General features: G+C 48.1%; 1 protein-coding gene across 1 annotated transcript; it reads right to left on the bottom strand.

The window, feature by feature from the left end:
* Positions 1-50,523: 50,523 nt before the first annotated feature.
* LOC147718189 (vomeronasal type-2 receptor 26-like) lies at positions 50,524-134,907 on the bottom strand. Its single transcript, XM_086966634.1, has 4 exons — positions 134,878-134,907; positions 133,697-133,924; positions 89,047-89,197; positions 50,524-51,434 (listed from the first exon to the last, which is right to left on the bottom strand). The coding sequence occupies exons 1-4, from the start codon at positions 134,905-134,907 to the stop codon at positions 50,524-50,526; spliced, it is 1,320 nt and encodes a 439-aa protein (XP_086822760.1).
* Positions 134,908-144,179: the final 9,272 nt, after the last annotated feature.

Genomic DNA, 144,179 nt, shown 5'->3' with positions numbered 1-144,179 from the left:
TAATGCTTTTGCTAAGCTTGGTAATGACAACGGTGGCGTCATATATTGTCCAGTAGAACTTCAAGTTCATTATAAATATCAGAGTACAGTGAGGAAGTTTTCCCCACCCACCAAGTAATGCGGATCACTATTGAATGTAACTTACCATCGCCCACCGTTGTTGTCTCCTCCCCCGCTGCTGCCGGTGCTGCTGTAGGTGCCTCTGGTGGTCCTCCATTCCCCTCCGGGATCGCCTCTGCTGCCGCCGTTGCAGCGCCGCTGCCCCCGTCAGCACTGGTGGATGGTACCGGTTCTGCAAAAATAAAAATAAGTAATTAAGTACACCTTTTTAGATGGATGCACAGCCCCCATTGTACTTGTTCACCAAAAACGGAGTTCTGCAAAACAGTTAAGTACAACGTAATCAGTAGTAGTCCACATTGCCTAGTACAGCAGAGTAAGTAACACACTACACATATTAGCATTTGTTTGGTATGGTATGGTACCCAAGCTCATCTCATCTATACTGCTACTCTAGTCTAGTCCTTGGAAAGTTAGACTGAACCATGTAACCTAACCAGTTTGTACATCAATGACATGTCTACAGTTTTGCGCATGCTACCTCACAGCTTGTTGCGCAGTACGAGAAGACGCCTTTGAGGCCACATGATAGTTCAAAGCATACACCTGAAGAGTTCGGAAAATAGAAAGGCCCGTATTTACTTTTTGAATGTGGATTGTGGAATTTCCTTACAGCCTCAGGTTACACCTTTTTTTTAGCATGACAGCTAAAAAGTTGAATAAATGTATGTAATGTAATGTTTTCATACTGTCTAACGTGCACCACTTTTGTCATTATCTTTCGGCAGATGAGAAGATTTCCTTCTACGAAGCAAAGATTTCCAGAGCTTACCAAAAAGAGGCATATGCAACCAGTATACGTTCAATGGTGAGGGGTCTCCGACATTTCCCACATTTCCCTATCGTGCACTGGTAGCTGTACAAATGTAGATTACTTTGTATTCAGCCTTTTTTAACTCTGGATTTTTTCTGGTGGCCCTGCCCTTGACGCATTTCACAGAACAACTTAAAAACATTGATGTTACTTACTTAGTTACTTCTAACAAAATAAAGGTTTTGAAGTACCACATTGACTCGGAAGTATATTTTCAGTGTCTGTTGTCGTGTAGACTTACACGAGAGAGTGAGCAAAAGGGGGTTACTTAGGTTATGGATTGTGTAATAAAAGCATTTGGCATCTTCATATTGGGGTTCAGGAAAGGGGTAATTGAATAATTGACCAATGACTGAGCCCATATAGGTTGTCGTTCATTGAATTGTGGGTTCCTCTGAGTTCTGTGACTGAGGTGTAAGACTGTAAGTAAGTAAGGTCCAACCTGCCTATCAACAACAACATCCAATTTTGGGATGCATACATAGTTATGTATGTGACTGCATAGAAGAATATCCGCAAGAGTAGTAGTGGTATTCATTACTAACGCTTACAAAAATAGTAGACCAACATCTGGATGCATACTTGGTTGGTGTCAATTGGCAAAGAAGAGACATTACAGAGGAAAAAGCATAAGACAGGAGTGGACCCTGTGCCTTCCGCTATTCGATCACAGATTTTTTGAAAAGATTGATACCTTAACTAAAGAGTGGGCAACAGGGCAAGCTTACCTACAGACAGTCTAGTAGTAGCACAGAGAGTCATAAGAGAGGCTCTTTCAAGGAACAGAAAGGCAGGGACAGATAGTAATACCCAAAATTTTGAAAACATAAAACAAAAACAAGCCTTTGTCAAAATTTAGTTAGGTGAAATGTCATTAATCGGTTGGAAAAAAAGCTCAGTTAGAAAGTTAGGGAAATATCATTGTTCCAAAAGAAAACACTGTTGGACTTACTAGGGACAGCAGCAGGATCCTCAGTAGAGGAGCTCTGTGCCTGTGGTTCACGTTCACCCGCCGACTCGGTCCCAGCCTTCTGCTTGCCCCTGGGTTCTGTGGTTCATGTAATTGTAATTGTAATTGTAACGGTATTTATAGAGCGCGATTGCTGCCCGCGGGCGTCCAAGCGCTGAGCTGACCAGAAGTGACGGAGAAGGTGCTATGGTACAGTGGGTTTGTCAAACAACCATGTTTTTAAGTTTTTGCGGAATGAAAGAAGGTTTGAATTGGACCGGAGTGAGAGTGGGAGGTCGTTCCAGAGCCTAGCGGTGTTCAGCGAGAACATTCTTCCCCCTGCTCTGGCTCGCTTGACTCTGGGAATGACGGCAAGGAAGGCCTCTTTTGATCGTAGGTTCCTGTTGGGATGATAGGGGGTGACGAGATTCCTGTTGATCGCTGGGCTTGTGTTCCAGAAAGTGCGGTGCGCCAGGCACAGTGCTTTGAAGGCTATCCTCTGCCTCACCGGCAGCCAGTGGAGAATTTTCAGAGCAGGTTTAGCAGATTGAGTGCGCGGGATTTCTAGCAGGGAACGAGCTGCACAGTTTTGGACAATCTGTAGTTTCCGAAGTGTAAACTCGGGTGCCCCCATGTATAGGGCATTGTTCGAGTCCAGGCGAGACTGGATTAGCCCTTGGACCGCAATCTTTTTGGCTTCTAGCGGCAGCAGCGGAAGAACCTTCCTCAAGGTTCTTAGAAGGCCGAAGCATGTGGCCGATAGTTTTGCGGCCTGGGTGGAGAAGTTCAGTTTGTTATCCAACCATACTCCCAGGCTCTTCACGCTTTCCTTTGGGGTGGGGGGGGGGCCCAGTGCATTGGGCCACAGGGAGGTGAATGGGACTGGAGAGGGTGGGCCTAGGAGCATGAGCTCCGTCTTATCCCCATTTAATTTAAGGGAGGAGTTGGTCATCCAACCCTTTATGTCCTCTAGGCAGTGAAGCAGATCGGCTGGGGAGCATTTGCTGTTCTCGGTGTCCAGCGAGACCACCAGCTGGGTGTCGTCGGCGTATGACACGATTTTGATGCCATACGGTTCGACGACACTTGCCAGCGGCCTCATGTAGATGTTAAACAGCACAGGGCTAAGGGAGGAGCCCTGTGGTACTCCGCAGCTCAGGGGTTTGCTGGAGGATACTGTTACACCGTCGAAGATCTGGAATGACCTCCCAGACAGAAAGGATTCAAGCCACCTTAAAGCGTCACCTGAAACTCCGATGTTATGGAGACGGTCCAGCAGGATGGAATAGCTGACCGTATCGAATGCGGCACTTAGATCAAGGAGGATCACTGCCACTGATCCTCCCTGGTCCAGAATCCGTCTGGTATCTTCGGTGACTGCTAATAAGGCGGTTTCTGTCCCGTGTTGTGGTCTAAAACCTGTCTGGGATGTGTGTAACAGCGAGTGATCCTCCAGGAACTGCACCAACTGTGCATTTATGTGCTTCTCTAGCACCTTGCTCGTCCAAGGAAGGAGTGAGATGGGACGGTAATTTGACAGGTCGTTAGGGTCTAGGCTAGGTTTCTTTAGCAGTGCCCGTACCATGGCCTGCTTCCAAGCTGTAGGGACAGAGCATGCAGAGATGGACGAGTTCAAGAGGTCCAAGATTACGGGCAAGGTGGCTTTGCTTGCCTGCATCAAGGTGTCTGGCGGGGCTGGGTCACGGGGAGATCCTGACTTGACCGTACGGGCCACTTTGCTTAAGGTGTCGAGGTCGAGGGGGAGAAAGTGCTCGAGCGACGGCTGGCCTGGACGGAGAAGTGGTCGGAGGAGAGGTGGTTTGAACACTTCCAGGGGCGTGGCTACAGGTGGGAAGGTGGAATAGATTTTTAAAACTTTATTGTGAAAAAAATCTGCCAGCTCGTTGCATTGCTCCTGGGATTTGATGGGAGGGGGAGCTGTGGTGGCGCTAGAGCATTGATTTATGATTTGGAAGATTTCCTTAGGTTTAGACTTCGCTTCCATTATTTTCTCAGAAAAGTAGGTAGTCTGGGCTGCTCTGATCCCTTCTTTATATACCTTGATGGCCTCTTTATAAGAGGTCTTCTTTTCTGGGAGGAAGTCTAGGCGCCAGGCTCTCTCTCTTTGTCTGCAGGTGCGTTTAAGCTGTTTTAAATAGTCTGAAAACCATGGGGCAGATTTATGAAGTCTCTTGGAGGAGGATTTACGCATCGGTAGAGTGGAGTCTAGAGTGTGGGTGATCCAGTCTCTATAGGTGTCATTTCCCACATTAGGATCCGGACAGGGTGAGGGACGAGTGGAATCCAGTTGGTGCAGCCAGGATTCCAACGGGAGTTTTGACCAGTTCCTCCTGATGGTCACTTGGGGGGGTGCTTGGGGATTTTTATGAGTGGCCCACGAGAAAGGGACCAGAAAGTGGTCTGACCACGGAAGGGGGATGGGTTGATCAACAATTAGGTCCAGGCAGTTACTGAAAATGGGGTCTAGCAAGTTGCCTTTTTCATGGGTCGGGGCCGCCACCAGCTGGGTGAGTTGGAGGGCCTCCAGGTCTTCTCGTAAATCCTGTGCGATGTGATCGGCAGGGGAATTAAAATGAAGGTTGAGGTCCCCCAAGATCGTGTGGTTGGCTGAGGTGAGGGTTCTTTCCGCAATGATTTCTGGCAGGGACCTATGGAACAGTTTTACAGGTTCCGGGGGGCGATAAATCAGGGTCCCTGAGAAGGAGTTGTTTGCATCGAACTCTAAGCGGAAAGCTGCGCTTTCACAATCAGGGATATTGTCTGCCGAGAAGCGGCAATGGTACTGGTTTTTCAGAATGATCGCCAGACCTCCGCCTCTGCCGACCGGTCTGTCCACTCTAAGAATGTGATAGCCTACGGGTATTGCTCGCACCACGTCTGGATCGGAGTGGGCAGTGAGCCATGTTTCTGTCAGGAAGATTGCGTCGGGTTTTTTCTCCTCGAGCAATATGGCAATCTCCGTATGGTGTTTCGGTAGAGAGCGGCAGTTTAGTGCAAACATATGGAATACTTGAGCCTTGACCGACGGAGTTTTGCGGAAGAGGTGCTTGCATCCCTGACATGAGCCGGGTAGTTCGGTGGGGGCATATATACGCGGGCATTGGGGAATGCAATTCCTACCTATTTTGTGTAGAGCCGCCGAGCTATAGGTCCTGCTATGGGCGAGGAAGGGGCCAGGGGTTGTGGCCCTGGGTCCCGGCTGTTCGCGGACGGGCGCAGACGGGCTTGCCTTAGGCGCGCCTTCAGCGCGCAAACGGCGCTCCCGCTGCGCTCGTCCGCTGCGCTTCCTGTAGATGCACATTTGTAGGGCGATGGGGCGTGGCCTCTAGTGGGCGTGTCCGGCGAGCGCGCCTGCTCTAATGGCGGCCGCTTTGTTGTTCTGAGTAGCGCTAAAGCGTATGCACCGCTGAGTGCTTCAGGGGGTGATTGGCAAATCAATTTTTGTTTAAAAACACAGATTTTAACAAGTGACACCACACAAAGGTTTAAAACTTGGATTAGCCAAGTGTTATTCGTTCAAGTACCTCCAGCTCCCGGCTTCCGCCTCAGGACTGGGTCAGCTGATCGGTCGTTGCGCTGTGGAGCAGCGTTTATATAGTCAAGGGGGCGTGGCCTCTAGTGGGCGTGTCCGGCGAGCGCGCCTGCTATAAGGGCGGCCGCTTTGTTGTTCTGAGTAGCGCTACAGCGTATGCACCTCTGAGTGCTTCAGGGGGTGATTGGCAAATCAATTTTTGTTTAAAAACACAGATTTTAACAGGTGACACCACACAAAGGTTTAAAACTTGGATTAGCCAAGTGTTATTCGTTCGAGTACCTCCAGCTCCCGGCTTCCGCCTCAGGACTGGGTCAGCTGATGAAAGAAATAATAAAGAAAGAGAAAACATTGAGTGCTGTGAAACATAGACAGCATTTCAAAAACCACTGCTACAACATTAAAAGAAACAAACATTGGTCTACCAAATGACTACTGCCTTGCATGATTCACTGACTACTGTACTTGGAGAAAACAAATCAAATGTTCCATAAACATTCTGATTGCAGATTACTAAGTAACACAGAGGCAGTAAGACCTGAACAACACCACAGATTCAAGAATGGGGTAATCAATCAATTATCTGTAAGTAGCCATTTCTTTTTCATTTTTTGCCAGCAAAATGCATAGATCACAAGGAGGAGACATGCTTAACTTTGTGCATACTAACTAACACGAAATTGTACGTTCATGGCATCATATTTTGTTTTGCTACTGACTGAATGCTACTGCTGCCCTACCCACTCAATAAACAAACTACATCAGTTCTATGGAGGGCTGAGGCAGGGGCGGCTCTAGGCTCATGGTGGTCCTGGACTCCTGGCCAGGGAGCGTAGGTGGGGGGCCCGGAAGAGGAGGTCGGGCGGAGCACGGAGGCCAGTGAAGAGGGGGGAGTCAGGGTGTTTGGAAGTGGAACAGAGCCGGAGGCACCAAATCCCTGCCAGGGGCCGCCACGCAAATATGTATCCATCCTCTGAGGATTCTTAAATTAAGGATATATATTGGTGGGGTGGCCCCTGGCGTTTGGTGGCCCTGTGCAGTTGCACAGCTTGAACATGCCTAAATCCGGCCCTGGCTGAGGTAAGAAGAACAAAGTAACTTTTGCATTCATTGCCAGAGGAGTATTCATGCAGAAGAGAAGGCCGTGAAAAAAAAATGATACGATATGCATTGCAAACACGTACAATTATCCATCAACGGCTATTTCACTGACGGACAAAGGAAGGACAAGACTCTATTAATAGCATTAACTAACTTCAGTTCTCTACAATAAAGAAAATCTCACACCAATAAACAGCAAAAGCTAGCGCCAAATTGAACACGCAAGAGACAGTGAAGATGAAGAAGCGCAGCATAGACCAGTGTCATACAATTACAGTAGATATAATAACGGAATACATCGGAAATGTAACTAGGAGCACCAGTCATCGCGTTACTTATTCAGCCAAGATTTACAAAGATACAATAACAATACTTATACTACTATAGAGATATATTATACACACACTTTTTTTTTTGGGTAGCCACTCACCAAGACCCACGACCTCGACGCCAAGCAGGTCCAACAGGTCCTGCTCCCGGTCCAAAATGTCTGCCCAACGGTGGGTCAGCTGATGGTTGGTACGCCGGATACCGGAGCAGCGGAAGACTGCCCGGCGCACCTTCACCCACCGCCGGAGACGCTCCTCAATATGCTGGTAGCCGGAGCCGGGCCTGCCACCTGCTGCCAACATCAAGGGGAGGTAGCGCTGGATAAAAAACACCAGGGCAGCCACCTCCTCCTCCCCAAAAAGTTGGCGGGGCCTCACCCCTAGGAGGCGCATTCTGCCGCAAGGCAGCCTAGTTTTTGGGGGCACTGGCGCCTTGCCCTTTGAGCCGCCGCTGCTGCTGGCGCCCTTGACCATGGTTCTGGGTGGAGGGTAGAAGAAAACTAAAAGTTCAAGACAAAAAGGTAGGGGAAAGAAGAAGCAAGGTAAAAGAACAAGAAGGAAGTAAAAAGCAATAGAAAAGTTGTAAAAGTAGAAATAAAATGAAAAATATAAACCTAGGCACAGAGAGAAATAGGTAATAACTAAAGAAAGTTAGAAAAAGTGGGTAAAAAGACAAGGATTAAAGAGATTTTAACAGGATGCAAAAGTAGGCCCAAAACCATAGCCAGAGTGTGTGATCCAAGATGGCTGCGCCCATCGCGACCGCATGGGTAGGTATTTAGCGCGATCACGCACTTTTGTAGTGCGAACGAGAAGATGAGTTCCCGAACATGTCTTGCACAACGCGACCACGTTACTTGTGACCCGGAACAGGAAATAAGGGAACGCAAGCAGGCGGGACAAACCTCTGGGGTAATTTAGCGCGCTAGCCATCCCGAGCATGCAGGCAACGCCCCGAACACGCGCACCGCGCTCCCGAAGACGAAAAACGGCGCGCGAACGGGCCCAGCAAGCAACTCCGCATGGTTGCGGAGCTACGCGTAGTTCGCGGAGTGCAACTACGTCTTCGCGGAGCTTCGCGGAGTCCGACTCCGCGAACTACGCCCAGGGTTAACATCGAGGCTAAATACTTTACAGGGCTCCTACTGATCCACCTGTGCGAAAGGGCAACACATCATAATATAATTCCGTCGAGCCAAACTGGTTTCAGCTTAGAAACGGGAACGACAAACTTGCTGGCAATTTCGCAACTTATCGACAAAGCAAGGGTGACTAAACAGGCTCTCCACCTTTGCTTTGTCGACTTCAAGGCGGCGTTTGATAACATCAACCGGGGCTACCTCCGGAGAAAATTGGCCTCCTGGGGGATCCCCGATCCCCTATTGAACCTGCTGATCGAACTGCACACCAACACGTGGGTCCAGGTAAAGCTCGGCAATGGCACACACCTTTCCAGGCGCATTCCGACCACTAACGGCCTAAAGCAAGGGTGCGTCTTAGCACCGACCCTTTTCAACCTATTGACAGCCGACTTACCACCTGCCCTAGAAACCTGTAACGCGCATGCTCCACGCTTGGGGGGCAAAGCGCTGCCTAGCACATCCTACGCAGACGACGTGGTCCTGGTCAGCCACACTAAAGTAGGTCTCCAAAATCTCATTAATGCACTGCATGGATATGCTGAAGCGAACCTGTTAGAAATAAATATTGACAAGACCAAAGTTCTGTCTATAAATGGGAACAAAACGCTGCACACTTGGTTCCTTGGAACAAAGGTTGTCGCAAATTGTTCCGAGTACAAATACCTTGGAATATTGTTCGATAAAGGAGGTCGCTTCTCGCACCAACTAGAGGCAATCAAGAGGAAAGGGATGCTGATAGCTACTATGCTTAAACAACTAAAGTCCAATCTGAATGGTCCCACTCTTCTCCCACTGCTTCGTGTGGCACAAGTTAAGCTAGAGTCATCAATTACATATGGCAGAGAGACTCTAAAAGGCATAGATGAGAAACTGCTGGACACAACCATTGCAAAGGCTTACCGACTTCTCTTTAATCTGCCAACCTACACCTCACAAGCCCAGATCCGGTTAGAGTTTAGACTGACCTCCCAAAAGCTTGCAAGAAGAGGTTCATACATAAAGTGCTGGCAGAAAATAAAGAACTTGCCAGAAAATTCACTGAACCATCTGCTATGGCTAGACCTAAGCAGCTCTCTTCAACTGCCGGCGAAAACTTTTCTAGAGGAATCCCTGACTGTCACAGGTCTAAAAGAACTATGGGAAACTCCGCTACTGCATGTGCAATTCAAGTGTGTCGTAAAGAAGAGCATAAAAAGTCAATCGCACTTGGAAGATAAAGCAACCTTTTCACAAAGGCGACACGCATGGATGACTTTGTCCACATACAAATCGCCTGGGTTACAAGCATACTTTGGACTGGGGTACGGCAGGAAATCAAAAGAAGCCTTCTTAAAACATAGGATAGGAATTCTACCCTGTATTCCGCATCTGCAACCATGACTGAGAAGGGACTGGGGGACAAAATGCAGGCTGTGCGGGACAGAGAGTGAAGACTTCAAACATCTACTGTTCACCTGCCCAAGCCTGAAAGAGGAAAGAGTAGCCCTGTTAAAAACTGCCTTCAATGAACTAAAAATCCGCACATGCAGACAAGCGGTTCTTGCTTGTTTCGACCCAGGCCTTCCCCCATTAGATGGGAAGTTGGTCAAATTCCTGAAATGTCTGGAACTGAAACTAAAAAACCTGGAAGATGGCACCAGACCGGGTTAGTTGAATATTGGCCAAGATACCACACTTGGACCTCACACCTGCACCAAACTGTTTTTATCAAAGTTCTCTTGTTTTAAAAATAATATATGTTTCTTACAATCTTTTATCCGAAGGTATGAGCTATCAATGTATTTTTGTAATGGTTTTAATTAACCTAAAACAATGAAAATTACTTACTATTAGGCGTCCCCTCTGGGGGGGCCGGTTGCGATTCCTCAAGTTTTAAACGGTTATTTCCACAAAAGTAGCACATCCTACGAAGTGCGCTAAAAGCAGGCATGCCAAAAATAGTGCAAAATATATATTATTATATTATGTCAAGGCAGTAGAAGACCTAGAAACTGCCCCAGGAATAGCACAATTCTGTGATTTCCTGCCTATTAGCCCAGAAGACTCACGTCAACTGATTCTGTCCACTAAATCTGGCTCTCCTTTCGACCCTTGTCCCCCTATGCTGTTACATGCCTTAGTAGATACAGTTAACCCTATAATTAACAGCATCATAAACTCATCTCTGTCTTCTGCCGAGATTCCATCGGAATGGAAACTGGCGGCAGTAAAACCGCTGCAAAAAAAACCCTTGCCAGACCCCTCAACACTCTCCAACCTCCGCCCAATCTCCCTGCTCCCGCTGCTTTTTAAAATGACTGAAACTGTGGCGACCAAACAGTTGACTAAGTTCCTGGAGGATGAGGACATCCTGCACCCTAATCAATCTGGGTTTCGGGCCTCACACTCCACCGAGTCTGCCCTTTTGTACACCGTGGAGACACTGAAGACCGCCATGGATCAAGGGAGGAAGGCCGTCCTTGTCTTACTTGATCTATCGGCGGCCTTCGATACGGTGTCCCACTCAATACTGATCAGTCGTCTGGTAGCGGCGGGGATAGCGGGCACTGTGTTGGACTGGTTGAAGAACTTCCTAGACCATCGTAGACAGGTCACGGTGTTGGGAGAACACTGCTCGGAGGAAAAAATCACGCAAACAGGGGTACCGCAGGGCTCCAGCTGAGCCCGGTACTGTTCAACTTATATATGACTTGATTGAGCTGATTTCGTCCTTTAACATCAGTACCATATCATACGCTGACGACACTCAGCTCATTCTAGTTCTAGATAGGGAAAATGGAAAGGCAGAGGAAAATCTAAAAGACTGCCTTACCGCAACCTTCATTTGGATGCGTGAGAACCATCTAAAATGTAACACCGGGAAGACCGAAATTATACCTTTCGGCCCCCAAAACCCCTTTTGCCCGAGCCTATGGTGGCCATCCGATACGGAGTCCCCTCCCGATACCATCGCTACGGCCCGGAACCTAGGGATCAGGTTTGATAGTGCCTTATCTTTCAAACAGCAGGCAGGGGCAGTGGCAGGGTCTTGTTTTAACATCATCAGAGGACTCAGAAAGTTTTTTGATTTTCTCCCTCTGACAGCCAGGAAGACGGTGACAGTAGCACTCGTAACTTCTCGTTTGGACTACTGCAACAGTTTATATGCAGGACTAAATCGTTCTGTTCTGCATAGGTTGCAGGTTGTCCAAAATGCTGCTGCCCGCCTGGTTTTAAAATGGCCGAGGAGGTCATCTGCCTCGACTGTTCTCAAGGCCCTACACTGGCTACCCATTCACAAACGCATACTGTTCAAGATCCTAGTGATTACCTTCAGAGCTTATCACCAAAAAGGACCCAAATACTTTCTCCCCTGGTTAAAACAGTATGCACCAACACGTTCCCTCAGATCAGCAAACATGAATCTGTTACAGATCCCCAAATTCAGACTCTCAACAAGAGGAGGGAAATCCCTCGCAACACTGGGCGCAAAGGCTTGGAATAAACTCCCACACAATCTGCGCCTGATCTCTGCTGAGAATCATTTCCGTAAGGCTTTGAAAACATGGATTTTCAACCTGTCAGATACGGTCTGTATGACTCTGGTTTAGACACAGTTGTGTTTCAGTATAGACGAGATAGACGTGCGAACTGACTGTTTCCGGCCTTCCACCTAGGCTACGGGCTAAAAGCGCCAAGATGCTCCTTGGAGTGACAGCCGCGTTATATAAGTGCATAATTACATTACATTACAAGTAGCACTTTGATTATAATACTGCACATTTTGCACTATTTTATAATACGTTGTGCCATTCAAATCAAAATCGCAATTTTAGAGAAAAATCTCCTCATTACCTGCCTACATGTGTTACAACGCATATATTTACTTACACATAAACACCATGACTAGTCATAAACCAAACCAAAATTGCCACAGCAAGCGTATCCTAAAACTGCCATGCCAATTCCAGGCTTCCAAAACCCACAGCAAGTACTGTACAACGGTTCTTACCAATCACAGGGCGTCCAGATTCCAACTGCCAAGTTCTAAATTCGACCAAACGGCCACTGCACCGCAAGCCAACAGAAGAGATCTCAGTCGAGGACCGGCACCACCTGAATGGTCAGATCGGAAAGAAAGGAACACGCCTTGGATGCTAAGACTCGGGTCTCCTCTGGCATGCGATCGCGTCTGCAGCGAGGTTCCAATCCTTCCTCAAGACCACTCCTTCGGGCATCCGAGTCGCCGATGAGCCCCACTGTGGGCGCCAATTGAAGTAAGCAAGCCTCAGCAAGGTCTACTAGTGCAAGGGGTTCGCCCTTCTCTGCACAGAGTCCTCAGACCATAGGTAGAAGTTGGCACAGAAACTGGAAAATACAAAAGCATAGTTTATTAAACCTTTAAACTTGCTACTACAGTCCACACATCACCCTTCAGTATTGTATAGAGCACCACACCAAACTAAAGCACATGGCCCCTTTTATACACAAGGCGGGGGCTCAAAAGAAGGTGGTACAAAATACAAGAGCAGTTTTATAACCATATAAGGACATTTCTGAACACAGTTGATACATGGGTGGAGTTAACGGTTCTTGAGACCCCCAAAGGCACATTCCTATCTGTTACTAATTAAGAACAGATGTGGACTCTACTAGGCATGCGCTGACTTACAAAGGACGTTAATAATAGCCTGTTGCTGGGCAGATTTCAGGCGCAGTTAACAAGGAGGTAGGACAAAGCACATGATGAGCACATGGCAATGTGTGGCATACAAAATGGCTGCTACGAATACAAAATGGAGTCGGTTCATTCGCTACGATAATGGTCAAACACAGCATGTCTGCTGCTAATGCTTAACCTAATCGCAGTTGATTTACAACATTAGGAGCATATTACCAAGCAGCAGCGATTATTATCACTGGCGGCCCTCAGAAAGACAATGTTTGTCGCCGGATATTGCTGATAATTATCGCCATGCTAGCGCTGTATAAACAACGCATAGCGCAATGGCGATGATTACCCAAGTGATGGCGATGTTTTCCATGGAACATCCCAGGTTTCTCAGCGATGTTCCATTGAAAACGGCGATAACCTTGCTGATACGACCCTGTGGTTGTATCAGCATAATCCACCCTCAATGGTTAGTATAGCTAAGTCAGCATTGTAGCAGACATTGGTTTTCGCCAAGAACTAACATCTGCTAAAATGCTGAGGGCCACCTTGTAAATATTGCAATGTATATTTAGCGATAATTTACAAAGTAGTCCATCAGCGGTACGCCCAGTGACTCCCACTTTGCATCTCATTAGAGATGGGAAGGGAGGCGGCGGAAAAGCGGGTGCTAACATGCGCTAATGCATGTTAGCTTCCCCTTGTAGATAGGGCGATAATCTTATCTCCGCTGTAGGACTTGGCCCTTTTTTCAGGGTCATCCCTTAACTTTTTGCCTTCCTCCTCTATTTTTTCTGACCTGTATTTGGCTGTTTTATGAATCTGGGCACATTACCACTGCATATCAGTGCTAAAGTACATATGCTCTCCCTATTGTAAATTAATGTATACATTTGTGATTCTATGGTTGGCTGATTTTGGTTTACTTGTCAGACCCTAGTACCGTGAACCAGGAGTGCCCAGGGCTTGTAAACCAAATGCTGCTGGTAGGTTTGCAGCACTTGTTGTGCCACCCACAGAAGCAGCCTTGCAAAATGTGTCTGAGGCATGCCATTGCAGAGCCTGTGTGCACTCTGGTACTGCGATGTTGACTGAGTACATGCACCCACTTGCCAGTCCCTAAACCATCCTTTTTCTTCATATCAGACACCCCTATGGTTGGCCCAAGGGCAGGGTGCATTGTAAGTATAAGGTAGGACATGCCCTGGTGTGTGTGGCGTGTCCAAATAGTGAATTACAGCCATTTTCGTTTTTCACTATTGCAAGGATACCTGTTCTCCATGGGCCATAATGGGAACTTAGATTATTACATCTTATTATCCTAACTGACTCAGAGAAATGGTAGAAATTCAAATTTAGTATGCCTAAACTCAGAATGATAAAATACATCTTTTAGTAAAGTTGGTTTTAACATTCCGTGTTTGAAAATACCCCGTTTAGAAAGTATGTATTTTCTTGTTGAGCTATCCAGGCCTGCCTCTGCTAGGTTGTGTATTTTTTGTCTGGAGTTTGAGTGACAGGGCTGGGGGATTCCAGGAGACAGAATGAGTCAGCCCAGTGGTGCATAGAGAGATCTGCATCTAGATGGGAGGGAGGAGTTGCACCTGGGACCTGAATAGGACAGTGCCCCCCTCCCCACTGTGCTGGCTTCCCCCCCTGTGGTGTGTCTGATGTCACTGCCCTGTGAAAGGAGAGAAGGAATCATGTCAACAAAGTGATCCAGGGCTGTGCTTTCCCTCCACAATGCTGGGTTCACCTCCTGTGGGGCGTCTGATGTTTCTGCCCTGCCCTGTGAAAGGATAGAAGGAGTCATGTGAACAGAGTGATCCAGAACTAGTTTGGACTGGGCAGAGGCCCCTCTTTTCTCAGAGGACAAAGCATTTTGGTGTTTAAAAATTGTGACCCTAATCCCAAGAAATTAGATCACTTTTATACTACAAGAAGAAACCTTTGCTGAGGAGAGGAACTTGACGAAACTGAGGAGAGACTATCCCTAAGCTGAAGTGCTGCTTGGGGGATTGGCCTGGAGTGGTTGCCTGAGTGTCAAAGGAAGGAGAAATGAACTGTGTGCGCTTTATTTCAACTTGTGAAGGATCTACAAGTGCTGGGAAAAGATCTTGCCACCTGACCGAAGTCTTAGACCAGTAGACTTCACCAGCCTTTGTGGATTGCTGCTGGAAACGCTATACCATTGCCTGCATCGCGACTTATTGACACCGTGACGTGCAATGCCTCACTACACCAACTCGTACTGGTCTGACCGACGCGGTCAGTGCTGCTGACTTGGAGCCCTGTGAAAGCATCGGAGTTGGACACCGCTTGCACGCTCCGCAACGCACCACTCGACATGTACCGCTGTCTGTAATGATCAACGCCAGTTCCCGAACTCCGGCTCTGTTGTGGTAAATATTTTACCGTATACAAGTTTGCCATATAATTTCGGACAAGTAAAAAGAAATAGCTCAATCAAATGAGAGGCAGAGTCTGTGGTGTCTGAGTCATAAGAGCTTTACTCATAAATGACTCGAGCCATGGAAATCTATTCCATCAATACAAGGGTTCGGGTATGCAATGATGGCAGGAAAGATGTCAACGATTTATTAACAGTGCATGACATATATAGTAAAATGACACAGTAGCATTGAATACAGTAGGCGTGACAAGTGAAATGTATATGATAAGAACACATGTGCGTAGCAAAAAGGCGTGAACAGGGGTGTGCACAGAGGCGTACACTGGAAACGTCACAGAAAAGTGTCACAAGTGGGTGGATGCTTCGAGAATTCTTGCAGAGTCAGCTGAAACCTGTGGCCTGAATGCGCGCGCAGCTAATATGACGTGTGATTGACGTACATCTGGAGGAAGTTAAGGGTCTGACTTTTAGCACTAGTAGAGGAGACAGAAGTCTGGCATGTCAGATCGACCTGTCCCTATAACATATCTGATAGTATTTGGAGGATGTTTAATCTAGAGTAAAAGGTCTCTTGGGCAGAGGCTACTCTATACTGAGTGTTTAGTGCATGCATAGGTGTCTGCGTGTCTACGTGCGGGCCATGGGCCTACTCTGGCAACGGGAACTGTAAATTACTTGCACGGAGACAGGAAGACTTGCTCTTTGCTCTGAAGCCGGGGATATGTTTACCTAAATCACTAGACAGGAATGTGTTTTCGAGGAGCTGAGCTGGCTACGCTGATAACTTGAAGGTAAAATACTGTTTTTGGCAGGCAGACCAGGCCGAGCCGGGCACCGCTCGCTTGGCAGGAAGTAAGGCAGAGGTCAGGGATGCATCTCCATGCTGCAGCTTTCAGAGGCAGAGACAGACGTGGCTTGAAGACAGAAATCAGGGCCTAGCTTGGCAGAGCCAGGAAAAACGTGAAAGTGCACCATGTAAAGACGGTGGCACGGCATACTTAGGAACTGAATAATCAATCCATTCATGGTGGATCTGATAGAGGACATGTTAACGTTGGACGCAAAATGTATTTGCGTCTTCAGATTCGGTCGTGGAGGGAAATTACATGTACTTGAAACTCGTACATGGAGCCGTTGGGGTACACGTTAGGGGACACAATTGACCATAAAAATTTCAATTACCTCATTCCCTCCTTGTCCCCTACGGACCCTTCAAGATATGTCGATGTTCATGAGACCATCAATCTGTCCATATAACATCATCTGCTCTTCTTTCTTTCTTCGGGAATGGGAACGTGAACTCGGATGGGGAACACAAGCTGTGGCGCACAAGCCGCAAATCGCTGGCCCACATTGCAGACATAGACAACATACTGAATACTATGGCCAATATGATTCCTAGGAATGACAGTAGCTTCCATCCCCAGGCTGTGATTACACTCCAGAGCCAACCGGACTAAGTCCAGGAGCCTGGATTCTGGTGTATCAGATGGGCAATTTCGTGAAGTCGGGTAATGGCCTTATAGACCGATGGCGTGTTATTTGGAATAAACACGCAGCAACTGGATCCAATGACTCTACAAGCCCCGCCCCTATCGGCCAGGATGACGTCAAGGACAAGGCGGTTCTGAAGAACGACAAGTCTCATAGCAGACTGCTCCTCTGTTAAGTTGCCCAAAGCAGAAGTAGTCTCATTCACTACGGCTTCAAGTATTCTGGTTAATTTGCGTATCAGTTTACTGTTGGAGACAGTGCCTAGATAGGGAAAGAATCCTTTATTGAAATCTGTATATTGTTCCCATGCAGTTTCAGTCTGATCAACTATTGGGAGGTCTGTCTTGTGTCTAACAATATTAAGGCGGGAATTCCTGTGATAGTCGGATGGGGCTAGGAATACTGGTGGCAATAAGAATGCAATGAAACAGGTACCATCCCAGTCTGGAGGTAAACGGACATAGGCTGTCTGACCACAAATGAAATAGGAATGTCGGGAAGCTTTGAATGTAGACTTGCCTTTATCACTGAATTCGACCACAGTAGTACAGTCACTGTGACCTAGATGTACTGAACCATTCTTTCTGACACACAATACACCTTTCGCTGGTAGAACTGATATAGATGGTAAGTCTGGACTGGTTTCTGACTGAACATTTAGAATCATGAGGTTAAGTGTAAAATTGCCTAATCCATACACTCCATTTTCTAGATCTGTCCCTGTCATTTGTGGAAGACCCTCCTCGTTTGGAAAACATGCTTTGTTCATGACTGTGTTCAGATTTCCCCATATCCAATCGTCTCGGAAAACTCTAGACTCGGTGTCTATAGAAGATATTAAACTAAACCATGCACCACAGGAACCATTATGTGTAAACGGATAAGGAAAGAGGGGCAGAGCTCCCTTGTAGTTCTGATAAGGAGGGAGTCGGCCACATATCCAACAATTAGTAGCATTGTTGAACTGGTGAGAATGGTGTAACATACGAATAAATGTATTGTTGCGCAGCGCAAGTCGATAAGACAATTCGTGTGGAGGAAGAGCACTAAACGTGTGCACGACAGTGTCATTAGTAAAAGAATGTGCAAGAGGAAAATACATGTATAACATCCAACTCATAGCAATAATCGTAAGACTCAGAAAAAACATAATAAGTAGTGTGCAGACGCATCTGCTCCGGAGACTTTTACAATATTTCTTGGTCTCCTGTCTATCTCTCTCTCGATTTGGGTCTAACTTGTACATTGTCAGAAACTGCCTAACCGCTTCACCCAGGAGGGGACTTAAACAATTAAACTGTCTGACTTACTAGACCTCAATTTCTGTCGGTACTCCTCTTGGGGAGTTTTCTCTAGAAGGGGGAGTTTGGTATCAGTCACTGGTACGTGAGAGTTCTGGGATTCAGTCTTTGGCGGAAGTCCATGGAATCTTTTCACGTGACTGGAGTGCACCCAACCCTTCCGCCCCTCCAATTTTACAGCAGTCCTGGTTGTTAACAAAACAATCTTCGGCTCCTTCCAGCGGGGCTCCAAAGGGCTCGATCTGTCGAAATTCCGGACGACTACAACGTCCCCGGGGACCAGTTCATGTGGCTTCACCTCCGTGTTGTCTGGGAAGGCTGCCGCGACCTGTGAACGACATGATTGTAGTGCAGACATCAAGGAAGCAAGGTAACCTGTCAGCATAGTACTGTCAACATCTGTAATTTTTCGCGGCAGAGGCGTCCCCCACATATTAGGAGGCCTACCGAAGACCACCTCATACGGGGATAGCCCTGTCCTGGAATGGGCTACCATTCTCATATAAAAAAAGAGCAACTGGCAAAGCTATTATCCAATCTACTCCCTTCTCTTTACACACTTTGGCAAGGCGAGTTTTCAGAGTCTGATTGTGCCGCTCCACGAGACCTGCTGCCTCAGGATGCCGGACACAGTGAAACTTCCACTGGTACCCCAATAGAAGCGAGACCTGCTTCATAAGTTCGGATGAGAATGGCTGACCGTTATCTGAATACACGACACGGGGCAAACCGTATCGAGGGAAAAACTCACGAACCAACTGCTTGGCAGTGGTCGGGGCAGTGTAATCTGGGACGGGATATGCTTCTGTCCATCGGTATTGGGCACATACAACTACAAGGACATACTTGAATCCTCGGCATCTTGCCATCTGGATATAATCCATCTGGAGGACTTCAAAAGGGTAGTCGGGAGGATGAAATCTACCTTGCTCTACGGGAACACCTTTTCCTGGATTGAACCGACAACAGATCATGCAGGTACGCACTTTCTGCTTTGCTGCTGCACGTAAATGCTTGTTGAACCAGAGGTTCTGTAAACTGTCTAACATGGCTTTTTCTCCTAAATGTGCTGGACTATGTGCTGTGTTGATGATAACCTGAACCATAGAGTCGGGGAGAAACCATGTGGTCTTTCCCTTCGTCATCCATCCTTGATCTGTCTGGACCCCTCCTTGTTCAGCCCATTTCTTTACTTCATCTGGAGTGGCATGTGTCTGTATGTCGATGACATCTTGCGTGGGGTCCTTGACTGTCATGCAATGTGTCAGTGAGGTTACATCAGTCTTTGTTATGTCAGTCGTTTGAGTATGAGTCAGTGCTGTATGTTTCGCTATTCGATCTGCAAAGTCGTTGCCCTGAGAAATAGTGTCTGTGACTTTCGTATGTGCTTTGCACTTAATGATAGCTATAGCTGTAGGCAAATGTATTGCTTCTAACAGGGCTTGAATGAGGGGGCCATGCTGAATCTTGGCTCAGTGAGAGGTTAAGAAACCTCTTTCTTGCCAGAGGACACCGAAGTCGTGAACGACTCCGAATGCATAACGTGAATCTGTATATATGTTTACTTTCAAGTCCTTGGCTCGTATACAGGCTTGAGTCAGAGCAATGAGCTCTGCTGCTTGGGCTGACAGGGTGTCAATGCGATGTGTTTCTATGACTTCAGTTTCAGTGGTCACTGCATATGCGGCCACTAACTCTCCTGTACTTGTTCTTAAACATGAACCATCCATATAAAGTGTCAGGTCTGGATTGGGTTATGCAACATCTGTCAAGTCTTGTCTGGGTTTCGTAACTGTGTCAACTACATCTACGCAGTCATGTGGAGTAGGATCTGTTGTGCTCGATGGTAGAAGTGTAGCAGGATTCAGTGTATTACAACGTCTGATTTCTATGTGTGGTTGGAATAATGTCAATTCATAACCTGTCAGTCGTGCTACAGTCAAGTGTTGAGTCTGTGTTCTGTTTAGGAGAACCTCTACAGAATGTGGAACTTGTACTGTCAATTGATGTCCTAATACAATGGAGTCACTTTGTCTGATTGCTAGAGCTTTTGCTGCAACTGACTTTAAGCACGCAGGCAAGGCCTGGGCTACTGGATCCAATGTACTCGAAAAATAAGCACACGGTTTGTGTTTGTCTGCTTGTAGCTGAGTGAGAACCGACAACGCTGTGCCATCGCGTTCTGTGACAAAAAGTGTAAAAGGTTTGCTGTAACATGGTGTCGCTAAAACAGGTGCTTGACATAAGGCTTTCTTTAATTCATCAAAATCTTGTGCATGTTCCTGAGTCCAAGGGAGGACAGTCGAAGACGCTGCCTCCTGTGTTGTCAACTGTATGAGTGGTTTAGCTAGAAATGCATATTGTGGAATCCATTGTCTGCAATAGGAAGTGAGTCCAATAAAGGCTCGTACTTCTTTTTGTGTCTTGGGTTGCGGAAGACGTGCAATTAACCGAATTCGTTCGGGTGTCAGCTGCCTACCCCACTTGGACAGCAAGTGCCCAAGGTACACCACTTGCTGGGCACAGAATTGTAGCTTCGAAGGAGACACCTTGTGTCCCTTGTCCGCCAAGAAATGCAAAACTGTCAGTGATGCTTGTTCACATTCTGGTTCACTACGGGCGGTGATCAATAGATCATCGACGTATTGGAGTAGGGCAGTGTTGGCAGGCATGTGAATACTGTCAAGTTGTCGTTTTAATGCTTGGCTGTAGATGCTGGGGCTTTCTGTAAATCCTTGAGGTGCGCGTGCAAATTTGAAGCTTCGGCCATTTAAACAGAATCCGAAAAGTTATTGGCTTTCCGGATCAATGGGGACACTAAAGAAGGTGTTCTTGAGGTCGATTACAGTAAAGAACATCGCTTCAGAATCAATAGCAGTCAATAGGGATGAAATGTCTGGGACCACGGGATACTGTGGTACAATGCATTTATTCAATTCTCGCAAATCGATGACTAATCGATAAACAGGAGGGGCATTTGGATCTGTACGTTTAAGAATTGGAATGATAGGGGAATTACAAACATTGGAGTCAGTTTCTACAACCACTCCTTGTGCAATGAGCTCGTCAATGATTTTCAGTAAAGCCACTACAGCATCTGGTGGTAACTTGTATTGTCGGATACGTGGTAGTACTACTCCTGGCTTGAGTGTGACACGATATGGAGTAATGTGCATGCAACCTACATCAGTGGGGCCTTGTGCCCATAAATGTGCAGGAACATTCTGTAACCTGGGGTCAAAATCTCTCAATACATAATGTCCTTTGAAATCACGAAGAAACAACCTGACTCCTTCCGGAGAACAACAAATTACAGCTCCTAGAGCTTTCAGGGTCTTAATACCAAGCAAGTTTTCTGGACATGATTTCGTGAGCAGTAAGTCTGTAGTACGAGATAATGGACCAACTGCTAGGGGAACAGGTTTCGATACTTCATTGACTATAGGCTTTCCTGAAAATCCAAGGGAAACATTCTGTGAGCCTGAGAGGGGTGCCCCTGGAACCTCGTCATGACTGATGGTCGTTCTGCTTGCCCCTGTGTCAATCAAAAATGTTCTATCCTTCCCTAATACCTGACTGTGTACATAAGGACCTTCTTGATCTACAGGAACCTCGATAAGGGGCAAGCCAACCTCCCTCTCTAGGCTGTTTCATGTGTATTGCTGGTAATCGGGATAGTCAGATTGTGCATACTGGTACATCTGCTGTGTAACATGTTGTGTTGCGGCAATGGGTTGTGGCTGTGGTATCGCTACGGTCTGTTGTGGAACTTGCATAGGCTGAACATTCTGTGGAATGTGTTGTTGGACCTGGTCCTGTCTAGGAGGACGCGGTCTCTCTTTAGTTTTACCTGTGGCTATGTTGTGTTTCAGAACTGCACAATCGTTTACATAGTGACCTGGCTGTTTACAATAGTTGCATATCCCTTTAACAGGAGCTGCTGAATTTGAATTATTGGATTGTGTCGTACCCCTTCTATGACCATCAGCTGGGACTGACTGAGCAACTAGTACTTTCATCTTCGTGTCTTTCATACGTCTCTGTTCGTGGTCATGTTCTTCCCTAATTCTGTTCTGGTGGTACTGTAACATTTGTAACATTTGGGAAGGCGTATTGGCTTGCCATGTGCTCTCGACTTTCAGTACATGGTTCTTAACCTGGGGCAGGGAATTCTCGACTAATTTTGACACAAAAAGGTGTGGGTATGACTCGCTACTTGTTTTCAGGCCACTATTAATAATAAAACATTTCTCGAATCGGGAATAAAAATCACTAGTGTCTTCGTCGTATTTCTGTTTGCAAGCTGAGATTGCATCCCAATCCTCCTTTTTAGTTGCCAACAACCTTGGCAGAACCTGTACTAACAATCCTGGTAATGCTTTAGTTTTCTCCCCAAGACCTAAACCTGGGGTTCGACCAGTTTCTTTGGTTTCTAATTCAGCCCAATTAATCTTTTTGTCTCCCACCTCCCATTCTTTTTCCTTGAGTTTCTCGTAAATACCGGCAGGCAATAACACTTTCAGTATTTTCATAATGTCGGGATAGGTGTAATCTCCCATGAGTAACATGTCTTTTATTTCACTGTGAAAACCTGCAGGGTCTTTATCATGACTGGGCACTATTTTCTTCATTTCTAATAATTCCATTTTAGTTATGGGCGTGTATACAAACACGCGTTCAAGGGTATCATCGGGGTTCCGGATTGGATGTACTTCCCGTAAAGGATTCTGTTTGTCTAGGTGATATGGTTGCCTGACTGGGGGTGGAACGGAAACAAGATGTGGAGTCAAGAAAGTTCTATACTTGTGACGTTGTTCTAAAATCATTTCAATTAGATCGGTACCTAGACCTCTCCATCTTCTCAGGAGTAAGTCTTGCAATAAATTATATAACGGACCTGGGTCAGAAGCTTGGTTTTCATACTGTATAATGAGGTATTGGGTCATGTATATGCCAGCTAGTCGCTGTTCTTCTGGAGTAAGACTTAAAAATGTTTGCACTACTGAATCGTCTTTATATATGCTGTCATCCCCGGCCCACTGTACTGCGGACCGGGCTAGTTCCTGATCACGTAAGGTATTGAGTTCGTGATAACCTATTCTTTCTTTCAGTACTTTATCAGTAATTTGGAATATATGCTCAAGGGAACATCGCTCTGGTATCGGACAAAGGTAACGTTTCTTGCTTTCTAAACGAATGGGTCTGTCGAAGGGCCTATCAAGAGGATATGGTCTAGGGAGTTTCTCTCTACCTACATATGCCACCATGTCTCCCCTCGCTATTTGCGAGGTTTCTGCTGGATTCTCTGGTTCTTCCTCCTCTGAGGTTTCTTTATCGTCTGACTCGGAAGGCCTTTCAGATTCTCGTCGGGCATGTATTGCTACTATTTCTTTACGGATCTTTCTAATCATAGCATGTATACATTTCTCTTTATCATGTTTACAGTCTGCAATATTCTGACTCCATTTTGACAATCTCTCCATCTCTTCTTGCGGAAAGCTGGGCTGATCTTGTTCCCTTATCAAACAATTAATCAAGAATCGCAATATTAAAGTTTTTGTCTCTACTTTCTGATGTGCCATGGCTTCACTAATACACTCCGGTCTTTCTCCTGTTCTGATAAAATGATATATATTGTCTAGATGGTCTGGCATTTCTGGTAATAACACCAAATAATCTGTAACACGTCTTAAACGCAGGAAGGCTAACATCATGGGTCCTGTTTTTCCAGGCACTGTATCATATCTGCAATCTGTGAGCTGTTCTTTAAGCTTTTCGGCTGGGGCTGCTTTAGGTGTTCGGAGCATTGCTAATTCTCTCATTGTTATTCGTTGTAAATGTGGCGGGGTGTGATAACCTCCTGTAGCACCTCCTGAGGCGGAGGCTTGAGCATAACCTGACTGTAGGGTCGGTATTTGTAACGGGGTTGGGCCCTGAACAGCGCCGGGCCCAAAGGGATTAAGCGGATTAATACCAGGGGGAACAGGTGCGGGAACCAGGTGACGTGGAGGGGTCCTGTTCAGATCAGCAGGGATCTGTTGTTGCGGACCTGGGGGCAGATGATCAGCAGGTGGTACAGGTACATTGATGGGTGCATTGGTATATGCGGGAGCTACGTCGTCTAAATAGGAAGAAAGGAAAATGTCTGCTGCGGTCTTATGACGTAATTTAGTCGGAACCAAAGGAGGGGGCAGATCTTTCGGTATTTCCGGGGTCGCCTTGGGCAGGCCCTCGGCCAGGACTGGATACAGTCCTGTCATGATTGCGTTGCTTTGTCTTTTGCGTTGTTCCATTCTAACTCGTTCTCCTTCTGCTAGTAGTTCTTTTTCTTTCGCTTTTTCGGAATCCTCTCTACTTTTCTCTACTTTTCTGAGCGCCTTCTCTGTCCGTCTATGTGATTCTTTACGCCATAGTTCAATGGCATCTTTCTGTGATTGTCTGGCTTTCTTTTTCCACAACGTTTCCTCTACTCTCATGATGCACTCGGCATCCCATGTCCCTGTAACGGGCCATCTCTGATTCTCTGCTAAATCTTTCGTATAATCCACCCACAAGTCTAGATATAATATGGCATCTAAGCCGTGCTTGTGGTACATAAAATGTCCAGGAGTGTCCCTGGGTGGGATGGGAACTGCTTCTTCGAGTATCCCTTTCCTAGTTCCTATCTGTCGTAATTTCGAAAATAAAGGCATAGCTACCTCGATCTAGACACAATAAACACAGTAAGAAAATGCAAACAATCACTCATACCACGACATTAAAACACATTGAAACATTTCGAAACGAACAACGATAACTGGATAACTGAATACTAGATGCACTGCTAAACAGTACAGATACACTGCTAAAACAGTGCAGACCGGATCTGTGTACCCAAACCCGTCTTGACCGGACACAAATTAATGCACCCGTCTTGATGCGTCCCCAGCAACGGTACTCACCGGGAAGCACAGAACGGAAGGCCTCGGAAAGTCGACTGGACTGGACCGCTACGACGTCACTGCTGCTGCTGCGCACTACGCATGCGCCTCGACACTACAGGTGGGCCTCTCGATACCTCGGACACTGCTCTCTCAGCTGGGCTCTGGTCGGGATCCTCCGCACTCCTCACCGCCTCGTCTGGATGTCGACCGTAGTCTCCGTCACCTCCGTAGGCCTGAGGGAGATACAGGAAAACCTGCAGATGCGCATGGGTCCGTCACAGCTGTAGTCGGGGGCAAAGCCTGCGATGCATCACCGGCGCGTGGGGTGGGGTAGGGGTCCCTATTCGGGCGCCAAATTATGTGGTAAATATTTTACTGTATACAAGTTTGCCATATAATTTCGGACAAGTAAAAAGAAATAGCTCAATCAAATGAGAGGCAGAGTCCGTGGTGTCTGAGTCATAAGGGCTTTAATCATAAATGACTCGAGCCATGGAAATCTATTCCATCAATACAAGGGTTCGGGTATGCAATGATGGCAGGAAAGATGTCAACGATTTATTAACAGTGCATGACATATATAGTAAAATGACACAGTAGCATTGAATACAGTAGGCGTGACAAGTGAAATGTATATGATAAGAACACATGTGCGTAGCAAAAAGGCGTGAACAGGGGTGTGCACAGAGGCGTACACTGAAAACGTCACAGAAAAGTGTCACAAGTGGGTGGATGCTTAGAGAATTCTTGCAGAGTCAGCTGAAACCTGTGGCCTGAATGCGCGCGCAGCTAATATGACGTGTGATTGACGTACATCTGGAGGAAGTTAAGGGTCTGACTTTTAGCACTAGTAGAGGAGACAGAAGTCTGGCATGTCAGATCGACCTGTCCCTATAACATATCTGATATCTAGTATTTGGAGGATGTTTAATCTAGAGTAAAAGGTCTCTTGGGCAGAGGCTACTCTATACTGAGTGCTTAGTGCATGCATAGGCGTCTGCGTGTCTACGTGCCTGCCATGGGCCTACTCTGGCAACGGGAACTGTAAATTACTTGCACGGAGACAGGAAGACTTGCTCTTTGCTCTGCAGCCGGGGATATGTTTACCTAAATCACTAGACAGGAATGTGTTTTCGAGGAGCTGAGCTGGCTACGCTGATAACTTGAAGGTAAAATACTGTTTTTGGCAGGCAGACCAGGCCGAGCCGGGCACCGCTAGCTTGGCAGGAAGTAAGGCAGAGGTCAGGGATGCATCTCCATGCTGCAGCTTTCAGAGGCAGAGACAGACGTGGCTTGAAGACAGAAATCAGGGCCTAGCTCGGCAGAGCCAGGAAAAACGTGAATGTGCACCATGTAAAGATGGTGGCACGGCATACTTAGGAACTGAATTATCAATCCATTCATGAAGGATCTGACAGAGGACATGTTACCGTTGGACGCAAATGTATTTGCGTCTTCAGATTCGGTCGTGGAGGGAAATTACATGTACTTGAAACTCGTACATGGAGCCGTTGGGGTACACGTTAGGGGACACAATTGACCATAAAAATTTCAATTACCTCACTGTGGCAGCACCGCAAGCCGCAAGCACTGCAACAAAGCACCACCTCGTCCTGCAAAGTACGCCTCGGACCTACCGACTCCGTCAACGGGCCGTTGCCTGCACCGCATCGAGGAACAACGCATCATGCAATGCTTTCTTTTCTGCAACACAACGACCGCTGGAACAGGCTTGCACACCCGTGCCTGCCGCATCAAGTAAAGGTACTGTGACCGAGTCTGTCGACACTTGAGTGGGCCCGGACCGACATGGTCCGCTGGATTTGTTAGACTCTGTGTAATTTCAGCAATCCTGTAGTCGAACAGGGCTACCGACTTGCACAGGACCTTGATTTCAGCCTTTTTAGCAAGAACTCTTGATTTCTAATAGTATTTTGGATTATTTTTATCATTTATTTTGATAACTATACAGCCTGTGTGGTATCCATTTGTGGTGTTGTCACTTGATTACTGTAGGTGTTCACAAATACTTTACACTCTGCCTCTGAGATAAGCCTGCCTTCTCATGCCAAATTACCAAGGGGATGAGCAGGGGTTATTTTAGTAGTGTACCCCTTACCCTGACTAGTGGAGAGGGTCCCTATTTGTCACAAGTACCTACCTGTGCCAACTAGAGACCCTCAATTCTAACATTGGTGGTCAGCAGTGGGGGTTCGGGACTTGCATTTGTGACTCATATACAGTGATTGGTGAACACTACTTAGAGAGTGAGGACCGTAATGCAACCATGCACTATTATTTCCTGCTTCCCTTTGGAATTTGGTTTTTTGAACTCTGGTTAGTTATTGCACCTGTTGGACCTTGTCAAATTGGAACCTAAACTTTTCTCATCTATACATATACAAGACAAAGGAGCTCAAAGTATTTTGCAAGGAGAGGGGGCTGCTTTTGCAGAGGAGATCCACAAGGCCGGATCTTGAGGCAGTCCTGTATAGCTATGAGGTGCTACGCTGAGAAGCAAAACTAACAGATGACTCTGAAGAGGAGTCTGAGGGGAGGATCCCCAGCCTGAGAAGGAAACATTTTGGTAAATGTTGGCTCATGAAGAGAGGATTCAGATTCCTGTTTGTGACCGGAGGCTGAGGCGGCTAGACCAAAAGTGCAAGGAATTTGAGTGGGCCTTAGCTGAAAAGAAAAAGTTTGTAGCTCAGAACTTGGGCTTAGCTGAGTTGGAGGCGGAGTCCAGCTCAGATGGTGGCAGCAACATTGAATTTTCCAGTGCTGAGGTAGTAGTGCACACACCCAGAGATGTGGCACCTGACTTGGAGGGGGTTAATATTCACCAGGAGGTTCAAGGACATGAGGTAGCTCCGGTAGTGCGCAGCGTCCCTCAGGAGAATGGGGAAACTAGCGCAGGGGTTCATGGTCCTAGTGGTGGGAGGGACACTCTACTGACTCTAGATGAGAGGTGCAGGGAGAGGGGTTCCCCCAAGGTTGAAGTCCTGGTATGTGAGTGTGAAGACCACCTAGAAAAGTGTGGGTTGAATGACAGAGACAGTCAGATACTGTCTTGCCAATCTCATGACAGTGGTATGGAGTACGTGTACGAGGCACTTGATTTAGAGGTGAAGGATAGTTTGGTTAACCGTAGTAGGGGGCTGTGTGATCCAATTGTGGGAGACCATATTATAAGTCTCTGTTTTCTAGATCTATGCCAACACCTGTTGGAGAGTGAGTTCTCTGACCCCAGGGAGCTCACATTGGAGGCAGAACTTTTGGTGGATTCCAGAGGGTCTGGAGAGGCATTGGGGAATAACCCTGTGTGAAATGGCTCAGGTATCTTCTAACCCAGAGTGATGGAAGTGCTTCAGTGTTGTCCAGCTAGGTCCCTGTGTAGTGGGAAGGGTGTAAGGACTCATGTCCTGTCTCAGTTGAGAAGTAAGGAGTGTGGGGCTGCGTTTCCCGAGGTGCCCGAAACCCAGTCTCAGGGCCTGGGTGGTTCTTTAGGAGAATGCCAGGTAGGGAGCCTAGGCTGTCCTGATGGGCCGCCCATTGAGGGGGATCCCCTAGTGTCTGGTGAACTGGAAGTATCTGTAAGCAGGCCTACATCATTTCTAGTGTCTGGCAGTGTTGCTCCAGTTGGGAGGCTACTAGGGTCCAGACTGAAGGGTGAAAGGGGGAAAGAATCCCCAGTGGAGGAACCAGTGGGTCACGCGCCAGCCATAAGGGCTGCATCACCAGTGAATCACTATAGTGACACTACTTATGTCCTGGGGGATCTTCATGCACTGTCAGATGTAAATGTAAATGTGGCGTATTTGTATAGCGCGAACAGTGACCCGGAGGCATCCCGGCGCTTGTACTCCTACCACAAGAGAACCCCTCCTGGCTTTTCCTTGTGGGGTGTCCACTCCTGGGCATCCCATGGTGAAACCAGGCATCCCTTGTGTATCAGGGGGCCTTTGTGGAGACTAAGCAAGCTATTTCCCAGAGTTGCAGCGTGGGACCCATGCTTAGAATCGGCACTGAGGCTAGAATATCCGGTCAGAGGAATTTAAGCCCGAAACTCGCCGAGGCGGGAATCGAACCCTGGTCCCTGGCCAGCGTTCTGCATCAAGGTCTGCCGCTCTAAGCATTGAGCCACACTTCTCCACCAGATGGACAGGGGTCGGGAGATGTGCGCCAGGCAGACTATCACACAACCCATGAGTTATGTGTTACCATCAGGGGGGGTGCATGCTCCCAAGGAAGTCCTGGTGCGCCGGGCAAGTGTTCAACCTAAGGGATTGGTCCATGGGTTGGGAAGCCAGGTTCAGGTGTTGTTTGACCTGGAGGAAGGGGCATCTGTAATCAGTGTCCTGACCGAGGTAGCTTCTATGGGTACCACTCCAGTTGGGAGGTTGCAGTGCTCTGGAAGGGGGTACAGAGGGAGGGAGTCCTCGCCTCTGACCCCGGTGCAGCCTGAGGGTATAGACCCTAGGTTGGAGGGCAAGGTTTAGGGTGTCCTCCCTGACCTGGAAGCCCATTTGCAGGATAGAACCCCTGAACTGGTGGGTGAATTTTACAGGACACCTGCTACATGTATCCTGACAATTCTGGGAAGGGGTATCGCTCCAGGTGGGAGGGTACAGAGCCCCAAGGAGGAGAACAGGGTGTGGGAGATGCCTCCCGAGTCTCTGGTCCAGCCGCTGGGTATAGGTTTGGAGATGGTGGGTCAGTGTCAGGTTGTCATACATGACCTGACAGAAGGGAGATTGGACAAAGGGTGCCAAGCACCCGGGGCTACTGCCCCCCGCTCTCTGACACCACAGAGGTTTGAGAGCCCTGAGAGGCATAAGGCCTGGGCCTCATCACCGACTACTGTCAGTGGCCACTGTGGCTTGCAGTCCGTGTGTTGGGACACACCTGTGAGCAAGCTAAGGTTAGATGCAGCACAGATGAGGAGAAGGGTTCCACATGGTTTAGCATGGTGGGCCCTGGAAGTATGGACAGAGGAATTTAAATTGGGTTCAGATTGGCGTAGAACTGTAATATGCCCCGGCTGTTGCGGGCCAAGTCCATGTTCTATCGCCCAAAGCAGGGAAGCCCATCAAGATAGTGATTGGTCTACCCTGCCGTTTGGCTGAAAGGGGGTTGTGGTGGACTTGGCTCTTTTTGCAGGGTCATCCCTGAAAATTTTGCCTTCCTCCTCTATTTTTTCTAACCTGTTGTTGGCAGTTTTTCCACTGCTGATCAGTGCTAAAGTGCATATGCTCGCCGTATTGTAAATTAATGTATTAATTTGTGATTCCATGATTGGCTGATTTGGTTTACTTGTCAGACCCTAGTACCGTGCACCAGGAGTGCCCAGGGCTTGTAAAGCAAATGCTGCTGGTAGGCTTGCAGCACTGGTTGTGCCACCCACAGAAGCAGCCTTGTAAAATGTTTCTAAGGTCTGCCATTGCGGAGCCTGTGTGCACTGTGACTGAGCACGTGCACCCACTTGCCAGTCCCTAACCCTTCCTTTTTCTTCATATCAGAATCCCCTATGGTAGGCCTAAGGGCAGGGTGCATTGTAAGTATAAGGTAGGACATGCCCTAGTAAATCAATAGAAAAAATGTGGCTGACCACGGTTGAGCACTTCAGTTTCCAAATAGGTTTATCGGTACCATGCATGTGCACAAAGCACCCAGAGCCTGCTACACAAAGGATCCACTGTTACAACAGATACCAAAACTTGAGAAATACAGGTGGTGCACCATAAGTAGAAGTCCAAAAATTATTAATCGTGTAAAAAGTTCTTTATTGGTTCAAGCTTTAAAAGGCCTCAGCCAACGTGTTACGTTCCATGCGGAACTTCGTCAGGGCTGAAAAAGCACAGAATAAGAAACATTGAGTACAAAAACGTACAATACATGTATATACAAAAACAACTACAAAAAGCATTAACAACATGAAAACAAAATTCATAAACAAATCTAAAGCATAAGTCAAATATGACACCACAATCCATTACTGCAACACCAGAACATAGACATTCACAAAAAAAGCTGATCAACAGAGTGAGAAAATATACAGATAACAGTACAATAAATGTATCTTAATATATACAAAGTCTTTTAACATTTATATTTCACATAGATAACAATTAATTAAAGGTTAAAATCAATTAGATAAAAGAAGTCATCAAGAACTTGATAACAGCAAAAAGTGCAAGTGAAAAAACAACTTGATAACAGCAAAAAGTGCAAATAGACAAAAGGGGAAATGACAAAAATGCACAATTAAATAGTTATCAGAAAAAGAGGGAGAAAAAAGACAAGAAATGTGTGCCTCCCCTGTTTAGTCCAAACCACATGTCCTTCGTAAGTCAGAACATGTCTAATCGGTGTTACCAGTATGTGATGTGACGATCGTTAATTGGTTTCGTAGAATTGTATTGTTGTTCGGCCACAACTGCTAACAGGTCATGTACCGATTCTCCAACTTAATGTCTTTCAGTCGGTCGAACAGGCTTGCACGGCCGTGCCTGCCGCATCAAGTAAAGGTGCTATGACCGAGTCTGTCAACACTTGAGTGGGCCCGGACCGGCGCGGTCCGCTAGATTTGTTGGACTCTGTGTTATTTCTGCAACGCTGTAGCCTGTATAGGACTACTGACTCGGGCAGAACCTTGATTTAGGCTTTTTCAACAATTCTCTTTATTTATAATAGTATTGTGGATTATTTTTGTTGTATATGGTCTCGTGGTAACACTATATAAAACATACTTTTTTTGATAACTATACAACCTGGTTGTCACTTGATTACTGTATGTGTTTACAAATTCTTTACACACTGCCTCTGAGATAAGTCTACCTGCCCGTGCCAAGCTACCAAGGGGTGAGCGGGGGTTATTTTAGGAGTGTACCCCCTTACCTTGACTAGAGGAGAGGGTCCCTATTTGTCACAAGTACCTACCTGTGCCAACTAGAGACCCTCAATTCTAACATCCGCCGTTTTGGCTTTTAAAGCCAAAAAACGGAGATAAGGCCCTTGGTAATATGTCCCTAAGGGCCATAAAAGAATAAGTGCTGAGACCCAATTTCTGTTTAAGGAGCATGCCAGCACTGCAGTCAAATGTTGGGCTGTCAAAAATCAAGGCTGTTTAGTCTTGTTTTTCTCTTTAGCCCTCTTTCATTCATCTTGCTCTTCTTGCCACTCTGTCATGACCCAGTAGCTTCCTTTTCTTCACTGCTTCCTCACTTTGCCTGTTTCTCAGACTTTCACACTAGTGCCTTTTTCCTGTGTTGGGTCAAACTCACGAATAAAAATAACCTTTAGCCCTAAAAGACATAGTTGTTGGGCCCCACCTGTAAGCACCCGCCCAGATTAAGCACAGTACAAGGAAGTGCTCCCTTTACATAGTAATGTAACAGAATTTGTTTAGCAACAGAACATTCAGAACAGAATGCTGCACATCAACTAAGGTAGAGTAACTAGGGATGGATGGTTACCTTCAAATCCCAGGCGGAGTTCGCTGAGTTTGACCCCATCAGTTTGGAAAGGGTTACCGGCGCCCATCGCAAATAAAAAGATGTTGCACATCATCACGCTCTGTCATCAGCGGGTTCAGGTGGACTCCCCATTGCAGAGTATACTAGATGTTTACTAGGTGAACACATGTACCCATAATGCTGTGGTATGGTTTAACCCTTGAGATAGACTGAGCACACCAATGATAGCATAGGCTTGACTCTTCTGTAAGCGAGACTTAGTTTGCAGTGGTAGTGTGGCGTTGTGTGCAGCCGAAAGCCACCCAGCCTGCATTGCATCACACGTTACTTAGGGCTGAGGTCCCCCTACCAAGCTTTAGTCTGTGGCAGCTTTCAGATATGTGGGACGCTTTGCATAGTTACCTAGCAGGAGCATCTCTCTATGGGGTTAGGACCTAACTAGCCATTCATGTTTCCATTTGCAGCCCAGAGCATCTTTTCTGTGACCGTGCCCGACTGCCAGTGGAGTTGTGGCAGTGAAGCAGCACTGGTGTTGTCCTCAATCACACCTGGCTTATTCTTCAGCATATGTGGTTCCACATTATTCACGAGACCCATATCCATCAAAGTCCTGACTTGTTAGAGCAACTTCCCGTCACTCAGTGCACAATTAAGAAGAAGAACAATCTTACCTTCATCTTGTGATTCATCCCCTGCCTCTATTGTTGGGAAATTAAAGTCGAGCAGTTTGCAGAAAGCTCTGCTCACACCCCTGTGAATCCCAAGCCAGTCAGTTCATTTTTAAATGCTCAGATACAAGGCTGATACATCCCTATGTGTTTCTTTCCAGTGCACTTGCCTTTGGCTGCTGAGGGATGTGGTCACAGGGAGTCCCAGGGACACTGTACTCTTCTAACTCCAGTCCACCTGGTCAGCACTGCTGCTGCGTCCATAAAGCAAAGCCTGCAATTCCAAGGTACTTTGCAAACCTTGTTGTTTCTTCAGATGGCTTTCTCTGCAATTACCTTTCAGCGCTCTCCCAGAGAGAGAAAGGATTTCCATGCACCCAGAGAGGTCTAGCTACACAAGCGTGGTATGACATGTACTTTCGCTCTGCAACATTCTTGTACTGTGCATTTGCACTGTGTTTGCTTAAAGGGCAAACGATACTCTTGTTGGTGTGTGGAAGAGCACTGTGGGGGGTCCCCTGTGTCACTGATGCTGGGATGAGATGTGTGTCTGCCAGAGATGCTTTACTGTGATCTTTCTTTAAATATGTCCTGTAGGTAAAGCACTAGCTAAGCAGTGCATAGGTTTTCACAGCATGTCATCATGCATAAAGATATCAGTAACCCCAGCATGTGCGCCAGCAGAGGCATTGGGCGGTGCCTTTGCTTCTGTCCCTGCAAGTTGGGGGTGGGTGCCTCAAGTTGGGGGTGGGTGCCTCAAGTTGGGGGTGGGTGCCTCAAGTTGGGGGTGGGTGCCTCGAGTTGGGGGTGGGTGCCTCAAGTTGGGGGTGGGTGCCTCAAGTTGGGGGTGGGTGCCTCAAGTTGGGGGTGTGTGCCTCAAGTTGAGGGTGGGTGCCTCAAGTTGGACGAGGAAGCTTAAGGGGCTGCTGGCTAAGACACGCCAACTGGTGGACAACCGGGGGCATGAATGGGTAAGCCAAAAGGTGATGGCACAACTGGGGGGTATGCCGATAAAGAGGCCCAGGCTGTTGAAGGCCCCCCAGAGCCTAAGTACAGGAGAGAAGGAGGACACAGAAAGGGGGCCAAGAAGGGAGAGGTTTGCAGCCAGAACAGCAGCCCCTCCTGACAAGAGCATAGGAAAGGGCAGACAAGAGAGCAAAATGAAAACAGCAAGTACAGAGGGCAGGGAGCTCCTCAAGGGCGATGACTTACAGCGATGAGGGCGACTCAAAGGAGAGGACCAGAGAACGCGAGGAGGCTATGCAAACTTACCGGTCAGCCAAGAAAAGGCAAGCGAGGTTGACAGAGAGGGAGAGTATGGTGAGCAGGCGCCTTAAGCTAAAATGGGCGTCTAGGGGCAGGGGCATGCATTGCAGCGAAGCCTGGGGGTTCAAGCATTGCACAGTTTAGGACTTAGGGTGGGGGAGTAGTGAATGCAGTAATGCGGGCCCAGTGCAGCCACTGGCGGGCCTAGCTCCCCCTTGGCTAATGCCACAGGAGCCTACCACTACGACTCTTCTTGAGGGACAAGTGGTGCACAATGGCTGGTGGCGAATGGGGTGCAGACACACTATCCAGGACTCTTTGGGGGCCATCCATTGACACACCATGGTGAATATGGCCAGGGATACGCACGCTACTGCTCACAGGCTACCCAGCATACCCAGCATGGCAAAGCACGTCCCAGGGAAGGAACGTTAAGGTGTTTCAGACAGAAAATTTGCAGAAGGGGGCCAAGGTGAGGGCAGTGCTGCACCAAGGCTTCAGGAGCAACTTAAGATTAACAGCAGGAAAACCCCCATGGCCAGGCGAGTAGGTATGGGGCGCAATCCCAAAAGGACAGCACTACAAGTAACCAGGAGAAGGATGAAGGGGGTGCAGCAACAAACCAAGAGGCAGTAACCAAAGAACCAAATTTCCCCCGGCAGCAGAACAGACTGACACTACTAAGGCCAGGGCTGGAGCGGCAGCGAAGTAGGCAGGGGGGCAACCTGCAAGCGAATGCATAAGGCCTTCCCCAGGAGACTCTCCAATTTCAGCACAGGAGACTGGCTGAGCCAGCCTCACTCCTCTTGAGGTTGAGGAGAAGTTTTGCTGCAAAAAATACATTGATATTTTCTCACTCCTAGAGGTGCAGCAGGTGGGGCTGGACCTTACAACACAGGATAAGTAAGACAAGGACCTGAAAGAAGGGTGGAGACCAAGAGTGGAGAAGTGTTTTAAGAATTGGTCAAGTGCCTCCAAAACCTTGGGAAGTGAATTAGTAAAAGAAAATACACAAAATGCCTGGGCACTTTTTCTTCATGAGCCAAAGGGGCGTGAAGCACAGCAGAAGTATCAGGGGGACGCCTGCCTTCTCTATGATGAGGGCTTCAGGAAAAAATGCAAACTTGGCCAGTGATAGAGCGGGACGATCATGATGTTGAGAGCTTTACCAATCACATGGTGTAGGCAAGGGAAGGGATAAGCATGGGGGACCACCCCTTTCAGAATACACAAAACAAAAGGAGATATGAAGGTCCCTAAAAGGTGAGCAAAGCAAAAGGGAGTGCTGGAGCCAGCAATGGTAGGAGCCACCCACAGCATGCTGTAAATATGATAAGGACAAACATGAATGGGCGCACAATTGCAAGTTCAGACATGTTTGCAGGAACTGCAGCAGGGCACACCCCACAATTGACTAAAGAAACCCACAGAGTGCAGCAGAAAACAAGGACAGCAGAAACGGGGGATGGGTGGTTGAGGGAAGATGAAATACCGGACCCACTAGCCCCTCTCCCCACCACCATCAAGAGAGAGTTCTTGTTACGGCACCTAAGCGAGTATCCCAATCTAAGCGGTGGACAATTACTAGCACAGGGTTCACAGCAGAGTTCCAAATTTCCACTCAAGGTCCCAAAGCTCAGCCGCCTTAGCTCCAATTTGAAATCAGTTATGGAGAGCCCAGAGGTAGCGAAACAGAAAAGAGAACTAGAGCTCCTCTTGGGCAGGAGAGCAGGTCCTTGTACAGAACCTCCTTTCAACAATGTTGTGGTCAATCCGCTGGGCTTGGTACGTAAGAAAGAGGAAGGGAAATATCGACTGATCCACTAATTGTCATACCTGCGGGGCAAGGGTCAGTGATGGGTTACACCTAGGGAGCTGTTCCCTACCATACTCTGCAGTAGATGAGGCGGTGGAAAAGATCAGGATGATGGGGAAAGGAGCATTGCTGGCAAAGACAGATTGTTGGACTTGGGCCTTTTTGGCAGGTTCACCCCTAAACTTTTTTTGCCTTTAGCCTCTCGCATGTTGGTAGTGATTTTGGGCCTCTGTGCACTTTAGCACTGTGGGCCAGTGTAAAGTGCGTGCCCACTCTGAGTGTGTGTGCTGAGATAGCCTGCCGTCCAATAGGAATGCATGGGGAATATATGAGTCCATGGTAGTTTCTGATGTGTGGGGAGTGCAAGGTTGAGTTTGGCATGTGCGAACTTGTTAGATTCAATGCTGCGCGATGATATGTCCGGATTTATTGTAGCTACTGTGGAAGTGCCACATCTAGAAGTTGGCCTGCCTGTGCAGTAAATGTGAATTGGCTGTATGGCTTGTGATTGGCTGGAGCTGGCTGGTGTGCCTGGCTCCAGGTGTCAGGATGGGTCTGCCCCGGTGGTGAATGGAGAGATCTGCATGCTTCATGGCAGGGAGGAGTGCACCTGGGACCTGAATAGTGCTGGGATTTCCCTTCACAATACTGGTTCCAACCCCTGTGGTGCGTCTGATGTCCCTGACCTGTCTTGTGAATAGGAAGAGGGGCTGAGCAAAACAAAGTGCTCAAGAACCAGTTGCATCTGGCTCTCCCCTTGCCTACACTGCCACAACAAAGGATTTGTGTGTATAAAAGAGGGGCTGTGACCCCAAGTTTGCAGACTTGAAACTACCAGGGGCGTGCTGCTGCTGAAGCTCAGGGGAAGGCAATTTGAACGGCATGCACAAGAGACTTACTTGTTAGGCTGATGCCTCTGATCCTAAAGTCCTTCCGACATGGTGGTTCTTGGGTTGAATCCCAGCGCTTCCCACAGTCGAGGGAACCCGGTAATTAAAGAGAACGACCCGGAAGTGGTAACCTCAAGAGCGGGTTAACCTTTGATTAATCTACATTTTGGAGTGTTTATTTATTTACTGTGGTTAAAAGAGCAAAATAAACGTGCGAAAAATACACTGTGCTAATTTTAAGTGTTTAACAGCAAAAACGTTTAGGCAAAAGAAAAAGGGGTATTTAGCTACGCCTTCCTGCCGTTCAAATTGCTGTTCAAATTGCTCTATGCGTTCTCTGTAATCACAGATGTATACCATCCTCCTCCTTCGTGGACGGAAGCGTCCGAAATTACTGTATACATCAACAACACGCCAACTCATTTGGTGTGTACAATTGTTTTAATTACCGCTGCACGCCGTCCCGCTTTTCCGCATGTCACCAGCCCATTAAATTGCTCACGTCCCCTGTTCATTTCTCGTATAATCCTAACACTACGAACGGCACTTCTACCATTCAACTATAAACTATCTATACAAACAGACATACTTATCAGGGCGACACTGCCTTTATAAGCAACCTTTATGTTTGTACAGAAATATGGCTTAGCACTTACCACATGTCGATTTGTCTATGCCACAATAACAGCAACTTAATAAACTCAGTAATACCTGTACCGCTATGCAAATAATGTCCGTTTTTGAGAAATCAACAGAATACAGGAATGCCTTTCCGTTTTAAAACAATGCTAAAAAATGTGTAATGAAGATGTATAGATCGGCTGATATTTTTTAATAATGTGTCTTCTGAATATAGAAATTAAGCAAACTCATTTTAATAGAGGTAACTCATGACTTTGCTACATGCACGTTATAACCCAATGTAAGTCACTAGGACCATTACCATTTTGAACCAATTGCCAATATATGATCCTTTGGATGGCAGTCCTCGTGATGCAGGCACAATAGCCATGTTTAAACTAATTGAATAATAGGCACTACCGCCAATGGGTTAGATAAACCTCATGTAAGATATCACGAACCCTGATATTCACGTTTGCAAATTTTTCTATAGATAGATGCTTTTATATAGGGCAAGCTTGTCTGTACTTCTCACAATGTTTTATTTAAACATGTTATGCAAAAGACAGGATGTCAAAACACTCGTACTTATGAATTGTTCTGTTTGAATTGACAGAAGATGTTTTACCTTTGAAGAATTATATTTTTCGTATTTGGGACACTGTAAATATATGGAAACGACAACTGTCTACGTGATTTAGCCAACCTAGGTATTATGATTGTACTCCATTTACCACACTGCACCTTTTTCTACCCACTTACCCTTTTCTGTTCTGGCACTTTGGGACCTTTTTCTTGATTGACAAACTGAATATCGTGACACCTCTTTCTACGCTTACTAGATCTTGCCGTCTTTCTAAAAAAACTCTAAAAACACTTATATCGTTTCTTTCTGGATTCTCTTCTGCGCGGTCCTGGAACTTTCCAAATCACTGCATTTGACTTAAGAATCACCACCTCTCTTTGAGCATGAAGATAAGCCTTTTTCTAGCCATGATATCACAAAATCACCTTAACCACTTCCTCACACTAGGTGTTTCCTCTGTTCTTGGGGTCAACTGCTCTCAGACCACATAACTAAAACATTCTCTCTTATCCCCTTCAACAGCCTTGAGAAAGCCCCGGCGCAAATCGCCAAGAGGGGGCGAAACACGTGTCGACTGTCCTTGTTCTATGAATAAAAATAAAGAAACTTCACTGCAAACAAAAATGTCTCTGTCCTCCATACCACGATCTGGAAAGAATGGATATTAATCTTGAAAAACTGATGTGAATTTCTGTGGAGAACACACTTACCACTTTTCAAAACTGTCTCTTTATTTGAAGCCCAAGTGGTCCAGAGCTTCGAGTGTGTCTCCACCCACCCATCAATACTACTTATTCAAGTGTTGTTCAAGCCTTAAAATCCCTGGACCTTTGCTACCCCATTCACATCCCTGAGTACAGTGAAGCCGTCATGGTGCTGGGGAACTCGAATTGACGGGTGCCCAGCCCATGTACTCTCTATGGCCTCCCTGAGCTCTTACAATATTGAAGAATGGACTTAGATAATATAGGATCATATCTGCTCCTGCAGATTTTTCAAACATGGGATATAACGCTCCCTACCTTAAGGCTGTGTGGCCTGCTGTGGGGGTGACTTACCTACACCTAATGCAATGTCTGTGGGCATTGCACAAATGGATGTGTGCCATGTCGACTCTTCAGGTTTGTCCACACTAAGACACGCAGCCTGTGATGGCATTTTTGCATGATCTTGGTCAGGGGCCCCCTAGGGCAGCACAAGTTATGCTGCAGCCCCACTGGAATCCCTTTAGTCCCAATGGCCAAGGCACCAGGGATACCATTTACTATGGATTTAAAGGGGTTTCTGAAGTTGTGTCAATTGTGGTACAGTTTTAGGGAAAGAACACTGGTACTGGGGACCTTTTCTACAGGGACTCAGTCAAAGTTGCATCGAAAACCAGGCAAAAAGTTGGATGGACTACAACAAGAACTCAGTTTCCAACAAATATTATATGTAGTTCACCACAACAGTAAACAAAAGCCAACAAAAATATGTATACGGATAACAGCCAACACAGAATTGTGCACAAGCTCCTGATACAATAAGAGTTTGTGGTAGTAAACAAATTTAAATTCATCAACAATATTGTTCTGTAATACACAATTCACTGTAGCCGATAATTATCAAAATGTCAAGGCTCTAAACATCTAAATTGTGAGCTATAAACTATGCCACACCTGGCTTGCAGAGATGATGTATTGTTTGCCAACTCTTCCATCAGAACGTTGCTGTTTAAGCAACCTGGATGCTTTGAGGCTTTGTGAGTGAGGAATTCTGTGAACATTCAGAATAATGTAAGTGGCATACCCTATGGAGGAGGGGCACAGAATTCACTGTAAGCTTTCGGGTATTTGTGCAACTGACTGAAAGTCGGTGAGTAGGTCGTCCCGGGTATCGTCAAAAGGGTATTTGCGCAGCCCTAAGGTGTCTTTGCTGTGTAAGGCAATGCTTTCTGGCTGAGCCCATGTGGTCATTGAGCGTATACATGCCTCAATCGAAGGAGACTTCCATCTCCATGTAATGAGACTTTTTGCCAACAGATGACCAAATCAATACATTTGGCAGTGTTCTGATATTTCTTATCTCGTCGGTGTAAACCTCATAAACACACTTCGCGAGTGTGGAATGCTAGGAGTTCTGTGAATTGTGTCAAATAGGATGTGATCGCATTTCAATAGGAGTGCAAGGCCGGACAGGTCCATAACATGTGTAATATATCAGCATCAGCTGGAGAGCATTGAGGACGGGAGGCGTTCATGCGTTCAAAGTATCTATTAATGTTGTTTGGTGTGAGATAAGCTCTATGAAGAATATAGTATTGTATGAGGCTGAAACAGGTGATGAGTGGAACACGGGTGTTGTCCCCTTAGGATTGTGTCCTAGTCCTTGTCTGTGCAGGGGAGCCTAGGTCTGCTTCTGTGCTTCCCATAGATGTGTGTGTTTCTAGGCAATCTACAAACCAGTGAGTGAAGTGTGTATTCAACCCCAGTTCATAAAGGCGTTCCATGGTGGGATGCATTGGGTGCACATCACACCAATTGTTTCCCACTTTTCATATCAATGACTTACAGAAAACACATGGACCAGAGGGCAGTCCCTTCATCTATCAAAGAGTCCAGGGGTGTGAGGATTCCATCTTAGTGAAGGTTTCTAAGTGTATAGAGGCCAGCAGCATGTCAAGTGCCACGTTTAACCGGTAGTGCATTGTGGTTGAAGGGCTGAACATAAGGATGAACATGTGTGGTGAGAAATACAAAACGCCTAAAGCAGCGCTAAGGGAGCTTCAAGGAGTGAAGGCCTCGGCATCTGGGTTCATGTGCAGGGTTGAAATAAATGAAACAGTGCCAGCGGTTCCCACGCCTGGTAAGTAGTAGTAGTGTCATTGACATGTAAGCCTTTTAGCCAACGTGCAACCCATTGGATCTAAACAGCCAAATATTATTGTTCGAAATTGGGAAAAGTCAATCCCCCCTTGTCAGTGCATGGATAAAGTTTGTGTAATGTTCCTCAGCATCTATAAATGCCTCAAATCAGAGAGTGGAGCAATCCATCTAGTCCTATTCGCTTGATATACCTTTGTAGGGAAACGGTTGTCCAGAGTTGTTCATGTTCGATTTGTGATTTTAGATCATTAGAGACGTAATTTAGCTTAAGTCGACATTGCTAATCTGGCCGAATTTATTTTAGGGCAACATTTGTAAAAAAGGCATATATTAGTTGCAATGATGCAATAATATTTGGGGAACCATGAGACCTATACACTTCATGTTGGCATCAGAGCATAGGTTTTGAGGGTCAAGTATTCTTATAGAGATAGAAAATAACTCCTCAGAGCAACCCTTCAGCTGTTTTACAAGACATATATTTATTTTAATATTGTTTTCAGGTTTTCCTTTAATTCAAATCCTTAAACATGAGCAAAGCAGGCAGCAGAGGATCTTTACATCCTGACAAAGTGCTGCTAACTACAAAATCTGAGGACTCCTGCAACAAAGAAAAAATGTGTCATATGCCAAACTAATCCAAAAGAAAAGCTAACATCAACAGGACAGAAATATACAGCAAGAGGAAGTTCAGAAAAGATTGTAACTGATGAGTGAAGAGGATCAAATATTTTATCATTTTAACAAGTAGTGCTAGAAGTCATATACAATGGGAAAAAAACTGAAACAATTTGGCAAAAAATAGAAGGAGCCAGTGAATCACAACAAGAATCTTTTGAGAAAGTGACGACAACCAAACCCAATGCCCATCCACTTAGTAGATTGATGGCTGCCCCTCATCTTTTTCCAACTTGACAAAAAGCAAAGGATCTTCAATGTGTTATCTGCGGTTTAACCAGAACAAGGGCCAAAGGGCAAACATTTTTATCTGTACCTAGTTTATTCCAAGAAGAAGTGTTCAGCTGAGTAGCTGATCTAAATAGTGATGTGAATGTATTTTCAGTGGGTTTGTAAACCCACCCAAACTGTGTGCATGCGTACATTAAAAAATATGAATGTACGATGAGCTCCCGGCAGCAACGTAACCTCCAGCCTTCAGTTAAGTGTGCACTCTTTGAAAGGGAATTGAAGGGGCTCATTGATGATTACTTTTGCACCGGTGAAACTTTTTTTACGATACGGTGGGTCAGTGTTTCCCAGCGTATTTACAAGGCCACGTAAAGCCTCTTTATGTGGCTTTTCATGGCCTTGTACGTATGTGTCCCTTTCACGCAGTACACTTCATGAAATGGGATTTTCCAAATCGTTACTTCTCCCTACTTCCAATTGCAACCAAAGTCATTGTAAAGGCCATCACCACCCAGCTTTCACCCTTCATCGAAGCTAACAATGTCTAATGCATTGCCCAATCTGGATTCCACAGAAACCACAGCCCTGAGGCTGCCCTACTCGCTGCAAGCAACGACATCCGCTCCATCCTCAAGTAGGGTAAAATGGCAGCCCTCATCCTCCTGGACCACTTGGCTGCCTTCGACACTGCCTCACACCGCACCTTAGCCACCAGACTCCACGACGCCAGCACCCGAGAGAAGGCACTTGACTGGATATGCATCTTTCTCACCGGAAGAAGTCAGTGAGTTAGACTACTGCCCTACCTCTCGGGAACTGAAAGAGACCAACTATGGAGTGTCCCTGGACTCCTCCATCAGCCTCACCTTCTTCAACATCTACATGGTCGCCCTCACAACCATCATCAGGAACAATGGGCTCAACATCAGCACTCATGCTGACGACACCCAGCTTATCCACTCCCTCACCAATGTACCCAACATCAGCAAACACAATGTCCATGAAGGAATAAAAGCAGTTGCCTCCTGGATGAATAACAGCTGCCTGAAACTCAATTCTGAGAAAACAGAAGTACTCAATCTGGGCTCCACCCACTCTGTATGGGATGACTCTTGGTTAACCCCAGCCCCAGGAAATCCCCTCACCCCGGTGGACCATGCACAAAACTTGGGCATAATACTGGACTCATCGCTCACAATGAACTGCCAGATCAACAACAAATCTATGACCTGCTTCAACAACCTCTTCATGCTTCGAAATCCATTCAGATGGATCCCATCTGAATCCCAATAAAAACGTCACACACGTTCTCATCAGTAGCAGACTAGATTATGGCAACGCGCTCTCCGCCAGAATCAACAAGAAACTCCTTTGCAAACTCCACCAAGGAGTGGTGTGGCTCACTGGTTAGAGGCGGCAGACTCGGAAGCAGAGAACGGCCTGGGACCAGGGTTCGATTCCCGACGCGGCAGGGTCGTGGACCAGGGTCAGCGGACTCAATAATTCTCGCCTCGGTGCCTACTCTAACCAGGGATCACACTCGGCAACTCTGGGCATTAGCTTGCCTCATCTCTACAACGGCCCCCCACATTCGCCGGGGATACCTGGTTTCACCTTGGAGATACCCAGTAGGTACCATCTCACAGGGATAGCCAGGACGGGTTTCCCAGCGTCTACAGCGCCACGACGTCTCAGGGCAGCAGTGCGCTTTACAAGACAGATAAATTACATCCAAAACACAGCAGCCAGACGGATCCTTGACATCTTCCATCACAGCCACATCACCCAACTGCTCCAGGATCTCCACTGGCTCCTAACCGAAGGAAGAATCCAACTGCCTGTCCCACCATACACCCAAAAGACACCTTTGATTAGCCAACTTCTCTCTGGCCACCGTCCTACACATCTGCAGGACTTGAATGGGAGAAAAGACCTTCTTTTACCTTTCAGCCAAGGCATGGAACGACCTCCCCTCCACCTCTGGCATTGCCCTCAACTTTGCAAGTTAGGAAGGACCCAGCACCTTGAGGCACTCTTGGGTGAGTAGTTGTGCAACATCAATCCTAATTGATTGATTGACCAGACTCTCTCTAAGGTGCCCGCCTTGGTCTCCAACCCTGCACGCTGCTGCTCTACCAACTCTTGCTGACTCCTACCGCAATGAGTTGGGAGGGTAATCTGCAGATCCATGGAGTCCAGGGGTCTGGTGGGATGGCAGGTGGTGCCTGTTGGTTGGTGGGTGGGGGACGTGGAGATGCCACAATGCTGCTGACCCTTCAAGTGTGTTTAGATGATGTCCCAATGAAGCCCAGAAGTTAGTGAAGGGCGTCCTGGTCGATGGTTGGCAGGTTGTCATCATTCCCATCATTGCTGAAGCCTGGGACAGCCGACTGGCCAGGAGGTGAGGGTTCATAATCTGCAATGCAATAGGGAAATGCTACTGCTGATCTCTCTTAGATGTTGACATGAGTAATGCAGTTGATAATCACGGTGCAATACATTACACTTTGAGTTCCTCATTAATACGTAGGACAGCTCCTATGCAATGGTATGGATTGCATATAACACTGTATTTTCGCTTCAGATGACAGTATGTCAGCATTGTTATCACTACCACAGTGTGCCTTGTCTGAGTGTGTATGGCATTACACCGCAAACCTTTACAACGCATGCCTCTACAACACAGTTTTTACCTCGCAACTCCATTACAAAGCATGTTTTTACAACGCATGCCATGACAAAGCATATCATTACAGTGCATAATTTTGGGGGGTAACAGTAGGGTAAGTGTTGGATAGCGTAGCGGTAGAAATTACTATTCCCACTCCAGTGAGTGCAACAGCAGGGTAAGTGTTGGTTAATGAAGGGATACAAACTGTGTTGTAATGGTATGCGTTGTTATGGCATGCGTTGTAGTGACATGTGTTGTAATGGCTGTGTTGCAATGGCATGCGATGTAAAGGATGTTGCGATGTAATGACTGCTTTGTAAATGTAGTGCGTTGTAATGACTGAGTTGTAAAGGTTGTTTCCCAGTCTGACTGGATGGGCTCTGCAATGCTAGTCAGAATATAATCACTGACGTTCAAGCCATTTCATCAGGACCAGAGTTGGTTATCTGAAAGGTCTCAGAAATCAGTTTTATCAGACCCATGCCCCCTCTGGCTGTTGCAAATGTTTTCATGGCAGCTGACCTGCTGCCACACAGTGATCACACCCTGATCATACATTGACTAATATGTGCCCACTGCACCTACATTAAGTAGGATCAAATCAAATGGACTGTAATGGCAGGCTGTTATAGAGTGACGTGTCAGGCAGAACCTCTGATGGCAGTAGTACTGGGAATAGTGACATTCACCTACCGAGGGGCATGTTTATTTAGAAATGGCACAACACAGTGCTCCAAGCACGTTAGTTATGCCACTCTGTTGAGTACACAAACATAGGAAAGCAGCATATTCACAAGGCGCAACCCATGTGTTTTACTTTGCACTGGCATGGATAGAAAGCATCCAAGTGCCAACAGACAACCTTGCCCCATTGTGCAAGGGTGCTTGCATTAGTGACAGGCTGTTCTTTTTGCAGCGGCGCAAGGGTGAGCACAGGGATGGCACATATTCTTGTAAATACAGACTATCCATGGCTTTGTGCACTGATGCAGCTCAGTGCTGCAGATTTGTTTGCATCGACACCCGGCACTATTTCCGGTGGACATTGCTTGCATTTACCCCACGCTCAGTCATATTTAGCAGATGAGAGGAGTTCAGGTGGTCCCTACCATAACAGCTGACACCGGTGTGCTCTGAGCCTTCATGCCAGGACAGCTGCATACCATGTAGTTTAATCTAGGGGAGTATGGACGTCACTCTTGAAATGTCCCTATGTGTTGGTAATAACCATGGCCCACATACCCCCCACCCCTCAGGTGTGTAGTTTCTCCAGTGAGATACCAATTCTATGCTCGGGATTCAGAGCTTAGGTTAGTGTTCATGGGATAAAGGAGCATCTTTCATTGACATTCGGTGCAGCTCAGAGCATGAAACTGTCTTGCTGCACCGAGCTGTGTGAATATAAAAGCACATGGTTGCGCTGTCTTTACAACAACACAGTGCATCCCTGTGCTTCACTTTATGCTGGTGCACATTACGCTGGCTAGCACGAATGCAGGAACCCTTGAACCATGGTGCAGGGGTGCCTGCTTTGGCGATTGTCTACTGTTTGTGCGCTGGCACTGGCTGAAAGGACAGGAATGCACCATATCTTGTCAAAATGGGGCATGGATGGCCTTTTCTTTTCAGGGAGTGTAGCTCATCTAGAATGCTTGTGACGCTGCCTTACACCAATATATTGACAAAATGTCCTTGATCCTACCTTTGGCCTGCAGACAGTGCCGAAGAGCACAGGGGCAAAGCTACCTGGACTGCATGACAATACGTAATTACCTACTGTTAGAATTGGGGGTCTCTGGTTGGCGCAAGTATGCACTTGTGACAAGCAGGGACCCTCTCCTGTAAGTCAGGGCGAAGGATGACCCCTTAGAATTACCCTTGCTCACCCTCTAGGTGCGTGGCGTGAGCAGCCAAGGCTCTTTTTCAGGCGTATCTGAGTTAAGCACTTGTAATAACGCACACAGTAAATATACCAATCCCCCCACAAATGGACACCAGGCTGTAGTTATGTAAAAATACTTCTTCTTTATGTAAAAATATATCTCTGCAGGCAAGTATTTAACACAAGACCATAAATAACGTTTTTCTAAGCCACAAGTTTGTAAATAGGCAAGTGTTCTCTTTGTTTGTGTCCCTTCTGTGCTTATAAGGGGTTAAAAGGCTCTCCAGTGTATCTTTAAAGCTCTGCAGGCAATGTCTCAGTTCAGCAGGGGTTAACCTGGTCTTCCCCTGCTCCTACACGGCGTAGTTTGAGGTTCCCCAGCTGTGTGTCACAGTTTGCGGCTCTCTGTGCACTTCCTAGCGCCTCTGTACGCTTCTGGCGTGTGACACGGGCCCGGCCTGCCAAAGCTCACGCTTCTTCTCGTGAGAAGCGTACGGCACAGCCGGGTTCTTGCGAGGAGTACGAGTCGTACTGCTGTGTGCGACTTGTACGGGAAGGAGCGCAGGCTACGGAGTGTACCAGGGGTGCCCAGGGGGCAAAGAGCGGTGTGAGCCTCACTGGAAGGGCAGCTCGTACCGCGGCTGGGCTCACACGCTGCGGGGCTCACGGGGGCTGCAGCTGGACAAAGGGCAGTGCAAGCCTCGCTGGAAGGGCGGCTCGTACCAAGTGCGCACACAGTACCTTAGAGACTCTGGAGAGGGTCGAGACAGCAATGCAGGGTTCGGCCCGAAGTCCCGCATTGTGGTGTCGTCCTTGGCTGATGCGAGAGACGGCTCGGGTCAGATCAGGAGGTCGGTGTTGCGGCGCAGGTCGGGTCTGTCTGGCAAAGCACCTCGGGTCCTGGAAAGAGGCTTGGATTTCTTCTTGGCTGGACGAGTCCTACATGGACAGTGAAACTCGCTTCTTCAGGCAGGTATCGTCGGATCTTTACAATTTGGCGGGTGCATACACACAGGCAGGCGCGGCCCACGACCCCGGAACAGATGGTACTGGGGTCTCCCAACAGGGGGACGGCACGGCCTGTAAAGTCTTTGGGTCGGCGAGCGGGGACAGCAGGACACGTGTCCAAGGGCGGGCTGCAGTCGCGGCTTAGGTCACCGGCCGCAAAGGAATTCCGGCGGGAGGGGGCGAGTGAGCGCTTCAGCGCATTCCAGTGGCAGGCAGGGGCAGAGGAGCAGGCGGCCTGACCCGGGGGCAGAGAGCGACTCCAAGGAGTGAGGCTCTCACGGGTAAAGGACAGGTGAGCCCCCGAGTGCCACAGCCCTTGGAGGGGGCGATGGAGGCGCAGACTCAACGCGGCTCGAAGTTCAAAACGCGTGAAGACACCATGAACCCACTGGTCCTGGGGTTCAGTTCAGGGGGCAAGCTCAGTCAAGCCCTTGGAGAAAGTTTCAAGCACAAGTCTACCAGTAAGTCTTTTCCTCTCCTTCCTCAGGAAGGCAATCAGCAGGCCAGTCCTTCCAGCGTCTTCTTCTCCTTTTAGTTGGGCATAGGTTCATTGTGGGAAACAGGATTCTGATTTAAAAGGAGCAGGGCCCCTACTTTTATACAGCATTTTCTTTCTTCTTGCAGGCCAGGGGGCCTCTGCATAACTTCTTTCAGTCTCTGAGCACTTTGTTGGGTGTACTCTGGTCTCTTCTTTCAGTGTGAGGGGCAGGCACATCAGACGCTCCACAGGAGGTGGAGCCAGCATTGTGTGGACAGGGGCAGCCAGGAGTACCTTGTTGACAGTGCTTCTCCCTTCCTGGGCCAGGTGTCGGGCTGAGTCATCAGTCGCTCCCCAGGGGGCGGAGCCACCATTGTGGTGGCAGAGCACAGCCCTATTCAGAGTCCAGGGGCACTCCCACCTCCCACCAAGGTGTAATCCTTGCATTCACCACCAGTCATCCCCCAGCCCTGTCACTCACATAACCCAGACAGTCAGATACACATCCCAGCAGAGGCGGGCTGAAATGGTTAGGCAAGCAAATGCTAGCTTTCTAAAAGTAGCATTTGCAAACCCAGAATATTAAAATTAACTTTACTAAAAGAAGTATTTTATTATTCTGAGTTCAGGCATACTAAACTTGACTTTCTACCATGTTCCCTGAGCCTGCTGGGATTATAGGGTATAATAATTCCAGCAGCCCATCTTGGCCTAGGAGAACAGGTAGCCTTACAATAGTGAAAAATGAATTTGGCTGTAATTCACTATTAGGACATGCCACATACATCAGGACATGTCCTACCTTACATTTACAATGCACTCTGCCCGTGGGCCTACCATAGGGGTGACTAATATGAAGCAAAGGGAAGGTTTAGAGTCTGGCAAGTGTGTGCACTTGCGCAGTCAGCATGACAGTACCAGACTGCACACAGGCTCTGCAATGGCAGACCCTAGACACATTTTCAAAGGCTGCTTCTGTGGGTGGCGCAACCAGCGCTGCAGCCCACTAGCAGTATTGGCATTTACAAGCTCTGGCACTCCTGGTGCACTTTACTGGGGACTGACAGAAATTCCAATGAACCAATCATGGAAATCAATCACAGTTACACTTACATTGGGAGAGCATATGGACTTTAGCACTGGACAGCAGTGGTAAAGTGCCCAGAGTCATTAAACCAACAAAAACAGGTCAGAGAGAATATTGGAGGAAGGCAAAAAGTTCAGGGATGACCCTGCCTAGAGGGCCAAGTCCAACACCTACATTGTCTTTTGCTGTGACTCACTTTGTTGCTGATGTAGTTGGTCATAATTAGCCCTGTCCTGTCCCGCAACTCCAACCCCCCATTTCTCAGGAATGACTGCGGATGCTCACTCCTGTAACGGATTGAACTCCTCCTGGGGCACTGGACTTTCATCTCCGGTCTGCAGTGCTACATTGAGCTTTGTTATGACGTTCTCCTTTATTTTACACTTAAAATCAAGCCAGCTGTTCTAATAGTCAGTCACTGTCATCTTGACTCCGGGAACGCAGTTCACCTTATTTACTATGGACTGTCATATGGTCTTTTTCCTCCTCATTGACACTTTGGAGCTGAAGAAGAGCTGGTGTTGGTGATCTATCGCTGGCGTGATTAAGATCAAATTCTCCTCCTGATTGAACTTGCATTTCCTCTTCCAATTCCTCTTCCCCTGGGACTCTAGCAGCTCATCTGGCTGGTTTTAGGGTTAAGGGAGTTGTTGTCCTGTGCTGTGCTCACTCCTGGCCGCTCCATTGCTGCTTTTAGGTAAGCGTAATGTAACTTTTTTTCCCCCGATACTCACACAAAAGGTTAGCGTCTATTTACTAGTTGCTAATTGACTGAACATCACTCTATCTACATTAGTGTGATTTTGTTTACAGACTGGATGTGCAAACATATCAACGTCAGTTTTTACAACCTCTAGCTCTTCCTAACGCCATATAGTGGAAAAACAACAGAGCCCTACGTCTTACAAATATACCCCAAAGTTCCTTTGCACCACTGCATCTTGATAGTCCTTTCCTTTCAGGTTGTTTCTCATACCCCAGGACAAACCTCCAGTGGCAAATGCTATCCACATAGCTGATAATCTTGTTCCCAACTGAGAACCCAGCATTACAAGGAGGCATTCAAGTATTCTGGTCAGATACCCACAATAGTACTTTGAGCCTATACTGTACCTGTATAACTTTATAGTGTTCTCTGATCCAAAATGTGCCAAACCTAAAAAACACCTCATTGTGTTTATGCATGCCCATCATTCTCACATGCTGAGCTTGTGCTTGTTTATTTTGGTTACCCATTCATAGCTCAAGAGAAAAGAAATGTGTGAAAGAAATGCTTTATTAACCAATATGAAATCAATGATGTTATATTTACATTTTACTTAGAGATCTACACACATGTTTCAATGTCCTTGTATTTCTCATGAAGACCATTGTTGATTAAAACACCCATAGCAGTGGCGATGCTGAAGAAGAGACAGCAGTCACATATGCCAAGAGGAGAAGCTCTGCTACAGGAAGAAAGACTTCACATTTACATTTACTATATTTCAAGAGATATATGAACATCTCACTTTATGTATTCTTGCTGCAGCTGGTCCTTTGCATCAAGTATTGCTTGGTGTTCATATCCGGCCTCCAAAGGATAATATAACACTTGGGAATGAAGATACAACCCAAGAGCCCCGCACTTGATGATAAGATGGCAAAGATCTCCACGGCCACCATGTACTTTCCATTGGTGCTGAGATACGCTGGGATAAAAGAGATCCAGACCGCCAGAAACACAAGCATACTGAAGGTGAGGAACTTGGCCTCATTGAAACTCTGAGGCAAATTACGAGCATAAAATGCAACCACAAAGCTGACAGAGGCCAACAAGCCCAGATATCCCAACATCAGATAGAAGAAGAGAACAGAGCCCTCGTCACACTGGATGATGGTGGTGTCCCCCATCTGTATCTTCACTGGGAATGGGGGGTCAAGCAGCAGCCAGACTGTGCAAATCAGGACTGGAGCAAAGGAACACATAAGGACCACCCCAACAGGCACTCTGGGCCCAAGCCACCTTTTAGGGTGACTGCTGGGATCTCGAGAATTGAAGGCTACTATCACAGTGATGGTCTTTGCCAGGACAGTAGAAATACTAATGGAAAAGATGATAATGAAAGAATTTTGTCTGAGCATACAGGTCACCTGCAAGGGATGCCCCATGAAGGCGAAGGAGGAGAGGAAACAAAGCAAGAGAGCAATTAGAAGCACATAACTGAGACCTCTGTTGTTTGCTTTGACAATTGGTGTTTCTTGGTATCTCCTGAAGACACAGAGAACAAAAAGGGTGATTAGGAATAGGAGGCTTGTCAAGCATGAAAAGATGACCCCCAAAGGCTCTTCAAGGGAGAGGAACTGCAGGGTTGTTAATTCACATTCTGTCCGTCCTTCGTTGGGCCAGTGGTCTTCAGGACAAGGCCAGCAATTTGCAGAATCTGGAAAGAAATATGTATCTTGGTTGGTGATGTTAATTTTGTGACACCTGAAATAATACTGAGTTTGAATTTAGCAACATTGGCTAGCTAACTAACCACACTGACAATAGTGATACCCTTAACCCCTTCAGTTAGTCGAATGGCCGGAAGCCTTCCAATGCAACAGTTGCTCATGTGCGTTGGAGGGCTACCGGCCATCCGATCATATGACACTGGTAATCCCTCTGGTGTGGGCACCAGAGGGATTTCCTTTTCCCTCTAACAGCCTCAGCAGCCGAGGATGGGCTTCCCCAGCTCCTGAGGCCGTATGTTTGGTTTCTGTGAATTGACGATCAGAAAACACGTTGCACTCTCGTCATTTCATAGAAATCGAAACTGAAGTGAGCTGATAGGCTCATTTCAGTTTCACTTTCTATGTGCTCAGGGGGATATCTCAGTCCCCAGTATGTAGAAAGTTACGAAAGCTATTGCTGGGAAGGGGTGAATCCTCCCTAGTGCATCCATCCACTTGCCACCAAGGAGGGTGGAGTAACCCCCTGGGCAAGCACCTTTGCTCCCCCAATTACTTCTGGCATAATCAGGCTTCCTGCCGCCCTGGGGGCGGATGGGTTCAGTAGCCCCCTATCTGCCCCTCAGGGAGGCAGAACGCACCTTCGACACCAGGGATCTTTAAAACAATTGATTTAGGGGTGGGGGCTACACAGGATGGGCATGCAAATGCCCCCACAGCCTAGCCAAATTCCAGTCTTTATGGTGCAGTAGCCCCCAATCTGCCCCCCGGGGGGTAGAAAGCCCAATAGAAGCCATGGATTTGTTTCAAATTTGATTTAGGGGTGGAGCTGTCCAAGATGGGCATATAATGTCTCCACCCCTAGCAAAGTCCCAGTCTTTCTACCACCCTGGGGGCAGTGGCCCCCAATCTGCCCTCTGGCGGGGCAGAGAGCCCAATAGAAGGTGGGATTTTTTTTTACATTTGATTGAAGGGTAAGGGCTGTCCAGAATGAGCCTTCCAATGTCCCCCTTGTCTTTTTACTACCCTGGGAGGGGGATATGGGGCAGTAGCCCCCGATCTGCCCCACTGCAGGGCAAAATGTTCACTGGATGCCAGGGATTGTTTGTCCTATTTAATTTAGGGGTGGGGGCTGCCCGAGATATGCATGCCAATGCCCCTACCCCCTGCAAAATGCCACAGTCTTTCTGCCCCCTGGGAAGCAGACCAGGGCAATAGGCCCTTTGTTGCCCATGTGGGGGGCAAAAAGCTCACTTGGCACCAGGGATATATTTATGGGCATGCCAGTGAGAAGCCCCATAGGCAAGGGTAGCTCCCATTTTTTAGCCAAACATTTTGGCTGTTTCAGTGATATTTTTATTTTCATCTGCACATAAGCAAGGGCAGAAAACCACTAGAAACCGGGGAAAGTTTGTGTACATGTAAACTGGAGTTTGGCTGCCTGTCTACATGTACTGACTGTTTGTATCATTTTACTCAGGAGACCAAGGGGAACGCTTGTGGTAGGACAAGTGTGCCGGCACAGTGATCCCACCCAAACATGTGTGAGAAAAGTGGTTTTTCCAGCTAAATTTGAGGTTTGTAGGGGCTTCTGTGTGGGAAAACCTTGGGGGATCCATGTAAGCAATACCCCCTGGACCCCCAGAGTGTCTAGTTTTCAAAAAGGTGTGGGTTTGGTAGGTTTCCCCTGATTACCGCCGAGCCTGAAGCCGAAAACCCAGGTGCACCCCTTGCAAATCCAGGTTGTTTTGTGATAGGTAAACTTGATCTCTCCCCAATACATTTTGGGCCCTTGCCTGTCAAAGGTTCTTCGCTTGTGTGAGGTACAATTTTTATTGGGAGACCTGTGGGAATGTGGGGCAGGTGAAAGTTCATAGATCCATGCAGATTCCTGAACATCCCATTACTGAAATGTAAGGAAAATGTTTTTTGTGTGAAAGTTTGAGGTTTGCAATGGATTCTAAGTAACAGTCCCTGGTTAGAGCCTCACAAGTCAATCCATCCTGGGTTTCTCCGGGTGTCTAGTTTTTAAAAATGTATGGGTTTGCTGGGTTTCCCTAGGCAGAGAGAGGTTTACAGGGGAATATTAGAAACTCTAGTGAAAGGAATTTCCAATAATGGACTAGCCAAGCTGAAAAAATTTATTTTACTGATCCAAATCTGTAATACGGTGCCTAGAGTGGTAAAAGGCTTTTGTTATTTTTCAGCTTTGCATGAATGACACGAGCTAATCTTATGCTTAATACCTTTGCTTGGAAAAAGGCAAACTACTTTGTCATTTTCTAGCAGAGCCCGGATAGCGCTGTGCTAATCTTATATCTACAAACATTTCTAGAAAAACTAAGATTCGAGGTGACCAAATTCACAGTGCGTCTGGTGTTGTAGCGTGCTCTATATAGGAGCTATGTAGGAGCTGCTGTCCAAACTTGGTAACTCCTTAGAGTTCATGGCTTCTGTTTTTCACATAATTTAAGCGGCACTTTAAGCCTGACAGGTATACTGTGGTCTGCTTTTCCATTGGATTGCTAATACTTATGGCACTTTTTCGAAAAATCTCCACAAACAGTTCCAAAAAGGTGCTCTTTTTTTGGTTAGCTTCTTCTTCAAAAGTGTTGAAGCTATCTGTCAAGAGGTGGCCAAGAAAATGGGGGGTGGGGGGTGTCAGCCAATGCTAAATCCCCATGCAATTTCCATTTAGATTTTTGAACAGCACAAACATGTGCTTTTTGTAATTTGATGTGCTTCCGTTCAGTAGTATTTGAGATATATTTGTATTACTGGGCAATTGAGTTTGAGGGACTTAAAAAAATAAAGCATTCTGATTGGCCTATGGAGCTTTTTTACCATCAGGCCGCCTTGCGCTTGTGCAGTTAGTGCTTTGATTGGCTGGACACAATATGGAAGTAAATGTTGCAGGAGCTATTATAGGACTCCGAGGATTGAGTGCAAGCCATCCTTTTCTAAGTGTTATAAACGGGTGCCGTATGGTACAAAATTTAAGCATGAGTCTGTCTTTCCAGAATATAAACTCAAGACCTCCGCAGACTGGGACCCCACAACTAGGCGACCTACCTTCTCCTAGCACTTTCTGTGACTGGATCAAATCACAAAAGTTCTGAGATACGCGTCTGAAAGTGCAAGAAATTGCGCTAAAATCTATATTCACTATTTAAACTAATTATTAAGAGTGGGTGACTTGTAGTATGGGCCATTTCCAGAGGGAGATTAAGTAGATATTTTTATTATGATTAAAAGTGTGTTTATCTTTCCCTATGTGTACCAATATTTCAATTTTTTCCGTTAAAAGAGAAACTGCTTACTTTTTTGGAAAACACAAATACACATTTCCAAAGATTCACTGCTCTATTTAATGTGATTTTATCCTCATATTCTACTGTACTCACAAACATGTGCTGCATTGTCCCTTCCTGCACATAAATATTCCTTTAGAAAATGACGATCTGCAAGTTTTATGTGTGCTGCACAAAAAAGCAAGCATGGAAGTTACAAATCACCATTCTGGATTGTTTATCTGCAGGAAGAGACCCCTTCCTGCATAGAAACCTGTTCTCAGGCCAGGTCGCTCCCCCACTGCTCCAGCGCTCCCTGCTAGTGCTGTACCCTCTGCCTGCTGCCCCTCGCCGCTGCTGGAAGTTCGTGGCCCTCCTTCACCCACAGGCTCCCACCTGCGCCTCATCCCTGGTGGCCCAGTGGTGGTGGTAAGTATTTAGTATGACCTTTTTCTTCCGTCTGTTTTCTTCCTCCTTAATTTCCTTTTGTATCTTGCCACCTGCTTTTCTGCCTGTACTGTATCTGTATTCTGCCTTTAGTCTTTGCTTTGTGTTTCTCTTTGCCTTGTTTTTCTCACTGCTTGTTGTTTTCTAGTGCCCGTCTTTTCTCCCCCCTCCCGCCCGCCGCATTCCTTTCCCACCGCTGCGTCCCCTGCGGCCCAGCCCCCATCCTCTCCCATTCGCCTCCCGCTACCCGCCTCACAGCTGCTCCTCCCACCCTCCACCCTTCTTAATGCAGGCCGCTGTGCGGCTGTGCAGCGGACACGCACAGCGGGCGCGCTGCTGGCGCGCCGGAGGTGTGCCAGATGCAAGCCTGTCTGCGTCCGTCCGCTCCTGGACCACGCCCAGTGCCAGAACTCTTGGCCCCTGTGCACCCACCGCACCGGACCCAAACTCAGCTACGACGCCGACTCACTCCGCGCTACCAACACCAGCCGAGACAAACAATGCATCCAAGCCGCCCCAAAACGCACCCACAGACCCTTCTCCTGCTGCAAATGCAGCTTCACCTGCAAAAGAACCACCAAACCATCAAGGACCAGACCCAACCACCTCAGCTGAGTACTCCTCAACACCGGCTCCGCACGCAAACACGCCGTCGAACTCTGGGACCTACTCGACAACACCACCCCGGACATAGCCTTCCTGACTGAGACGTGGTGGAATGACTCCTCTGCTCCAGACATCGCCATCGCCATCCCAGATGACTACAAGATCACCCACAGCGCATCGGAGGAGGAATTGCCATTGTCCACAAATCCACCCTCAAGGTCACCACCCACGTAGACGACACCCTCAAAACTGCCAAACACCTGCACTTCCAGAGCCACACCGACCCCAACACCACCCTCAGAGGGACGCTCGTCTACAGTCCCCCCCGGACCCTGGGCCTATTTCAGCAACTCCATCGCAAACCGCGCAGCACCCACGCTCTCACCTCCACAGACTACATACTCCTTGGGGATCTGAACTTCCACCTCGAGAACAACAACAACGCCAACTCAGCCACACTGATTGACAACCTCTCCAACCTAGGCCTCAAACATCTCGTCACCACACCCACCCACGCCGCCGGCCACATGCTGGACGCCGTCTTCACCACAAGCAAACACGTCTCCTTCAACCACACCACCAAACCCCACTGGACAGACCACCGCTGCATTCACTTAACCTTCAAAAAACCTGCCACGCACCAGTGCACGCTTGCCGCTGCTAGAGCAAAATTACCAAAGACCAGATGACCACCATTCTCTCCCTGAACCAACCCATTGAGCCCACCAACCTGGACGCCACAGCCTGCAACCTCAGACAGTGGATCGAAGACTGTGCCAACACCCTTGCCCCACTGAAGAAACCCCCCAACAACCATCCCAGCAAGAGAGCCTCCTGGTTTACCGACGAGCTCCTGGCCTCCAAGCGCGCATGCCGGAAACTGGAGAAGAGATGGCTCCACTCCCGCACACCAGACAACCATGCAGCCCACAAGGGTGCCACCCGCAGACACCATCACCTCATCAGATCAGCCAAGAGGTCCTCCTTCAAAGACCGACTGGACAACAATGCACACGACAGCAAAGAGCTCTTCATCATCGTAAAAGAACTCTCCAGCCCCAGCGCCAATGCCAAATACATCCCGCCCTCACAGGAACTGTGCGACTCCCTCGCCAACTTTTTCCACCGCAAGATCGCTGACATCCACGACAGCTTCAACGCCATGACTGACCCAACCGCACCAGACCCCACCCCTCCTGCGAACACCATCAGCATCAACCTCCTGACCTCCTGGTCCAACGTCTGTGATGACGAGACACGCAAGTTCATGAACTCCATCCACTCAGGATCTCCGACGGACCCGTGCCCACACCACATATTCAACAAGGCAGGCGCAGCCATCGCACCCCAACTACGGAAGGTCATCAACATTTCCTTCGAAACCGCGACATTCCCGGAAAGCTGGAATCACGCCGAAATCACCGCCTTCCTCAAGAAGCCGAAGGCGGACCCCAAAGACTCCAAAAACATTCGGCCCATCTCCCTGCTCCCTTTCCCGGCAAAGGTCATCGAGAAAATCGTGAACATGCAGCTGACCCGCCACCTACAAGACAACAACATCCTGGACCCATCCCACTCTGGATTCAGATGAAATCACAGCACCGTGACAGGCCTTATCGCCGCCACAGATGACATCAGGCGCCAGTTAGACAACAGCGAAACATCAGCCCTCATCCTTCTGGACCTATCTGCCGCCTTCGACACGGTCTGCCATCGCACACTAAAGACTCGCCTCCATGAAGCCAGTATCCAAGAGAAGGCCCTCGACTGGACCACGCCCTTCCTCTCTGGCAGATCCCAGAGCGTTCGCCTCCAGCCTTTCCGATCCGAAGCCACCAACATCATCTCCAGCTTGCCCCAGGGCTCCTCCCTCAGCCGGACGATGTTCAACATCTAAATGGCCCCCCTCGCACAAGTGTCCCGCCACCAAAGCCTCAACATCATCTCATACGCCGACGATACTGAGCTCATCCTCTCCCTCACCAAGGACCCTTGCACCGCCAAAACCAACATCTACGATGGAATGAAGGCCATCGCTGACTGGATGAGGAGCAGCCATCTGAAACTGAACTTGTACAAGACAGAGGTAGTCATCCTCGGGCTCAGCCCCTCAGCCTGGGACGACTCCTGGTGGCCTACCACTCTGGAAACAGCACCAACACCCACCGACCACGCACGCAACCTGGGATTCATCCTCGACTCCACCCTCTCCAGGTCCAAACAGGTCAACGCCGTCTCCTCCTTGTTGGACAGGCCACATGAAGGGCCGCTCTCCCCCGGCTCAACCGGGCCCGAGCCCAGCCACGCAAGAGACTACACACCCCCACTGCACGTCCTCCGTCCCCTCAGGGACCCCTGCCCTCGAACATGTTAACCTCGTGGGTCCGATCCTCTGCCGGCCCACGCGCCCAGCCCGGGCCGCCATCTTGGACACTTCACCACGAGGCCGCCTGGCCCCCGATCGACCTCAACCCTGGGCCTAGCCGGCCTCAGACATTCCGGCACCACCCTCCACCCAGGAGGTGAGCGGGCTACTTGGCAAGTCAATGGGAGAAAGAGGTGCCGATGGCTCTCCCCCGCCCAGTGCCGCTCGCCCATCGCCTCCCCGGGCGCTGGCTCCACCCCCCTGCTGGGTGTCTGGACTCCCTCATCCCGGACCTCCCGACCTCCAAGTGCGAGGGTCCGGACATCAAAGCACACCAGCCCTATAACTGGGGCAGCTCCAGAGCAGGAAGGCAGTTGTATCTTGGAGTCGAGAGACGTAAAGAGGAACTCATCCTGGACGGACTACTGGCGCTGCCGTAGCTCTGTCTTGTGCACCATCGTCCTGCCTGTTGGCGCTGCCACAGCCGTCGTAACCTTCATCTTCGTCGTCACCGGGACCTGCAGGCTCCGCCGCGGACCGTCGTCCTTTCTTCATCCATCTCGGGACCTGCTTGGCTCCTCCACGGCCCGATCATCTACCACGCCGAGCTCGAGGATTGAGAGCTATTTTGAACTTACTGGTAACTAAGACTGTCCCGCTACCCTTTTCCTCAGCCCAAGATCAGAACCGAGGGGACCCCTGAGTCCAGACCTCCTTGTATCATACTATCGTAACCTAAGAATTGCATATAAAGTCTCGTTAACCTTCAACCTTGTGTGGTGTCCGTCTGTGGGGGGGAAGTTACCTTTCTGTACAGTCGTTGGAGACGGCTCTCCCTGGAGACCTCTCCCCGTAATCTCGGCCGACCCTCCCGGTCCGTCTAACATTGGTGGCCAGCGGCGCGATCCGAATCACCGCATAACGTACAGAGAGTAGCTCACCCCACAACGAACCACAATGACAACTAAAGAAAGCGGATCAACTGAGAAGTTCCAAATGGAAAAACTAGAGGAGTACAGCCATCGTGAACTGAAGCAGTTCTGCATCGAACTAGGTATCGCTACCACCGGACTAAGCACCAAGGACGATTTTAAGCATGCCCTAGAATCTTGGGCAGAGACCGGGGATGTCGAAGCCCCCGAGCAAAGCACCGCGAAAAATACCAACACGGCCCCGGAAGGGCCAAGAACCAGTCTCTCGCAGGACGAGATCCAAGAAAGAGAAAAAACCCGACTACACGAACTAGAAATGGCCCGACTCAAGATGGACGTAGAACTCAAGTTGGCCGAACAAAAAATAAACTTAGAGCACCTGCGTCTCCGAGAAGAAAGAGAGGAGAAACAGAGGCAAAGGGAGCTCGAGGAAAAGAAACTGGCGTACGAGCACGAACGGAATCTAGCCGAGATCAACCTGCGCAAGCAAAATAAAGAGTTAGGGGTGCCCGACAGACCGCACACCCCAGGGACCACGGAGAAAAAAGTACACATCCCCAAGGATGTTGTCCGAGAATATTTTCGAGAAGACGACATCCAGCAATGGTTTAAGGCCTACGAAATCGCGATGACTGCGCACCGGATCGATAGAAACGATTGGGGAGCCGGCCTATGGGGCAAATTCCTCAATGAGGGTCGCGATACCCTGTTACAGCTCCCAGACCACCAGATGACCTCCTACGACCATATGAAAGCGGCCCTCCTCACCCGCTATGGCCTCACGCCCGAAATGTACCGTCAGAGGTTCAGAGACTGCACACGCATCCCGGGTACAACTTGGGTGGACTATGTAACGTACTTTAGCCGAGCCTTCGAAGGCTGGATCAGAGGGAACAACGTCACGACCTACGAGCAGCTGTTCAATCTGATGGTATGGGAGCACCTGTCCAACAATTGCTTCATTGAACTACGCCAACACCTCCTCGACAGCAAGTTAACGGATCCCCGGCAGCTCGCAGCCGAAGCTGACCGGTGGGAGATCACCAGAGTGGGCCGGAATGGATCCTACGAGCAGAACAGGAACAACAATGGTCACCACCGACCCAGAGGAGGAGGAGGGGGCCAAGGACGAGGAAGAGACAACACTCCGGCCGCCCCCGCTACCAGCACCACCCCCCCGGCCAACCGGGGCAGCACCCCGGCGCGACCGGGATATAGAGCCAATGTTACATGTCACCGATGCCAACGAGTCGGCCACTATGCGAACGACCCAAACTGCCCGCAGTATCAGAGTCCGAAACCCCGCCATGTGGCCGCCGCGGCACTAGGGGAAGAACAGATCCCCGAGGAGCAAGAAACAGACGAGCCAGAGTATCAAGAGTGGGAGCCAGCCGCCATGACTCTCGCGTACTTAGGGGGAAGAGACATGGTCCCGCGGGTCCCCCTACCCGCTAACACCCAGAAGTACAGCCAGTGGGTGAGCATCAATGGACAACGGGCCGAAGCCCTTCGGGACACCGGGGCCAGTGTGACAGCCGTCCGCTGTCATCTGGTGACCCCAGAACAATATCTACCGAACATTCTCTGCCCTGTGCGATCAGCCGACAACTCAGAGAGTCTGTGTCGGATGGCCTGCGTCCCCTTTGAGTGGGGAGGGGTCTCCGGCATGTTGAAAGTGACGGTCCGAGACGACGCCCCCGTGGACTGCCTCCTCGGAAATGACCTGGAAAGCTCCCCGTGGGCAGCCGTGGAGCGAAAAGAACACTTGGGGATGTTGGGCATCCCGGACTGGGCATGCGTCACCACCCGGTCCATGGCCGCCCGTGCCAACCATCACCCAGAAGAACCAGAATGGCCGGCGCCACCGCCTCCGGTCGCCCCAGCCGAGACCACCGACCATGACATCCCCCTCGAACTTGCTCAACCCTCCGACCTCGCCAACCTTGACCAGTGGGCTCAAGAAGGGGGACCCACACAAGAACAATTTCGTCAGGAACAGAAGACCTGTCCCTCCCTCGAGGGACTCCGACAACAAGCGCTCGCCCAAAGCGCCGGGGATACCTCCGGAACGCATTGGGTCTACTGGGACAATGACCTGTTGTACAGCGAGCAACGAATCGCCGAGCTGGGGGCCAACCGAGTACTAGTAGTACCCCTCCGCTTCAGAGACCTAGCAAAAGCCAACCTAGAGGCCAGTCAAGAGGACATGAAGAAATGGTATGACCAAAACGCCTCATCAATTGAATTCGAGCCGGGGCAACAGGTATGGGTAATGTCCCCCACAGAGCCATGCGCTCTCCAAGACAAATGGACGGGACCCTTCAAAGTAATCGAGCGCAAGGGTCCTGCCACCTATCTGATCGATATGGAATCCTCCCGGAATCCGCTCCGAGTCCTCCACACCAACCGGCTGAAGCCCCACTTTGCACGAACAGAACTCAGTCTACTGATGGCCACAGACAATGGGGTTGAAGACGACTCCGAGCCTCTCCCTGACCTCTTGCGGGCCCAAGAGCAAGACGGCTCCGTGGATGGGGTCAGACTCTCGGAGACCCTCACCCGAGAACAACGCCAAGAGTGCCAAGCCCTCCTGTCACAGTTCGCCAGTCTGTTCTCCCTCACCCCAGGTGTCACTTCCTGGTGTGTGCACGATGTGGACACCGGAGACAGCCCTCCTATCCGCCACCGGGCCTACCGCGTACCTGATCGGGTACGGGCCTGCATCCAGGCGGAAGTAGCTAAGATGCTCACGCTCGGGGTCATCGAGCCCTCGGACAGTCCATGGGCCAGCCCGGTCGTACTGGTCCCCAAAGCAGCCGCCCCCGGAACCACACCAGAACTCCGGTTCTGCGTCGACTACCGGGGCCTGAATGCAGTCACCAGGACGGACGCACATCCCATCCCCCGGGCAGATGAACTGGTCGACCGAATGGGAGCTGCCCGCTACCTCAGCATCTTCGACCTGACAGCAGGTTATTGGCAGATCGGCCTCACACCCCGAGCACAAGAACGTTCTGCCTTTTCCACCCCCGATGGCCACTATCATTTTACGGTCATGCCCTTCGGCATGAAAAATGCACCAGCAACTTTCCAACGGCTCGTCAACCAGGTCCTGGCGGGGCTCGAAGAGTTCAGCGCCGCCTACCTGGACGACATCGCTGTGTACAGCCACCATTGGACCGAGCACCTCCACCACCTCCGAGCAGTACTGCAAGCCCTTCAGCGAGCTGGCCTTACGATCAAGGCCAGCAAATGCCAAATCGGACAAGGGTCTGTGACCTACCTCGGACACCAGGTGGGAAGCGGCCTAGTGGCCCCTCTACAGCTGAAAATTGCCGCCATCCAGAACTGGCAGCCCCCTATCACACAAACCGAGGTGCGAGCCTTCCTGGGCCTCACGGGCTACTACCGAAGGTTCGTGAAAGACTATGGTACAATAGTGGGGCCTCTCACCGAGCTCACATCGAAGAATTCGCCCAAGAAGGTGAACTGGACCCCAGAGTGTCAAGCGGCCTTTGAACAACTGAAGGCCGCCATGTGTTCCGCTCCTGTGCTCCAGGCCCCAGACTACAGCCGGGAGTTCGTCGTCCAGACGGACGCCTCTGACCAGGGCATTGGGGCAGTGCTGTCTCAAGTGAACAGCGAAGGCCTTGATCAACCGGTGGCCTTCATCAGTCGGAGGCTCCTACCACGAGAGCAACGCTGGAGCACCATCGAGAGGGAAGCCTTCGCTGTGGTATGGGCCCTCAAGAAACTCCGGCCCTACCTTTTTGGTACCCACTTTCGGGTGCAAACTGACCACCGACCCCTGCAGTGGTTGATGCATATGCGGGGGGAAAACCCAAAATTGCTACGCTGGTCCATCTCTTTGCAAGGTATGGACTTCACCGTCGAACACCGGCCTGGGTCAGACCACGCCAACGCAGATGGCCTGTCCCGGTTTTTCCGCCTCGACGAGGAGAGTCCCCAAGAGGATGGGTAACTCTCCCCGCCTTCAGCTGGGGGGGACGCATGTTGGACAGGCCACATGAAGGGCCGCTCTCCCCCGGCTCAACCGGGCCCGAGCCCAGCCACGCAAGAGACTACACACCCCCACTGCACGTCCTCCGTCCCCTCAGGGACCCCTGCCCTCGAACATGTTAACCTCGTGGGTCCGATCCTCTGCCGGCCCACGCGCCCAGCCCGGGCCGCCATCTTGGACACTTCACCACGAGGCCGCCTGGCCCCCGATCGACCTCAACCCTGGGCCTAGCCGGCCTCAGACATTCCGGCACCACCCTCCACCCAGGAGGTGAGCGGGCTACTTGGCAAGTCAATGGGAGAAAGAGGTGCCGATGGCTCTCCCCCGCCCAGTGCCGCTCGCCCATCGCCTCCCCGGGCGCTGGCTCCACCCCCCTGCTGGGTGTCTGGACTCCCTCATCCCGGACCTCCCGACCTCCAAGTGCGAGGGTCCGGACATCAAAGCACACCAGCCCTATAACTGGGGCAGCTCCAGAGCAGGAAGGCAGTTGTATCTTGGAGTCGAGAGACGTAAAGAGGAACTCATCCTGGACGGACTACTGGCGCTGCCGTAGCTCTGTCTTGTGCACCATCGTCCTGCCTGTTGGCGCTGCCACAGCCGTCGTAACCTTCATCTTCGTCGTCACCGGGACCTGCAGGCTCCGCCGCGGACCGTCGTCCTTTCTTCATCCATCTCGGGACCTGCTTGGCTCCTCCACGGCCCGATCATCTACCACGCCGAGCTCGAGGATTGAGAGCTATTTTGAACTTACTGGTAACTAAGACTGTCCCGCTACCCTTTTCCTCAGCCCAAGATCAGAACCGAGGGGACCCCTGAGTCCAGACCTCCTTGTATCATACTATCGTAACCTAAGAATTGCATATAAAGTCTCGTTAACCTTCAACCTTGTGTGGTGTCCGTCTGTGGGGGGGAAGTTACCTTTCTGTACAGTCGTTGGAGACGGCTCTCCCTGGAGACCTCTCCCCGTAATCTCGGCCGACCCTCCCGGTCCGTCTAACACTCCTCCTGCTACAACACCCTCCACACCCTTCGCAGGATCTACAAATGGATCCCGGCTGAAACAAGAACGGTGACACAGGCCCTCGTCAGCAGCAGGCTGGACTACAACAACGCACTCTACGCCGGAATCCCAGCTAAACACCTACAACGACTCCAGCGCATCCAAAGTGCCTCCGCCCGACTGATCGTCAACGCACCCCGCCGCTGCCACATCAACCCCCGCCTGAGGAACCTACATTGGCTCCCCGTTGACAAGAGGATTACCTTCAAACTCCTCACCCACACACACAAAGCGCTCCACAACGCCGGACCAGCTTACCTGAATAGCAGACTCAACTTCCACACCCCCACCCGCCAGCTTCGCTCCGCCAGCCTTGCCCTTGCCACCATCCCTTGCATCCAACGAACTACCTCCGGTGGCAGATCATTCTCCTACCTCGCCGCCAAGACCCGGAACACCCTTCCTACCCACCTACGTCAGACTGAAGACCTACTCGCCTACTGAAAACTCCTCAAGACCTGGCTCTTCGAACAGTAGCGTCACGCCCCCCTCCCCCTCAGCGCCTTGAGACCCTCACGGGTAAGTAGCATGCTTTACAAATCCCCTGATTTATTGATTGATTGATTCCCTCAACACAGGCACCCTTGCACTTTGGTGCGAGTGTGCCCGCATTGGCGCTAGGCAGCTACATTTTGCACCAGCAGAGCGAGAAATGCAATGGTGCACTGTATTTTTGTAAATGCGGTGCATCCCTGCATTTATAAGTGGTGGAACACAGCCTTAGCAAATTTGGTACCAACCCACACGCTGCCACTTTCTAATACAAATGCCCCATGTCTATAAAAATATGACACTCTTTAGTGCTCTACCGGTGCAGGCTCGCTAGCCGCTGCCTAGCACAATGAAGGTGAATTTGCGTCATATTACTAGGATGCATGTGTTACAGGCAGGATTGTTTTTATGCAGGAAGGGGTACTTTCTGCCCAAAAACACTCCTTAAAGGCAGTTACCTCTTTCTCTGCATGATGCAGAATACTTTACGCATGAAAAGAAAAAGTAACAAGGAGAAATGAACATGTTTCTCCTCACTACGCCATGGTTGAGGTGGCGTACCATTTTGGCGCAATCCCCAGTTTACCAATTTACTGATTTTATTAAACTCTGTGGGTGATGCACGGCAACACCCATGATCCACCCATTAAACACCAAAGCCGCTGTGCTCTACTCTATTTCTTTACAAAGTCACACAGGCAGGGCAAATGGCCCTTTGTGTGGCTCTGTAAATCTCAATTAAGATTTTGTGTTACATTAGGCCATATTGCATGACGTAAGGACACAAAAAATGCTTAGTAAGTCTGGGCCTCGGACCGAGTGCAAGAAATCGTAATAAGGAAGTACCTTGTACTGGTCAGGGTTCTCGCCCTTAGTTGGTCTCGGAACCTAGAGAGACATGTTGCTTATTTCCCAGTCACAGGGTGGCTACAGTGTCTCCTCTGTGTTACAGTATGTTTGGGCTGCTTCTCTGTTTGCGCTGCAGCTCCAGGTGCAAGTGGGATAGATTACTAGGACCGACATTATGCCCAAAACCCTACTGTTTACCCAAAAAGCCATAATTAAAAAACGACAAACATACATAGGCTGTTCGCGGAGTTCAATGAATCTGTGATCACTGCCCCATTCTAGGGATCTTACATTATTCTCTAATAACCTGACGTCTCACTAGACAGGGGTTTTCAATCACTTACTAAGGGCCATATTAAAAGAACGGCGATAACATCATCACCTTTTTAGCTGCAGGAAACTGCCACTAAAGCGGGGATAACGGGCTTCATAATATGACCTTATGAATTCACATCGAACCTGGGCTTCTATGAGAATTCTCTATGGCATATTATCAAGCCCCTTATAATGTTATCGCCGTTCCTTGATAATATGGCCTAAGATCTTACAGCTGCACCTCAAAATCCGATGTGAAGAGGCATTGCCTACATCCTCTTGACTTACATGTATGGTAGAAGGACAAATCCTAATTTACATAAATGCTAAGAACATTGTTAAAGTCTGTGTTACTATCTCTAAGACCTTCAAACAACACTTTTTGCAATAAATTTGTCTCAAGGCCCAAGATTTTGTGGGAAAACCACCACAATACTCAACCATATGTCTCTGGTAAAATCATTACATCCAATGCCAACACGCCACCTGAGTTCACCATCAACTGCATCTTCTTATCTGAACAGATGGCAGAACAAATTCCTTGACACTGCATCTCCCCCTCAACCCATCTACTCGAGGTTCTAGAAGATAGAGCTCTCGCCCCCAGAGCCTTATCCCCTAGCTGTCATGGGCAATGAGACCATGTGGCTCCCAGTCTCCATCCTGGAGTGTCCAGCTTTGAAAATTCAGTTTGAATGCTTCAGAAAATCTTTTAGTTGCTGACGCTGACCTGGATAAGATTGCTGTTCTAAGTAAGAAGGACTCTTCCAAAGACACACACAACAAATGGCTCTCCAACATCTTTTCCCGCTCAAAAGCAAAAGTCACAACTGTATGCAGATGATTACCAACCCAATTCTCCTGTCCAGCAAACAGCTCTCTACATACTAAGAGAGGCTACATAGCTGCCATAATAAGGCACACTTCTCCCTCTTTCATACTCATATTGTCACAACTGAAAATTCTTTAAAAGAACTCTCCTGAGTCTACCAAGAACGTATCCCTTATCCTTCTCACACCGCCTAACCACCATCTTTGAAGACTAAATAGTAAAACAGTCCCACATGGAAGTTGGGATAAGAAGGTTTGAAAGTTTTGGATCAACTACGAGGAGGGTGGTATGTTGCTCCAGAGACTGGTGGTTTTATTGTTGAAGAAATCCTGAAAATTGTCCATTTCACACCAGTTAAAATAATCACAAACTTTGCATATGTGAGCCTGTTGACATGTGACGTTTACAATAAACACCCTAATTCTGATTCTCCTTAAGAAACCTTATGTATATCCTCAGCAGCCAACAAACTACAGGCTGATGCCTGGCTTTCTCACCATGACTAACACTGAAGAAGTGGGGGTCACCTCTCAGTATTCTAGTTACTTTGAAGGGAATTTGTCTCTTGAGTCTGGTTTCAGACCTTAGAGGGGATCTAAATCAGTAGTAAGGAACTTCGGGGAAAGGCTCGCTCACCCGAACACAATGGTGAAAGTGGTGCACTAATCCTTCTCGAGCTTTCTGTAGATTTTGATACAAACAACTGAATAATTCCACTTCTTAGATGCAGTCCTGCTTGGTGCCAGGAGTGCTGAACCCCAATGGTTCAAATACTTCTTAGTCAAACACATTCGTAAGGTGAAACCCTACCTAATCACCGTTATGTCTTGCAGAGTTCCCCACAGCAAATCCCTCTCCTAGGCTTTTTGTTACATATATTTGCCCCACAGGGATCCTAAACAACTACAAGGTTGTTATTTTTTCATGTATGCAAATAAAACCATAATACAAAATCAAAAACAAAATCAATAAACAACCGAAAATGTGAGGAAACAGCCTTTAAAATGACAAATAATTGATTAGGGCCCAAAAGAACAAAAAACTGAGATCCTCCTCTTGGGCCCTAGGAGACCCAACACCCCTACCTTTTCTATCTAACCCCTGGCCCTCAACACAAACACTTTCAAATACGCCCCGAATGGGGCAGTCATGTTTGACAATTAAAGCTCTTTGTCCTTTCAGGTCAATGCTGTGGCCAGAATCTTCTTCTTCCCTTTCCATCGCTTACTTGGGATCCCCCAATGACTGCAACTATTTCTTGCATGAACATATTGGAATAGAGTCAATATCTGTCTCCATAAGAAACCCTAGATCGAAATATCAAGAAGTTAACATTAGAAGATTTCTGAACGCATTACCCCTATCTATATATTTTTCCACTGACTGCCCATCAAACACAGATTTGGAGTTAAACCTCTTTCCTTGGTCCGCAGAGCCCTGCATGGGCCTGGACCAGCCACCCTTACTGGACTCTTACCAGCACCACCTGAGCAAAAGCCTATAATTTGACTTCCAACATTTACTCTCAACTACCCTCTCACCCTGTTGGGGGAAGATCACTTCACCAGAAAGGCTCTGTCCTATGAAGATCTGGCCCACCTCTTATTCGCCAGGAAATCTATTCAAGCACATCCTCTACATATACCATTGTTGACCAAGTCATCACTGCATGAAACCTCTCACCCATATCCAAACCTACTGACCGCACTAGACTGCTCATTCAAATGTCCAGACCAAGAGGAGTGAGAAGGTGAAGTGTTTGGTGAGCTGAGTAGTTCAAAATATTTGAGTTTAAACCTACCCCACATTCCAAGCCTGGGTCCTGTACACAGGATGTGAACACACAAAACATGTATTATCTATCTCCACTGGCAGAACTCATCACTGATAAAAGATTGTTGTCTAATCACTTTGACTAGGGGATTTTAGCATCCACTGGACCGATGCAAGGACTCTTTTGGCTCTCAATGGAAAACCATTGGTAATAAAAATATGACAGAAGGTTGTCGGATCCCTACACATTTAAAAAAAATCCATTCTGGATGATTAACCAGAACTAATTTCTTTTTCCCTTATCTCAGAAAAAGTTTTGCCGAAAGAACATGGAAACATACCTTAAAAAAATCTTTGCTTTTTCTTCTCTCTCTGATTTTGAAATCAATAAAATAACTTTGACAAAAAAAATTGATGTAAGAAAGGGAATTATTCATTTTGTGTGGTAGGGCACTACAACCAATAAAGACCCCAACTTGATAGACTCAACACAATAATTGCAATAATTCGAACCTGAGATCAACCTGCGGCAGCTGAGGCTCAGCGCAGACAAGCTTAACTTACAGAAACTCTGCATAGAGTACTAAAACAATGAATAAGCTAAAAGCACAACACAGCTATGCAACGGCCCTACATGGGAGTTAATTTCGCTCCTGCGCGGAATAGGCCAGCAGGGTCCTTCCGCGTCTCAGCTCCGGGAAACAAATCTCACGTCTCGGGAGATTCCGGAAAGGATTCGAAGCACGGAGCCGGCGGGAAACGCGATGTTTAAGCGTTTCCCCCGGAAGTGCTTCCGTAGGCCAAGGTCAGCTGCCCAGGACTAGACCGGGACTCCACTTTCGGGCGGAAGTGAGTATCCCGGCATTTCTGTGTGTGTTAGCGGTGATGGCGGGGAGCGGCTAGCGCTGCGAACCGCGATACTCCAGAAGATTCAAAGGAACAACAAGACCCCGGAAGACCACTCAGCCTTAAAACCTACTGTCACCGAACCCCACATCGTTAAAACAAAAAAGAAAGGCCCTTCAAGAAAGGGTCTATGCCAATGTGCTCAGTAGCAAAGAACTCTTTGGAGTGATTAAACAATTGTCAAACCCAGCAGAGAAACCCTAGACATCCCACCCTCCCAAGACCTCTGCAACAAACTCAGCACCTTCTTCTATTGCAAGATTAAGGAGATATATTACAGTTTCAGCAACCTCGATACCCAAGACCCTGTCTCCCCATCACACCGAACAACACCGGACCCCGGCAGACCCTGCTCAGCTTAACTTCCTTCACTGCTGACAACACCCTCAAGATCATGTAGAGCATCCACTCCGGAGCACCCTTGGACCCATGCTGCACCACATCTGCAACAGAGCTGGCACCTCCATCGCCCCTGAACTCTGCCACATCCACTGCTCCACAACTCTGCCACCTTCATGGAAGACTTGAAACACACAGAGATCAACCCACTGTTGAAGAAACCCTCTTCTGACCAGCAGGACCTCAAGAGCTTCAGATCCATTTTTCTGCTCCCCTTCCCAGCCAAGGTCACTAAGAAGGCCATGAACGCTCAACTTTCTAGTTCATCAAAGCAAACCACATTGTGGACCTCTCCCAATCTGGCTTCGGAAGCAACATCAGCATCAAGTCCACCCTCCTTGTCACCACAAATGACGTCTGCACCCTCCTAGATTATGGCAAAACTGCCTTCCTTATCCTCCTGGACCTCTTGGTCGCCTTCAATACCATCTCCCATCACACCCTATACACAAACCTCCATGCCACCGACATCCGAGACAAGGCAGTGGAACAGATCTGCTTCTTCCTCACCTGCTGAACAGACTACGTCAGTTTTACACTGAACACACAGATCTCAGTTGCAAAGTCCCAAAGACGATCATCCGTGAGCCCCACTTTCTTCAACATCTACATGACCCTGCTTATAGCCATCATCAGAAACCATGGACTCAGCATCATCTCCTATTAGACAACACCGAGCTCTCCCTCACCAATCACCCCTCAGTTGCCACACTTCTACGATGGGATGAAAGCTGTTGCCACCTGGATGAAGGACAGCTGCTTAAATCTCAACTCAGAGAAGATTGAAGGCTTTATCCTTGGCTCTGCCTGGGAAAATTCCTGGTGGCTCACAGCACTTGGAACAACCTCACACTCTCAGACCAAAACAAAACCTCAGCATCAACGTGGACTCCTTGCTCACCATGAAGCACAAGATCAACACCATCTCATCATCTTGCTTCGACATGCAACACTTTCTCCAAAAGATCTTCAAGTGGATCCCCACCAAGTGCAGAAAGACAGTCACCCAGGCATTCATCAGCAGCAGATTTGACTATGGCATCACCCAAGAACTCCACTAGAAACTGCAGAACATTCAGAACGCCTCCTCCAGACATCCCCCACTGCAGCCACATTAAAGAGCACCTCCGAAAGGGCCACTTATCAAAATAATCACCTTCAAACTCCTCCCACACCCCTACAAAGCCCTGCATGACACAGGAGCTGTGTACCTCAACCACTGCCTCACGTTCCACGCACTCACCAGAAGTCTCCGTTTTGCCCAACTAGCCCTGGCCACCATCCCACAAATCCACAAGACTAGGCCTGGGCGGTGAACTACATTCCATTTGTGGAGTTTGCAGAGGTTTCTGCACTCTGCACTCCACAGAGCTCGTGGAGTGAAGACAACTCCACTTTGTGTAGTGCAGCAGAGTTTTTACCCCGGTCGCGAACAGTAAGTTTGTGAGTGCAAGCTGGCCCTCAGGTAGAATTCCTACCCTGCAGCAGGAAGACCAGCACGAACAGCAGTTAAGACTCCACTCCACCACTTATGGAACTTCGCTGAGTTTTTTTGTCACTTTGCGGAGTTCCACCAAGCAAAACTCAGTGAACCACGCCAAGGCCTGCCGAAGACCATTACTGGAGGAAGATCCTTCTGTTACCTCACAGCAAAGACCTGAAGCTTCCTGCCTCACCACCTCAGGCACTCACTGTCACTGCCTCAATTCTGGAGGGACCTCAAGACCTGCCTTTGTACCTTCCATGGATCTGCAGTCCCCTCCTCCTACCACCTTGAGACCATTACTGGTGAGTAGTCGCACTTTACAAGGCACCTGATTGATTGATTGATTGATAATAAAATTATTTTATTTATAATGTCTATTCTTCAGAGTGATGTTTGTGTGTGTGTGTGTATGACATTTTACTTACCTAAATAGCTGTGTTTCTGTTACCACAGTGCCCTGGATCCCAGGGTGTAGATTGTTAGTAACCCAAGGGAAATACCTCAATTTCAGCAATGTATTGGATAGGGTCCTTGGGAGCTACAATTAAAGTGTCTTGTACATTCAGTGATCTGTGGAAAGTAAACCTTGTAGAACTATGCCTTAGTCGAAGCTTTCATAACAACAGATAGTAATGTTCCAAACATTGGCCTGCTTGAGTCTTAGATTTGCAGTGTTTGGTCTCTTTACAAATATGACCACGTCCCGCTTCTAGGAACACTAGTGACGCATGCACATCAGCTTCAATGGATACTCACCAATTTCATTTGAAATCTCACCAGCAGAGCAGGGAACACAGTCAAAGCAGCAAACAGGCCATCCTTTCCTCGCAGACTGTCTGAACCCAGGGAGACAACTCTCACTGCAGAAGGAGCTGGGAGCCTGGGATACAGATTCAGAATGAGAAATTGAAAACATAGCTTGTGTCATGTAAAATAGACCACATCATAGCAGAGCAAATAATGCCATACACCCCGGTATCCCACCACTTGGCAACAAAACGTACCTGCTGCTCAACAAATATGCAACAATGTCCCTTTATCACGTATTCTTGACACTGCTTGATAGCTTTGCAGCCTTTGATACAGTCAACCATAACATAGTGTTTCACAATGATCTTGTTCCTTGCCTGGAGAGAAGCCATGCCACAGAGACTGGGCTCTGCTGGGAGACTACAGTTTCCATCTTCGCCTGCAGCAGAATTTGCTCATTAGCGTGAATCCTGCCCGCGGCGTGGGATGCACAAGGGAATAAGCCTGGGGAAAGGGCAAGCTCGTCCACGCCTGTCATCACCTGAATGATGCAGGGCTGGGCGCCCCACCAAGCCATGCAACTTGGGGGAGTTTATTGCCTAAACCAGCCTTGAAGGCGATCACCCAAAATGGCTAATCGAAAGGTGACTAACCAAGAGCCGGGGGGAGATAGTCAACACCCATGATTGTCACCGGAGATTGAGTTGTCAGAGCACCGTCATTCATTGGAGGTGGGCTGGAGAGGGACAGACTTTCTAGTACCCCCCACCCCCTGTGGATCGGCCTGTGTTGACCGCAAGGGAGGACTCCTCGGTAGACAGTCAAAATATCGAGTTGTAAATATCGACTTACCATAATATCGAGTCTGTAATATCGAAGGAGCATAATATCGAAGGCAAGAATATCGTAGGACAGAATATCGACCCAAGGTAAGTAATATCGAAATACTTAATATCGATGTAAGTAATATCGAAGTTAGTAATATCGATAGCATATATATCGATGTTAATAATTTCGATGACACTAATATCGATATTTGTATTATTTTATAGTTTTTTATTATGTATGTGTTATATGTTTAATTTAAGTATTTAAAATAATTACTATTATATGTGTATACATTTTCTATAATAATATAGAAATTTATAAGTAAATTTGATGTTTTAGTACCGGAGCGGGTTGTGGGTTTATAGGGGAATAGGGTGGGAAGTAATTTAATTATGGTAAGTTGATTAATAATTAGTAGGATTAATTAATTAATTATAATTATTTGCTAATTAATATTGATTAATTGGGAAATAATTAATTGATTAATTGATATATATTTTCTGTAGCGGGATGTGGGTTTATAGGGGAATAGGGTGGGGAGTAATTTAATAATAATTAATTAATTAATATATGTTTTTAAATATTTATAACTAATTAATTGGCAAATAATTAATATTAATTAGTTAATTAATTAATATAATTTGGTACATATTTTAAATTAGTAATTAATTGGTAATTAAATAATATTAGTTAGTTAATTACATTATTAGAGTAATTTATTTATATATAATTTTTAGTTACTGTTCATTAATTAATTGGGGAAAAATGATAATAATTATTAAATTATATTAATTACAGCTTATGTGCTAATATATTTACTTTATTGTTATTGTTAATTAATTATTAATTGCTAATTAAATAATATTATTTAACTTTGGGTTAAGGAGTATTTTTAGGGTTCAGGGTCATTTTTGGGTTTTTGGGTAAAGGGGTATTTTGAGTGTTTAGGGGCAGTTTTCAGTTTTTGGGTAAAGGGGTGTTTTTAGGGTTCAGGGTCAGTTTTCAGTTTTTGGGTAAAGGGGTATTTTTAGGGTTCAGGGTCAGTTTTCAGTTCATGGGTAAAGGGGTATTTTTAGTGTTCAGGGTCAGTTTTCAGTTCATGGGTAAAGGGGTATTTTTAGGGTTCAGGGACAGTTTTCAGTTTTTGGGTAAAGGGGTATTTTTAGGGTTCAGGGTCAGTTTTCAGTTCATGGGTAAAGGGGTATTTTTAGTGTTCAGGGTCAGTTTTCAGTTCATGGGTAAAGGGGTATTTTTAGGGTTCAGGGTCAGTTTTCTGTTTTTGGGTAAAGGGGTATTTTTAGGGTTCAGGGTCAGTTTTCAGTTCATGGGTAAATGGGTATTTTTAGTGTTCAGGGTCAGTTTTCAGTTCATGGGTAAAGGGGTATTTTTAGGGTTCAGGGTCAGTTTTCAGTTCATGGGTAAAGGGGTATTTTTAGGGTTCAGGGTCAGTTTTCAGTTTTTGGGTAAAGGGGTATTTTTAGGGTTCAGGGTCAGTTTTCAGTTCATGGGTAAAGGGGTATTTTTAGGGTTCAGGGTCAGTTTTCAGTTCATGGGTAAAGGGGTATTTTTAGGGTTCAGGGTCAGTTTTCAGTTCATGGGGAAAGGGGTATTTTTAGGGTTCAGGGTCAGTTTTCAGTTCATGGGTAAAGGGGTATTTTTAGGGTTCAGGGTCAGTTTTCAGTTTTTGGGTAAAGGGGTATTTTTAGGGTTCAGGGTCAGTTTTCAGTTCTTGGTTAAAGGGGTATTTTTAGGGTTCAGGGTCAGTTTTCAGTTTTTGGGTAAAGGGGTATTTTTAGTAAATTAATTATTAATACTTATTGTTTAGTACATATATATTATATCTTTACTGTATATATTTTTATTTATTAATTTTAAACATTATTAGATACTTTTAAATGTGTTTGTTTTATTTATTAGTGTTATATACTTACTTTTACATTTATATATATTAAAAAAAAAATCGATATTTTTAACATCGATATTTTTTACAACGATATTATTTTTTCGATATTTTTGTACTTACCATGTTGTAGATAGGATGTCGATATTTTTGCCCTCGATATTGTTGACTCGATATTCTTGTAGGTCGATATTTTTGTAGTCGATATTCTGTCATAGATCCGGACTCCTCGGCACCCTCTAGTTTTCCCTCAGTAAGTTTACATGAAGCTGGGTCCTCCTCACTCTCAGACTTAATAATAGAGCCAGTGGTTAAGAGGAAAAGAGGTGCAGGGAAACCAAAGATAAAGAACTCAAAGGCCCAGAGAACAACCAGAAATATTGAAGGTGCAAAGATCGTTGATCCTACCCCGGTTGATAAAGGCACCTTGCTCATAAAAAATGAGGACCTATGCATAATTAGAAAACATGGTCTCTCTGATGCGCCAACCGCTGTTCCATAGATTAACGAGGGGTGAAGAAAGCCTAGATACCCTCATTAAAGACGAGATCACAGAGGAAAGGGGCCTGAGCCTCTTATCATATACAGCACTAGCAAAATCCCTGCAAGTACAAGGGGAACGCCACAGGGAGGAATTACGTCTAACCTTACTAATCTGCCTGGCCCCCAGTTGGCACCAGTGTTTTTTAACCAAACTCCCAACCCTCCTCAACTCTTGCATACCCTGATAAAACCATTGCAGGGGACAAAATAATGGAGTTATCAAGACCAGATGTTGGTATAAGTGGAAATGAATACAGGGGGAAGAGAGAGAGTATAGTTTTGCTGGCAGGTAGTGGAGCAGGAGGGCAAAGTAGGAAATCAAACACTAGATTTCCCCTCAGCCACCTCACTGTGCGTCTTGGTTCTGGTAAATGTTCCGGTGCTGAGAGAGGAGAAAAAGGAAGTGATGGAACAGCTTATGGATAATCACGGCACTGGCTGACGACCCATGCTAGAAGCCATGTAGGAAGCGGCGAGGGCCTAAACAGACATATTATTATGACAAGGAGAGTGGGGAGGGTGGTTTGTTCCATAAAAGAGGTAAGGGGCGATTTTGTAGTCATTAACTTCAAAGATCAATTTGTGGCCAGGAACTTACTTAGGGAATTTTATAATGCCTTTTTTCTGGTACCCATATATCTGTGTTCCCAATGGATTATTTTTATGGATCCACTTTACCATCATCTTTTGTTCCCAGGAGAGGCCGCATTGGTATGGCCTTTTCTACCACCTTTGCTAACTTAGGCTCCGGTATCTCTGTTTGAACAATAATAAGGGTAGAGAATCACTTCACCCCTTTGACAGATCGAGAGTCTCGCAATTGACTGTTTCCTGGTGACCCACACTATACCTCGGCTGGCCATAATGAGTCAACAAACCAAAGACGAGCAACGCCTCGAGAGACATTCATGAGCAGTGTAATCTGGGGTAAAAATAGCAACCTGGAATGTTGCGGGCATTCGCCTGAATTTGGGTAATGTACAGTGGATGTCCCTTTGGCAGAATCCAGACATACTATGTTTACAGGAGACGTGGGCAATAGACTTAATATTTGTACTACATGAGCCCCCTCGCGGCCATCGTACGCAAACACAACCTCAGCATAATCTCCTACGCCGACGACACCCAGCTGATCCTCTCCCTGACCAACGACCCCGCCGCCGCCAGAGCCAACCTGCACGAAGGGATGAAAGAGGTAGCCGAGTGGATGACGACCAGCCGCCTGAAACTGAACTCGGACAAGACGGAGGTCCTCATCCTGGGCTCCTCTCCCTCCGCCTGGGACGACTCCTGGTGGCCTCCCGCCCTGGGCACCGCACCCAAACCGACAGACCATGCACGCAACCTGGGCTTCATCCTGGACTCCTCCCTCTCCATGACCAGGCAAGTCAACAACGTCTCCTCGGCATGCTTCAACATCCTACGCATGCTACGGAAGATCTTCTGGTGGATCCCCACCGAGACCAGGAAGACCGTCACCCAGGCCCTCGTCACCAGCCGACTGGACTACGGCAACGCCCTCTACGCCGGTACCACCGCCAAGCTCCAGAAGAGACTCCAGCGGATCCAGAACGCCTCAGCCAGACTCATCCTCGACATCCCACGAACCAGCCACATCTCCGGACATCTGAGAGACCTTCACTGGCTCCCCGTCAACAAAAGAATCACCTTCCGCCTCCTCACCCACGCACACAAAGCCCTACACGACCAAGGCCCGAGCTACCTCAACAGCCGAGTCAACTTCTACGCTCCCAAACGCCACCTCCGATCAGCCAACCACGCCCTCGCCGCCGTCCCCCGCATCCGAAGAGCGACTACAGGAGGAAGGTCCTTCTCCTACCTGGCCGCCAAGACCTGGAACTCCCTCCCGACCGACCTGCGCCTGACCCAAGACCACCTCTCCTTTAGGAAGAAGCTGAAGACCTGGCTGTTCGAGCAGTAGCGGCTCCCCCCCCCCCAACCCCCAGCGCCTTGAGACCCTACGGGTATGTAGCGCGCTTTATAAGTGTCACTGATTGATTGATTGATAGAAGAGTATTGATCATTTCAAATGGAAGCGATTTCCTCTCCGTCAGGTAGAGCTAGAGGTGGTTTATGGACTTTAATATCAAATACATTGCCTATTAATCCATTGCGTGCAGCCATCCGATATCACAGTGTGTGTGTGCTGAGGATGGCCGGAGGTTGTCCGAAACATGCCCACTCATTAATTCGCCAGCACTGCGGTGGAATTTGCACCGCGGTCAAGGTGTTACGATTTTAGTTACCAGAAGGAAAAGGGGATAAACTTTTATAAAAAGAATTTTGGTGGTAACATGTCATCAATGGTGGTTTCATTAGAAAAGGAGATTAACAAAATCAGTGAAGCTCAGTCAAAAAATGCCTTAATATTTTGTGGCTAGGTGAAGCAATTTATCATTTTACACATCACAAATATGGCAATAGCATACATTGGATGTTATCCGAATGAGTATGAGTGTACAATCAATTTCATAGTAGCATCAGACCACCTTCAACGTAAGATTACCAAAATGGACTCTAAATTTTCAAACTTCAGTGACCATGCAATAATTTTTTTTTTACTGATGACTGGGTACCAGTAAATCAACAACAGTAAAAATACCGAAGCCATTTTTGTTTTGCCAGAAACCTTCACAGGAGTGTACTCAACAACTTCCCAAAGTTTCATGGTGATCGGATGAATGGTGTAGTAATGCATAAAGGACAAATAGACATACTTTCTTTTTTATATATATAGATAGATGTTGGAGAAGGTATTAAAGTTTCTGGATTCCCCTATTTTGTTTGGAATTATTAGGAGAAATTAAACTTGCTTGTACTTGTTTTAAATCTCCCAATGCTGCCCCAGTAAACCAATGGTTTGATGAAGCTGGCTCACAATCCCTAAATGATCTGCAGTGGGCCCTCAAAGCCCCACCCAGAGACCAGGTCCAGATAAAGACACTGTGTAAGGTGCATACGACAGATCGGAAATCTAGGGAAAAGGGTTTGAGGGAAGCCGCTTGAGAAAATGTTGCTCAACCAGCAATCACCAAAAACAGATGGGAATTCAGGAAAGTAGTAAATGCTCCCTTTTAAAATAAATAATTAGAAAACATTGGACACCCATGTCAGCGGGGATGCCTGGTTGGCCAACTGTGAACACATTTTTGGGTCAAAGGGTGAATCCCTGAATGACCCTGTAATTTTAGCAGTGCCCTTCTCAATGTGGTACTTGCTATTCAATCTTGAAGTAGTAAGAAACATGTTCTGTAAGTGCAGTGGTGCAAAGAACCCGGGTCTCGATGGGTTTCCTATTGATTATTTCTAGAGCACCAAGACCTGTGGGCTCCACTTCTAACAATGTATTTAACGCTATATCTAGGTCTGGTCCCCTAGCCTCCTGGAAAACTAGCGTTATTGTTCCAATGTACAAAAAGGTAAACAAACCAAAATGGCTGTTTTATAGACCTGTCCCCCTTTTGGTTAGTACCAAGACATTGGTGGGCTGCCTCCTGTTAAACAGGCTGGAAGAGTGGCCAAGGGAGGAAAACACCCTGATTCCAGCCCAGTATGGCTTTCAAAGGGGTAGAGGGACCATAGACCAGTGCCCTTCCTTTGAGCCGGACTACTGAAAAATACACTACAGCTGAGGGTGGTCAACCCTTCACGGCCTCCGTGGACTTAATGCCCGCGCCCAACTGTGTTAGCCATTCTAAACATTGGAGTATAATGAAATCAATGAGTATTGATACAGTAATAATCAATTTTCTCTGCCAGTTGTATTCCTAAGCCCTGGCATGCATGCGTTATGGTAAAAATGGGGAATGAACACAAACCTTCCAGATCTCAAGGGCCGTTAGACAAGGTTGCGTCCGTGTGCCTTTTTTATCCTCGATTTATACAAATTGGATTGAGGCTGCACTTCTACGATCTACACTGGATGTCCCCTTTTCCAACACATTCAAAATCCCAATGTTGGCATACGCTGACAATGTGGTTTTAATAGCTATAGCTGGAGTGGCTTCACAATACCTTATAGTGGCTTACATGAATGTTATTAAAACATTGGAATTGAGGGTTATATTAAAGTAGGATCTGCTCTCATGGTTACCCCCACTTTTTGCTGGTGTACTACTGTTTTCTGAGCAGTCTTATTGGGGTCCTGATTATCAAGACTCCAGCCACTCCAAGACTCCAGTCCACTCCTTAATTGGCATTGGTGAGTACCTTGAAAGTGTATCATAGTAAGTCCATAGTATATGCTACTAAGGTACCTAACGGCAGATTTATGAAGGGCTTGCGCCACGTTTACGCCGCCGTTGCGTGATGCAATGGCACGGAAACGTGGCGCATCCCTGCGCCCTATTTACAACGTGACGCATCTAGGAGATGCGTCACGTTGTACAGCACTGCGCCATGAGGAGGCGTTCCTGCGCAGGGGGGGCGTTCCTGCACAGGAACGCCTCCTGAAAGTGGCTGAGTGAAATCTATGAGATTTCACTCAGTCACTTTCAGGGAAATGCTGCTTCAAAACCCTGCGCCTGCTTGAAGCAGGCGTAAGGCTTGAGGCAGCATTGAAAGAATAGGCCCCCCCAGAGCATTGCTAGAGCTGCGTCGCGCTTGCGACGCAACTCCAGCAATGCGCCACATTTCCGGCACAGATGCGTCACGCATCTGTGCCGTTTTTGCCCCATGGTGCGCCGCATTATAAATGCAAAAACAACAAATGATGGACCGAATGTGGATCAATGTCACACATTCCCCCAGTTAAAAGATCTGGACCCAAATCCATCTTTTTTTTTGCACTCCACACCACCCTGGGTTAGACAATGGCGATATGCAAATCAGCTCTGACTCTGTTGCCCCATGGGAACAGTCCAGTCCGAACTACAAAAGCCATGTCCTTCCCAAACGGAATCAAGCATCCGAGGACCGGACTGGTTTCGAGGTAACACCTCTCATCAGCCCGGCTAGCTTGACTCCAAGTGGTGTGGAGTGCCTGGGACCCACGTCTGGGCATCCCCAGCGCACTTAGGGCGGCAATTGCAAAAACAACAAGTGATGGACCGAATGTGGATCAATGTCGCACATTCCCCACGTCAAAAGATCTGGGCCCAAATCCATCTTTTTTTTTTTGCACTCCACACCACCCTGGGTTAGACAATGGCGATATGCAAATCAGCTCTGACCCTGTTGCCCCATGGGAACAGTCAAGTCCGAACTACAAAAGCCATGTCCTTCCCAGAACAGAATCAAGCATCCGAGGACCGGACCGGTTTCGAGGTAACACCTCTCATCAGCCCGGCTAGCTTGACTCCAAGTGGTGTGGAGTGCCTGGGACCCACGTCTGGGCATCCCCAGCGCACTTAGGGCGGCAATTGCAAAAACAACAAGTGATGGACCGAATGTGGATCAATGTCACACATTCCCCCAGTCATAAGATCTGGGCACAAATCCATCTTTTTTTTTTTGCACTCCACACCACCCTGGGTTAGACAATGGTGATATGCAAATCAGCTCTGACCCTGTTGCCCCATGGGAACAGTCCAGTCCGAACTACAAAAGCCATGTCCTTCCCAGAACGGAATCAAGCATCAGACGTGGGTCCCAGGCACTCCACACCACTGGAGTCAAGCTAGCCGGGCTGATGAGAGGTGTTACCTCGAAACCGGTCCGGTCCTCGGATGCTTGATTCCGTTCTGGGAAGGACATGGCTTTTGTAGTTCGGACTGGACTGTTCCCATGGGGCACAGGGTCAGAGCTGATTTGCATATCGCCATTGTCTAACCCAGGGTGGTGTGGAGTGCAAAAAAACGATGGATTTGAGCCCAGATCTTTGGACTGGGGTGAATGTGTGACATTGATCCACATTCGGTCCATCACCTGTTTTGTTTGCAAATACCGCCATAAGTGCGCTGGGGATGCTCAGACGTGGGTCCCGGGCACTCCACACCACTGGAGTCAAGCTAGCCGGGCTGATGAGAGGTGTTACCTCGAAACCGGTCCGGTCCTCGGATGCTTGATTCCGTTCTGGGAAGGACATGGCTTTTGTAGTTCGGACTGGACTGTTCCCATGGGGCACAGGGTCAGAGCTGATTTGCATATCGCCATTGTCTAACCCAGGGTGGTGTGGAGTGCAAAAAAACGATGGATTTGAGCCCAGATCTTTGGACTGGGGTGAATGTGTGACATTGATCCACATTCGGTCCATCACCTGTTTTGTTTGCAAATACCGCCATAAGTGCGCTGGGGATGCTCAGACGTGGGTCCCAGGCACTCCACACCACTGGAGTCAAGATAGCCGGGCTGATGAGAGGTGTTACCTCGAAACCGGTCCGGTCCTCGGATGCTTGATTCCGTTCTGGGAAGGACATGGCTTTTGTAGTTCGGACTGGACTGTTCCCATGGGGCACAGGGTCAGAGCTGATTTGCATATCGCCATTGTCTAACCCAGGGTGATGTGGAGTGCAAAAAAACGATGGATTTGAGCCCAGATCTTTGGACTGGGGTGAATGTGTGACATTGATCCACATTCGGTCCATCACCTGTTTTGTTTGCATTATAAATGCGGCGCACCATGGGTGGCGGAGCTGTGGCGCACTGTGGCGCATGTTAACTGGCGCATCCCTCGGGATGCGCCAGTTAACATAAATCTGCCCCCTAGGGCTTAGGTACAAAAATGGTTGCCTTTTGGCTGCAGCATGTGTTATGCCACCCATAAGGGACTGTCCAAAATCTGACTATGGGCCTGCCATTGCAGCCTCTGTTAGTTGGTGCATGCACCTCTAATGAATGATACACGCTCCCCTATATCTTATATCACTGCACTTGAAACCTATAAGTCACCCCTCTAGCCGACTTTCCAGTCCAAAAGGTAGGGCGCTTGGTTCTGAGTGTGAGTGGCCCTGCATGAGAAGACCACAACTCTAAACCCCAGAGTCCATTCTCCAGACTTTGTAAGTGAATGGAGAGGCCATGCTTATTGCGCGAAGACCACCTCTAAACTGTCTGGAACAAACCTGGGCATGTTTGGTATCAAACATCACCATATCCGGGGTAGGAAGTAAGATTCCATCCACAGAAGGCCCTTTGGGAGCCCTCAGTGCTCCCAGGACCAATCTTACCGAGCCTGACAGCAACGTAGGGTTGCTGCTAACCACAGACTTGAGTCTGCCCTCTTGCTGCTGGGCCAAGCCCGAGCAGGGGAAGGTAGGACAATAGGTTTCCTGTATCATGGAGGTGTAACCACCTCTCAAACAGGATTGTGTGTGTTAGGCCAGGGTGGGAGCACTTGCCAGTGTCACATAGTCTGTCAGAAGGGCACATTTGGTGCCCTCCTTGCATACTCCAGTTCAAACCAGCTCAAGGAGTCTTTGGTTCCTGTTCTCGTGTGAAACTGAACAAAGGACATGTGAGTATTCTCCCCACTGTCCAGCCCCTCCTCTGGGAGGGACCCCTGAATCACCCCAACCCTTTCCTAAGGGTACTTACGGACGTACCTGTGAGTGGAACCCTAGATTTGTTGTGGGATTTGAATTAGCTCCAACTCCACTTCATCTTTGACATTCTGGATATCCTGGGCGAGTTGTGCTGACCATGCTAGCCTGAAAGCATCAACCTTGGCTTTGGGACTGATCCTGCAACGTGAAGACTCCATCTGGTCCTGACCTCATCATCCTGCAAGCCTGCTGCACCATCAGTGTCTGTATTGCATACAGGATTCTGTCCTGGGCCTGTGGACATTTAAAGACATCCAATGTAATCTCACTTTGAGTGCAAGAGTCACTCCTCTGCAGCCAAAGGCACCGCAACACGATTAACCGATCTGCCGAACCTGGGCTCCCATGGTCTCAAAAAGGCTCAGCAACTAAGGTGGTGGTTCTGCCTTCTCTCAAGGCCTGAGTTATCTTCACATTGAGATGAGACCAGCATCCTCATAGAACACACTGCAACTGAACCGCCTGTGCATCGCATTCTTGTATCATTTCATCACAACCTACTTGGGTCAACGGAGTTAGGTGCATCAAAAGGTTCTGTTGACGAGTCTGCCCCCGCTATGACTGGCCCATGCTGACGCGGTTGGTTGAACGGACTCTGTCGTCTTTAACATCACTGTGGCTCAGGCAGAGCTACTGATTTGTTGTACCTGTACTTGAAGCCTCTTGATCGACTGACCTGCTTCATTGAACTCGAGTGGCCTTCGTCTTCAGTGCCTCCTGGGCATCCTGGTGTGGCATAGACTCTGTCCCTTCTGCCTTTAGGTACTTTTCTACATGAACCCGCACCCAGGTTCCAACAGACTCTTTCATCCTTCTGCAACAGTAGTTGTGTCTAGTAGTCATTGATTGTGCTCAACACTGTTTGTAGGCATCCTGATTCTGAGGGTTTCCTTGGGTGAGGTGCCTCCTCAACGGTCTGTCCTCCACAGGGTCTCTTCAGGGTCTTTTCCTCTTCAAGACTGCAACATATCCTGAATAGTATTGAATACACAGGGGCATATTATCAAGGGCCTTATCTTTGCTTTTTTGGCTTTAAATCTGCTCAGCTCCTAAGTAACTCTGACATAGAAAGTCACACGGAAATGGGGAACAAATTGTCTCCTGCACTTTGGGACTAACAGACTTATTCCCCAGTGATAACATTCAATGAAACCTCAGGAAAATAGTACATTTACTGCATTAAATGTGCTTACTTCAGTCACTTACAACTGCAGAAATAAAATGAGTTTCCTTTCCAAATAAATTCCTCCTGTTGGTGGCAACTGTTGAGTTCTGGTCTGACGTAATTCCATCCATCATTCCAAAAGAAAGGGACACTCTCCATACAAACGGTTTTAAATTAGTCCAAGGCAAAGAAAACGAAATTCAGTATAACAACTTAAAGGTGAAGAATGAGAACATGTGCCCCAATCACAGGAGACAACCATACTTGGGCCCGAATCTCACAGGAACGTTTCTGAAGGATCTTTAATGATTTCAATTAAAGATGGAGAGAGTTGAGTCTGGAACTATTCCCCTGCAAAAGTAGAGTCACAATCTGAAGAAAATCCCTGGGTCTAAATTGCAATAAACAGGGCAAAGCTAAAATACTACCATTTAGCAGATTCCTGCAAATTGTTTCATGGAATATCGCAGAAAAAAATCCAGAAAAATTAGCCCTGATACTGGAAAACTCCCCGTTGATTGCAATGTTGCAAGAAGCATGGTCTTTAGACTCTTTTATTCGAAAGGATGACTGTGTTGGTCATTGCTGCAGAGGCTTCAAGGAGGGGTTACTCAAGGGGAGACTTTGCAATTCTCCTACAGGAAGAAATCCATTGGGACCTTTTAAGTGATCGAGCGATCTCTCCTGAATGTGTCAACATCAAGTGCCGGAAGGAAAGCTCGGAGCTCATCTAGGACTGGTTAATTTGTAATATGTACATGCCACCTGACCCCTTACGATTTCATTTTGGAAAAATCCTTCGAGAGAATAGGCTCACTTGTTGAATCTGGGGTGCTCGCTCCGACAGCGATAGCGGGGTCTTCAATGGAAACATGGTGAATGCACTTCAGGCTAACTGGGGGACCTCGCAGAGTTGGCAGCTCCCTCCATCCCAATCCCATCATTTCCAACCGAGATAAGGGCAGATACAAGAGGGAAACTCTTTTGTCCTGGAGTAATCTTAAACGGGCGAGTAGAAAGAGATATTCCTGCTGCATTCACTAGAATAGGTGCTTGTAGTTAGGTCATCTGCAGTATGCCTCTCTTTGCGAAAGTGCATTCATTATACATACAACGTAAAGCAACCCAGCATTCCTGACGTTGGGAATTGAAATTATAACGAAATCTACCCCCGATGGACTTTAAGCTCTTTGAATGGTCTGGCCGATGTAAACCAGAAATAAACTGGAACTCCAAAGCAATCAATAAAACAAACACTGCAATCTCATCTTCATTTTTAGATCTTTCAAATGAAGAAGTTGATCCTATCTCTAAATATGAAGACACAGCTTGCTCAGTTGTGGCTGCCCTGCAGGAATACACAAAAGGCAAGATAAAGGCAAAGCCACCCCAAATGAAAGAGTACACATCATCTCTCATCGTATTTAAACTGTTTGGTCAGAATCCAGTTTGAAATCTTCTCTACTCTAAGACAAAAAGAAATAAGAAAGTTGAAAAAAATCTGCCAACGGAAAAAAGAGAAATCTAATCAAGAGCAAAAAGATAAAAACTGGAAACGGAAAAATAGTAAGGCATTCTGGACTATTGTGGCTCAGCTAATGGGGATAAAGAAATGTACACAAGCATTGCAAGTCTCCTCATATGGCTGAGAAAAACATTTTCCCAACCTGTATAAACCAAACTCAAAGCACTTGAAGTTACAGGGCCGACAGCCTCACAGGAAGGACCAACTAAATGAGCACATCTTAGCCCAAACGTCTTCACAGTTTGCCCTCGTCATAAAAGCAAAACACACAAGATGATGGATGGAATGCTGCACAATGTCAAAACATTCACCCCCAGTCACAGATCTGGATTTAATCCATCGTTATTTTGCTCACCAAGCCACCTCAGTTCAGACATGGCCATATGCAAATCATTCTTTACCCTGTGCCTCATGGGAACTGTCCAGTCCGAACTGCCAAGCCATGTCTTTCCTGGACTGGAATCAAGCATCCTAGGACCGGTTTCTGGCTATCAGCCGTCTTCAGCCAGGATAGCTTGACTCCAGTGGCCTAATGAGCACGGGACCCACGTCTGGGCATACCCTTCCCACATAGGGTGAATAGCAAAACACACAAGATGATGGATGGAATGTTGCACAATGGCAAAACATTCCCCCCAGTCACAGATCTGGGTTTAATCCATCGTTATTTTCCTCACCAAGCCATCCCAATTCAGACATGGCCATATGCAAATCATCCTTGACCCTGTGCCTCATTTGAACAATCCAGCCTGAACTGCCAAGCCATGTCTTCCCTAAACCGGAATCAAGCATCCTAGGACCGTCTTCACCCTATGTGGGAAGGGTATGCCCAGACGTGGTTCCCTTGCTCACTAAGCCACTGGAGTCAAGCTATCCTGGCTGATGACCTCTGATAGCCAGAAACCGGTCCTAGTATGCTCGATTCCGGTAGAAACAAAGCATGCATGATTGACTGAGTGAGACGGTTATCTGTTGTTTTCACGATTCTGAGATTGTTCTGACTCTAAGGGAAACAAAGTTGTCATGTTTACGTTGAGCCAGGATGGGTGGTCGTTCTTTCAGGCATCTGGCTCCTAAGCACTGGAACGAACTACCGCTTGACCTCCGAATGGAACCTTCAGAAACCAGATTCCGCGCTAAGCTTAAAACTCACCTGTTTCCAGTCATCTAATTCACTCTCTTCTCTCTGACCCTGGCTTCGTTTCTCTCTAACTTCTGCCTCTTGAGATATAGGAGCATTCTAGCGCAGGGACACACTATTCTTTGTGTAGCCAGGCGCTCTAGAAAGGGCTTTATTATTATTATTATTATTATTATTATTATTATTATTATTATTATTATTGTCAGAAGCTAATCCCTTCTTGTTCATTCAAAAATTTTCTGGTGACCTTTGGGTTAGATGGCACACACAAGTAATTAAGTTTAATGTACTCGATAGAGACATACTGACCTCAGTCCTATGTCAAAACTATAGTGTATATTATTCCAATGCGCAGAGCCTATCAGGGATATAGGAACTACACCACACTGAGCTAAGATGTTATCCAGTACTCCCCACACTCCTAAACTGTGCAGTCTAGACTGTTCCAGGTTACCTAAAGCTGTAAAAATGGACTGAGTGTTGAGGATTTTTTAATGTAATTAATTATTAAGTACTCTCTTCATGTACTAATTTTTAAAGGGATGTCGAAGAAGTGTTGGTAAGAAATAGGTACTGGTGCTGAGGACTGGAAAATACTGGCACAAATTAGGCACTTCTCTAGTCTGTTGTTTCTCTAGGCATTAGAAGGGTATTGTGTGGGAGCCGCTACCAAAGGGAAACATGTCTGAATTTCTTTTGACACGGGTGACCTGATATGCTCATGACGTCAGCAAACTGGGTGTTGGATGAACAAAGCCAGTTTGCCATTCAAAATCAAAGAGTTTGCAACTTCAAATTAATGTTTTGGTGCCTACCAATCCCTTTTGAGATTTGTTAAAGACATTTTAAGTAACAAATTTGGTTTCTGGATGTCCGCCAAATCTTAACTAGGGAGGGGCTTAAAACAGTGTTCCCTAATAATTGTTGTGTTAAATGTAAAATACATTGGCTTATAAAGTGCATACTACCAGAAAGGTTTCAAAGCGCTACCCAGCTCCTCAGCACAGGATAGACAAGCCAGACTTACTAATCAAAGAGAAGATGAGAACAGCCCCGTTTTTAGATGCATCCAAAAAACTCAAAAGATTTGGAGGATCCCAGCAAGTGTGGCAGATCACACCTGAGCTTAGGGCAGATAAACCACATTAACAGCCACCTTGACAAGATAATTGCCTGCTGGCTTGGTCGAAGTGTACGACTTGGAAAGTACCCAGCTACCAACTGTTGGGACTGGCAATTTCTGGTTGACTGAGGCAGGGCCCTAGCCCGGCAGAACCTGCCACTCTTGTCAGGGGTGGGTAATTGCACACACACTGTATAACCTGTGCTCACCCTTGGCATTGAGCAGTCAGGCTTATCGCAGAGGCAATGTGTAAAGAATTGGTACAGTCAGCACACACTCATTATGAATACACTGAGCACCACAAAAGAGACTTCCCAAGGGATGCATGCAAAACAATGTTTGTACTCAAGTCAACGTATACTTTATTTGTCCACTAAAATCCATAAAAGCAAACATTTAAAAGGAAGTCATTTGATAAGAGATACAATGAATACAAGATCCCACATGAACAAGAAAAAATGCAAGTCAAGCAGGTCAATAGGCTAAGACCAACAGTACAGACTAGAAAAAAATAAACTAACTGCCATAATACACATAAAATACAACAGGTAAAGTGCAAAAGTAATAAGACGGTAATTCGATAGATAGAATAGAGGGTTTGTATTCATCATGAACATTAATACAACATGAACATTATGTATTTCTGAGCATAAATCCCACTTGGAAATATCACTAGCAGTACTAGGCTCAAACTTGTTTATTGACGTTAGTAGTGTGCACACCTGGAAAAGATCCTACTTTACCCCCAGTACCCTTATGCGGTGCACAGCGTTGTCAGAACTAGGCCCTGCCTGGCAATTCTTACAATGCAATACTACAAAGATCACAACGATATAAGGAATGTGTACACACAGATAATTAAAACACCTTTAAGCAGCACCGTGGGCCAAGGCTGCATGGGTAAAACACAATGCCAAGCATAGTATTCTTTTGGCAAGGAATTAACATGTAAAGCAACACCACCAGGCAATGCAATCGATACCAGGCAGTCCTCATCCATAACTCTCACATCCTCACTCAGCACCGACACGGAGTGCCACTGATATTAACAGGATGATTGATAGAACAATGCAGAACCCCTGGCCCAGGCCTTTCTTCACCCTTCCAATCACCCTGACTACCCTACACCCATGGTTAAAGATAAACAAACCTCCCTCTGATACAAGGCCAATCGCGGCCGGAGTCACACTTATTCAGGATCCGAGAGGAGACGGTGAGGGTACATAGCAGGACTAATTAGGAGGCAGTAGACAAATGAGGTTTGAACACTACTCTTTAAGTTCTTCCACAGGATGCTCAGCAGAAGCGGGACTAGGGCGATAGTCATTCAAGCAAAGGATTCCACAATTTACCTTCTGGAACCAGCCCAGTTCTGCAAAGCACAGAGGGGTCACACAGTCTCTTGTCCCGGTTGCGATCACTCTCACCACCCAAGACTGATCCAGGCAATACCTCCTGGCACATCAGGAGACAGGTGAAGAGAGGGCAGTTGGTCAGCCACACCTTAGGCAAAAAAGCAACAAGCGATGAATGGGAAATGAACAACGGCAGCCTCTTAGTAGAAGATGGCACCCCATCAGACACACGTCAATCAAAGTAGCACCCAGGCAATCTGGGCACAATGTCTAGTGTGCATTGATTCAAGTCACACCAGACAATTCCAGTCACACACAATGATGAGTCGCAAATTCCATACCTCTCTGGAAATAAAGTGCTATGTCTGGTGCGTGTTCCTAGGGGTTGCATCAGACTACCTTGGCCAAACTAATGTTGCAGGGATTCCGCACTAATACAGAACTATGTGCAGGAATATTGGACCTTGATATATAGGGTTAAGTCATCCTACCACCTTAGTACCCACGTGCTCAGGACAGACTAGTTATAGCGTCTCACTTGCTCTTTTACTCTCTCACAGAGAAGCAAATCAGTAGACACCCCAGAACACAACACTCCCAGATCTCCCAGGAATCGCGGTAACAAGACATACCCTTTCGCTTGCACACTTGGACGTGTCACACAATAAGATCTGACAGAGACACAAAACAATTTAAAATATTTATTTTAACTATTGTGCCCTAACATGCAGTATACGTGCCACAGCAAGCAGGAAAATGCATTGTACAAATACAGTCAGCATAGCAGCTAGTCCATATATCATGAAGGGGGATGTCATCATAGAGAGACAATAGAGGAAAGACTATATTGCCTAAGCTCCCTCCACTTGCTAAGAAGAAGTATTAATATATAATAGAAGGGCTTTTTTTCAGCAGACCCCATACCTATAGATGGTTGATCGAGATCATATCTGTTGTCTCGCTCTTCTCCCTGGAACGGTCCCTCTCCAAATGTGTGCCACCTATTCGTGTACCTCACTAAGAACCAAAGTATGTTGTCCAAACAACAGCTACATCAGAATTTTTTGTCTAAGGTTTGCGGCCTGGCCAGAACGAAATAACAAAGAGCACTGTTGTTCGACCTTGCACATAATGTTGAGTCAAAATCCCAGGAAAATGCAGAGAGTGAGCACAGTGATGATTTTTCATGTGGAAGCAGTCATTAAATTTATTGCAAAAATAAAGACATGTAGTAACTTGCACAAAGGAGCAGGCAAGCTGTCACATGCTCATGCTAAGTTAGTGAAAAACGAAATATCCCTTTGGGCCACGTGACACACACGCACAAGTTTCGAAGTATTGCACGAGGTAGAAAGAGGCACTACTATAGGTGCGCCCTCACATCCGAGTGTTGCAACATGTGATTTGAACACCACATGCAATGAGCATGCAGTAGTGTCCTACAAAACAGATGCGGCACGATTGACCGGTTGCAGTATGCAGGGTCCTGCAACTGGTTAATCCGCTCAGTGCCAGCAAGATACTAATGCGTACTGAGGTCTCCAATAATGCAAGGACATGCCTCTTAGATGCGGGAAATCCTTTTGGGGCTCCACACTGGGCAATACAGTCACCAGGCTCAATTCTTAGTTCCATTATCATGACCAGTTCAGCTCAAGCAGACAATATGGGCACTTAAGAGAACACCACTTTCCAGATGTCACAAGTAGATGATGTGGGTCCATCGCAGGAGGCCTTTATATCCCTGAGACCACCACAAGAGAACAGAGGGCAACAAAACAAGCCCTTCTGTAGCATTCTTCAGAGTGCCACACAGCAACGGGTTGTCAGCCCGAGCCAGGCACTATTCAGGAAGGGTGCACACTCCCTTATAATGGTAATAATCCTCCTTGTGCACAACAGATTCTGATGACAGTGTGCACCACTCAATTACAGGATCTCTTGCCCTATGTCCCACCAGTGCATCTCTACCATCATTCAGTATCGCACCAGTGGTTATATTGTAGGGTCTGGACTGCAACCGCCACGCCATCATGAGTTTATCCATGGACCGCCAAACTCATAATCAGCCACAAAGTTTAAAAATCATAACAAATCAATCTGTTACTAAAGCACTTTTCAATCCCTTTGACAAACATCAGATCAAATTACATTAAACAAAACCGGCACCATCTTTTTTTTGTAAAGAATAGTCTTTAACTCATATTATTGGTTTAAGAGCCCCCTCCTATCCAACCAGACTCCTAAGGTCATTGATTTTACCATTTTTGGTGGAAGAAAATTGCATAGACAACTTTCCTTTCTTAATGCCACCTGTCCTCGCTTTTATCACATCCAGCACTTTGGAGCAGTATATATAGACACATGCAAGTCAAATAATACCCATCTCTCAGTCTGTGTGTATGGATGATTGGATGCCAGGTGGTCTATACTTATGAGTACCGCAAGGTTTGAGTTCATGTGTGCGAGATTGTCTACTAGTCTGTGCACATGGGTTCTTTGCCTGTATAGTTGTATTTATGTATCATCTAAATATATCCTAATGTGTGATATTGTACTTAACAAATACACACAACAAATATATGTGTGTATGTTGTTTGTCTGCCTCTGCCAATGTATTACATCAACATCAAGCATATTGGTTTTGCCAAAGCTTGTTTTACTTTATTGCTTGGACTTGTTAGTGTCAGGAATTTGGCAACTTCACTGCAACTTCACTGCAAAGACCAAACTTCCACTGTCAGGTGGCTTCAGCATACAAACAGTATTCTAGAGAGGGAATATATGTCCTTCTGGAGATGAATGAAAACCACAAGTACAAATGTTTGTGTCTATGTATGTGGCATTGTTCAGCGAAAACGTGTCCAAAAGCCAGCTGTGAGGGGGTTGGAGCTGTAATGTAAGAGATTGATTCTAGGTGAAGGTGCTGGGTTATGGTAAGGGTGTCCAATTTGATGCTTTATGATGATCTTTACAAAAGTGTCTCTTCAACTTTTCACCACACTGAAGGGTGATGTGATCCTAGTGAGGGGTTGTTGGTGGTCATTAATAATCAGAAAACACCCCAAGGATCTTGTAAATTAGATTATATATATTCAAACAATCCACCAGCATGAAGAGACTATAACTGTAGCCCTTTTGGGCACACAGTATAGATGAGCTGGCTTTTTAGGTGCAAGTAAACAACTTACTAGAGGTATCAGCATGCACGCTTGGACAGTCTTTACAGAGTTAGAGATTCATAGCAGTATATTTGTGCATAGTACTGTGTTTCTTAAAAAAATATTTTTATTGAGAGTGCATAGGAATTCCAAACATACAACACTGTCAAATATAATTGCACGTTCCAAAATATTGCAGAGTAAAATCAAGACAATAATATGGGGCAGTAAAAAATCACATTGGAATAAAATGCAAAGTGCTAAATGCCACATAATAGGCATATGTATGCTCTATCGATCTACACTGTCAACCAGATACAATATGAATTGGAGTACATAAGTAGGACAGTTAAAGATCACAAAAGATAAACTGCAAAGTGCAAAATTATGAATCTATAAGGAAACAACAACGATTTCTCTACCAGCCTAATACTGTATAAATCAGTAGCGATTTTGTAAATCCGTTGAGAATCTCAATAGACGAAAGTACAAAGTGTATAATAATAAATATTTAGAAAATAACCAAAACCCTGCATTCGATCAATAATCCAAATTCAATATATTTCCAGCTAGTCTTCCCCTTAGTAGTAGTGATCAAGCAATTAGTCAAAATCTCTAGGCTTTCGCTCTCCATGCATGGACGGTAGGTACCTTCTCAGTTCTCCAGGATTGTAAGATTAAGGATCTTGCTACCAATGCTGCGATATAAAGGCATTCTTCTTGTGTAGAGGTAGCAGGAGAGCAACCCAGAACTGCAATAGATGCATCAATCGAAATGGAGGGGTCCAATATGGATCTAAGATAGATATCAATTTCCTCCCACAAGCTGCTAATTTTTGAACTTCCCAAAAAATATGCTTCCAAGTGCTGCTACCCTCTTCTGCACAATCTTCTGTCTTCAATTTGTGGGCAATTCTTATGAAGAAAGGAGGGTGTCCTATAAATCAACCATAAGAAATAATATTGCATGCGCTTAAAATTTGCACCTCTGAATATAGCTGCATTAAATATAATGATTCTATTCCAGGTTGATTTAGAGACCTGCATAACTTCCCTTTTCCTCCATCTATACTTGACTTTTTCATATAATAAAAGAGGCTTGTTTTCATCAAAGATTTTAACCCAAGCACTAATCTTCAGTTGTACCGGGGTATCCAAAGCTTCATTTATACTTGTTCTAAGGCTCATTTTTTTTATATCAAGTTTTTCCAACATGAGTTTTAATCTAATGAATGACCATTTCAGTATTGTATTAGAGTGTAAAAGCCCCACTTCAATCTCTAACCATGGTTTCCAGCAGTTGCCTGTGATGAACTCCCGGATCTGCACATAACTGTTTTCTTCCAACAACCTTAAAATACTGCACTCTAAAATGTATCTTTCCCCCGTAAATAAATATATATATATATATATATATACATGAAAATGCACGGATGGCGTGCTTCCGCCGCTTGTACAGCGGGCGTTCGACAGGGTCGCCAAACCCTCAATCTATCCAAGTCCTGGTTACTCAATCCTTGCAGGAAAAAACCAGAGTCGAAGCTCAATTTAATTTCGAGTGCTCAAAGATTTATTTTGGCATGAAAAAACAACCCTACGCGTTTCGAGGTACGCCTACCTCTTGCTCACGGGTATATATATATATGGGACAGCCTAGTCGAATTGTTAAATCTTTGAAAACTGTAGTATGCTAAAAGTTGAGATGTTTGCTTAGGTACCCATTGAAGGATCTTATAACATACTTTCTTAGGGTACTTAGTTATTCTTGTGGGATCAGTAATATTACATTCCCTTAAAATCTATTTCATATAAAAATGATCTGCCTCTTAGCGAGAAGTTTTGTAAAAATGTTGTAGTCGGCATTTAAGAGACTTATAGGACTGTAAAAATTCACATTCTCACTGTCTGTATCCTTTTTTAAAATGCTGACCACTACTGCTGTACGAGAGGATAACGGCGGATCACCCCCTTGTAATAGATAGTTTTCAAGTTTTTAAAAATTCTGTTTTAAGATTTGAAGCAAATCTTTAAAAAAAAATTGCAGGAAAGCCATCCTCCCCAGTAGCTTTAAAGTTAGGCAAGGAACTTATAATTGAATATAGTTCTTCCTTCGAAAAATCATCCAATAATTCCTCTTTAAATTTATTGTCCAAAACGGAAATTGGTAACTCCCGTAAAAAATAGTGAATAGCTTCCGAGGATACTTGATAGTTTGACTGGTAAATGTCCTTATAATGTTAAAGGAAGGTCTTACCTATGTGTTACGCACTCTTTAAGCGTGTTTTAGTCGCTTTGTTCCAGATACTCTCAATCCTATTTCGAACCTGTTTCTCTTTTGCCTGCCAGGCTAAAAGTCTTCCTGTATATTCACTATCTTCATAGCCTGTCTGGAGGTAGATCCTACATGCCATATCGACTAACCCATAATAAAATGTGCTCATTCTTATTTTTGCTTTTAATACTTCTTGCCTAGTGTTTGGGCCCCTATTCCTAAAATACTCTTGATTTGCAAAGGCAAGCCTTTTTTTGATCGCCATTCTCTCTCCTTTTTAACCCCTTATTGCAGAATATCCTTTAAGGTGATTATGCCTCTTAATGTAGCGTTAAATCCGTCCCATATTACATTGATTGGGGCAGAGTCTTTATTTATATGAATAAAACACTTATCACCTCATCCATTTCTGTGAACCATTGTTCATCTGCTAAATTAAGTTTGTTGGAATACTACCTTCTTGATACGCCTTCGTCCGTACTCCCTACAGCAAATTTTATTTTAATTAAGGTGTGGTCTGAGAAGGCATTTAAAATGTATTCATATTTACTAACTATAATGTTATGTGAAGTCAGGAAGAAATCTAGCCTTAATTCTGAATCATATTTGCTGAATAGCAAGAGTACCCAATTTTTACTTGATTATTGAGACGCCAATTATCTATGATATCTAAATTGGATTTACAACTAGACAGAGCGATAGAGACTTGTGGTTTGTTTTGTTTACGTTCTATCTTTGTTGAATCAACAGAGGGTTCCTTAAAAAATTAAAATCACCTCCCCATGTAATCTGTCCAGGTATACCCTTGCTTTAATTGTAAAATAGGGAGTGGGTCATCTATCACTGGTGCATAAATTGTAGCCAGTATAAGATTCACCTGGTTTATTTTCCCGTGGAGGATTGTCCATCTTCCACCCGGGTCTGAGTGGGATACTTCAACATGAAATTGAACCTGCTTACCTAAAAAGATGCCAACACCCATCTGGGCTGTACATGAAACAGATGAGCAGTAGAAGTCCGCCCCATCTCATAAGGTTGGAAAATGTGTCTCTTGGATAAAGATCACATCAGGATGATGTCCTTTGAACCAGCTTTCTACTGCATAGGCTGTATGTCTATTATTTCAACCATTAGCGTTAAAAGCCAGAATTGTCATTTTAATCCTATTCATATTAGGTACTCAAAATAACAAGAAATTATTTGTAAGATCCTAAAGTAATACTGCAGAATCTTAAGGATAATAAAGGGTACATATCTTTCCACAACATTTCTCTTCCTAATAGCAATAGACAGGCTGAACTACAAACTAAAGTGCAAATTGTTCAGAGTGTGCAAAATACGCATTTAGGCAGCAGCTCTTGATAGCGACCAAAATGTATCTTTCTAACAGCAATATCAGAATTTTTTTTTAAAGTTTTTGATTTCAGCAGTGGAAAATGATCTCATTATTATTGCTGCATTTAAGATTTTTTCCTTAATTCTGTAGTCTGAAGAATTAATTAACATTTTGCGTGGATATTGGGCTGTGCAGGAACTCTATGGGCTCTGGGCTTTGGTAATTGTAAGATCTCCTTGTAGCTCTGGTATTACCTTCCTCAGTAAAGACTCAGTCCATTTTACCATTTCCGCATTCTCCGGTATTCTTGAATCTTTGACTCCATCTGACGCTTATCAATCAAACTATCAATCAAGGCATTTATAGAGCGTTCTACTCACCCGTAACGGTCTCAAGGCACTGAGGGAGAGGGGGTAGCTGCTACTGCTCTAACAGTCAGGTCTTGAGTAGCCTCTTGAAGGTCAGGAGGTCTTCGGTCTGCCGTAGGAGGTTGGGGAGGTCCATCCAGTACTTGGCGGCGAGGTAGGAGAACGATCTGCCGCCGGTGGTTGTTCTTCGGATGCGGGGGATGGAGGTGAGGGCGGCGGAGCGGTGCTGTTGGTTCGGGTTGTAGAAGGTGAGTCTTTTGTTGAGGTATGTTGGTCCGGTGTTGTGGAGTGCCTTGTGTGCGTGGGTGATGAGTTTGAAGGTGATCCTCTTGTTGACGGGAAGCCAGAGCAGGTCTCTCAGGTGGGGTGTGACGTGGCTGTGGCAAGGAATGTCAAGGATCAGGCGTGCAGAGGCGTTCTGTATGCGTTGCAGTCTTGTCAGCAGTTTGGCCAGGGCTCCCACATAGAGGTTGTTTCTGTAGTCCAGCCTGCTACTGACGAGAGCCTGGGTGACAAATCTTCTTGTGTTGGTGGGGATCCACCTGAAGATCTTTCGGAGCATGCAGAGGGTGATGAAGCAGGAGGATGAGACAGCGTTGACTTGCTTGGACATGGAGAGGGTTGAGTCGAGGATAACTCCCAGGTTGCATGTGTGGTCGGTGGGTGTTGTGGCTGAACTCAGGGCAGTTGGCCACCAGGAGTCGTCCCATGCTGAGGGGGTGGAGCCGAGGATGAGGACCTCCATCTTGTCTGAGTTCAGTTTCAGGCAGCTGTTCTTCATCCACTCAGCGGCGCTTTCAGTCGCTCGTGGAGATTGGTTTTGGCGGTGTAAGGGTCTTTAGTGAGGGAGATGATCAGCTTTGTGTCCTAGGCGTGGGAGATGATGTTGAGGTCTTGAAGTCTGGCGATGCGGGCGAGAGAGGCCATGTAAATGTAGAACAGGGTTCGGCTGAGGGATGATCATTGGGGTACGTCGCAGATGATCTTGGAGGCTTCGGATCGTAAGGGGGTATTTGGACGCTCTGCGTTCTGTTGGAGAGGAAGGAGAAGCTCCATTCCATTGCTTTGCCGCAGATTCGTGCGTCGTGGAGGCGGGTGTGTAGGGTGTGGTGGCAGACGGTGTCAAAAGCAGTTGAGAAATCCAGGAGGATGAGGGCCATGGTATCGCCATTGTTCAGCAGGGCCCTGATATCATCGGTGGCGGCGGTGAGGGCTGTTTCAGCACTGTAGTTGCTGCGGAAGCCGGACTGGGATGGGTCCAGGATGTTGTTCTCTTCGAGGTAGTGGATCAGTTGTTTGTTGATAGTCTTCTCAATGTCCTTCACTGGGAACGGGAGCAGGGATATGGGCCGGAAGTTCTTGAGGTCCCTCGGGTCTGCCTTGAGTTTTTTGGGCAGGGTGTTGATTTTGGCGTACTTCCAGCTCCCCTGAAAGGTCCCGGATGTTGATGGCCTTGCGGCGGTGGGGTGCGATGGAGGCACTGGCTTTGTTGAAGATGTGGTGGGGCAGTGGTCGGACGGGGAGCCGGAGTGGATGGTGCTCATGATTTTGATGGTGACATCATCGTTGATGTTAGTCCATGTGAGCAGTGGATCCCTGTGGGTGGTGACCGTGGGGTCCCGGGGTTGTTGGCTGCCGTGGCGGTCTGGTTGTTGAAGCTGTTGTGGATGTCTGCGATATTGCGGTGGAAGAAGAAGGCGAGTGTGTTGCACTGGTCTTGAAAAGGTAGGATATCATTGGTGTTGGAGCTGGGGTTGGAGAGTTTCTTCACAATGTTGAAGACCTCTTTGCTGTTGTGAGCGTTGTTGTCGCGGCGGTCCTTAAATGAGGTATTTTTGGCGGTTCTGATGAGGTGATGATGTTTGAGTAAGGCATCCTTGTGGGTTGCTAGGTTCTCTGGTGGCTGTTGGTGGCACCTCTTTTTCTCCAGTTTTCGGCAGTGTTGCTTTGAGGTCTTGAGTTCCACAGTGAAACAGATGGTGTTCCTGTTGGTTTGTCTGTTGGAGGGATTTGTGACCGGTGCGAGGGTGTTGGCGCAGTGGGTGATCCAGCATCGGAGGCTTTTGGCGGCGGTGTCAGGGTTGGTGGGGTCTGTGGGAGGGCTCTGGGTGAGGGTGGTAGTGAGCTTGTCTTTGGTGACTTTGCTCCAGCAGCGGCGGGGGATCTGTTGAATGCGGTGGTGCATAGTGGGTTTCCGGAAGGTGAAGTGGGTGTAGCAATGGTCGGTCTAGTAAAGTTTGGAGGTATGGCTGAAGGAGATGTGGGTGCTTGCGGACAAGATAGGGTCCAGCGTGTGGCCGGCAGAGTGGGTGGGTGTTGTCACGAGCTGTCTGAGTCTGAGGTTGGTGAGGATGTCGATCCGGGTGGATTAGTTTGTGTCATTGTTGTCCTCGAGGTGGAAGTTGAGGTCTCCTAGGAGGATGTAGTCCGTGGATGCGAGGGTGTGCGAGATGTAAATGCTGAACTGTGGTCAGGGTCCGGGGGTCTGTAGATCAGGGTTTCTCTGAGGATGGTGTTGGGGTCGGTGTGGATCTGAAAGTACAGGTGTTCGGTGGTGTTGAGGGTGTCGCTGGAGTTGGTCGAGACTTTGAGGGTGGACTTTTGGACGATGGCAATTTTCCTCTCCGATCCCATTGGCGCGGTCTCTGCGGGTGATCTTGTAGCCATCCGGGATGGCTATGGAAATGTTGGGTGCCGAGGAGTCGTTCAGCCAGGTCTCTGTCAGGAATGCGATGTCTGCGGAGGACGTGTCGAGCAGGTCCCAGATTTCGACAGCGTGTTTGTGTGCAGAGCGGGTGTTCAGGAGAATGCATAGGAGGTGGTTGCGTCCTGTCCTGGTGGGTGGATTGGATGCTGGTGAATGTGCAGCTCAGTCAGAAGAAGGGTCCTTGGGTGCTCCTCGGGTGGCCGGAAGCAGGTGTGTGCTCGTCAGGTGTTGAGTATGTGGAGGGTGCTGGCATCATAGTAGATTTGAGTGTTGTGGCTTTCGGGGGGCCAGGGGTTCTGGCGCTGGGCACGGTCCAGGCGATTACCTGTGCCTTAGACGAGCCTTAAGAAGGGGAGGTGGGAGGGGGAGCAGCTGGAAAGGTGGATTGGATGAATGGGTGAGTGGGGGCGGGATCATGGGACGCAGCGGCACGAAAACGGGAGGGGGGTGACGGCAAAGGGAACAGAAGGCAAAAGGCACAGCAAGTGGGGAAAGCAAAAGACGATCATAGGAAAACAAAAAAGCAATACAGTGCAGAGGCAAAAAATGATCACAGAAAAACAAATAAGCAATACAGGTCAAAGGCAAAAAACGATCACAGAACAACAAATAAGCAATACAGGGCAGAAGCAGATACAGTGCAGATACTAGACGCAAATACCTATGGCCTACCACTGGCCACCAGGGTTGAGGCGCAGGTGGTAGCTTGCAGGTGGAGGCGGGCTCTAACTCCTTCAACAGCAGTGGCGGCTGGGCACAAACACAGGTGGAGCTACGTGGTGTGGGGAGCAACCTGCCTGGAGACAGGGTCAAGGGCAAGGCTTATTCTTATTCAATATATGAAGATCCTTTTGCATTGCAGTGATGTGATCTTCCAGGGCCGAGACATGAGTCTTCATTTCTATGATCCTTTTAGGTATATTGCATAGATTTTCCTCAAGCTTAGTCAGCCTATCATGCAACTGTGAAATTTTGAGTGCTTGTGAAACTTTTTTTTTTTCAAAAACTTTATTGAGGAATTACAAGTCAGGTATAGTACACTGTGCAACAGATATACGCAAATCGACACGTTGGAAGCCAAGTCAATTATATATAAACAAATCAGCTGTTCCTTACAGTAGACATTGAGATATAAAGACATACTACAAAGACATCAAGAATTCAGGAGACCCTTCGCACAGGGGGGACACCAGCCCCACTCCATTGTTAAAGATGAGAGACACAGGACTGGGCCTAATACGAGAGAGGGAAAGACAGTTACCGGACGGCACCGGCGGCCGCCGTGGGCGATGAGCCAGCAGGGATTGCGGGAGAGGCGGGGTTGCTGGGAGAGGAACGGGACTGGGGGTAAGTCACCAGAGGGCCCCAGATATCCACTTTTCGGGACCTAGTGGGCATTAAGTCCCAAAACTCCGATAATAGAGTCTGACACCAAGAGGCGTCTTCCAGCCAACTGTTAACCCTGGAGCAGGGCAATGACCCCAGCACATGGCCACCATATGCCGGATCAAGTCCAGCAGCATCGCAATCAGGCGGCAGGAAGCATCTGGACAAAATTATTTAAAACCAAGTAGGCACAGGGTGGGGTCAGGGGACACTGTAGTGCTAGTAATGGCCGAGACTGTGGAGCACACGCCTTGCCACAATTCGGAGACCCTGGGGCACAACCATGCCAGATGTGTGAAATCAGCCACAGGGGCATCGCAGAGCATACAGGTGTCATTAGGTATGAGCTCATGGAGCAGAGCAGGGGTGCGATATATCCTATGCAGGAACTTAAAGTGTATCAGAGGGAGTCAGTAATTAGGTGATAGCTTCTTCATCTGGTTGCAGCAGTAGAGCCAGACAGCCTGCGCAATGTCAATGCCAAGATCTGACACCCACGCCTCTTGTGCGCAGTCTGTGAAAATGGAGGTAGACATTAGTGTGAGAGTGTATAATTTGGTGACTAATTTATGTGGGGATGGGGATGCGTTCACAAAGTCGAAGGCAGGCACAGTGGGAGGTGGCTGGGGTAATTTGGAATGCAATGTCCGACAGATGGAACACAGCAGGTAGAAAAGTAGCATGTCCAGCGGACCTGATGAATCTGGGAAGGGGTAAAAATCATCTCCTGGGTAAAGGTACGCAACCCTCCGTAAACCCAAACACGTCACATGCTTAGACATGCCAGAAGTGTGAAGCAGGGGCAAGTTAGGGTGGTTCACTATTGGCACAGCGTTTGCCGATATTAAGGGGAGATTGGAGAGCCGGCGAAGACCGGACTAGGCCAAGCGGAACGTCTCAACTGTATCCACCTTCACCCAACGTCACACCGCCAGCACAAACATCGCTGTAGACAGAGGCCAGGGGGAGGCTATATCCGCTTCAATGGCAACATGAGGCTGGAAGGGGGTGGGATGAATCCAAAAGTGCAGAAAGCTGGCCTGTGCACATGTGGCTTATATCTTAATATATGGTGCATCCACACCACCGGCAGACATGGGGACAGTAAGAATATCATATGCCACCCTTGGCTGTTTACCGGCCCAGACGAGGGAAATGATTAAGGAGCAAAGTTTACGAAAAAAATGAGTGGTGAGAGGGATCGGGGCATTCAGAAGCAAGTAGAGGAATATTTGCATGACCACCATCTTGGCGATTGCGATACGGACAGCCAGAGACAATGGGAGTGGACCCCATATGGAGATCTTGGATTCCAACCAATCTACAGTGCAGCCAAAGTTTGATCTTCACAGTTCATCCAAGACCCTACTCAGCCAGATGCCTAAATAGTGCCTGGGGCCAGAAGCCCACACATAACCGGAAATCATGTGTGAACACAGAAGGGGCTCCAATTTACTTGTATTCCAGAATGACCGCCAAAGTGTATGATTTCCCTGACCAAGGGGCTAAAGTTGTCCTGGGGGTAGCGGACATACAACATTACGTCGTCTGCATACATGGAGACGATAAGGGAGCGGGCCGAAAAGCCTATTCCCCTATGAGTGTGGTGCTGCCGGAGCCTAGCAGCCAGAGGTTCCATTGCGATGGCAAAAAGCACAGGCGATAGTGGACATCCCTGCTGGGTGCCGCGATTGATGCTAATGGGGTCGGTAATCTGACCGTTAATGCATAAGCAGGCTGATGGGGTGGTATAAAGGAGCATAATCTTTCATATAAATATTTTGCTGAAGCCCATACGGGGTAAAAGGTAGAACAGAAAGGGCCACTCCAAGGTATTGAACGACTTTGTCCAGCAGATCAGCCACTGAGGGAAGGTTGGGATTGATTTGGTGCAGAACTGAGAAGATTGTGCACAGGTTATGCGAGGTTTCTCTGCCGGGAATGAAGCTGGATTGGCCTGGGAGAGCAATGAGTGGCATGAGGAGCAAAAGGCGGGAGGCGATCAGTTTGTCAAAGATTTTGTTGTCAATGTTAATTAAAGAAAGGGGGCGGTAGGAATCGCGATGGTCAGCGGGCTTGTCGGGTTTAAGAAGCAAAGTAATCAGAGCCTCACGAAGAGACTGCAGGAAGAGGCCATTGTCAAAAGATTCATTATACATAGCCGCCAAGTGCGGCTCTAGGAGGTCTGCATACATTTTGTATAATGAGACCGGGAGGCCATCAAGACACGGAGCCTTGTCCCCAGGTAGACCACTGATGGCTGCGAGTATTTCCTCCCTAGTGATTGGTATATCTGAAAATTCCTGGTGGTAGTCCTCGAGCCAGACCAACAAAATGGAATCGAAGTATTGATCAAATTTAATTTGGATGTCTGCTCAAACAACCATGTCCCGAAAGGCGTTTGGTGGGAGATGCCAAGTGAAAGCACGCTGCGTGGAATGGGGAAGACGAAGGTGGATCTGGACCGGCGCATGGCCAGAGAAGGTACGTGCCATATGTGTTGCATCGGTGGGCCAGAGCAGGACATGAGGGAAGGTCAGCCAGAACTCAATGCACGACTAGCAGCCCCTCGCGCAGGTCATACAGGTGCCCTCTCAGGCATTGGGTCAGAGGTGGCACCAGACGTGGTAAAGGGAGTTATCAATTAGGATGGAAAGGAGGGCTGTGGTGGCGCATGGATGGGACACATGGGAACCAGACCTATCTAGCAATGCCAATAAGGTGACTTTAAAATCCCCACACCAGACTAATGCAGGAGGGCCACAGGAGGAGATGAGGTGCCATATATGATTGAAGAAATCCGGGTCGTCAGAGTTGGGACCATAGACCCCGGTGAGTGTCATGGGCTGGGCAAATAGTGAACCATGGAGAATGAGATACCTGCCCTCAGGATCTATGAATGTTTGGGCAGTGTGCCAGGGAAGACCCCAGCATATTAGAACAGAAACACCCCAAGCATAGGAAGAGTAGGTAAAAGAGTGTATTTCACCCCAGTAACTCGCCTGGATTCAGGAGAGGGAGCTGGGCATTAGGTGCGTCTCCTGTAAAAAGCATATGTCAACCCGTTGCCTCTGTAAATGCAAGTGAATCAGCCTTGCCATGCTGTGGTTGTTTAGGCCATGGACATTCCAAGTCCAACAAACGGTGTCAGACATGAGGAGGTGGCAACAAGTGTGAAGCGATGCAGCGGAGGTAGGGAGCACTGCGGGTAGAAGGCCTCACGATGGCAGCTGGAAGGACCTCATGGGAGGGTCTCTCAAGCCCCCCCAGTGGTGGAAAGGAAACTTAAATACAGGGCTCGTTGGTATGTGGAGATGATGCAACATGCACCAGGATCCCACAAAAGCAGCAGGCATGCGGGAGATAGAGCCAAAGGAACAGCGCAGTCGTGGATCATGGATAACATTTGACTTGAGGCAACAGAAATAATTAGCATAGTGCAATGTCGGAGTCATGACATGTGAGAACTGTACCAAACAAACAAACAGCGGCATAGTACAGCCGCACCCCCAATAGTAAAGAGGGAAAAACCAACCCGGACAACCCCCCACCCCAACCCAACCCTACCACCCCCAATCAAGAAAAAACCCACCAACCCCGCACCCACTCTAACCACCCAATTAGGCTGAGAAGTCGACCCACCCCATCCCAGGGACTGGGAGGGGAAAGAACAGCAGTAGCATTGGGAATCATCCCATAGGGGCATGGCAGGGCTAGGCGAACACCCCCGCAAAACAACAGGGTGGCCAAGCTTAGGTAGTATTCTGTGTGAGAAGTTAGCCCGATATGCAGTGTTCACTATTCTAGTGACCACTATGCATCGGTCCAAACGACCCTTATGGTTATTGGTTGTAAGTCACCCTGCGTCCGCAGGCACCATCTAAGAACTCTGCGGTTTGCTGCAAGTCCTTCCTCAGGAATCCAACGACCCAGCTCGACGAGAACTGGCTTCCCTGGCACCTCTGACCTCTACCCACATCGTAAGCTCAGCTGAGATCTGTGGGTGCGACGAGACCTCGAGGGACCGGCCATCATCAAAACCTGCACGCTTTCTTAACCAGCACGACCACCGAAGGAATCCTCTGGTGAGTGCTCTGGGGTCCGAGAAGCCCCGACCCTGAGCAGCTCCAGCACCGAAGTGCAGCCTCCCAGCATCTCCACGATCTGCGTGGGGCCCTTCTGCTTTGCAGTTCAACACGTTGTCCGATCACTAGCCGCTGGCTTGTGACTCTTTGACGACGAACGACAATCAACGTTGCTGGTCTGGTTGCTCCAGACTAGCCTTTTGCTCCTTTTTACGGGAGGAGCACCCCGGACCTTCCTGGTCCACTCAAGACACCATTTTAGGCCCACCACGTTGCCCTGAAATCTGCCAAGGCTTGTTGCCCCAATCCTGGGCCCAGCGACGCCGACAACATCAACCTTCGTGGGACAGCTCGCACCTCCATCCTGGTCGCCGACAACGCCTCATGATCCGTGAGACTGCAGAGCCTAGCGTCGCCCACTCACCTAGTCGAGGTGACGATCATCCGGTACCCTCCTGGTACCCTCTGACTACTGGCTAGTAGTACGAACTTGGTCCCCTCTGCTTTCAGGTGTCATCCATCTCTGATCCAGGCTTGGATCTCTACGAACTTTTCTCCACTGGTCGCCGGCCAGCAACTCCTTCCTTCCGGCTCCTGGCTCGTCAGCGAAGACCCCCGACGCCTGTAAGACTTGTGCAGCCGCAGCCCTTGTGGCTAGGTAACTTCGGCATTTCGGTGCCCGCATAGCCTCCTTACTTAAGGGTCCCGAGTCCCTCGCTTCCAACTTGCCTTATCGGGTCCGCCCGAGACCACTAGACTTTCCGTGCCCTCGGGCACTTGTATTAATTGTGCACTTGAAGTATTTTCCTAAGAGTTTTGTTCTGTGCTTGGTACCCTGTCCTCATAAAGAGTCCAGGGCTGTTGTGATTCTAATAAATACACTGTTTATTTTCATAACACTTGTGTGGTGTCCTTTCACTGGGTGTTCAAGGGGTATGTGATGGTATAACAGCTGGCTTAACATGCCCTCTAGAGTTTAGCCCTAAGACTGCTCGTATCCACGCTCCTAGGATAGCTGGTCTAAGGTTGACTTACAACCAATCACCATAAGGGTCGTTTGGACCGATGCATAGTGGTCACTAGAATAGTGAACACTGCATATCGGGCCAACTTCTCACATTGGTGAGCAGGGGTTGGGATTGGAGCTTGCTGTTGTTTTACCACGCATATCCTAAGAATATCTTGTGAAAGATCGCATAAGTACTCCAGGTACATATAACTTAGCTTAGAATACTCTGAGTTCTACTGAACCAGCTGTTGTAGCTCCTCAAGGCTTAGCACACCTTGGCTACAACTCTTAGCAAGGGATCAGTAGGTAAACATATAGTGTAGGTAAGTGCATCACTTACACCACACTAGAAGCAGCATGTCCGACAAAGGAGGAAACTCTCCCCTTGTGTCAGTCGACCTTCCACAGGTCACGTCCAGATATGCTGCACTTAGCTTCCAAGAGTTGCATCAGCACCTTGTCGACTCGGATCTGACCTCTCCCCAAGAATTGGGAAAGAAGGCAGACAGATGGGTCAGAACAAGGGTTAAGCAAAACCAGGGCCAGAACCAGGGTGGTCAGAAGAAAGCAGACCAGAAGGGTAAAGATTCGAAAGGGGAACAAAATGACCAGAAGTCTTCGACAGGTCCCCAACAACCCAAAGAGGGGGGGGTCAGGCTTCCCAGAAAAAGAAGAATCAAGAAGGCCAATCGAAAAGGTGGTGCCAATACTGTACAAGTAAAACTCACTGGTTTAGTGAGTGCACCAAGAAAGGAGGGCAGACTCCTGCTACTGCAGCCCCTAAGGCACCTGTGCCACCTAGTACCGCCAGCAGTAGTAGTGCGCCTCCCAAGGGACTAGTTGGGTTAACCTTGGGTTCTGAGGGGTGTGACAACTTAGTTGGCACACTCACTCAAGCTGTCCTTGTCTGTACAGGGGATGTGGATATATCCCCTGACGTCAGTCCCAATACTTTGGGCAAATACCGACAGACGCCTTTGATCAATGGAAGAATGGCTCAGGCCTATAGGGACACTTGTGCCAGTGTCACCATGGTGACGCCTAACTTTGTGGGCCCTGGACAGATCATGCCAGGTACAGATTTCCTAGTGACCAATGCCAGCATCGTCACTACCAGTCTAAGGGGTTGATTAGGATGGCGGACGGAAACTTGCTCCGTCCGCCGAGGAAGGTGGCAAGATACTCCGGACCTGCCCGCGGAAAAACCGCATTAGCGATTAGGATCAAATGTGACCGAAACGCCGACCGCGGCGGACGGAGCACAACAATCCCCGTCCGCGGCGGTCGAAGTACACCTGAGTCCGCGGCATGCGGACCGAACCTACAAAACACCTACCGCCGCGTACGCACATGACCAGGAGAACAACAACCTCCCCCGCGATACCTGCGTACTTTCCGTGTCCGCAATTAGGATAACTCCGCAAGTACCCCGGTAGCCACCGCGATCCACGTCCGCGGTGGTAGCAATGCTATGAGAAACGGTGCACCACAGCGGAAGTCCAACATCCCTACAGTCAAACCAATGGCATACATACCGACAGAATCCATCACCAAACACAGCAAAATGGACGTCCACCCACCTGACACATCTAAACCAAACACAAGACACAATTACCCACCCCCAAGAACTGCATAGACCACACCTGACAACACACCCACCTATCACCTGACTGCCAATCAACATTCACACAGGGCCAACACACAGACTATAAATTAACTCCCACCCACTCCCGAAATCCTCTGCATCACAGCATAGCTGCCAGCAGGAGACAACACTTGGCCAACAGCAAACAATTTAATTCATACACATAACCCACACCCAAACACACCCTGCACACAAACACCCACCACACCATACCCAAACACCACACACCAGCACCTCCGAAATCCACACATACACACACCCCGAGCACCATGGCACCCAAGAAGAATCCAAAATTCACCGACACCGAGCTCAGGGTAATGGTGGATGAGATCATTCGTGTGGAACCCACATCTTTGGATCCCTCGTGCAGCAGACGAGAATAGCTCGGAAGAACAGCCTGTGGGACCGGATCGTCACCAGGGTCAATACCTCCGGGACCGTCCCGAGGACCAAGCCTGACATCCAGAGGCGGTGGCACGACCTTAAGACCCGGGTAAAGTCCATTAGAGCCAGGAACTTCCTCAGGGCCAACCACACAGGCGGTGGAACCGCCCCGGAGCCACTACCATACACCGAGTGGGAGGAGAAGGTGCTGGCCATCCTGCACCCAGAGACCCTCGATGGACTTCCTGATGGAGAAGAGGCTGGTAAGTACCAGCCAAGCACCACAAACACAATAACACGGTGTGCCTCACACAACTCTGAAGACACATCCCACATACCCCAGCCTTGCATGCAGTCCACATACTCACCAACCTCTAAAGCACTCCTACAGGCCCCCATGTCCATAGAGAGGGTGGTGGTGGGTGTGTGGGGTGTGTGATGGGTCACTAGTCCCACTCCCAACAGGCCCCCATGTCCATAGAGAGGGTGGTGGTGGGTGGGTGGGGTGTGTGAGGGGTCACTAGTCCCACTCCCAACAGGCCCCCATGTCCATAGAGAGGGTGGTGGTGGCTGGGTGGGGTGTGTGAGGGGTCACTAGTCCTACTTCCAACAGGCCCCCATGTCCATAGAGAGGGTGGTGGTGGTGGTGGGTGGGGTGTGTGCCAATGCCGACTGAATGGCAAACATAAATAAATGTACACGTATAGGCAACATGACTCATCCTCACATTATTGTTTTGCAGGGGATCCAAATCTGACTGCTGCAATTGACACCAGGCCTCCAGCATCCCCACACTCTGACCATTCAGGGGACGAGTGTCCAGCCACCTCCGGGGCAGAGGATGGTGCCGGATCAAGCAGCCAGCCAGGGACCTCTGGCGCGCAGGTCACACCTGCACCTACAACAACAACGGGCTCTGGCATCACGACAACACCGGCTACTGTGACCTGCACAGCTGCCTCCACCACCACCACCTCCACCACCACTACTACCACCACTTCTGCCCCTGCCACCCTGCCCAACCCACCGGCCAACGCTGGGGCAGCGCCATCCCAGCCACGCAGGGAGACAGTGAGGCTAAGCACCAATGCAAGGGCAGATCCTGCAGGCAGGAGCACGGCGGAAAGAAGGCCTGATGACACTACACTGAATGCTGTGCAACAGTGTCTTGAAGCACTAGTCCGGGTGGAGGCGGGCTATGCACGTGGCCAGGCACATGCAGACCGGGCCCACCAGGACTTTGTGGACAACACCGCGATGTTGGGGGCCATCGAGAGGCGGCTTGGCCAACTCGTTGATATTTTCAGCACCACGGCATCCGCCAACACCCCCCCCCCCCCTCAAACAACGGCACCGGCCACAACACCGCCACCGCCATCTGCGCCCCTGGCGGCGGATGTGGTACCGGATCAGCCTGCGCCCCCAGCTGACTCCGTCCCGACACAAAGACGAAGGGGCCATCCGAGGCAGGAAGTGGGCGAGAGCAGTGTCGGAGCTCATGGCACACGCTCCAAGAGGAGCCGACCTTGACTCATTGGAGTACCTGAGCCTCCGATCCATCCTGGCAACTATCCGGTCCCACCTGGCACAGGCCTGCTGCACTAGGCACACACCACCCTATGTGGTGTCTGCACGGACATCTCATCTTGCATTACCTTGGACTGTCACTCCCCCACCCCTTCACTCCTTTGTAAATATGCACCTACACCTATGCACAATCTGTAAATAAATACCACTTACTCACTCAATGATGTGTTGCCTCCATGTTTATTCACATGATTGCATCAGAAACAGACGTAACCAGGTTCAGGGATCCAACAGGTACAGAATCATGCCGCAAAGGGAGTGACCTAGGGAAACATAGAAATCGCAAACAGACGTTAGGAAACAGCATCACACTCATCCCAACTCACTGCAGTGCAACTTACAACAAACCACACACATCACTACACGAATGGATGACACGACACACATCATGGAGAAGTGCATGTACCCATGAATGAAGACACACACACACATGCATACATCACATAACAAAACACATAGATGATGCACAACACAATGACACAAGGGCAGCATACCTACACAGGGCATACACAAGCAGCACAAGAGGGGCACACTCATAATCAAGGGAAGTAGCGTTCAATGAGCTGGCGCCTCTGGTCCACACCTTCCTCCTCACCACTATCATCAGTCGACATGGGTGGGTCGGGAGGGCGAGGAACTTGCTGTTCATCTGGGTCCAAGATCAGTTCAATGTTATTTCGCACAGCCAGGTTGTGGAGCATGCAGCAGGCTATCACAATCTTGCATACTTTGCCTGGTGCGTAAGGCAGGGCCCCTCCAGTCTTATCCAGGCACCGAAACCTAGACTTAAGCAGGCCAAATGTTCGTTCCACCACTCGACGTGTCCTACCATGGGCATCGTTGTATCGCATTTCTCCTGCTGTGGTGGGATTGCGAATTGGACTTAGAAGCCAAGGCCTGTTTGGGTAAGCCGAGTCGCCTGTGTATGTGGAAATTAGAGAGAGAGAGAAACATCACTACCTGAACATGTGGCCACACCAAGCCACCCAGATATCACTCCAGTCACCACAGCATACTCACCAACAAGCCAGGCTTGTGCCGGACGCAGATTTGCCATCAGTTGGGGGACAATGCTGCTCCGCATGATGTGGGCGTCATGTGCTGAGCCAGGAAATCTTGCACACACATGTGAGATAATGTTGTCGGCCTGGCACACCACCTGCACGTTAAGGGAGTGGAAGTGCTTCCGATTCCGAAACACCTGCTCACGTGCCCGTGGCGGAATGATGGCAATATGCGTGCCATCAATTGAACCCACAACGTGTGGTATGCGACCCAGTGCATAAAAGTCTGCTTTGACCGCTGCCAACTCTGCCGCCTGTGGAAAATGTATGTAGTCATTCTTGTAGAGCATCATGGCTCTCAGTACATCCCTAAGTACCGTGCTGAACATGGCCTGTGACATTCCCCCGGCATGTCCTATAGTGTACTGGAATGTGCCTGTTGCAAAGAAATGGAGTGACGCCATCACCTTTTGGGTGGGTGAAATTGAGCCTGGATAAGTTCTCCGCGGCTGCAGGTGAGGAGACAACTTGTTCACAAGCTCCAGCAATCGACGTCGATCAAGCCTGAATTTCCGGATCACCTCCTCGTCCACCATATCCTCCAGCACAGTGTATGGGCGATGGACATTTTGAGCCCTCCTGTGTGGGAGTACATGGAATGGTAGTCAATTCACATACAACGCATGTCTGTGCAACTCACTCACATGTCACCGCACTCTATCCAACATGTAATAGGCAGTGTACAATTTGCATATGTGTGACACCTCTGATTGTCACAACAACATGGATTGACGTAGCAATGTGCACCCACCAGCTACATGATGTGTTGCAACATGTCCAATGCACTCTGTCTCACCTCAACATCACTGCCAAGAAGACATGTGACATGACCCAAACGTGACGGTCATTAGTGGCACACCGATGGGCATGGTATGGAAAAACATGGGATAGAGCATGAAGTGTGGAGTCACGCAATCACGCACACAACCCTCATCATGCAGCTGCAGACTATTAAACAAGGTGCATTGTCATCTGACATGCACTCATTGACGCCGCCATGGCGGTGCACTGCTTCCGCTGTTGACGTCTGGCCATACGCGGCCCGCGTTCAACATTCCCATTGTCTGCACGTGCACAGACCGTCACGCTCACACACCGGCTAGTGCATGTGCTAGACACCGGGACGGAAGCATCATTTGCAACAAAGTTGTAACAGTGGCGCCACCATAAGCTGATGTCCATGCACATGGCAGTTCATGACCCCCCTTACAGTGACATTGCATCAGCCAGCCTACACCCGCCGGCCCAGCCCTGCCCATGACCGCTGTGCCGGCCATGCCAACTACCGCCGCTTCAGGCCCCTTCCACTACCGCCGTGCCAGGCCCAGCCCATAACCGCCGTTCCGGCCATGCCAACTACCACCGCTTCAGGCCCCCTCCACTACCGCCGTGCCAGGCCCAGCCCATGACCGCCGTTTCGGCCATGCCAACTACCACCGCTTAAGGCCCCCTCCATTACCGCCATGCCAGGCCCAGCCCATGTCCGCCGTGCCAGGGCCGCCAGGTCACGGCGGTAGTGGAGGGGGCCTGAAGCGGCGGAAGTTGGCATGGCCGGAACGGCGGTCATGGGCTGGGCCTGGCACGGCGGTAGTGGAGGGGGCCTGAAGCGGCGGAAGTTGGCATGGCCGGCATAGCGGTCATGGGCAGGGCTGGGCCGGCGGGTCTAGGCTGGCTGATGCAATGTCACTGTAAGGGGGGTCATGAACTGCCATGTGCATGGACATCAGATTATGGATGTTTTGGCCTCCAACTCCCCCGCCGAATACGTGCCCCGCCATGGTGGCGCCACTGTTACAACTTTGTTGCAAATGATGCATCCGTCCCGGTGTCTAGCACGTGCACTTGCCGGTGTGTGAGCGTGACGGTCTGTGCACGTGCAGCCAATGGGAGGTGTGGACATGGGCCACGGTTGGCCAATTGCAAGTACCGTATGCTGTTCACCGCAACACCAGGGCCAATCATTGGCCCAATTCCAAACACGCTCTCACGGTGGACCAATGGCTGGCGCCGTATGCCACTGACATGGCCACAGGGTCCTATATATGTGTGATGTGCAAAAGCATACTTTCTACGATGACCACCGACTGCTGCCTGTGACCATCACCTCCACCTGCTGCTGCGGAGCTGACCACCGACTGCTGCCTGTGACCATCACCTCCAACTGCTGCTGCGGAGCTGACCACCGACTGCTGCCTGTGACCATCACCTCCACCTGCTGCTGCGGAGCTGACCACCGACTGCTGCCTGTGACCATCACCTCCACCTGCTGCTGCGGAGCTGACCACCGACTGCTGCCTGTCACCATCACCTCCACCTGCTGCTGCGGAGCTGACCACCGACTGCTGCCTGTGACCATCACCTCCACCTGCTGCTGCGGGGCTGACCACTGACTGCCGCTCTAGTGCCATACTCCGTGACCTTGCCATGTCGGGCGTCAAAGAGGTCCGGTCTCGTCCCTTCACCGCCGCAGAGCTGGATGTCCTCGTGGACGCTGTGCTTCGCAACTACGGACGCCTGTACGGCGCACCCGGACAGGCGGTAAGTGCTGTGGGGGATGAGTTGTAGTGCATGAGGTGTCATATGGCACCTGGGCTCTGGAAACTTGGCGGTGTGATGTGTGAACAACTAAAGAATCGATATGTGCATGGCTGCTGAGAGTAGTGTGTTGCTCCTATCTGTGTGACTGGCCAACTGTCCCCTGACTTCCACCCTTTTGTCTCCCATCATGGTAGGTGAAGCTGCACCTTCGCAAGTACGTGTAGAGGAGCATTGCACGTGAAGTACGAGCAGCGGGGGTGTCCAATAGACGACATACACACTGCCACAAACGCTGGGACGACATTTCCAGACTGAGCAAGAATGTAGCGGAAGTGACACTAGGGATGATTCCAAGGACGGCACGTCTGGCCCGACGCTCAATGACCCCTCTCATGCACAGTATCATAGCTGTGACGCATCCTGACCTGTCCGAGCGGTTGCGTGTGGATGAACAGCAACGTGGCGGTAAGCATACTATCAGTGTATGTTGCTTGTGAGTGCAATGCATGTATGGTTGCCCACACACATTAGGGTCTTCCGTTGATCGTGAGTCTCTTTCCAATGGCATGTTGGTGACATTGCCACAGTTAAATGTTCACTTGCAGATGCGGCATGTTGAGACGCCACCTGCTAAGCTGTCCAGTTGTCATGCACATGCTGTAGTGCTCCGTCACCCCTTGGCAACACTTGTGTGCTGATGTAGTTCCTCATGCCCAGTGTGCATGCTGTACATGTATTACGGCCAACGCCACAGAATTCCTGTGAGGATGACTGCTTGGGGTGGGCCTTGTGCAGGTTGGGGGATCGATGGACATTGTCATCAGTGGCTTTAGGGATTCCGCAGCAGTACTGTACGTGTGTGTGCCCATTACTTACACCCATTTCCTGTGCATTTCAGCTTTGGCAGAGGGCACTCAGCAACAGACGGCGGAGATGACAGAAGGCAATGCATCCGGATCAGGTGTCGCGCACACGCAGACTGACACCGAAGAAGCCAGCGCCGGAGAGGGGGACAGGACCGTCCCGGAGGACTCGCATGTGGAGACAACATCGTCATCATCTTCGGACAGTGTTGGTGAGTCAGCACTGTTGTCACAGACTGGGAGTGGGCAACCAACACCTTCGGTCGGGACACAGCACACAGGGCCCACCCTGCCGCCAACTGCACCATGTACTGTTTGTGCACGCAGGAGTAGGGGGAGCAGAGTGGCGTTCGGTGTCGGCACCGCTGCCCCAGCCTTGGTGAGCCAAAATGCACTTTGTGCAGAGGCTGTTGATCTGCTGCGACAGCTGTGTGTGGGGCAGACCAATATGATTAATGCTTTCCAAGACCACGAAAGGAAGTTGGGGCAGGTGGTGGCATTCATGGAAGGTATGCATGGTGATCTGGCTGGTGTACACAGGACACTGCAGTCATTGTCTAACAGTGTGTCGTCTGCCATTGCACAGTCGCATGGACTGGGTGGTACTTCTGTTCCACCATCTACAACTCTGGATGTGTCAGGGGGGAGTGAATTTTCTGACCTGGACTCTAATACAGGTTATTGCACTAGAAGCAGCGTCAGACAGCACGTCAGGGCACGGAGGCCTCAGACCCCATCCCCTAGGTCAGGTAATTCTGTTCACAAGGACAACGTCAGATATAGTGGAGTACACACACGTGAAGCAAAAGAGGGGTTGGGTGTAATGGCTACACATGCTGCACAGCCATCCCACACACAAGGCACTACCAGGCCAAGACTCACTCCCGCTTCCATTGACACTACCCTGTACGAGGACAGTGAGAAGATGAATACATCTCTTGAGGGCTCGCATACTCCCAGTGCCAGGGACACTAGGAAGGAAGGAGCCACTTCCAAGGGCAGGGAAACGAGGAAGGAAGTAGGCACTCCCAAGGGCAGGGAAAGCAGGAAGGAAGTAGGCACTCCCAAGGGCAGGGAAAGCAGGAAGGATGTAGGCACTCCCGAGGGCAGGGAGACTACGAAGGAAGGTGCCACTCCCAAGGGCAGGGAAAGCAGGAAGGATGTAGGCACTCCCAAGGGCAGGGAGACTACGAAGGAAGGTGCCACTCCCAAGGGCAGGGAAAGCAGGAAGGATGTAGGCACTCCCAAGGGCAGGGAGACTACGAAGGAAGGTGCCACTCCCAAGGGCAGTCAAAGCAGGAAGGATGTAGGCACTCCCAAGGGCAGGGAGACTACGAAGGAAGGAGCCACTCCCAAGGGCAGGGAAAGCAGGAAGGATGTGGGCACTCCCAAGGGCAGGGAGACTACGAAGGAAGGAGCCACTCCCAAGGGCAGGGACAAGGACAGTCACAAGACAAACGCACCTAAGAGGAGCACGGACAGTCCCAGGGGCAGGGACACACACGGGCAGAAGGGGTGTCCTGGGGATATGTACACCACAGATGACAAGTCTGCTGCCTGGAAGAGGGCACCATCCAGGGAACAGGGCAAGTCCGCAGACTGCAGTACTCCTACGGAAATGGAACATCCAAGGCCCAAGGACTCGGCCATGAACAGTGGCGCTGTCAGGGACAGGCATACATCACCCATTGTTGCACTGAGACAGCTGTTTTCTGGGAAGCGGAATACAGAAGACTCCGCAGTGGAGTCACCCCTTACCTCCACTCCCATCATGGCCCGTCAGGGACGGATGCAGGTGGACCCTGTAGTGGCATCCCCCATGACACATGTTGCAGAGGCCACAAGGCAGCCACACAGCAAACGACAAGCAGGCTCCAGCACGTCCCCAGAGACCATTCCCTCCCCAGCACATGCACCTCCCATGGTGGGTGAAATTGCTTCTCAGTCCGGTCGACTTGTGAGTCCTGTCCTGTCCAGGGTGCAGGCACATGTCCAAAAGAAGCGTAGACACACAGCATTGACACATGCCCAATCCGATGTCGGCCAATTGCAACTATCCCCCGCTCCCAGAGCCACCCTGCCTCCTGGACCATACAGCCCTGTGGCTCATCATTTCAGTGGTCACAGTGGCGCTGGTGCAGTTGACTCGCATGTGTCTGTTAGTGGCAGGGTATCAGTCGAGACATATCCTGTATCAGGTGCTGGCAGTGTATCTGGGTCTATGGGCCATGTGTCAGTCACTCGGGCTGTGGCTGTGTCTCACACTCCTGTATCAGGTGCTGGCAGTGTATCTGGGTCTATGGGCCATGTGTCAGTCACTCGGTCTGTGGCTGTGTCTCACACTCCTGTATCAGGTGCTGGCAGTGTATCTGGGTCTATGGGCCATGTGTCAGTCACTCGGGCTGTGGCTGTGTCTCACACTCCTGTATCAGGTGCTGGCAGTGTATCTGGGTCTATGGGCCATGTGTCAGTCACTCGGGCTGTGGCTGTGTCTCACACTCCTGTATCAGGTGCTGGCAGTGTATCTGGGTCTATGGGCCATGTGTCAGTCACTCGGTCTGTGGCTGTGTCTCACACTCATGTATCAGGTGCTGGCAGTGTATCTGGGTCTGTGGCTCACGTGTCAGTCACTACATCTGTGGCTGTGTGTCACACTCCGGTTTCTGGTGCTGTCAGTGTGTCCGATGCGGGTCCTTCATGCAATCCACCTGATAGTGTGCTGTAAGTTGGTGTAGTGTGCCCTCTGATGTCCTGCCTCTGATGTACATGCTCTGGTGTCCACACTGCCCTGTTGCTGCCCTGTTGCTGTTCTGATACTGATGTACTGCCTCTGATGTACCTGCTCTGGTGTCCACACTGCCCTGTTGCTGCCCTGTTGCTGTTCTGATACTGATGTACTGCATCTGATGTACCTGCTCTGGTGTCCACACTGCCCTGTTGCTGCCCTGTTGCTATTCTCATACTGATGTACTGGCTCTGATGTACCTGCTCTGGTGTCCACACTGCCCTGTTGCTGCCCTGTTGCTGTTCTGATACTGATGTACTGCATCTGATGTACCTGCTCTGGTGTCCACACTGCCCTGTTGCTGTTCTGAAACTGCATTGTGCCCTCTCATGTGCTGCCTCTGATGTACCTGTGCCTTGCCATGGACTGTTGATGCACGTAGCCCCTCTCATGTGCTGCCTCTGATGGACGTTTTCAGTGCAATGGACTGTTGGAGCACTTGGCCCCTCTCATGTACTGCCTCTGATGTACCTGCTCTGGTGTCCACACTGCCCTGTTGCTGTTCTCATACTGATGTACTGACTCTGATGTACCTGCTCTGGTGTCCACACTGCCCTGTTGCTGTTCTCATACTGATGTACTGCCTCTGATGTACCTGCTCTGGTGTCCACACTGCCCTGTTGCTGTTCTCATACTGATGTACTGCCTCTGATGTACCTGCTCTGGTGTCCACACTGCCCTGTTGCTGTTTTCATACTGATGTACTGCCTCTGATGTACATGCTCTGGTGTCCACATTGCCCTGTTGCTGTTCTGATACTGCATTGTGCCCTCTCATGTGCTGCCTCTGATGGACGTTTTCTGTGCAATGGACTGTTGGAGCACTTGGCCCCTCTCATGTACTGCCTCTGATGTACTTGCTCTGGTGTCCACACTGCCATGTTGCTGTTCTCATACTGCATTGTGCCCTCTCATGTGCTGCCTCTGATGGACGTTTTCTGTGCAATGGACTGTTGGTGCCCTTAGCCCCTCTCATGTGCTGCCTCTGATGGACGTTTTCAGTGCAATGGACTGTTGGTGCCCTTAGCCCCTCTCATGTGCTGCCTCTGATGGACGTTTTCAGTGCAATGGCCTGTTGGTGCCCTTAGCCCCTCTCATGTGCTGCCTCTGATGGACGTTTTCAGTGCAATGGACTGTTGGAGCACTTGGCCCCTCTCATGTACTGCCTCTGATGTACCTGCTCTGGTGTCCACACTGCCCTGTTGCTGCCCTGCTGCTGTTCTGATACTGATGTACTGCCTCTGATGTACCTGCTCTTGTGTCCACACTGCCCTGTTGCTGCCCTGTTGCTATCCTCATACTGATGTACTGCCTCTGATGTACCTGCTCTGGTGTCCACACTGCCCTGTTGCTGCCCTGTTGCTATCCTCATACTGATGTACTGCCTCTGATGTTCCTGCTCTGGTGTCCACTATGGCCATGCTCCATCCTAGACTGTGACATTGCTCTGAATCTGCGTAAATAAAATTGGGATTAATGTGTCGTGGATTGTCAGTGTCATTCTTGCGTGTGTGATGCTGGTGTGGATTGGTATTTTATTGGGGGCGGTGGGTTCTGCTACGTGTCACTCTCCCCTACCTGGGTCACGGCCCTTGGAGGCGTTGCCGTACACAGGCATATGTGCATTTCGGGACATGTCACTCCCCCCTCCCTACGTCACGGCCCTTGCAGGTACTCCTCTCCAGACAGCGAAAGCTTTGTTGCCTACCTGCGTCGTCGTCGATGGTGGGCCAAGACGAGAACGTACTGGATCGCGTAGAGTATCGGGTAAGCCTGTAGTGCAGGGTCCATGTCGGCGTGCGGCTCGTGGTGGGTATGGTCGCTGTGGAGCATCCGCCGTGTTCAGGCAGGTTGTTTTTCCGCCGCGCTTTTATGTGTGTTTTCCGCCATCTTGATTTGGAGGACGGTCCTAGTCGTCAGTTCGTACGGCGGAGTCTCTGGAAAGGTTACGTCCGCCGCGTGGTTGGGTGTGGTGGTGCGGCGGACCGTGTTCTACCGCCGTGGACGGATTTTGGCACGTATTTCGTATCCTGATTAGGCGGACGGAGTGTCCGCGACGGGCGCAAGGAAAATAGGCTTGTTCCGCATACTCTGGGTCTGCGGAGGCACTTCCATCCTCCATCCTAATGAGCCCCATAGTATGGCGATTGTTGCTTTCTCCTGGGGAGGGGTAAATGGCCAGAAGAAGGTTGTTGTTAGTTCAGACCTCCCAGTGGATTGTTTGTTGGGCAATGATTTGGAGTCATCGCAATGGTCAGAAGTGGAGCACCGGACTCACATGGAGATGTTAGGCTTGCCAGCACATGTGCTTGCTGTGACTAGGTCACAGGTCAGACGATGCCCCTTGAACAGGTGCTGGATCCTGGAACAACGGACCAGACACCTGCAAAGAAGAAGAGCAGTCGGGTTAAGGCAGCGCCTTCCCCCTTGCCCCAGGTCGAGGATCAGGTCTCAGAGGAGGCTGACCTCTAGGAATTGCGGGAAACTGAACCTAAAGAACTCGAAATTGATCAAGTTGAGTTTCTGGGCTCAGGGGGACCCACACGAGAAGACCTGGGGAAGGACCAGTAAGACTGCCCTTCCCTTGAACCCCTCAGACAGCAGGCTGCTGCTGAGACTGCTGGGAACTCCACAGGCACCCACAAGGTATACTGGGAAGATGGACTCCTGTACACTGAGGCAAGAGACCCCAAGCCTGGCATGACCAGGAGGCTGGTTATCCCCTTGTCTCAGCGTGGTTTCCTCCTTACCTTGGCCCACGAGATTCCCTTAGCAGGACACTTAGGCCAGACGAAGACGTGGGACAGGCTTGTCTCCCACTTTCACTGGCCTCACATGAACGAAGATACCAAGGAGTTTTTTCGCTCCTGTGTCACTTGCCAAGCCAGTGGTAAGTCAGGTGGCACGACAAAGGCCCCCCTTATACGAATGCCTGTGGTGGGGGTGCCCTTTGAACGTGTGGGGATTGACATTGTCGGTCCAATGGAACCCCCAACAGCATCAGTGCACAAGTTTATACTGGTGGTAGTGGATAATGCCACCAGGTATCCTGAAGCTATTCCCCTTAGGACCACTACAGCCCCTGTGGTGGCAAGAGCCCTAGTTGGAGTATTCTCCAGAGTGGGCTTCCCTAAGGAGGTCGTCTCTGACAGAGATGCAAACTTCATGTTGAGCTACTTGACTGCTATGTGGAAGGAATGTGGTGTCAACTACAAGTTCACTACACCCTATCATCCACAATGCAATGGGCTTGTTGAGCGGTTCAACAGGACCCTGAAAGGGATGATTCATGGACTACCTGAAAAGCTCCGGCGTAGATGGGACGTCCTGATTCCCTGCCTTTTGTTCGCCTATAGAGAAGTCCCACAGAAGAGGGTTGGCTACAGCCCTTTTGAACTTTTGTACGGACATCCTGTAAGAGGACCCATGTGTTTGGTGGAGGAAGGATGGGAGAGACCTCTCAAAAAGCCTGCAACCAGCATAGTGGACTATGTACTTGGTCTCCACTCCAGGATGGCTGAGTATATGGAGAAGGCATCCGAAAACCTTAAGGCCAGCCAAGAACTCCAAAAAGCTTGGCATGACCAAAAGGCTATCTTGACTGTTTATCAGCCCGGACAGAAGGTGTGGGTGTTGGAGCCAGTGGCCCCAGCAGCACTCAAGGACAAATGGTCCGAGCCCTACACCATCCTGGAGAAAAAGGGAGAGGTCACCTACCTGGTAGACCTTGAAACTCCCCGGAGCCCCCATCGGGTGCTCCATGTCAACAGGCTCAAAGCATATGTCGACAGGAAGGACATGAGCTTGCTCATGGCCATGGATGAGGGACAGGAGGAAGAGAGTGACCCTCTCCCAGACCTGCTCACTCAGAATCCTGACGATGGATCGGTAGACGGTGTTGTCTTTTGTGGCAGCCTCTCCGAACATCAACAGGAGGATTGTAAACAGGTTCTTCAATCCTTCCGGCATATGTTCTCTCTAACACCCAGTCAGACCAATTGGTGTACCCATGAGGTCGACACTGGTGACAGCTTGCCCGTCAAGAGTAAAATCTACAGGCAGCCCGATCACGTTAGAGACTGCATCAAGACTGAAGTGCGGAAAATGTTGGAGTTGGGAGTCATTGAACCCTCGGATAGCCCGTGGGCTAGTCCCGTAGTTCTAGTGCCGAAACCTCACACCCCGGGCGGTAAGAAAGAGATGAGGTTCTGCGTAGACTACAGGGGTCTCAATGCAGTCACTAAGACTGACGCCCACCCAATACCAAGGGCAGATGAGCTTATAGATAGATTGGCTTCTGCCAACTACTTAAGTACGTTTGACCTGACAGCTTGGTATTGGCAAATCAGGTTAGCTGAGGACGCCAAGCCTAAGACAGCATTTTCTGCCCCTGGTGGGCATTATCAGTTCGTGGTGATGCCCTTTGGTTTGAAAAATGCACCTGCCACCTTCCAACGGTTGGTGAATCACGTTCTCACTGGGCTGGATGACTTCTGTGCGGCGTATCTTGACGATATTGCTGTCTTTAGCTCCACCTGGGAGGATCACCTGGTCCACCTGCGGAAAGTGTTAGAGGCTCTGCAAGCAGCAGGTCTCACTATCAAGGCCACCAAGTGCCAGATAGGGCAGACACAGGTTGTATACCTGGGCCACCTTGTAGGTGGAGGCCAGGTTCAGCCACTGGAGAGCAAAATACAGTCAATCAGGGACTGGGCTCCTCCAACCACCCAGACTCAGGTTCGAGCTTTCTTGGGCCTGACTGGTTACTACCGAAAGTTCCTCAGAAATTACGGATCGATTGTGACTCCGCTTAATGAACTGACGAGTAAGAAAATGCCAAAAAAGGTTCAGTGGACAGCGAGCTGTCAAAAAGCATTCGATGACCTAAAACAGGCCATGTGCACGGCACCTATCCTCAAGAGTCCAGACTACTCCAAACCATTCATTGTCCAAACAGATGCTTCTGAGTTGGGTGTGGGAGCTGTTCTATCTCAACTGAATCTTGATGGTAATGACCAGCCCATTGCTTTTATAAGCAGACGGCTGACCCCCAGAGAGAAAAATTGGTCAGCTATAGAGAGGGAGGCCTTTGCTGTGGTGTGGGCCCTGAAGAAACTGAGGCCATACTTGTTTGGCACTCATTTCAAGATTCAGACAGACCATAAGCCCCTCCTATGGCTAAATCAGATGAAGGGTGAAAACCCCAAACTGCTTAGGTGGTCCATTTCCCTACAGGGGATGGACTTCACAGTGGAGCATAGACCTGGCACTGATCATGGCAATGCAGATGGGCTCTCCAGGTATTTCCACTTAGAACAAGAAGACTCACCTGGTCAAGGTTAGTTTATTGTCCCAACGTTTGGGGGGGGGGGGGGGTCATGTAGGAGAGTAGGGTCTGCAATCCTATGATCACCCAGACTTTTTGCTTTTGTTTCACTGGTTTACGACTTTCTCGGGCTGTGGGCCTGCTAATCAGACCCACAGCCTAGCTGTTATTATTTATTTATTTATTTATATTCTTGTAGCGCGCCTGCATCAGCCCCGAAGGGGTATCTCCGTGCGTAGCTTCTGTATGAGTCGAAAGAACTTATTGAGGGGATGGCAGTGTAGGGAGCAGAAGAGAATTAGTCTTGGGTAAATAGGTATGTTTTTAGTTTTTTCCTAAAAGAAAAAAGATTAGAGACGTGTCTCAGTTGTGGTGGGAGGGAGTTCCATAGCAAGGGGCCTTTGAGAGAGGGTGCTCGGCCACCCTGTCTCGCTCTGGTGACTTTGGGTACATGCATCAACATGGTGTTGCTGGAGCGCAAAGCACGTCCAGGAGAGTAGGGGACAAAAATGTCTTTTAAGTATTTGGGACCGGACCCATAAATGCATTTATGCATTATGCAACAAAGTTTGAAGTTGACCCGTTGTTGCACTGGGAGCCAGTGAAGGTGGGAAAGGAGAGGGCGTGTCGGGGTACGGGGGGGCATTCAAGATGAGTCTTGCTGCGGTGTTCTGCACCACCTGCAGTCTGCATAGTTGTTCTTGGTTGGCAGAGATGAGTAGACCATTGCAATAGTCTACCCGCCCGAGAACTAGTGCCTGTACCAGCGTTTTCCTGTGGATGTCTGGCAGGAAGGGGAAAATGCGCCGTAGAAGACCAATTATTTGGAAGCACGTTCCTGTGACTTGACTGACATGGTCTTTTAGAATCAGTGTTTGGTCCAGGCGTACTCCCAGGTTTTTGATGGTCTGTTTGGGCGCAGGAACAGGTCCTAGCTCAAGTGGCCACCAATCCGGAGACCAGAGCAGGGTGGCCCCTCCAAACAACATGACTTCGGTTTTAGTCACATTGCATTGGAGGAAGTTCTGGGCCATCCAACCTGCCACAGCTCTCATGCCATTTTGAAAGGATTGCATGACTGCAGGTGTGATAGTTTGGAAGGGAAACAACAGCTGGGTGTCATCAGCGTAGGAGATTGGGGAGAACCCGTAAGATCTTATAATCTCCGCTAAGGGGGCCACATATACGTTGAATAACGTGGGGCTCAGGCATGAGCCCTGTGGCACACCCTTAGTGAGCTTCCTACAGATAGATTTATGGGAGCCTAGTTTGACACCCTGTTGTCTGTCTGCAAGAAAGCTTTCAAGCCACGCAAGGGCGGTCCCTTTTACTCCCACTCCCTTCAAGCGGTCGAGAAGGATTTTGTGCGACACCGTGTCGAAGGCAGCGGACAAATCGAATAGCACCAGAATCACTGAGCTCCCCCTGTCAAGTGACATTCTGATGTTATCTGTCACTGACAAGAGGGCTGATTCGGTGCTATGGTTGGGCCTAAAACCAGATTGTGAGTGGTCTAGGCCGCCCGCTGCCTCAATGTAATTAGACAGGTGTGCGTTGACATGGTTCTCTCACTAAATTGATGTGTGTACCTTAGGTGCATTACCCAATTGGAACTGGGCCACCCTGTCAGACCCTGTAACTCAGGGCATCGGTGTACCCAGGGCCTACCAGGGGCTGAAGCATGTATTATGCCACCCCTGAATGGCCATCTAAATCTGACACAACTGGCTGCATGACAGCTGGGGCAACGTGGCGTACTCGCCCGTTGCTGTAGGTATAGTATCCCTATATCTAACCCTAAAATGGACACCCGAGTTCCTATCAGCCACTCCTATGGCAGGCTTTGACAACCCTGAAGGCAGAGTGCGTGGAATCGTGTGAATTGGGCTCTGGCACGAGCCGAGCCCGGTTGCAGCTTGCGGAACCAAGACCCAATGGCTGTTCCATGATAACGCGTACCATATCGGTAACTTCGGTATCGCGTTATCAAAACATGTCGAGTAAGGTGTCATACGAATCGGGATGCTGCCCCCTCACCAATGCTGGCGACGAGGTTAGGATTCCGCCCTTCTAGAGGGACACGACATGTACGTAACTGTGAACCCCAGTTAAAGTTAACTGAAGCCTCAGCTCCACAAAATGGACGCTGCCACCACAGACACGAGTCTGACCTCCTGCTGCTGGGAGTCCATCCAGCGAGGAGAGTTTGGACAAAGGGACCGGCCATCATCAAAACCTGCACGCTTTCTTAACCAGCACGACCACCGAAGGAATCCTCTGGTGAGTGCTCTGGGGTCCGAGAAGCCCCGACCCTGAGCAGCTCCAGCACCGAAGTGCAGCCTCCCAGCATCTCCACGATCTGCGTGGGGCCCTTCTGCTTTGCAGTTCAACACGTTGTCCGATCACTAGCCGCTGGCTTGTGACTCTTTGACGACGAACGACAATCAACGTTGCTGGTCTGGTTGCTCCAGACTAGCCTTTTGCTCCTTTTTACGGGAGGAGCACCCCGGACCTTCCTGGTCCACTCAAGACACCATTTTAGGCCCACCACGTTGCCCTGAAATCTGCCAAGGCTTGTTGCCCCAATCCTGGGCCCAGCGACGCCGACAGCATCAACCTTCGTGGGACAGCTCGCACCTCTATCCTGGTCGCCGACAACGCCTCCTGGTCCGTGAGACTGCAGAGCCTAGCGTCGCCCACTCACCTAGTCGAGGTGACGATCATCCGGTACCCTCCTGGTACCCTCTGACTACTGGCTAGTAGTACGAACTTGGTCCCCTCTGCTTTCAGGTGTCATCCATCTCTGATCCAGGCTTGGATCTCTACGAACTTTTCTCCACTGGTCGCCGGCCAGCAACTCCTTCCTTCCGGCTCCTGGCTCGTCAGCGAAGACCCCCGACGCCTGTAAGACTTGTGCAGCCGCAGCCCTTGTGGCTAGGTAACTTCGGCATTTCGGTGCCCGCATAGCCTCCTTACTTAAGGGTCCCGAGTCCTTTTTATGGGAGGAGCACCCCGGACCCTCCTGGTCCACTCAAGACGCCATTTTAGGCCCACCACGTGGCCCTGAAATCTGCCAAGGCTTGTTGCCCCAATCCTGGGCCCAGCGACGCCGACAGCATCAACCTTCGTGGGACAGCTCGCACCTCCATCCTGGTCGCCGACAACGCCTCCTGGTCCGTGAGACTGCAGAGCCTAGCGTCGCCCACTCACCTAGTCGAGGTGACGATCATCCGGTACCCTCCTGGTACCCTCTGACTACTGGCTAGTAGTACGAACTTGGTCCCCTCTGCTTTCAGGTGTCATCCATCTCTGATCCAGGCTTGGATCTCTACGAACTTTTCTCCACTGGTCGCCGGCCAGCAACTCCTTCCTTCCGGCTCCTGGCTCGTCAGCGAAGACCCCCGACGCCTGTAAGACTTGTGCAGCCGCAGCCCTTGTGGCTAGGTAACTTCGGCATTTCGGTGCCCGCATAGCCTCCTTACTTAAGGGTCCCGAGTCCCTCGCTTCCGACTTGCCTTATCGGGTCCGCCCGAGACCACTAGACTTTCCGTGCCCTCGGGCACTTGTATTAATTGTGCACTTGAAGTATTTTCCTAAGAGTTTTGTTCTGTGCTTGGTACCCTGTCCTCATAAAGAGTCCAGGGCTGTTGTGATTCTAATAAATACACTGTTTATTTTCATAACACTTGTGTGGTGTCCTTTCACTGGGTGTTCAAGGGGTATGTGATGGTATAACAGCTGGCTTAACACGCCCTCTAGAGTTTAGCCCTAAGACTGCTCGTATCCATGCTACTAGGATAGCTGGTCTAAGGTTGACTTACAACCAATCACCATAAGGGTCGTTTGGACCGATGCATAGTGGTCACTAGAATAGTGAACACTGCATATCGGGCCAACTTCTCACATTCTGCATCAGACAAAACAGGATATTAAAGAGAAAGCAATGTCTGCTCATTCAATCGTTGTCACTAAGACGCAATAACATGGAGTGGAGGAACAGGATTCTTTTTCGAGTTTCTCGGCAAAATCCAGGGCCTCCCTTGGGTCTGGAAAAACAAGTGTCTTGGTGCCCTGACAGACTTTCAGCTTCGCCGTGTAGGCCAAGGAATAGAAGACGTTATGCTTCTGAAGGATGCGCTTGGCTGGGAGGAACTCTCACCGGGCCATCTGGATAGTGAGACTACAGTCCGGGTAAAAGGAGAGTGTATTACCCTGGTGATTGATGGTGCCCCTGTCATGTGCAGCTGGAAGGATGGCGTCCCGATCCCGGTAGATTTTAGCTTCGATGAGGCAGGGTGGCAATCTAGGACCTGGATGCGGGCCGAGGGAGATGGGGCACGGTCCATGGTGAAAACCGGGGATAGGACATCCCCGAAGAGTTCTTAGATCAGTTGCTTGATGAAGTCATCCATTTTGGAGATGTTGGTGGACTCCGGAAGGCCCGTGATACGAAGATTGCTCCGGCAGGAGCGGGCTTCCAAATCTTATTTCTTCTCCCGAATTACAGCCCAAAATCTTGACCATCTTTAGTAATTTCTGCCAGTCCTGGGTTGCAGCGTCCTTGCATTCCGATACCCTGGACTCAACATGGAGCCAATAATTATCGTGGGAGTCCACGCGGGCCTTCACCTTGTCAAGGCGAGCCAAGACTTGGTCCAGCTGAGTCGCAATTCCGGTCACAGTTCAACATATTTGCCTTGAGGTCGTCATCCCTGTAGGGCAGGTATCCATTATGGCAGCAGAGTCACCGTGGTCAGAGCCAGCACCGTCCTGACAGGAGGATCTTCTGAGCTCAAAGGCTATCTTGGGCTGTTTTGGGTCGTATTTCCCCATAATGAAAGGCTCAGCTGGCGGGCCAGGGTATGCACGAGGAAAACAGAAGGAGCATGCTGTCCCCTAGCAGCCAGTGACGTGGGGCAAATAAAAGGACATGATCAGAGCCCCCACACTGTATGCCCGCAGCAGGACAGGGGCTACGCCCCCCAGGTCGCAAAGGGAGCATCCAGCTGCCAGAGGCGGAGAGTGGGTTGTGAATTCAATGACTTTTAATCAGTAGTCTCCGGCAGGTGATGTAGGAATATGAGATGGAGCACAAGCCAATATTGCCACTCCGAAAAGCAGGCAGCAGGAAGATGTCGGCGGGGTTCCAGCAGAGTCCTGCACCATCAAGGCTGCAAGCCCACAGGTAAGAGGCAGAACAACAGAGGAACCAAATGGAAGGAGGGAGCTCACCCCGATGGGAAAGGCACCAGATCAAGAGGGAAGTGAAGCACGAGGTGGGTGGAGAACCTGCAACGTTATGAAGCCTCCAAAATAGCCGAGGTTGCAGCACGTCAGCATCCAGGGTCCTTACGTCCTTATGTCTGAGGGGGGTAGCCGACCAAGGCGAGGAAAGGAGAGGCCATTGTTTTTGCACCAGGTCATTCACAGTGCCCAGAATAGTGCAGAGCTAGACCCCAACAACAAGAGCGGCAGAGCCCACAGATCATGCCTCAGTAGGCCAGGGTTCAGTCACAGAAGTCCGAGGATCCGAGACCCAGGATAACTGGAACAGGCCAGGCCCGCACAGGTAACTGAGTGAGAGGACACCACCAGGAGAATGCAGAGGCGAGTCCACCACACCTCCGGGAGCAGTCCGCATGACGAGCAGCAGAGGATCAGGGCCGGCAGCAGTGTGAGGCGGGCACAGCCAGGATGCCCGCTGGTTCAGGAGCAGAGGTAGCCAGCACAAAGAGCACTACCCCAGCTGGGCAATTGTGGAGCTAATGGTGGACGGGCACCGAACGGGGGCAGCGCCGTTGGGGAAAAACAGGGGGCCGCCGCTCCCTTTGCCGGTCCCATGGCACCAGAGATCCCGTCTCACATGGCAGAGAGAGGGGTAGAACATACAGCCGCGACTAGGCCATGGCGCCCCGGACCAGGCTGTGCAGTATACGGCCCACAACCCCCCCAGCGGGAACCCCCGTGACAGCGCCACTCACCGGTCTTCGCAGCTCAGGAGCACAGGATCTTTCGTTGTCTACGTGCCGCACCCAGGGCCCATGCAGCTCCTGAGGGAACGGGAGCGGCCCAGCCGAGAGCCGGTGGGTGTGCCCAGCACCAGCAACAAGCAGCACAGCACAGCCGAGAAGCCAGGTAGGAAGGCAGGATTTGGATCAGGCGATTCCCCTTGCCACACAGAGTCAGGAAATCGCGTTCAAGTGTGGGAGGCATCTAGATGCCTGGCGGATTATTCCGGATTAAGAAGCTTGGCAGGCAGAGCCCACTGAAGGTGCAGACATCTTGCAGCCGGCCAAGCCACGCCCCCGCAGTGCTTGTGAAATTTGAAATCATTTTAGGGCCATATTACCAAGGGCAGTATCGCCGCTTTAGCTGCACTTTTTGCCACTAAAGCGGCGATGATTTTATTGCCCCATCTACAAGGTGGTGCTAACATGCATTAGCGCATCTTAGCTCCCGTTTTCCTGACGCCTCACTTTGCATCTCTAATGAGATGCACAGTGGGTGTCACTGGGCAGTATTCCTTGTAAATTATCGCTGATGTGCACATTGCTGCAATATTTACAAAGAGGCCCACGGATTTTTGCAGACATTATTTTTTTTTGGCAAAAACCGCGGTTTTTGCAAAAAACTAACTTCTGCAAAAATGCTGACTTAGGTATACTTACCATTGGGGGAGGATTATGCTAATACCACCACAGGGTCGTATCATCAAGGTTATCTCTGTTTTCCATGGAACATCGCTGAAAAACTAGCGATGTTCCATGGAAAACATCGCTATAGCTGGAATAATTATCGCCATTGCGCAATGCGTTGTTAATACAGCGCTAGCATGGCGATAATTACCAGCAATAGCCAGCGATAAAATTTTTCACACTGAGTGCGCCCAGCGATAATTATGGCTGCCGCTTGATAATATGCCCCTTAGTTCTTGCAGGATGATTGTAAGCATTTTTTTTGTTGAGGAATTCCCCTTAGCTCTTTTAGGATTCTTGCCGGCCCTCAGTAAGGCAGGATCTATTTCCTTGTCCGATTCAGATGAAGACTTTAACTCATCCAATAAGGCCTCAATCCCAGTTTGTGTGTTGCTATCTCCCTTTTGAGTTATCTGTGAAGATGTTTGATCCTCTTGAGTAGATGGGTGGCTAACCAGAGGTGTTTCCAAAGATGTTTTCCTGGGGTGAAACAAATGTGTTTCTAGAGGGCCTGTCACTGATTGCATATTTAACTGAGGCTGTGAATGGATCGCTTGAACAGACGGAGCAGGTTGAACCTCTTGGCCTTGCAAATCCCGTTGGTACAATTGGGCTATATGATCTGTTTGTCTTCGGATCTTTGGCCCTCACTATAAGCAAGCGGAGAGTTGTTCAACTTAATTCGCGCTGAGAGATGCTTGCTGAAGAGAGGGTACTGCTTAGGACTCAGCCAATTCTTATCTTCCCTATTGGGTGTATCGCCTACTCCGTCTTTGCCACCCATAGCCAAAAGACTTAAATCTACTGAATGTTTGGATAGAGTATCTTCTTCCTCTGAGCGTTCATCAGGGGCACTTTGCCCAAGCTTTTTATTATATCAGCCAACGCCAGTGCTTTAGCTTTTAGCTCCATTCTTTGCTGAGCGTTTCTTTGCCCCCTCTGGGCTCCTCTAGGGACAGGTGTTGGTGTAAGTGCTGCTTGGCAGGAAGACTTTAAAAACTCTGGGACATATTATCAAGGGGGGGCGATAGGCAATTTTTGCCGCTTTAGAGGACGTTTTTGGCCGCTAAGCGGCGAAAATTCTATCACCCTATTAGCAAGCTGTCGCTAACAGCAGTTAGCGACAGGTTGTAGATGATAGCGAGGGGTTTGGGGCCCGCTTTGCATGTTAGCGATAATTATCGCTAATGACATGCAAAGTGGGCTTTCTCAACCCGTTAGCAACTGAAAGCAGTCGCTAACGTGCTAAGCGCGAATATCGCCAAAAACTGACACCTGCCCACAACAGGTCTTAGCCATGGGAGGTGGATAACATGGCTAAGAACATTTAGTCGCTAATGCGTGAACATCGCTGTATTCTCAGCGCTATTCACGCAATAGCCTGAAAAATTATCGTTTTGGAGATAAACCTAGCTAATAGCAAGTTATCTCAGCGATAATTTCAGGCGATGCTTAGCGATACAAAAAATCGTTGCTAAGCCTAGTTAGCAATAAATATCGCTAATTGTTGGTAATATGCCCCTCTTTTCCTACGCCTACTTTGGTCTGTTCATTTCGCATTTTCTCTACCCTTACTGCTATCAATGTTGATGACAGGGCAACAAACGTAGGCCCCTCTTCAGCTGTTCAACTCTAAGCACTTGCGTGCTCGTGCTATGCTGTAGACTCTCCACCTACACGAGAGACCCGGAGCACAGCTCCCACAACTCCCATTAAAGCAGGCCCTGCAAGTGTCCCAAAGTACCCTATGTATGGTTGAGACTCCTGGAGAAGGTAGATAAACAAGGCACTACAAGGCGCTGCAATGCCCCCGCAAACATCCTGAAAACTTGAGGGCTTGGAGGCTCCTAAAGGAGGCAAATAAATAGGGCAGAGTTTATACAACATGCCACACAGTGCCTAGCGAGCGATTAAATACACCCAAAGTGCTCCAGCTATTTGGTTTTACTAGATTGCTGGATGCCTAGATCACTGTCTGAATCGCTGCATCCTACTTACTGCCTTGAGACGTCCTCTCCCCCTAATTTCCAAGTCTGACGAGCCTGTCGGGTCAGTCAGCCAACCTGCCAGGTCTTAACGCCAGGTCTTTTTTCATGTTGTCGCTTCCTCCGCGTCCTCCCAGTCCTCGCAGGCTACGAGTGTCTCAGCTTGTAAATCCCCAGGGAGCTTTATGGATCAAAGCTCACAGGTCCGGTACGAGCACATAACATCGGGAGATGGCAGTCAGTGAATCAGGAGACGCTACGGCAACATGTCTGGGTCACGTCTGCCGCATCCTCGCTCAGATTCCCACCGGAGTCTAGTACTCGGACTATTAATACTTGCTCTTGCTAATTTTGTTGTGATAATTGTGGAAATTCTGCTTTACATGTAGGAAATAATATTAATTATTATATTCTTCTAGAGCATGTTCACAGATTCGAGTGATTGGAACTGGGAGAAACCTACACAAACAGTGCACCATTTTCAACTACGCGGACGATTTACAAATTATTTTTCCCCTCTCCACCACAGACGCCGTCACCAACTTCAAGGCAGTCATGATACACATCCAGCATTGGATGAACCAAAATCAACTAAAGCTCAAACCTGGGAAAACTGAGCTCCTCCTCCCCATGGAGAAGCGCTTCCCACTGGGGGCCACAATTTTGGCCATCTGAGCTTGGTCCATCTCCTCCCCCTGCTGGCTGCGTAAAGAGTCTCGGCGTCATTATTGACTCTGAACTCACTCTTAAGGCCCAGGTGAGCGCCGTAACATCTTCCTGTATGTTCCAACTACACAGGATACGGAAAGCCGCCCACCTCTTGACCCATGAAGCTCTGCTACAAGTTCTAATAGCACTGGTGATGTCTCGTCTGGATTTTTCTAATTCTTTGTATCTCGGCCTTTCTAAATCCCTGCTGTCTGGGCTACAGATCATTCAAAACCAGGCTGCCAGACTGGCATTTAAAATCCTTAGATGGCAGTCGGCCAAACCTTTACTACTTCAATTATATTGGCTACCAGTTAGCGAAAGAATAGCCTTTAAGGTCGGCTGCCTGGTCTTCAAAGTCTTGACTGGTCCTTCTCCTGCTTTTCTGAAGTCTCTGGTCATCCCCTGCCGCCCCTCCCGAACTCTGAGGTCCACTCACCTTCAGCTTCTAGTCACTCCCCGATTCAAACTTACCAAATTAGGCGGCCGCAGTTTTTCTCATCTCGCTCCCAAATTATGGAATTCTTTTCCACTCTCACTCAAATCTTCATACTCCCTTGTATCATTTAGGAAGTCTTTAAAAACTCTGCTTTTCTCACATCCCCAATAAAATCCCTCCTGCTCAGTCTCAGTGTCCTATCAGCGCCAGGAAACTCATGGTGACAGTGCGCTCAACAAATGCCCATTAACATAACAAAACATAACATAACAGTATGCACTTTCCAGTGCTAAAGGTGTTATGTGCTTGAAAAACATAAAACATAAAAACATCAGCCATAAAACACTTGAATCAGCTTGTTGATGCTTTGTGTTAAGTAGGTGTTAAAGGAATGGACCAGTGCAAACGCCAATAGGCTTTGGTGCAACTCTTGATTCCCTAAGATAGCCATACCAGCATTTGTTGCAAAACTAACACCTGCTTGGACCAGGTCAGGGGTGAGTGCAACTCACAGAATATTATAAAAATAAATCTGTGAAATTATAGGAGTTCCACCAATCGGTAGAAAATATGCAATTTAGTGTCAGTACCACAAAGTTGGAGCAAAAGGCGCCGTGTAGTGTGCGAGAGCGTGCAGCCATTCACGTTGATTTTGCTGCCACTCGAGTAGAAAATCTACTCGAGCGGTAGCAAGTCTACCCGCTTGCCACTGCCCACTGCCTATCTGGTGATAGTAAATCGCACTTGCGCTCACATTTCTGGAGCCTCGCAGGAACAAATTCCATCACATGGTGATTGGCATGATTGGGTGGAACCCAGCATTACAGGAGCATTGCAGAGTTGCCAAATTCCATCAAATCCAAGGGGGGAATGAAACATTACTCCCACTTCTAGTAAAAAGTGGAAATTTGTAAATTTCTCTGAAAAAGTTATGCATTTCATGTGTACTAATCTAAATACACATCCAATCTGAGGGATGTATCAGAATGTGTTGAGACATAGGGATTTGTAGTGCAAGGGGATCCTTCTAGTAGATATCCTATGATAGATAGTCCATTCTCACATCTTCAACAGGGTAGAAGGCTATGTGTTGCACAATGTAGCCTTGCAAGAGTGCCACGGTAAAAAATCTAAACACAGCGCTTGAATACATTTCAATCACTGGTGGTTACTCGGAACGGCATCACAGTTTGTCATCCTCGCTGAACCCGTAGACAAGCAACAAAAGACCAGTTTCAGCCTAATTGGGTTGTTCTGTTAGGTGCAGCTGGGTTTCAGTAGCACAGCGAGCACGGGTCCCATGTCATACTCATCACACTTAGGGCATCACAATAAGGAATACATAAAAGTAACCGGTGGAATACTTGGATTAATCTCGGCCACTCATAATTACCTGAACCACATCCCAATACTTATTTTTGTTGTCTATCATACCACCTCGTATTAGATCCCGCCATATGGAAGTTGGCCTTCGTCTTCCTCCTATCGGAAGAGTAAGGCCTGAACTACCAAGCCAGCTCCTCCCTGCCTGGAACACAAGCAGCACAAGACCTGTTTCGGGCTCTCGGAAAATATATATATTTGGGAGTCCAAGTGGAGCAGCAACAGCTTCTTTAGAGAAGGTCCCACCAACCTTCCAAAGAGCTCAATTTCATTTTTGGTGGTGGTTGTAAAGTACACCAAGGAGCAGATGGGAGTTTGGCTCCAAGACCTGCAGTTTGATGCTGGAACACTTGAACTGTATTCAAATCCTGAGCATCTTCGGAACACTTCTATAAACATGGTTCTTACCTAACACTAGCACATGTTCTCTGATGAACAGCATTCGAGCACACACCTGAATCCCTCGTCAAGTGAGTGAGTAGCTTGTATAAAAAAATGACATGGTTGGAAACAATCAGCCACTGCATGGCCAGGGCGATACAGTGCCTCAAATGGACGCAATCTACACTACTTTTTTGTCATAATATGATACCACAACATTGATGTTGGCCCTAAAACCTTGAAACAGAATGAGGTTCAAAAACTCATTGAAATCCCTCCCGAGCACATTTCTTCATCTTTTTGGGTCATGATGTTCACTTTATCTTCCATATCAAGCTGTATCATGTCCTGCTAATTTCACAGCTTAAGACATTTTAAAATAAAAGGAAAATCTCCTTGAGAGGTGTAAGTGAAAAAAGAAATCAATAAATGCATCTTATCGCTCTCCAAAGATTTACTATCATAATTCACATCAATATGGTCTATGTGACAGGTGGTACTTCTTACCCCTTTCCATAAACAATTCCCCAAAGACTCTTACCTGGTTGTCTCTTGTGTTCCACATCATGGCATTGTCCTCTATCCTGATCTGCTTCCCTTCAGGAGAGTTGAAATCACAGGTCGCCACCTTCGCCAGTCCGATGGTGCCTTCTGCGGAGATCTGTATGCTTACAAAATCGAACACAGCCGGCACATCACCATTTTCATCAAAGAAGATTTCTTCGCCAGAGCTTACAATAAATCGAGCACTCCTCACATAGTGCAGCATCTGAAATTAGAATCAAGAGTATTCTTGTGAAAATATTCATTAGACCATTTTATTTGGTCTTCTCTATCAAGATGATTCTTGTACATAGCACCGTGATTAGATGAAGCTAGTGCAAAAAAGATACATCTGCTAATGAAGTCTTGACACCTTGGGATGGGATGACCAGGGCCTCATAAAAGCATGAGAGGGCAAACCCATGCCTCTTCCCCCTTTAAATCTCAGTGGACCTAAGGGGATGGGCATACCCGGGAGACTGAGGGGAACAATGTATGGTAGAACATTTGTGCCAGCAGGGTGATCGCACACATAAATATGTGGAAAATTTGTTTTTTTCAGTTCAATTTGAGGTTTGCAGGGGATTCAATGTAGGAAAATTTGGGGGGGATCCACACAAGCCATACCTTGCTGAACTCCCCCAGGTGTCTAGTTTTCAGAAATGTGTAGGTTTGGTAGGTTTCCATAAATGGACGCCAAGCAGATGGCCAAAAATCCAGGTGACCCCCTTCTTGCAAAACCAGGTCATGTGTGACAGGTAATTTTGATGTCTCCTCAATACGTTTTGGGCCCTTGCTTTTTGCGGGTACTTGGGCCACCCACATGTGTGAGGTATCATTTTTATAAGGAGACTTGTGGGAACGCTGGGTGGTAGGAAATTTGAATCAGCCTGGTGAACCCATAACTTTCCCTTGGGTGGGAGGTAGACACTTGTGGCGCCGCCATTTGCCGAGCGCTCTAGTGCTCAGGCCGGCGCACGAGGGGTGCATAAAAAGCTGCCATGATCACGCGCAGCGGTAACGCGCAGCGGGAGCGCCGTAGGAGAGCCGGAGTCGAGCCAGAGTCCGGCCCGTCTGCGCCCGTCCGCGCCTCGGATGGGCCAACGGCGAGGTATGCTGATCCAATAGCCACACGTAAGATTTACACAAGGCAGGAGTTACTTTCCCTACAATACGCACCTGTATGTGATAGACATAAACTGGATCCATCTGTGTGGTCCGGCCCTGCTATTTGTCAGCACTGTGGTAACACTTTCACCTGGATACAAACTACTGAAATGACTCCTAGAGTGAAACTCCTATCTGGAGGCCTAATAAATGCTAGATCAATGTCTAGACATGCTCAGGATATATATGATTTAATACTTGATGAAAATTTGGACCTACTATGCATTACTGAGACATGGCTGAAACTAGGCTGCACCCCAGATGTGGTACAAGCTCTGCCTCCGGGTTATACCATTCTTAGGAAAGACAGAGAAGAAGATAAACGGGGAGGGGGAGTGGCTGTCATCTACAGGGACACTCTTTCATGCTCAGTGTTAGAGCTACAGGATCTTAAAGAAGCTGAAGGAATGGGCTTTTGCATAAAAATTAATGACACCTTCACTTTTGCTGGTGCAGTAATTTATAGACCACCAGGACCTTGTAAAGGTTTCTTGGAAACAATAGGAGGAACACTCAGCCCTTTGGTACTAAAGTACTCTAACTTCACGGTCATGGGGGATGTAAATATTCACTTAGAAAATAGATCAGACAATGCGGCTGTATCATTTAGGGAGACCATGGAAGTCCTTGGCTTAGTGATCAATGGTAACCAGTCCACTCACGATGCAGGACACATGCTCGACTATATCGCGACTAACATAAGCACTTTAAGATGTGAACATCCAAAACCTCAGGTATGGACAGATCATGCGCTCATACCGTTCACTCTCACGCTTGAACATAACAAGAAATGTAAAAATCGCGATCAGCAATTTCAGTCCACCCATGAAGAATGGAAGGAACTAATAGCCCACCCAGACCTTGCCAGATTGGCAATGGAATGTAGACCTAATAAGATAGGATCCCTGAATACAGACCCTAATACGTTCAAGGAATGGATGAATGTACTAAAAAGAATGGGGGGGCAGGGAAACATGAGGAAGACCAAAGGCAAAAAAAAGAAGCAGTCAGCCCCATGGTTTAACCAAGATCTTAAAACAAGACAAGGAGAACTACGCAGAGCAGAGCGCAGATGGCGTAAGAACTACTGCATGTTAGAACGCACCAAATATAACGCTACCAAGAAAAAATACCATGAACATATTAAGTTGGCAAAAAAAACCTATTACTGCAAGGCAGTTGAGGCTGCAAATAACAAACAGAAAGCCATCTTCAACATCGTTAGGGGTTTTAATAAACCTGACTTCCTAACACAAGAAATCCCGCCTTCAGAAACTCTGTGCGAGGCCATCGCCGAGTACTTTGAAGCTAAAGTACAGGGCCTGACTAGGGATTTCGTAATCCCTAGCCTGACCAGTGATGAAGCTAATGGAAAGGAGAGACTGGTAGAAAAACAATTGACGAGCTTCCAACCTGTCAGCTTAGAGGAATCTCGACAGACTATTCTCCGCACCAAATCTGGTTCTCCATTTGACCCCTGCCCTATTAAACTTCTGCACCTTATTGTGGAGGTTGCCAACCCTGTCATTAACGACATTGTAAACAGTTCCCTGGCCACAGCCAATGTCCCCTCAGAGTGGAAAATAGCAGCAGTGAGACCCCTTCAAAAGAAACAGCTCCCTGACCCCACCACATTATCTAATTTGCGTCCCATTTCTTTACTTCCTGCTCTATGCAAAATCACAGAATCTATGGTCAATCAACAACTGACCAGGTTCTTAGAAGAGAGTGAAGCATGGCATCCTAACCAGGCAGGTTTTAGAGCACAGCACTCAACGGAGTCTGCTCTCTTGCATACTGCAGATACCATCCGTACAGCCCTAGACCAAGGGAAGAAGGCCGTCCTGATTCTATTAGACCTATCGGCGGCCTTCGATACGGTCTCACATATCATTCTGATAGACCACTTGAAATCCTTTGGCATCACGGGCGTGGTACTTGAATGGCTCAAGAACTTCCTGAGTGGAAGGAGACAAGTAGTGACGCTAGGAGAATTTCAATCTGGGGAGAGAAGACTCACGACAGGAGTACCTCAGGGCTCTAGTCTTAGCCCGACATTGTTTAATGTCTACACCGCACCCCTAATTAGCTTGATTGCTTCGTTTGGCATAGAAGCTATAGCCTATGCCGACGACACGCAACTGATCCTGACCATGGACAAAGACAACCAGGACTGGGAAGAGAAACTCAAAGGCTGCCTTACGGCGACCTTTGACTGGATGCGAACTAATCATTTGAAATGTAACACCGGGAAGACGGAGATAATACCGATGGGCCCAAACAATGAATTCATACCCAGACTGTGGTGGCCTGAGAAAGCAGAAATTCCACCCAATACTGCCATCACGGCCCGCAACCTGGGAGTGACCTTTGATAGAAATCTGTCCTTTAAACAGCAGGCACTGAAAGTGGCAGGTACGTGCTTTGGTGTTATAAAGAGTCTGAGAAAGTTCTTCGATCTCCTTCCTTTGGAGGCCAGGAAAACAGTGGTGGTCGCACTGGTTACATCTCATCTTGATTACTGTAATGGATTATATGCAGGCACCAATAAGGAGGTCACCCACAGGCTCCAAATGGTGCAGAATTCGGCGGCCAAACTCATATTAAAGTGGCCCAGAAGATCATCAGCGACAGAAGCCCTTAAAACTCTACATTGGCTACCTATCATTAAAAGAATTTTATTTAAAATATTGCTCATCACCTTCAGAGCATTTCACAAACGTGGACCACTGTATCTGCGGAAAAAATTCACCAGATATCATCCAACCCGAATTCTCCGCTCGACCAACGCCAATCTTCTGGCAGTTCAACCATTCAGGCTTAAGACTCGTGGAGGCAAGTCCATCGCGGTATTAGGTGCAAAAGCATGGAACACCCTCCCACCCCACATAAGAGCGCTGGACAGAGAAACTGAATTCAGGAAACAACTAAAAACCTGGATCTTTACCCTTCCGGACACTACTGCCAGATCCCTAGTGTAAGATTTCTATCTGATCAGCTACACAAGTGGGCGCCAAGATGCTCCTTGGAGCGATAGTTGCGCGGTATAAATAAATCCTTACATTACATTACATTACAAAGAAATTTGAGAAAAAAAGTGATTTTTTCAACTAAATTTGAGGTTTGTAGGGGATTCTAGGTAGGACAATGTTGGGAGGTCCACACAAGCCATATCTCAATGGACTTCCACGTGTGTCTAGTTTCCAGAAATGTGTGTGTTTGGTAGGTTTCCCTTGATGGCCGCTGAGCCCAGGGACAAAAACCTAGGTGACCCCCTTTAAAAACCTGGGGCCATATTATCAAGAAAGGGCGATACAGTATCACAGCTTTGATCGGTAGGAAACTGCCGCTAAAGCTGCAATAATGGGCTTGATAATATGCCCTTGAGAATTCCCATAGAAGCCCAGGTTAACACCAGAACCTGGGCTTCTATGGAAATTTCATTGGGAATATTATCAAGTCTATTATCGCCGCTTTAGTGGAGGTTTCCTGCCGATAAAAGTGGTGATAATGTATCGCCCTTTCTTGATAACATGGCCCCAGGTCTTTCTGTGATATATAGGTGGGCACCTGTGTTTTTGGTCCTGGTTTACAGACATATGTGGGAACCTAAAAAACCCAGACATTTCTGAAAACTAGACACCCATGGGAGTCCAGTTGCTTGCATTGATCCCACAACATTTTCTTCCCAAAAATTAGCTGCAAACTGCAAATGTAGCTAAAAAGTCATATTTTCCATTAGAATCTGTATAGGAATGTTGTGGGATCACCGCACAGTACAAATGTCCTTTGACCCAGCATTTCCCTCAGTCTCACGATAAAAATGATACCGTACTTGTGTGGAGGGGCCAAGTGCCTATGATCGTCAAGCAGGGATCCATCGGGAGGGGCATCATTGGAATGCGGAGATTCTCCCCTGACCACCAATACCTCTCATGACTTTCTCAGTGCTCAGGGAGCTGAGATTGGCTCATTTCAGTTTTGGTTTCACTGAAATGACTTCAGCACGAAGTGCGTGCGCGCTGATCATCACTTCATCGAAACCAAAGAAACAGCCTCAGGAGCTGGGTAAGCTATCCCCCAGCTCCTGAGGCTGTTGGGGGGGAAGGGAATCCCTCTGGTGCCCGCACCAGAGGGATTCTCTATGCCATGTGATTGAATGTCAGCGGGCAATCGGATGCACTTGAGCACTGGTGTGTTGGACAGCCCCTAGCCGTCCAGCGCACTGAAGGGGTTAAACAGTCGATTGTTAATACAAAAAAAGTCAATCTTCCATGGGAGCAGGAAAAGAATCTTGCAACTTTACTCATGTCCTCATGTGCACTCCACATCAACTTCCAACATTTGTCAACCACATAATTCATAGAAGGGTTAATATTAGGCACAGAGAGGTCATTCCTAAAGATTACTTTGTGCACAAATAAACAAACGCAACAGCAATTCAGAACCAATGAAGGACAAAATACATTTCTATTGCAGCCTACATTATAAGAAAGAAAATCACTCAACCAAAGTCTTTGAGGCCTTCATATGAAGCCCATAAGCTGCAAACCAACAGTTTTCCTAAGGAATAAAAAACAATTCATTATAAAGAAAATTTAAAGAAAATACATAAGGAATTCATTATGGCAAAAAATTCAATTATTCAGATTAAACTCCTAAGTATAATCTAATTTTGACTTATTAATCATAGTTATGTTGCTCTCATGTTATTAAGAAAGTAAATACGCATTTCCTGTAAAATTTTCCATAAGCGATCTTGTTATTAATATTTCATAATACTATGTGAAAACTTTTATAATGGTAGATTTTATTTCAAGTCTCTCTCATTCATGTTTTTCTGCATGTCTAATGCTATATTACTAAACATGTTGTGCTTTGTCTTGCACTTTTTAACGTAAACTTGTGAAAAGTCATCCATTTTAATAGTTTTTCACACCATTAGTCATTTTATTCCTTTAATAACTCGAATGTGAGCAGGATTATTTCGCAAACATCATGCTTCATCAATCCCCCTCTTGATGGCGACTAAAAACAACACGCAATCTAAAAAAACTCACTACAATCTGATTTGTTTCAAAATGAGGTTGTTTTTATCTGTTTCAGCCTTACACCCTGTACATCTTTTTGTTCTGCCTAGTATGTTTTCTTCCCCTTCAGTATCACTTTGTTAGGATTTCTTAGAAATGTCAAATATTGTTGTTGGAACCGTCTCATTTACGGTGTATTTCACTTTCTTTACACCTTTAGGCCATTTGTCACCATTTCTTGTTCTTTTCACGGAATCACTCTCTATTTCATTCCATTCATGACTTCGCCTAGGTGATTCACTTTTTTATTTTTTTTGGATTCTTTCAGGGATGGATTATTTCTCAACATCAGCAATGACAGTGTTACGAGACCCGGTAGCTTGTGCCTCCTTTACTTGATTCTCAGTCTATTCAGGTTTCTTTCTTTCACCTTGTTTACCTTCAACTGGGACTCTGTGCTTTCAAGTGGACATGAAACTAGACTTGTATGACTTGCATGAATCCAATTGGGCAAGCCACCACATTTAACTGTTGTTGTTGTTACAAGAATCACTTGTAGCCCATGGCAACGAGGTTCCCAACATGATTTTCTCATGTGTTTCGTGATGAGCACCCACTCTCCAGGGCTCTAATTGTGTGCTTGTTCTTGTTGTACTGTAGTTGCAACTTCTTCAACCAGATGAGACACAGAACACACTACATCAGCCGATCCTTTGCAATAATCGAGCTCTAAATCATCAGTTATATTCATCAGTTGATTTGCTGGGTCTGTTGGATGTCTCATAGCCCTTCCCATCACTAGGTGACAGGTCAGTTCATCTGTCAGGGATGCTTCTCAAACTCATCTAAACCAATGTTAATGCATCAGACCTTTGTAGTGTTGTGGATGCCCAAACCTCAGCAAGTCTAAACTTCATTGTACCATTTACTTTGCTCCACCACACCTGATGCTTCAGGTCAATAATCACGATGTCGTTTTTGTTCAATTTCTAATGCTGCACAAATCATCTCATTTCATTATTAAAATGTGTTCCTCTATCCATCCTAACGAGGCTGAAAATCCAAATCTAGTCTTATTTCTCTAAGAAGCACTTTAGCAACTGTTAAGCTGTCATTTCGTCTTTTAGGATAAGCTTCAATCTAATGAGAAGACAGACACACAATCACTAGAACATGCCTTAGTCCATGGAAAGGAGACATATCAATAACATCTACTTGTATGCGTACAAATGGACCTGCTGCTTTTCCAATTCGGCCCAAACTGACAACCGTTTTCCTCTCAGCATTTTGTTGCTGACAAGTTAGACACCTTTACATTGTCTCTAAAGTTGGGTTTAAACCAAGTTTGTTTAACTATTCTAATCATAGCTTCTTTACCCACATGTGTAGAACAATGACTTGTTGCATCTGGGACAATAGACTATCTTGTAATATTGACCTTCCATCAGTGTAAACCCACACTTCATCATCTGCCCTGCGTGTACAACCTGCTTTGATCCAACTTTCTCTTACTTCATCACTACCTGCATCTTGTAACTGTCTAATTTCTTCCCTTGTTTAAAGAGATGAAAACATTAGACTACATTCTGCTTGATCGTTCTTTCAATTGTTCCCCATTGATTGTAATTAACCCTGGGCGTAGTATGCGTAGTGGGGCTACTCGAAGCTACGCAAAGTGGGCGAGAAACTACGCACACCTACGTACTTCCCGTAGCCCCACTACGCCCAGCATGCCCCCCTCCTGAACATACCTAAATTTACTAAATGGGCAAATAAAATATAAGAAATGGCACTGATCTTGTCCGTGGCGTCCCGGGGCTCCCTCTGCTCGTACACGGCGATGTCTTGATAACCAATGTGCATGCGCGGCAACCCGCGTATGCGCATTTCTTCCTTTTTCTCTTTAAAAGAAAAGCTCTCAAAACTAGTCCAAAAGACTGCACAAACACAGCCCAAAAGATGGTTCCATGTCCAAGAAGCCAAAATACACCAAATTTGCCAGTTTGGCTGGCAGAACACTCAAAAAGCGCTCTGCATACCACCACTTATAAATATTACTAGATGCATAGACCGGGATCCTTTTTACGTACATATTTAGTTCCATGGGGTATTTAGTCACCAAGGAAGAAATACCTTTTTATACCTAAACCTATTTAGGTATCCCCTCTAGTGGAGCCGGCTGATCCCATTCAAGATTCACATTGGTACTCCTTAGTAGATTCCTGTCCTGTCCTCCTCAGTAGATTCCTGTCTCCCTTCAAGACCACTCCCTTGAATAGCCGCTTCGCCGATGAGGTCCACGTTTGGGCGTCATTTGAAGAAATAAAAACCTTCTTTGGGGTTTACTGATACACCTGGTCCTTTAAACCAACAAAGAAGAAATTTGCACAGAAGCTGTGATATAAAAACAATGCATTTATTACCTCACATGAGGGAGATTGCATCACGCAGTACCCTCAGGCCACTGTAGGAGGCATTCTAAGGAGTACAGAGAACAGGGGCCCTATATATAGGTAGGTTACATAGTCAGCATAAAACCAAGGGGAGGTCCGGGCACATACAAGCATGTTTTTTTTATTAAAATGGGTCTACAGAATTTGCTTGGTCAACAAAGTGGGAGAGGAGACATTTCTCCTTACATCAGCAAGAATAGCCTGACAGTTATAACATAAAAGCAGATGCATTCTGACAGCGAGGCCTTTCTGAGCATGTAGAAGGCTTTGGAAGAAGGAGAAAGCACATGGCGAGCACATGGCTAACTAAGATGGCTGGCAAGTGCAAAATGGCTTTCAGATCATGCTAACAGCGATTCCTGCAATCTTTAACAATTGAGTCAATTCAATTCAATTTCTTTATTCGGCATATGAAAATTACCATAAAAGTAATACTTTATCCATAGGTTACATTACACACTTAATTTTTTTTAAGAGGAACAATACACCAATTTATAATCTACATGGTACATATTAAATATATCTAACTAAAAATAAATATTGCATATAACGTGTCTCTCATGAAGCAACCCCATCTGCAGGTCTAGTTCATGCAACCCCTTGTGGCCCTTAATCTGAAAGCAGTCCTTAAAAAGTTTGTGATACAGAAGATTGTAAAGGCATCTGTGGCCAATTTTAAAAATAAAAGTGCCACCGTGCTTGTTTAAATCCAGCTTTTTTTTTAAATACCCCTCAGAAAAGCTCTTCTTGGATCAGAATAAAATGGGCAGAATAAAATAAAGTGAAGGGTGTCCTGTGGAGAGCTGTGGTCGCAGCCACAGGGCCCCTTCATCTCTGGAAGTAGTGAGAACCCTGCCGGGTCTGCTAGAATGTGGAGCAAAAGGTTTAGCCTGAACCGAGTCATTAAAAAAATTCTGCCATGGGCACTACTCATACAAGACAGGTATGGTTTAATGCCCTAGGTGAATCTAACAACTAAATGTTCTCTCACGGACGGTTAAAGTAACTCTCTGTCTTCCCGGTGCAGCATTACATACTTAAAGAACCAGTCCTTGACTTATTTCTGTGGGTTAGTAAATAAATCTGCACAACCAACTTTCAAGAGGTACTCCTTCACATATTTTAGCCAGGGAATTTTGAGGCCATGGTCCAGGGAGAGACATTCTTCTAAAACCTGGCTACTTAGTGCAGCCTCCTCATTTGACCAGATCTTTATCCAGCAAACTAGGGGGTTGACAGCCCACCTATCCATAATATAACGCACCAGTTCTTCATGTACAATGTGGGCTGACGTACTCTGAGGAACTTTTAACAGGCGCCTGAGATACTTGTTCTCCTCTATTTGTAAATCCCCAAACCTCACTGCCATACAGCACTTTGGCACTGCACATGGAGCTGTACAGTTTCAAAATGGATCACCTAGATAGAATAATTTCTTACCGACAGGTTCCAAACTGTCGCTCTTGGCCCTTTCCACTCCAAAGAAAAGAGGGTTTCCTCTGGGGTACCTCAGGGCTCCATCTTGAGTCCCCTCCTTTTCAATATCTACCTCATCCCACTCTTATCCCTGATTGAGTCATTCGGCATACCTGTAACCTCGTATGCCGATGACAAGCAGCTCATCGTACCACTAGAGGATAACTCAAGTAAGGCAGAACTCAACCTCAAAAACTGTTTGACTGCGGTCTTCCAATGGATGGATACCAATCATCTCAAATGCAACTCCAGCAAAACGGAGATCCTCCCCATTGGAAGAAACACCATCTTCTGCCCAGCCCTCTGGTGGCCGGAAGACTCAGCCGCCCCCCCCCCCCAAACCGTAACAACAGCA

Source organism: Lissotriton vulgaris, chromosome 4_1 (assembly GCF_964263255.1).
Source record: "Lissotriton vulgaris chromosome 4_1, aLisVul1.2, whole genome shotgun sequence".
In the NCBI taxonomy this organism is placed as follows: domain Eukaryota; kingdom Metazoa; phylum Chordata; class Amphibia; order Caudata; family Salamandridae; genus Lissotriton; species Lissotriton vulgaris.
The sequence above is the reverse complement of the archived record's forward strand: the minus strand, read 5'-3'. Positions and strand labels throughout refer to the sequence as shown.

Bases quoted from the DNA above. Each gene is read 5' to 3' on its own strand.
- LOC147718189 (XM_086966634.1), bottom strand. From the start codon at position 134,907: ATGGATCCAGTTTATGTCTATCACATACAG. The intron at 133,925-134,877 runs GTGCGTATTGTA...TTCTAATTTCAG, and splicing joins TTTATGTCTATCACATACAG to ATGCTGCACTATGTGAGGAG. The intron at 51,435-89,046 runs GTAAATTGTGGA...ATTTCTTTCCAG, and splicing joins AACTGGGCTGGTTCCAGAAG to ATTCTGCAAATTGCTGGCCT.